Source organism: Notechis scutatus, chromosome 2, assembly GCF_049901735.1.
Source record: "Notechis scutatus isolate UNSWTSFEM ecotype Mainland chromosome 2, rNotScu1.2, whole genome shotgun sequence".
Lineage (NCBI taxonomy): Eukaryota > Metazoa > Chordata > Lepidosauria > Squamata > Elapidae > Notechis > Notechis scutatus.
The window spans coordinates 162,791,052-162,923,354 of NC_142010.1; the positions used below are offsets into that span (position 1 = coordinate 162,791,052).

A 132,303-nucleotide genomic window follows, 5' to 3' on the forward strand; every position below is an offset into this window, starting at 1 on the left:
GGCAGTGATTGGAACTGATTGACATCTGTGGAGGGTGGATGGCAGCCAAAGGGTTTTATATTGCCCATAATAGTCATGTGATTGAATTAGCAATCATTACAAAACAGAAAAAATCCACCTTCACATATGCATCTAGGTATAACCAGCCTTATTTGTTCTATAAAAACAAAGTTGACACTAAGAATTTGCACTTTGTGAAAAATAATAATATGGATGCAGTATTTTGTATTTCTGACATACAACAGTTTGCATGAACAAATGGAAGTGTAGATTACAGGAAGGATAGTATGGAGAACACTTATGTTATTAACATTTTTTCAGGCTTGTCCCAGGTGAGCATTTAGGAAAGAAAGACCCTTGACTCCATTTTGGAAGTGAAAGGTTCACTTTTATAAAAGTCAATCAAGGAGTCCTCTCTACTTTCAGGAACCCATCATGCAATTTTATCCTGCCTTTTATTCCTCACTAAATCAGTATTTGGAAAACTCACAATAAAGGTGTGTTATCAATAAAACAGCAAGCTGGGAAGACAGCAAGTTTACTTTTAGGACCCAGAGATGAGTTCTCAGAAACAACACAAACAGAAGCAAGTACTCTTCCCCAAGGCCAGGACCCAGACTGTTCATTTAAGTATCATTAAATATCAAAAGCAGGTCCTTGAAACAGCTAGATGCAGTTCTTTGGGGAGTTCCAATGTCACTTGACCCCAGGGGTGGGATTCTACTGGTTCCGATAGATTCGGTAGAACCAGTTGTTACGATTCTGCACAGTTCGGAGAACTGGCAAATCATCCCCCTGGCTGGCCCTACCCCCTCCACCCACCCCTCCCCTCCCTGCCCAGTCAGTCCTTATCACACATGCACATCACGCGCATGCACAACATTGCTGACTGCATTTTCCCCTGCCCTCCCAGCCCCACCCGACCCCACCCAGTCGCTCCTTGTGGTATTTCTTTTTTTCCTCCTAACGATCGGCTGTTCTGATGATCAGTTGTGCGGGGATCCCCCTCACTGTCTTACTGCTTCACCCAGGAGGCTTCCCTGAGGCCCAGGAGGCAAAAGGGGTGCACGGGGGGGTCTACGCACACTCCCTGTGCTTTGTTTTTGCCTCCTGGGCCTCAGAGAAGCCTCCTGAGAGCAAAAATGAGGCCCAGAAGGCAAAAAAAACGGAGCGCAAGGGGATGCTGCCAAAAAAGAAGAAGCCATGCACATTCAGTCAGACGACCACGCTCACCTAGCCACGCCCACAGAACAGGTAGTAAAAATATTTGCATCCCACCCCTGCTTGAATCTATAATCCAGGAATAAAGATGGTGTATAATAAATACACTGCTCAAAAAAATAAAGGGAACACAAAAATAAGACATCCTAGATCTGAATGAATGAAATATTATTATGAAATACTTTGTTCATTACATAGTTGAATGTGCTGACAACAAAATTACACAAAAATTATCAATGGAAATCAAATTTAGCAACCCATAGAGGTCTGGGTTTGGAGTTACACTCAAAATTAAAGTGGAAAAAAATCACTACAGGCTGATCCAACTTTGATGTAATGTCCTTAAAACAAGCCAAAATGAGGCTCAGTAGTGTGTGTGGCCTCCATGTGCCTATATGACTTCCCTACAATGCCTGGGCATGCTCCTGATGAGGTGGCGGATGGTCTCCTGAGGGATCTCCTCCCACACCTGAACTAAAGCATCCCCCAACTCCTGGACAGTCTGTGGTGCAAGGTGGCATTGGTGGATGGAGCGAGACATGATGTCCCAGATGTGCTCAATTGGATTCAGGTCTGGGGAACGGGCGGGCCAGTCCCTAGCATCAATGCCTTCATCTTGCAGGAACTGCTGACACACTCCAGACACATGAGGTCTAGCATTGTTGTGCATTAGGAGGAACCCAGGGCCAACCGCATCAGCATATGGTCTCACAAGGGGTCTGAGGATCTCATTTCAGTACCTAATGGCAGTCAGGCTACCTCTGGTGAGCACATGGAGGGCTGTGCGGCCCCCTAAAGAAATGCCACCCCACACCATTACTGATCCACTGCCAAACTGGTCGTGCTGGAGGATGTTGCAGGCAGCAGAACGTTCTCCACGGCGTCTCCAGACCCTGTCACATCTGTCATATGTGCTCAGTGTGAACCTGCTTTCATCTGTGAAGAGCACAGGGCGCCAGTGGTGAATTTGCCAATCTTGGTGTTCTCTGGCAAATGCCAAACGTCCTGCACGGTGTTGGGCTGTAAACCCAACCCCCACCTGTGGACATCGGGCCCTCATACCACCCTCATGGAGTCTGCTTCTGATCGTTTGAGCAGCCACATGCACATTTGTGGCCCGCTGGAGGTCATTTTGCAGGGCTCTGGCAGTGCTCCTCCTGTCCCTCCTTGCACAAGGGCGGAGGTAGCAGTCCTGATGCTGGGTTGTTGCCCTCCTACAGCCTCCTCCACGTCTCCTGATGTACTGGCCTGTCTCCTGGTAGCGCCTCCATGCTCTGGACACTACGCTGACAGACACAGCAAACCTTCTTGCCACAGCTCGCATTGATGTGCCATCCTGGATGAGCTGCACTACCTGAGCCACTTGTGTGGGTTGTAGACTCTGTCTCATGCTACCACTAGAGTGAAAGCACCGCCAGCATTCAAAAGTGACCAAACCATCAGCCAGAAAGCATAGGAACTGAGAAGTGGTCTGTGGTCACCACCTGCAGAACCACTCCTTTATTGGGGATGTCTTGCTAACTACTTTTGCTTTCTACCTGTTGTATATTCCATTTGCACAACAGCATGTGAAATTGATTGTCAGTCAGTGTTGCTACCTAAGTGGACAGTTTGATTTCACAGAAGTGTGATTGACTTGGAATTACATTGTGTTGTTTAAGTGTTCCCTTTATTTTTTTGAGCAGTGTATATTGTAAAATGACTTTCTAATTGCCTATCATGCACAGCTCTGTAAAATATTGTTTTCCTCAAACTGGACATTAGATAACTCAGTCTTTTCTAGGAAGAATCGGAGTATGATGATACTTCAAGGTTCTGTCTTGGGCCCAATGCTCTTCAACATCTTCATAAGTGATTTAGATGAGGGGGTAGAAGGGGAACTCATCAACCTTGCAGATGACACCAAGCTGAGAGGAATTGCTAACTCTTTGGAAGATAGACTTAAGATCCAAAAGTATCTTGACAGACTTGAGCATTGGGTCCTATCCAATAATACGGAATTCAGTGGTGAGAAAAGCAGGCAGGAAAAACCAAAATAGAAATAGGAAATTAGGGGAAGGAAAAAGAGGGGGTGAGAAAATATGGAGCACAAGGGAAAAAAGAAAAAAAGCACTGACTTCAGACTCTTTTAGCACAGTAGAAGATAATATTACAGCCTCAGCTTTTTACTTTTACATGTTAGTATATAACTAATAATTTCTATAACATTAAATCTATCTAATTGGCAAAACCAAAGTATAAGTTTCATTTTTTTTCATCATAAACATAAAATCCAGAAGTGATTTCCAAATGAAAAACATAAACATATTCTCCTTTGAATAAAGCAATCAATTTAACAATTTCTGCTTTTTCTGCCTCTCTCTGAACATACTTATATCTGTTTGCACTTAATCTTTATAAACTATCACCGTTTATATTTTAAAAATTCACTATATTCTTTCGGATACTTTAACCTTAAAGAGAAAATATATTTTTATCCATTTTAAAACACTAAGCGTTTCTTTAAAAACATGTCTAAATTCAAAAAGTTCTTTTTTTAAAACTTCCTCTTAACATACATCCTTTTTCACTTTCAATCAGACTAATAAAATTCTAACTCCAATTAATTCATCAAATTTAAATCACTCTTTTCGAGTTACCCTTATAAAATAAAAATTCTTTTTGTGTACATCGTTTTTAAAACTCTAAACTTTTAAGCTGATACATCTTTTTCTTTAACTTCCTCTTAAGGGACTTTCAAATATATTGTCAGTAATATTTTAAAAACTTTAAGAATTACTTAAACACTAAATAAAGGGAAAACACATTTTCAAACCCACTTTACATTAAAACTTTCAATTACAAATATCAGACTGATAAAAATCCATCCTAATGCCAACTGACTCATTTTTAAACCACTCCTTCCAGCTTATCTTCATGAAGTAAAATCTTTTTTTTCTCTGGAAGGTGTATCAAGTAGTTATAAACTTCTCTTTTTCTCAAGATTTGTCAACCTTGTTAGTGTCCATCAAGAAAAAGTGTGAATCTTGTCCTTTTGAGAGTTGCAGGTTGGGCTTTAAGGCAGGGGTGGGATTCAATTTTTTTAACAACTGGTTCTGTGGGCGTGGCTTAGTTGGTGGGTGTGGCTTGGTGGTAATGTGACTGGCTGGGCATGGCCAACTCAACCTCGAGGCACGCATCTTCTTGCCTGGCCTCTCATGACTGTGGGGATGCTGCAATAGTCATACGTGTGAAAAATGGTCATAAGTCACTTTTTTCAGTGCCATTGTAACTTTGAATGGTCACTCCACACAAGTATAGAACCAGCAAAGGAGGGGGGAAAAACTCCAGAGAAGTTCCTGAGACAGGAAATCTAGTCCTGCCAAGAATGCAATAATGGTTAATGGAGAGGCAGTTTCTGTAAACAACACCAGAATGTTTTCTTCCTGCCTTCCTTACAGGATTAGGCCAGTAATTTCTTCTAACAATCGGTTCTCCGAACTGCTTAGAATGTTAACAACCGGTTCTAGCGAAGAGGTGCGAACTGGTAGAATCCCACCCCTGCTTTAAGGTTGAGAAAAAGGTGAAATACTTAGGGGTTAAGTTGACAAATACAAATATAAAACTGTTTGAAAATAATTATGTTCCTCTTTGGAAGAGCATTAAACAAGATTTAGTATCTTCATGGCTACTTCCTAGCAGTATCCAGAAATTTTTCCTTCTTATGTGTAATATTTTTCCCATTTGGATATATTTCACATTATATTGGCCTATTATGTTAAAAATAACTGTCAAATAATGAAACAATGAAATGTCTGTGTTAGTTCTTAGATATGTACCCTCTTCAGCAACCAAAAGTCACTTGAGATGAGTGACATACTTCATACTTTCTAATCATATCTAAGAAAAATGAGAGCAAGAAGAATTAGCTAGGGTAAACAGAACTGCAAAGTTCAATGGGAAAATTCCTGATTAAAACTACTTCCTTTGTCATAAAGCAGCAAAACATATTTTCTTCTTTTAGATCTTCATTGCAATGTGTGAAATTATAATACTTCATATATTTGACAACCATATATCCATATATGAAATTCAGATTCATATTTCTTATTAGCAGCATTATGTTTAAGAAAAAATACTTGTGGGAGAATGGTGAAATAGCACAAAGACATATGGTTTGCTTAACCCTACATAAGCCACAATTAACTGGACTCAGATGTTCCCTAATCCATAAAATTGCAATCATTTTATGGCTTAGCACAGTGTGTAACTCTCAACAGAAGTGTATTTGTGTCCAAGTAAATTATATTCAGAGATGATAATATGAACAATGCTCAGTGCCTCACAAACCAAAACCCAAAACAATGGCATTAAATGCAGTACTTGCTTATTGTTAATGTTTGGGCATCAAAATTACTTGACATTTGTCTGGGACAATAGGACAGTTACATGAATGGAGCTGGGAGCAAAGAATAGCATCACTCTTCTATCCTCACTGCCCAGGTGCTTTTGATATCACCAAACAAAAGTAGGATCCTGGTGGAACTTATTCACAGGCAATATCAAACCAATTTAAGCAAGGGAACAGGACACACAGGCATTACTTCTCCTTCTTCTGAACAGTCATAACTTCTATCCTTTTGAAGACCTGTAGGCACAATGTCCAATACTGGCTAGGCAGTAGTGTTCTCGATTAATGACTGCTGGTAAAAGAAAGCACTGAACTGGGATCTCATTCACAGGTCCAGATTCAACATAGTTCATGGTATGAAAAAAAGAGGCTGAAGCTTAGAAATCCTAAGCCATGAGCTGCCTCAGATGCTGACTCTATGGAATTAACAGTTTCAGGGTAATGTTCCAAGAATAATACTAATGCAAGTAGTCTTCACTTACTGACCAGTCACTTAGCAATCATTCAAAGTTATGACAGACCTTCACAGAGCTATTTGTAACCCATTTTCAAAGTTATGACCTGTGTCACCCATCAGTCACTGGATCACATTTTGGGTGTTTAACAATCAGCTCACACTTTCAGCTGTTTGCAGTATTTTGTGATCACATAACTGCAATTTTAGCAGATTTTGCCGGTTTCTGGTTTACTTACAATTTCCAGCAAAATTGCCCATTGGTGAAAACAGGTTTGCTTAACAACTGCCAAGTCTGCTTAATGACTGCAGTGTTCATTTAACAACTGCAGTGTTTGCTTAATCATAAAATTGGACATGGTAGTGTCCCATCTGGTGACTACCATAAAATTTGTGGGTGGGGGAGTTGGATCAAACTCCCCATCCATCTATCAGATGCAGATGTTTAATGCAATTGAAATCCCTGCACAATTGGAGATCCAATCACATGACAAACCAATAAAGTTGCATTAAGAAAGGTGACCTTTTCTAAACATACAATACATGAATAAAATAACAGTGACAGCATGGACAGCATTACAGACCAAGCTTACAATACAATCCTTCCCCTTTTGGAGAAACTAGAATAGGGCTGTCATAAAACATTTTGAAGCAAAACCCCAAGACATTTGAAAATAGTATGAGATGTTTAGACTGAAATCAGGAAGTCCGGTGAATAAATAACTTCATTTTGAAAAATAATTCTTTTTCCAGTTCATCTCAACTAATAATTTCAATGTACCAGTAAGAGTGATGAAAAGCTTATAAGAAATATATTCTGTGACTATATTTGGGGCTTTCCCCATTGCTGAATTAAAGCATTAACTCATCTACCCAACATGAAATTTGTTATCAATCATAGCACATCACGACATTTTCCTTGGACAAAATAAATGGAGAAACACTATCACTGGTAGAGCAAAGATGACAAGCCCCTCTCACTCATGAGAAATTTCCAGGATAAGACAAAGGCAACATCATGGAAATGTGGCAGAAAACAATGTTGCAAGATCAATTTTTGTAAAGTTAGTAGGTGCAAAAAGGGAAAGACCTTCAGATAATAACATATCAGCTGCACATAATTTGAAACATGATTGCTGGTGATATAAACCAGAAATTATGGGTTTTCCATCATTGGAAGTTTTCAAGAAGAGATTGGACAACCATTTGTCTGGAATGGTATAAGATCTCCTGCTCAAGCACCTGGTTGGACTAGGAAGACCTCCAATGCCCCTTCCAAGCGTGTAGTCTGTGTTTAATTGGATAAATAAAAAAGTTATATGTGCACATGGAGTTTTAATGGAAATGGGAATCCTGATCAATCATCTACACAGAGTATTCTCATATTGGCTAATCATATTTTGATTATGGAGGAGGAAACTTGGATATCAGCTTCTACAAAGCAGGCCAGTGCTGGATGGCCCAGATAGCTTTATTGCAGACTGAGTATTGATAAGCACAGGAATGAGGTAAGATGAAATGAAATCCTGCATCAATCAGAATTTCTTTTTACATTTCAATTGGACAGGTTCTAAGAATAGAACATAAGCATTACAAAGTATGGGAAATACATATTCTGAATCAAGCAATTTCAACATCAGTCACTACTGGTGATTCCCCAATTATTTCCTTTTGGTGTTTGGAGCAGAACGGGACAATTCACCCCGGCCATCTCATCATGACCAACTTGCCGTGAAACTACTCACCATGGAAAATTCTATGTGGGATAACTCAACACAATAAATGTTATCCACCAGTTTCTCCAACATTATTTCCATTTTTGTCAATGGAAATAATGTCAAATATCGAATTGCATGGATAGCCATGGCAAGATGGCCATGGTGAGCTGGCTGCGGCAAATTGTCCTAGACCCATTTGGAGAATAAATGCAAGTTATTCCAAAAGAAAGCCAAATGGACTCTACCCCACATCCCCTGCCATTTGTTTTCCTCTGGTCTCCAAGATGGGAAGAAAGTATGCCACTTGGGAAAGTGCTACCACACAGGGTTCCTCTTACTGAATCTCAGAAATGAGGCCATTAAAATTGGGGTGGGGTGTGTGTGTCATCTCTACTGCTGCTGTCAGGAAAGTAAGTAGCAGGAAACAGGAAAACAATGAACTTCAGCAGCAGTTTGACTCAAAGACTGAAATTCCATTATAGAGGACATGTCCTACACAAATGGCACATGGAGAAAATATGAGCCCATAATCCCAAGGGACAGAAGAACAGGGAGAAAAGGCCTATTGTTCTCCACTGTTTCCATTTTCTACATCTTGAAAAGCCACTCTTTTGGGAGTAGTGTAGGGTAGAAATGACCTTGGTAACTCATGAACTATTATATAATTCTTTATTTTCTCTTATTCTTATGAACAAACATATTCATAGATTTAAAGTTTCCGGTAGGGAGCATAAACGCTGAGCTTGCACAATTAAATAATAATTTCTGACTTACTGGTATAGAGTACATATTGTGGAAGCCAGAAGAGAGAAGATGGTATTTGGGAAGAGGGTCAAATAAAAGGGATCAAGACTATGAATTTTCAATGACCCTTAGAAGTCAAAAAGAACAGTATTTTCCCTTTAGAAGAGAAATACTGTAAGGCGTAGTATCTTGAGGCACACAGATTTTGGTGCTCAGTATTCAATGAGCTAATACCCTAATCATCATCATCATCGTCATCATCGTCATCATCGTCATCATCAGTATCATCATCTTCTGTGTTTATTTTGCCAGAAAGCACATCTTCTATCCAATCTTCTAATTCCTCAACTGTAGGGAGTTCATCATCATCCCTGATGTCCATCCAGACACTGTCAGCCTGAAAGGAAGGGTGAACATTTTCTTCACAGAATACTGGGAATTTTGGAGCAAAATAAGTTTAAATCTTATATCTTCTCCAATTACTTATAAAATGGGAGTTTAGGAAACTGGAAATAACGGAAAAATCATTTGTGGATTCCATCCTACATTTCCTCCCTATAAACTGAATACAAAAGCTTTCAAATATAAGTAGTAATACTACATGACCATATGATACATGTTAACAAATAAAAATGGCAAATAATCATTTTTAAAATTATCATATTGTTAAGATACACATGCTAAAATAAAATTCCTTTGAATTATTCCAGAAATTTGGGATAATCACAATTGTTGATAAATACTAACTGGAACAAGAATAGAGGATAAGTTGCCCATCTGCTGTTGGAGACATCCTTTGCCTTTCCCTGCACCTCTCTTTTTGTTTCTCACTCTTATTATCTTGAGTTTTTTTCCCCAGAACCCTACACAGAGATAATCTTCTCAGAAGTTTCACAACAGATAGGGCTTTTACAATTAAGCCAAGGAATACAAATTGCCTATCCATGTTTACAGAAATAGACACGTCCTTGACAGGCATCCATCACTAAGGAGCTGACTGTGACAGCAAAATACAGGTAGTCCTTGATTTAACAAACTTTCATTTAGGTATCTTTCAAAGTTATAATGACGCACAAAGCCAGATCCAGTAGCCTTGATGCTAAGGCCACTGAAACTGAGTCAGCTGATACTCACATCGGTGACATTCACCACACCAATTTGAGGCTTGAACAGGTCAATCTTGAATGTCTTTTCCCAGTATGTGATCAACTGTAGAAGCAAAAGAAAAGAAAAACATACTTACACTTGTATTCATATTGTGAACTCAAAAAGTCTGATGTCTATGGAGATTCCCAGTCATCTAGGTCATGGCTGTCCCAAAGGTACTTTTTCAAGAAGCAACTGGACGTTCTGGTTTTTCTTTGAAGATGTTTTGCTTCTCATCCAAAAAGCTTCTTCAGCTCTGACTGGATGGTCATTTGCATGCTTTTAGAGAGTCGTTAATGTCACCTGGAGGCTTATCTGTATCATCAGGTCACCTGAATGGTGCAAATGGGTGTGCAGGCTTCTTGGAACTATTGAAAGGACTGTGTTGTAGACTGGAGATAGATGGTGTCATATCCTTCTCCCTCAGTTGAGAGAGGGCTGTTCAATTTTGACATAGATGATTTTGACATAGACCCCTCTTTCTTTACCCTGGGGAGGCTACCTCATGCATATATGGACTCCCCAAAATCTACAAAGAGGGAACTCCACTCAGACCCATTGTCAGCAGCATCAACTGTGTCACCTACAACATTGCAAATATCTAAACACCTTATTAGCTCCTCTAGTTTGCAACACGATCCATCTTATCAACAATTCACAGGACTTCACTAGAAAAATTTGGAAACTAAAACCAGACCTCGATGAAACCATGGTTTCCTATGATGTGACTTCCCTCTTCACCTGCATTCCAACTACTGAAGCTGTCATGGTAGTGTTTCAATGTGGAAAAGGGCCTCAGTCTAAACTAGGCCTGATGCGTAAGGTCTCTCTCTCTCTCTCTCCCTCCCTCCCTCCTTCTCTCCCTCCCAAACTGGCTTTGCTCTACTTTCCCAATGTGCCTATGGGGCTGGTGCTTCTAACATGGATGGATGGATGGATGGATGGAGAGAGAGGGAGGGAGGGAGGGAGGGAGGGAGGGAGGGAGGGAGATAGATAGATAGATAGATAGATAGATAGATAGATAGATAGATAGATAGATAGATAGATAGATAGATAGATAGATAGATAGATAGGTAGGTAGGTAGGTAGGTAGGTAGGTAGGCAGGCAGGCAGGCAGGCAGGCAGGCAGGCAGGTAGACCTTTTGGATGAATGTATGGATAGGTAGGTAGGTAGACAGATTGGTAGATAAGTAGATAGATAGATAGATAGATAGATAGATAGATAGATAGATAGATAGATAGATAGATAGATAGATAGATAGATCGATCTATATTGGTAGGTAGGTAGGTAGGCAGGAAGGCAGGCAGACAGACAGATAGACCTTTTAGAGGGATGTATGGATAGACAGACAGACAGACAGACAGAATGCGACAGCAGCAGCACTTTGGGAAAGTAGAGCAAAGCCAGAGTGGGAATTGAAGTCCACACAAGTTGCCAAGGTTGAGAAACAAGGACTGAATATATCAACCCAGCCATTCTGGTTAGAGTTTGATTCCAGCTTAGTCAATAAACCATGGCTAAGATCTTCCTGCTCCTTAATGCAGCTGCCCCTCTGCCCCTTCTGCAGCCCCCTGCTCCAGTTCTTTCTTTGGCATCCAATTTTGCAATGCTCTGCCCGGGAGCAGGAAGGCGTGCGGAAGCAGCCCAGACCAGCGGAGGTGGAGGGAACGATCACTTGGAAAGTAAGCAAGCAAGCAAGCAAGCAAGCGCAGGGCTCGGTCGGAAGAACTGGGCTGCAGAGGGAGGCTAGGTTCTAGGTCCGGGCTGGCCACATAGAGCCAAACCGAATCGATCCACGCGCCTTGGAGAGCCGCAGCTGCACCCCCCGCATCCTGCGCACAAGCCTGACTGGCTGGAGAGGCAGAGGCCAGGCGGGTGCTGCGCGCTCCCTTGTTCTCCTCTGGGGAAGAGGGTCCTTCCACCCACCCGTTCCCCTTGGAAGCGTTTTGCTTTCTGGCACGCCTCCGCTGCTTCCACCGGAGAGGGAAGCCTGCAAGCTAAGGCCCCTTTCCACCACCTCTCCCCCCAGCTTGGCAAGGCTCGCCGCGCGGGGGTTTCAGATTCAAGGCGCCGGCTACAGAGCGATGAAACAGTCAATGGGCTGCAGGGCCGGCAGTCAGTGAGCCTGCGGGGCCGGCTCCTGATGCCTCCCCTTAGCGCCCCCTGCTGGCCCGCTTGCCTCTTAGCACCCCCCAAGGCATCCCACCGCCCCCCAGGGGGCAGTACCGCCCACTTTGGGAACTACTGTGCTAAAAGAATGCAAATGACCAGCTGTCTGCAAGGAGTAAAAATCCTTCCATTCCCCACCATCCAGTCAGAGCTGAAGAAGCTTCTTGGATGAGAAGTGAAACTTCTTCAAAGAAAAACCCAAAAAGTCAGCTGCCTCTTCAAACAGCACCTTTGAGTCACAAAGTTTGAGGTTAGGACTTCATTTCCACCTAATGGTCAACTACCCATTTGCAGCCAAGATATAGGGGCAGACCAGTCAGTTTTCAATTTAAAGTTTCCCTCAAACACAATTTTCAATTACCTGTGATTTGAAGGATGTGTGGAGAAAATTTAGTTGGGGGCATTTTGAACTATACAAGAAACAGTAAGAGCTGGAAGCTGAAGACATCATGGTAGGAACAGAATCAATCTTGGTGAGAGGTAAAGCTCTGAATTGTCTCCTGATGCAAGCAACAAGAAGCTAAAAAACAGAGGCAAGAGACAACGCAGCAGGTTTCCTCTGGGATGTGGTTCTGTTTAGCCTGATTGTCCATCACTGTACAGGGGCTCCATTTCAGCAGTGACAAAGGAAGCGAGTAAGGCTTTCAGGGGCAGGAAAATGCTAGATAGCAGACATCTAGGGCCATTTCCTGGTGAAAAGACGTAGCTGCTGCAGCACCATGCTGTGGTTTATGCTGTGCAAGATTATATCTTGGTGCACACATAAAAATGCTAAACCTTTGTGTGCCAGCAACTGTGATTTAGCAGTACTGATAGCTTGTTCCACACTCTTTGGATAAAAACAAAATCAGACATAACATTTTATGCAATCTCATACTAAAAGCACATTCAGGATATATTGGCAATGCACTTTTAAGATACTTCTCTCCCATGCTCATGGCCGTTTAAGACTGGTTAAAAAAACCCTTCTGGCCGCAACCATTTTGCGACAGACTCTTACTTTCTAAATATTGAATAGCATTTAAATATTAAATATTTATATACCAACTAATAAATTATGTTATATATTAAATATTTTAATGTATGTATTTTAATAATATAGTTATCTTCCTTTCTATTTCATTAAATTTCAAGATGCATTGAGGAAAATTCAAATGGAATTTTAAAAAATTATGTGCTCTCATGTGGAACACATGAGAAAATGCTTCTAGATTGAGTTATTTGAATATTTCCAAATAGGACGATGTGTTGACCAAAGAAAGAAAGCTTTTGCATAAATGATTGAAAGTCTAATCCTATCTGAATTTTAATATATGACTCAGAAAACTGGTTGTGAATATATACAGTAAAACTGCCCTTAATTTTTAAAATATAATTATAACTGACATTGCTAAAGCAATGACAATCTTATTCAATATTTGCAGCAGTTTGCTTTAAAATAAAGAAAAAGGATTCAGCCTAGAACCACACTGTTTGAGTTGCGCTGTCTTATAAATATGCTTTATGAACGCCTTATAAATTCTGCCTAAAGTAGTGAATCAGGTGGCAAATAAATTTAACAAATTAAATAAATAAATAAAATAAAGCAACTTTAAACCACTGAAGAAAAAAAAGAAAAGGAAGAAGTGAGGCTTGCTTTCCTCACTCACAGAACAGTTATCAAAAGTTTTGAAAATCACAGATTTCTACAGATTATAAAATAGAATTATATAAAATCAACTGACCCTTGTATTCCTTTTGTGAAATTCAGAAACCTAGTATTGAAAAACACTAAGGAAAAATGTTTTACATGTTTCTTAAATTGTAAGAAGTTATAGAATATTGGGGACTTCTGGATGGAGAAAAAGAAGGATTAACACATCGAATAGCAAAGACTCTGCAGTAATGGAGACTGGTGACCAGGAGGCAAACCCTAGCCAGCAGAGCTTCTTGGACAAGGAGAAGCTAGGAGATAGCCAACTTGGGCTTCAGGGGGCAGCTCTTTGTGAGGAAACCAGCAGAATTGAGAGGGCTCCTATTCATGACTTGTGCCAGGAACCAAAGGGATAAAAGTATTAAGTGCACAGCCTCATGCAGGCCTGCTTTTAAGGAACTCATCCAAAGCTATACTTTCTAATAATGCATGTTTGGATTACATTTTAAAACTTGCAAAGATATGAATTACAGACTTCAAGCAGCAGAGCAATTAAACCACATGGCGAGTATCCTTTGACTTGGCTTAGTATAAAAAGTTAAAGAAATAACCATAAGGATTTAAAAATGATTAAAAGCAAAAAAGCTTACCAAGAACTTGAACTAAGAAAGTTTAAAACAGATTAAGGGAAGAGCTGAAATTAATATTGTTTATTCTAAAGTACTTTTGGATTAATTTAATAAATAATGCATCCCTTCATAGGGATAAAGGTTGTTTGAATTTAATGTCATAGTTAAAAGCATTAAGTGCGTGATAAAATAGGTTAGGAATTTGAGTTATAATGTAGACCAATGGGCTATATAACAATTGAGTGAGTTCAGAGTTACAATAGCAATCATAATATGATTGACTTTTGTATTAATTTGTGACTTCCTGAACTGGATCTTAACAACTGTTCTTTGAATTATAATTTTAAAAAAGCAAACTATGATTTAATAGCTGCTGATCTAGCATCTCTAAATTGACACCATTTTCAGGTTGCAAAAATGTAGATTTTAATAACAATTTTTTGCTTGAAATTAATTGAGCTATTAATTTATATGTACCAAGAAAAATAAAAAAAAGTTACAAAAAATAAATTACCCAAGGCAATAAGAAAGTTATAAGCTAAGAAAAAAAATATCTTTGGTGGAACAAGAAGACAGCTATGTTGCCAACTTCAAAAGCCGCTATAAAGCCTTATGTCATCAAATTAAAGATGAATGTACTAATTATTTTTGTAAACAGGAGGAAAAGCTGTTAACATGAGCCTTTTATAATTTTGTTAATTTGAAACTTAAAGACTCACAAGTGATTCCACCCTTAAAAAGGCTAAATGTGGTTGATTGTAATGATAATGCTGGTCAGGCCAATCTTTTCAATACATTTTTTTAGTTCAGTTTTTGTTGATAGCAATGGTTGCAGTCTTCATTCACAAGTCGTACCACAAATAATTGTAGCAAATTGCTAAATATTAAATTTACAGTACATAATGTTGAACTAGCATTATGTAATCTAAAGCCATTGCTATCCACTGGTCCAGATGGATTATGTGCTTTTTTCTTGAAAAAGCTTGCTACTGTCCTAGCTGAACATTTGTGTACAATTTTTAAAGTATTGTTTCAAACTAGCTCTCTGCCTGATTTATGGTCTTAGCTATAGCTATACCAATCTTTAAAAAGGGCGACCCTAGTTTAGTTGAAAATTATAGACCAATTTCTTTGTGTTGTGTTATATGCAAAGTTATGGGATCAATTATAAACCAATCCATTATTCATCATTTAGAGACAAATAACTGGCTATCTGATAAACAGTTTGGCTATAGGAAAAATTCATCCTGTAATTTACAACTTTTGCACTGTAAAAATATTTGGACTACATGTCTTGATCAAGATAAAGCTGTAGATGGAATTTACATAGATTTTTGTAAGGCTTTTGATACAGTAGTACATGATAAACTGCTGTTGAAACTAAATTCTTATGGCATTTCTGGATTTTTGCACAAGTGGATTGCTGCCTTCTTGCCTAACAGACTGCAGAAAGTCAAAATAGGTAACTTGCTGTCTAATCCTGCATCAGTCAACAGTGGTGTTCCGCAAGGCAGCATTTTAGGACCCATACTTTTCCTGCTCTATATCAACGATTTATGTGATCAACTTAAAAGCAATTCTGTCCTTTTTGCTGATAACATAGCATTATTTAATACTACAGATAATTCTGTTGTTTTGCAAAGTGATCTTGATTATGTGTCTGAATGGTCATCTATTTGGCAACTTCAAATTTCTATTAATAAATGCTCTGTCTTACATATTGGTAAATGTAATCAGAATGTTAAGTATAAGTTTAGGTGATATTGATCTAGCAGATGACCCTCACTTTGTTAAAAACGTAGGTGTACCCATCTCTGACGACTTATGCTCCAAAGTTCATTGTAACAGCATTGCTAAAAAAGCACTACGATTTTTTAACTTAATTCTACAAAGTTTCTTTTCTGGAAACATAATATTGCTAACCAGAGCTTATAAAACTTATGCTAGACCAATCTTGGAGTACTGTTCAATTATTTGGAATCCCTACCATATATCTGATATTAGCACAAACAAGTGGGTTCAGAAGTACTTTACGAGGAAAGTTTTGAACTCTTCTGGACATAATCTATGCTACTAGGATCGAAATTCTTGGTTTGGATAACCTGGAACTGCGTCTCTTGCGATCGGAATTAGGTATTGCATACAAAATTGTATGTAGTAATGTTTTACCTGTAAATGATTTTTTTCTGTTTTAATCGCAATAATATGCACACAAACAACCATTTTAAACTCAATGTAAACCGTTCTAAACTTGACTATAAAAAATACAATGTTTGTAATAGAGTTGTGAAAATCTGGAATGTTCTACCTGATTCAGTTGTCTCAACTACAAATTTTCAGTGTTTTAGTCACAAATTGACTTCTGTGGACCTCACTTCATATTTCAGAGGTCCGTAAAAGGGGTTAGTGCATATGTTCATTAACATGCTTATCATCCCTGTCATTTTATTTTTATATTATTTGTGTTTTTGTTTTTGTTTGACAAATTATAAATAAATAAATAAAAATAAACATGGGCCAATGGAAGAAAATGTGGTTAGAAGGACTAAAATTCACATTGTATTACAATTTAAGCGAGAACGTTTATAGAATAATATGCCATTGGTATATGATAACAGAGAAATTATCTAAGATGTATAAAGGTACTTCTAATCAATACTGGACAGTTTACCATGCATGGGTAAACTGAAGAGCAGTGGTGGAATGCAGTATTGCAGGCTATTTCATCTCACTGCCAGGAGTTCAATCCTCACCGTGTCAGTCCTAGTTCCATCTTTAATGGGAGTCTTTAGGGCTGCAACAGCAATGGCTGGGCAAGCTGTGGGAACGGGAAGTGGGAGGTAGAGATAGTGTGGGGTGTGTAATCATAACAACATTCTTTCCCTTGGGAGTCAAGCAGAGGTGGTATTCAGCAGGTTCAAAACAGTTCTGGAGAACTGGTAGCGGAAATTTTGAGTAGTTCAGAGAACCGATAGCAGAAATTTTGACTGGTTTGAAATACCACCTCTGATTGACCCTTCCCCCATTTATTCTCTGCCTCCCGGGTCCCAGCTGATCGGCTGGGTCTTCTTTTGTTGCCCTGCACAGGAGAATGGAGCTGGAAAGCAGGTTAGTAGGGTGGGGAGAGAATGGGTATTTTACAGTATCCTTCCCCTATCATGCCCACCAAGCAACACCACACCCACCAAGCCACACCCACAGAATCGGTAGTAAAAAAAATTTGAATCCCTCCACTGGAGTCAAGGATGTCTCACCAGCACCTGAGGAGGAATATCTGGAAGTTGGCTGAAGTTGGGACAATGATTGGATTGGACCATGTGACATAAATGTACCCTAACTCTGTAAACTGCTTAGAAGTGCTGCAAAGCACTGTGAGGTGGTACATAAGTCTAAGTGCTATTGCTAGTGCTATGGTGAACCTGCAAAAACCAAAAACAATTGGATACAAAATCACATGATGATACAAACAATTTTAAAAGCCAATATTCGGATGAAACCAGAATTTGTTAAATTGGGACTTATGGGTAACAATTTAGAAAAGACCTACGGAAGGCTGATTTTATATATGGTAACTGTAGCAAGACTATTATGCACAAAATTGGAAAAATAATGTAATATCCACAATGGAGGAGTAGATTGTTAAGATGGTAGAACTTGTGCAAATGGCAAAAATGATCTATTTCATCAGGAGTAAGACAATAAGTACTTTTATGAAGGGCTGGAAGAATGGAATCACTTATGGATTAGTTGATTAGAAAAGGATGAATATGGGTAGAAGAGAATCATGTAATTTTAAAGAGGGAGGAGAGATAATAAGTTTGTAACTGCTGTAATGATCAGAAGTCATTTCTTTATATATTTTCCTTTTTTCTATCTGCATTGTTTCTTATATTTTTTCTTTTCTTAATCTTATATTATATAATTTCACGTTTACCTTTTCCACATGTAAAATTATTTACTACTAATTATATACAATATAAAAAAGAATACTAGAATATAGGCATACATATTAATACTTACAAGTCTGAAAGTCATATATTAAATTCATTTTGGATTTTTTTCTTCAATTGATTGCAATTCTTTGCTCTCTATTATACATGGAATTTGTATGTACGACATGTACGTCAATGTAAGTGTGTAAAAAATGAGAAGGGACCAGCTGGGAAATAGGGCTACTTACCAGAGGAAAATCATCAGGATCAATCCAGACAATGCTTAGATCAGGATTATCAGTGTTGTCTTTGGCAACCTGCTTGACAATTTCCAGGAATTCGAAGCCATCTGAAAATATAATAACAGTTAAGCAATTACCTTGTGGATTGCTCTGCAGAAGAATACTTGGGTGTTTATAGTAATCAGACAAGAATAGCATATTCCAAGCAACTACAATCACATGAGGAAAAATTATTTTCAGTGTACCATTTCTCAGTCCCACCATTTCACTAGTGGTTCACTGTCTGCTTTTAAATTTGGATGGTACCTGCCAAGTCCTTTTTGCAGACACTAAACTGAGTTCAGCCTACTCAGAACTGGAATGGAAGACTTTCTGGTGAAGAACTTTTTTTTGCCTATTTCTAATGTTACACATACTGTATCACAGGGGAGTAAATGTCCCCAGAATGAGAGCGAAGATGGTTCCAGTTACATATGAAACACAGAGCAGGAGGAGAACAGCTAATGAATTAGCAATTAAAGCTTTATTGCAAATGAAACATTTCAGAGATTATGTTGAAATGCTCAGATAAATGTTTTTTATTTCAAAGTTGATTCCCTAATTATTTGCATAAAGGAAAAATGCAAAAATGCATACAGCCACCTTTCCTCCTCTAAAAGAATGGGAGTATACTATATATGCCTCTCTTTCAAGCTAACTTCTCCTACATCTGAAGAATGGAACATAGTTAATGGTGGTGAATATCTATAATCAGCATACATTTTGATGCCATAGGACATTTTCTTGTAATAGACAGATGACAGACAGAATGTCATCACCTGACAGCAAAGTTTTATCTTCTTTACACCAAGACTTGCAACAAGCCTACATGTTTTGTACCTGGATCATCTTCTTCAGCAAATGCCACAATGTGAATTCCATCTAGATCATCTTCCTACATGCAAAAAACATATTCTGATGAGTCCATCATTAATTGTGAAGTATATAATATCACCAAAACATACATACATCACAGACTGCTGTTATGTGGTTCCAAATTGACTTTACTAGAGAGACAGATAAACTTAGGAAGACAAGGTAGAAGTATTGGTTATGTTTATCCTGAAAATGAGAAATACTGTAGGGAGAGTTGGAAGGATCCTTTGAGGTCTTCTACCAGGGGACCAGGAGTGGATTGCTGCTGGTTCGTACCAGTTCAGGCGAACTGGTTGTTAATTTTATGGCCAGTTCAGCAAACCGGCAAATCCCACCACTGGCTGGGCCCGTGCAGGACTGCCCAATCCTGCCCTGCCCCACCTAACCTCACCCCACCTCATAGATTTGCCCACTCCTCGCCTCATCTCCTTTGGCCACTCACATCTGGCTTCCTTGCTCACTTGCCAGCCTTTGCCAGCTCGTCCTGTGCGGCCCAGCTCCGGTTCCCTTGCTATTCTCCGGCTTCTTCACTCCCTAGTTTTAGGTAAGTTGATGTGGCCTGTGGGGTGAAGGGGTGGTGAGGCTCCGATGGCCGCCTTTCGGCCCTTTGGCCAGGTCCAACTCTCAAGTTCCACGCACACCTGCTGCACGAGGCCCAGGTGATCAGCCACCTTTCAGCCTTTATGGGCCAGGCACAACTCTCGGGTTCTGCATATACCTGCTGCATAAGGCCTGGGGCCCAGGTGATCAGCTACCTTTCAACCTTTACTGGCCAGGTCCAACTCTCGGGTTCTGTGTGCTCTTGCCGCACAAGGCCCGAGGATTGGAGGGTACAGAGTCTCCGACAGCTGCCTTTCAGGCTTGCCACACTTGGCCAGAGGCTCGGGGTGGGGAACGCAACAGGAGCGTACCTTGCTGGCAGCGCCATTTCCTCATTTGCAAACTGCAGTAGAGAGAAGTTCCTTTCTTGCTGGGTGCAGGCGCTTCCTTCAGTTCTCGTTGGTTCTGCACTTGCTTGCCTTGGTCACTCAAGGAGACACACAACTGAGACACTGGCCCAGCCTGGCTGCTTGTCTCCGCTGCTTCTGTTGCCACTTCCATGGGCTGCACAAGATGTTGCGAGAGCTCTCGCAACATCTTGTGTAGCCCAATACGAGCTCCACACAGTGACCGCTATTCACAGCCACTGGCAACAGCAGTGGTGGCAGCTGAGTTGTGCTTGGGGCAGAGAGCAGGTTGCGCATTTCCCCAAACTAGGCTTGGCATTCAGATGCAAAAAAGGCCAGATTCCGGAAGTAGCATCCTGCTGTTTCCAGCTGCATTAGGCAGCGGCAGTTTCAGAAGAAGAGAGAAGCAACCAGATTCCTTATAGGTATGTGAAGATCAGTTCAGCCTTATTATTTTTATTTCTAAGAATGCCTAGCTTATTCAAACCCAGATATTTTTTAATGAATTTTTCCTTAAGCCAACAATTAAGCAGCTTAAGTCAACAATTAAAAAAAATAGAATTTTTTTTAAAAAACTGATATTATAACTGTAGTTTTTGAAATCTATTTTGACTTGATCAAGCAATTTTTTAAAAACAGGCAGGGTTATTGTTTTTTAAATTCCTTCATCAAGTCAAAATAGATTTTAGAAACTACAGTTACTATATCAGTTTGAATTTTCTTTTAATTTTTCTATTTCTTTAATTGTTGACTTAAGTTGTTTTATTGTTGGCTTAAGAAAAAAAAAACATTGAAAAAGTCTGGATTTGAATAAGATGCAAAGTAAGTTGCTCCCTAGCACTAATTTCAGTGACTCCTTACAGAACGCCTGCAACATCCATTTTTAAAAATGGTTTAAGCATGGAATTCCATGCAGGACAAAGCTGCTATTATGAGTGTAAAAAAGGCCTTTGCAAAAGTATTTAAAAGTAACTTTATGGTAACTTTGCAAGAACAAAAGGCTGGGCTCAGTCCTTGATGGCCCATTAGCAAAGATGGGAGGAAACTCAGCTCTGCCTCCATGTTATATTTCTCTTTTAGGGGAAATATTCTGCCTTTATAATATTTTCTAAAATATTTCATTTTTCTAGGAGAGGGGAGGGTGCTAACTTCCAACACTACCATAATGGACTTTTAAATACTTTGAAAAGGCTCATGTTACACTCAGAATGGCAGCTTTGTACTGCTTGAAATTCTATGCTTAAACCATTCTTAAAAACTGATGTTTTTTTTTAAAAAAGAAAGCCTGCAACATGGCAAAGAAGCAGCAGCTGGGACTCACCACCCTGTTCTTTGCGCCAGGATGCACCCCATTGCCTGCTGCGCCGGAGCGGAAGAAATAATAAACAACTTTTTGGTACATACCTTTTTTTAGGTAAATCAGGGCAAAGTAGCAACGTCGAGTTGGCCACGCCCACCCAGGCACACGCTCACCCACCCAGGCTCACTCAGGCACATGACCACCCAGCCAGTCATTAGGGCAGAGAACTTGTTAAAAAAATTTGTAGCCCACCCCTGCAGGGGACCCTTTACCATAATAGATAAATGGTTGTCCAATCTCTTCTTAAATATCTCCAGTGAAGGAACACCACAACCTAAGTTCTGGAAGCAAACCATTCCATTGTTTTCACCGTCAAGAAATTTCTTTTTAATTCTAGGTTGGATCTCCCTTCAATATTTTCCATTACTTACTTTTGTTTTTTCTTGCTCTGCCCTCAGGTGCCTTGAAAAAAAGTTGACCCCCAATTCTTAAGTATTGGAAAACTGCTTTCATGTCACTCCTAGTCCTTCTCTTCGCTAAACTAGACATACCAATTTCCTGCAATCATTCATCATACACTTAAATCTTCAGTCCCCTTATCATCTTTGTTGTTTTTCTCTGTACTTTCTATAATTTCAATATCTTTTTTGTATCATGGCGATCAAAACTGGACACAGTATACCAAGTGTGATCTTATCAGTGCAATATAAAGCAGTACTAGCATTTCACATGATTTTGATATTATCTCTCTGTTGATGCAGCCTAGGACTATACTGGCTTTTTTGGCAGCTGCAGCACATTAAGTGGTTGTCCACTAGGACTCTTAGATCTGTCTCACAATTAGTGCTGTTGAGCCAGGTACCACATATTCTACATCTGTGCATTTGATTTTTCTTGCTAAAGACCTTACATTTCTCTCCTCTGAATTGCATTTAGGTGGATAGGGTCCAGTGCTGAAGTTGGTCAAGCTGCTTCTGGATCTTGAGTCTATCTTCTAAAATGTTGGCTATTACCCCCAGCTTGGTGTCATCTGCAAATTTGGTGAGCTCCCCTTCTATTTCCTCATTTAAATCATTTATAAAAATGCTGAAGAGTACTGGGCCTAAGACAGAACCTTGAGATACCCCACTGCATGCTTCCCTGCATTTAGAGGACTACATGTTGAGTGCAGTTTGTCTAGCAGTTGTGAATCCATGTGGTGGGGATGTTGTCTATCCCACATTATTCTATTTTACCAAAATTTAGGTAAGGTAGTCTACTTTGTCAAATGCCTTACTGAAGTATTTTAATATTAGAAGAGCTGTCTTATAGGACATTAAGCAATATCCTACAATGGGGCAAGAAACCATGGATATTTAATCTAAATTACACAGAAGTCAATTTCAATTGGACATTAAAAAATTATTCCCAGCAGTGAGAGCTGTTTAACCATGGTATATTTTCTCGGGTGAATTCTCTTCACTGGAGGTTTTTAAACAATAGCAATAACACTTAGCAATAGCACTTAGACTTATATACTGCTTCACAATGCTTTCCAGCCCTCTCTAAGCAGTTTGCAGTCAGCATGTTGCCCCCAACAACCTGAGTCCTCATTTTACCAACCTTGGAAGGATGGAAGGATGAGTTGAGCCAGTAAGAATCGAACTGCTGGCAGTCAGCAGAACTAGCCTGCAATACTGCATTCTAATCACTGCACCACCATGGCTCAGAGGTTCGGCAGAGGCTAGATGGCCATTTCTTTGGGAATATAAGTGGTGTACAGAGCTGGAGTTTCTTTTGAACCAAGATATTCTATGATTTTAAATTACTTAAATCATTGCAAACCTGGTGATTACAGGAATCAAATGAAGTTTTCACCTTCTGGATTAATATTCAGTTATTTTGTAGTAAACATAGTTTTGTCAAGTAAGAGATTTGGAGTTAATAATAATAATAAAAAGAGGAAGAAGAAGTTTCCTGACAGTCAGAAGAATTAATCAATGGAACTGTCAGATCCGTTTATCTGTCATTTCTTCAGTGGAAGAAGAAAAGTGGAGGCTGATAAAGAAATCCTTTCTTGATGTAACCTGAATATATTTAATCTTATATCGAATTTGTATAACCCACATATGATACAATGGAGGGAGAAAAGCCAGATGGCCAGAACTATCCCTTCTGAGAGGCACAGCCAGGAGATGAGAAGATCATAAAAATTCCACAGTGAGATGGGTCCTGGGAATCTCTTGAAAAGTTCATTCTAAAAACGGGGTGGGGGGAAATTAGGTATGCCCTGGGAAACTGTGAAAAAGATCGTTCCTTACAAAAGGAGTGGGGAGGAATTAACATACTGGCTTTTGTTTCACTAAATACACATCGAGATAAGGGGAGGGGTTCTAAACTCCCTTATGTATCCCTGTATGCCTGAGAGACCTCAGACGCTGCTTTGAACTCCTACAGGAATTGTCTCATCTCAATAAAGGATTCCTTTTTGATACATTTTGATACGTTTTCAGATACATTTTGATATGTTTTCAGAAGTTCATTCTAGTTGAGTGAATGGGAAAAGTTATGTAGCCTGACATAAAACACCGTCTGCAATAGAGGTCAGCCCGGAGAGGAATTAAAAAAAACAAAAACCTTCACTCTACTGAGAGGACCCTGCAAGAAAGGAAAATATCTGAGTACAGCAAGGACCAAGGGAAGCCGAATACTGGGGAGAAACATCGTCAGTTACCCAGCCAGATACTGACTTGGTGCACCCCATCGAAGACAGCAAGGCTGCCTACGAAACCTCCACCAAGCCCCAGGTCTATAGGTGTAGGAAAAAGAGACAGCTGGGATGGAAGAACCAGAGGAGTAACCTTCACCCGGGGCAATCGTAAACCTGGGTGGAAATTGGAGCTGGAGGCCCTATCGAATCAGGAAGAATGGGACGAGGAGCCACCGGCCGACAACCGAATAAATCACCTCATGAGGGAAGCCCTGGAGAACCTCAAGGTGAGGGATGCACCAGGGCGACAAGGCAGGAGAGCGAGGGAACCAGAAAATGAGAGAACCTGAGCTGCCACCCCGGATCCAGCAGAGATTGAGCGGGCAGAGGGACAAGCCGAAGAACCAGCAGCCATACCAGGTACCCGACCCCTAAATGCCCTGGGATCAGGGGATTAACCCTGGCCAACTCAGAGACATACAACTGCAGAGGAAGATCCCACCCTTGTGGGAAAAATTTGATGGAGACCCTCAGAAACTGGGATTTTTGCTGGTGCAAGTGCTCACCTACATGCAAGAATATGGGAGGGATTTCCCAACCCAGGGGTCCCGAATACGAATCGTCACCCTGGCCCTTGAAGGGGCAGCAGCCAGATGGATGGTGATGCTCCACAACGTCAATGTCCCAGAATTAAGGAACCTTGAACACTTCATGACAGCCTTACCCCACCGCTTCGAGGACCCCCTCACCGATAGAAAAGCCCGCGACCGCATTAGAGTCATAAAACAAGTCCGTCGCCCAGTAGCAGAATACACCGAGGAATTTCATGACCTGGCCAGCCGGGTAGACTAGCCAGAGGATATCCTAGTCTGTTGGTTCAAAGATGGACTAAAGGATGACCTATACGCTGCCTGCCTGGCCCGTGGGGCCCCAAACCTGTTGCACGAATGGTACATGATGGCAGAGGAGGCGGAGATAGACATGACTCGAAACTGGTACCACAGTGGCAAGTGTTGGAAAAAATCCCCACCCCTGGGGAAATGGGAAGTCTTCAAACCCCAATCCACCATGACTCCAAGAACGTCTGGTTGCTTTAAGTGTGGAAAGGAGGGACACCGCGCAGCAGAATGCTGTTTGAAGACCCCTGCCAGAAAGCTAGACCACCCAGCAGGGGGGAAACCCAGAACATCCAGCCCTCAAGGAAAGGAGACTGGCCTGAGGGGCCGAGTAGATGTGGGATTCCGATCCCCCACCAACCCAGAGGAAGAACCCCCAATGCTCCAAGGGGACCTGAGCCAGTCTGAAAGCAATCCAGAAGATGACCCACTGGTAAGCAATCCAATTGAACCAAGCACCCTACCTCTGAGACTGTTTATCCCCAGCCGAGGGAAGGGGGAGGAAGTTGCAGCGTTGATGGATTCGGGATGTACCTGATGCCTAATAAATCCCTCCCTTGCAGAGAAATTGGGGATCCAACTGAAAGAAATGGAAAATCCCATCGCTTTCTGCCAATTAGATGGAACGATAGTGGGGGGGGGGGAGCCAGCCAGGTTTACCACAGAACCATTGAAAATAAGACTAGGGAACCATAGGGAAATGCTCACATTCATTGTAGCCCTGGGAATGGAAGAGCTGCTAGTCCTAGGTCTCACATGGCTGCAGAAATGGAATCCAAAAATAAATTGGAGGACAGGAACCATACAATTCCAGAGAGACATAACATTTGCAAATAGCTCAGAGGAAAGGATAAAGAAAGGGACAGAGAACAGAGAGTCAGCCATGACCGGACAGTCGGCTGAACCCATTAACATCCCCAATGAGTACCAGGATCTGGCCCAAGCATTTAGTGAGGAAGCTTGTGATGAACTCCCACCCCATCGAGCCACAGACTGCGCTATCGAAATCCTACCAGGGGCTAAACTTCCAAAACCACAAATGTACTGCATGTCTCCCAGAGAACTGAAAGAACTTAGAGCATTTATCGATAAAAAATTTAAAAAGGGGTTTAATTGAACCTGCCCGACCAAAAATAGCTGCCCCAGTGTTATTCCATGAAAAGAAAGATGGCTCAGCACGCTTGTGCATTAATTACAAAAAATTGAACGCAATTTGCATAGAGAATATGTATCCACTACCCCTCATGAAGGACATGTTAGCCCACCTCTTGAAAGGAATTTTTTTTTCAAAGTTAGACCTACAAGAGGCATATTACCGCATCAGAATAAAGGAAGGGGATGAGTGGAAGACAGCTTTTAACACACCATTCGGATGCTACCAATTTAAAGTGCTCCCCTTTGGACTGCAAGGAGCGCCTGCCATGTCTATGCTCAATGAAACCCTTCATGAATTTTTATATAAAAGGGTTCTAGTGTATCTTGATGATATTTTAATCTACACAGAAATGATGGAAGAACACATCAAGCTACTCCGTGCAGGCCTCACAAAACTCTTAGATGCTAAACTATATGCAAAACTCTCTAAATGCGAATTCCACCAAGAAAAAATTGACTATTTGGGGTATAGAATATCCCATGAGGGAATAGAGATGGACCCACAGAAAGTAAAAGCTGTACTGGGCCCACCGCACACCCACAAACAACTGCAAAGCTTCCTGGGGTTTGTGAACTTTTATCACCAATTCATTCTAGCTTTTGCAAACATCGCCCTCCCTATCACGAACTTGCTAAAAATGAAAGGGGGGGAGAAACCCAAACCAAGGCAACCCCTTATCTGGACAATGGAATGCCAAGCGGCATTCGAGAAACTCAATCATCTATTCTCAGCAGAACCAGTCCTTAAGTACCCAGATCCCGAACAACCTTTTGTCATCCAAGCAGATGCCAGTGATGTTGCAGTTGGAGCTGTTCTCCTCCAAAAGAATGGAAGTGGACAATTACAACCATGCACTTATACATCCAAGAAACTGACGGAAACCGAGCAAAGATGGGCCATATGGGAGAAAGAGGCATATGCTGTGCGGTGGGCAATGCTCACATGGAAACATTTCCTGGAAGGAAACCAAATCCCCTTTGAAGTATGGACTGATCACAAAAATCTGTAAGCCCTGAAAAATCCACGGAAACTCTCCGAAAAACAAGCAAGGTGGGCTCAATACTTTAAACGTTTTAATTTCACTCTCAAATATTTTCCTGGGAGAAAGAACTTCTTAGCAGATACACTGTCCAGAAAACCCCAATACAACAGCAAAAAAATTGAGGTTATAAAACCGATGATCCAACCGACCCAACTAGCAGCCAAAGTAATCATCCAGGCACAAGAGAAAAAAAATCATCACTGACTGAAGACACAACGACGTCAATATTTAAGGAGGCACTACTTAAGGACGACTGGCTCCAGGCCAACAAAAACACTTTATTTCTCAAAGATGGACTGGCTTGGGTAGAGAACAAACTTTATGTCCCTGCAAGCCAGAGAATGGACCTCATGAAACGCTGCCACGACTCCAAAATAGCAGGACACTTTGGGTTTGTAAAAACTCTACACCTCATCAAAAGACAATTTTGGTGGCTGTCCCTCAAAAAGGACATTGAAAGCTATGTTGCGAGCTGCCCCACCTGTGCTGCTGCAAAGAGAAGACAAGGGAAATCTCCTGGACTTTTACAGACAGTAGCAGACCCTTCTGCTCCCTGGAAAGAGATCTCTATGGACTTTATAGTGGAGCTTCCTGAAAGTGCTGGAAATACTGTCATTTGGATTGTAACTGATCTTTTTCCAAACAGGTTCACTTTATTCCATGCCAAAGATCCCAACTGCCAAGGCATTGCCAAAGACCTTTCAAACATCTACTCGCCTACATGGAGCTCCCCAACGGATTATCTTAAAATTTACGGTCCTTACAGTTAACACCAAATTTTGTTGGCGTTTTACCCTATGCTCCAGTAATAACCCACGTGTTTGGTCAGAGAATCAACTCCCAAAACGGATCACTTAGGCAGATTCATCCAGTATTTCACTGTAGCTTGATCAAACCAGAGATCACTTCAAACCTCTGACCCCCCCCTTCCCACACCTCCAACCCCCATCACGGTACATGGGGAACAACATTTTGAAATTAAAGATATCCTTGATTCACGCACTCACCGTGGATCCACACAATATTTAGTAGCTTGGAAACACCTTCCTTCCTCAGAAAATGAGTGGGTAGCCAAACAACACATAAAAGCACCCACATTATACGTAAGTTCCACCAAAAATACCCTGATAAACCATCCTGAATTGCAAATGTAATGCATGATTTTTATTTTTTCCAGGTAGACCTATCTGTTTTTTAAGGAGGGTAGGATGTCAGATCCGTGTATCTGTCATTTCTTCAGTGGAAGAAGAAAAAGGGGGTGGAGGCTGATAAAGAAATCCTTTCTTGATGTAACCTGAATATATTTAATCTTATATCGAATTTGTATAACCCACACATGATACAATGGAGGGAGAAAAGCCAGATGGTCAGAACTATCCCCTCTGAGAGGCACAGCCAGGAGATGAGAAGATCATAAAAATTCCACAGTGAGATGTGTCCTGGGAATCTCTTGAAAAGTTCGCTCTAAAAAGGGGGTGGGGGGAAATTAGGTATGCCCTGGGAAACTGTGAAAAAGATCGTTCCTTACAAGAGGGGTGGGGAGGAATTAACATACTGGCTTTTGTTTCACTAAATACACATCGGGATAAGGGGAGGGGTTCTAAACTCCCTTATGTATCCCTGTATGCCTGAGGGACCTCAGACGCTGCTTTGAATTCCTACAGGAATTGTCTCATCTCAGTAAAGGATTCCTTTTTGATACCTTTTGATACGTTTTCAGAAGTTTGTTCTAGTTGAGTGAATGGGAAAAATTCTGTAGCCTGACAGGAACGGTTTAACGATGGAGGCTCCATCCCTGGAGGTTTTTAACAAGAGACTAGTCAGCTGTTTGTCTAGAATGGTACAGGGTCTTCTGCTCCAGCAGGGGGTTGGACTAGCAGACCTCCACAACCTCCAAAGCCTCTATATAACTCTGTTATTCTCTTTTCTGTATTTTATAAAGGCAACTTGTGAAAAATTGATATTAAAAATCAAGTCTGGGACAGATTTTCTTCCACAAAAGTAGCATCCAAACCTTGGGCAGCTGGGTTCTGTGAAAATTATATTGGCAAAAGCTCCCGGAGTTGGCAGGGAGGATGTTTATTGTGCACCTGCTACAAACGTCACCTTGGAATTATACCATGGAAAACCCTCATGTTCCTTGTGTCCCGCCAATCCCAGCTTTCAATTTCAATTGGTATTAATGCAAGAGGGAAAAAAATCCATCTAAATGCTAATGTCTTTCCCCTCTGAGTCCAAAAGTGACAGAATCCCATAAAATGAAGAATTAAAAGAATAAGTGGAAAACATTGGTGGAGAGGTAGGAGAGAGAGATTGTAAGATCAAGGCTTCAGCTGGGGAATCAGAGTCTGAGAGGGATGTTTAGAGTAGATTTATGACTGAAATTGGAGCAAAAGTAGTCCAAGGTAGTATAGCCTTCTGTGCTTCTTTCTTGTTTTCCCCATACTCCCCCACTCAATCTCAAGCTGTCTTAACACAAGCACAATGCCAGAGTCGATAACTCATTAAACAAAAAGACCCAGCTCTTCTTTCCAGTGCAGTGGAAGAAGTTTTTTTTCCAGGTTTTTGTAGAGTGAATATAATTATTTACCAGACCCTATAAACTGCTATTCAATTCAGTGGCAACAAAGCAAAATTCTATCTACCACAGTGACATGCACATTTTAGTGAGTCAATCTACCCATTCCAATCCCTATGTGATCTGTGCTGATTGACAACCGTTCCAGATATTCTGAGGCAAAGCCAAAATTGCTTAACTGGAAGTGGTAAAGTTTGCACCTCAGATCTTCACTGAGTTCAAATTACACCTTATGCAGGGGTGGGCTGCTACCAGTTCTCCCCAGTTCAGGCAAACCAGTTGTTAATTTTATGGCCAGTTCGGCAAACCGGCAAATCCCACACCTGATTGGCCCCACCCACCCCACCCCTCTCCTCCCAGGAGTCTCCGTACAACCTGTTTTGGATTCCAGGTAAGTGCAGGGCCTGCATGGAGGTTCAAGGAGTGAAAAATGAGTCTTCCAGAGGCTCCAGAAGGCTGTTTCCAGCCTCCAGAGGGCCTCCAGAGCCCAGGGAGGCCATTTTTGCCCTCCCTCGAGGAAAGCCTCTGGAGCCCAGGGAGGGGGAAAAATGGGCCTCCCGGAAGTTCCGGAAGGCCAGATTTCAGAGGGCCTCCGGAGCTTGAGGAGGCCATTTTCACCCTCCCAGAAGCTTGAGGAAAGCTTCTGGAGCCTGGGGAGAGTGAAAACGCCCCCCACCATGGTGCAGGAGGCCAACTAGGCCACACCCATCATGGTCACCCCCACCCAGCAACCAGGCAGAGAACTGGTTGCTAAATTTTTTGAAGCCCAGCCCACCCCTGACCTTAGGTGAATGGTATTAACAGAAATCCTCACAACCTAGGATCCATCTTCTCCTTCCATTCTAGATACAAGTGAGATGGTAAATTATGATTTTGGATGAAACTTCTACCTGCTCTTTGTGTTAAGAAAAAAATGTGCTGCTATTCTTTCCCATTGGAAGTTTTGGCCTCCGAAATGGATTTTCTACCTTCCATCTATGCAATTAAAAGAAGGTACCAGACCCCTCCAGACAGCCCCTGGTAATATCCTCCCCATTGCAGAAGTAATGCGGCATATTCCCCCAAAACTAACCAGTGATTTAACCAACAGAGGAAGAATAAAAGCTGGTTAAGAAACCAGTGCTCAGTCCATGTCTTTCCTTCTGTGCATTTTTGAGGTAGTCTGGAGGTGGGAGAAAAAGCAAGTCCTTGTCTAGTTTAAGAAGTCTGGCAAAATAGTATCAAGGCATCATAGTTCAAAGGCATTTCATGCAGTCCTTTATTCCATCGATGCACAAGAGAATCAGCTGGAGTTTCCAAGTTGATTCTCTTTTGGATAAATTGTCCCAATTCTCAATTTTGGATCTAAGATGCCAAAGCAACTTGGAGCTTGTAGACAAGACACTATCCTATTTTGCAACAAAGCAAAATTCTATCTACCACAGTGACATGCACACTTGCACTTGAAATGATGTTTTAGTGAGTCAATCTACCCATTCCAATCCCTATGTGATCTATGCTGATTGACAACCGTACTACTTCTCCCTCCCTTCCTCACAATTAATAAGCCATCTCAGAGCCCCAGGTGCCCTTACACTAGATTTCTGGATGGTAGCCAGCAATGTTTTAATTTTTTTTATTTTGCCTCACCCCAATGCAAACGCAGCAGAGCAAGGGTTCAGGGACGGGTCTTTGAGGATATTCCCTCACTGACCAGCTTAGGCGAATGCTTGCATCAGCCACAGGAGGGACAAAGAAGGAGGGATAATAAAGCATCGTAAAAGAAATTCTAAGAAATCTGATGCGTTAAAGACAGGAACTGCTGAGCCTTAACTCCTCAGAAGAAAACTGAGGAGCCAGGGACATGTAATTTATTGCGGGAAATGGAAATATTCGGGAGGGGGAGAGCAGTTCTGTAGCTATAATAAAGCAGAGATGGATCTCTTGTCTGAAAGGTTTTTTTTCAAGAGGCAACTAGACTTTGTTTTTCCTTAAAGATGTTTCACTTCTCATCCAAGATGCTTCTTCAGTTCCGACTCAAGAACTAAAGAACTAAAGAAGCTTCTTGGATGAGAAGCAAAACATCTATAAAGAAAAACAAAGTCCAATTGCCTTTTGAAAAAGCACCTTTGGGACAATCATGACCTAGATAACAGAATCTCCATAGACATTTATCCCTTATATAAAAGTTACAATGCATTTTAGCAATAGGCAAAGCCTGTCGTTAGTCTAGCTACATTCTCCTAGGAGAAAGTCAAAGAGTAAGGAGATGTGAGCTTGGGAAGAAATGCAAAATGATGATGATCATCATCACAAGGATCCTGGCATTCTAGGAACAACACAAGACCACAGATCCAGTTCCTAAACAGCACAAATCAGATGTGTGGCTGGAGCCTCAGACTGACTCTCTCTACAACTGACTCACAAAGTTTGGGCTTGAAACAGCTTTTTTTTTCTCCTCAGCTTTTAGGAGCTAAGAGACACAGAAGATCAGGGCCTGGATTCAGTGCTGTCTGTTAGAATGGTTTAAGTCTCAAACAGAGTTATAATTAGAGATATAAAGGGATGACTTGGGAATTTCTACAGGCAAAGCATGTTTTTTAAGAGACAAAAGACGCTGGGTTTGGAAAAGGAGGAATCTTTTCAGCTCTATTCTATTCTATCTCAGGTCTGAAGTGTGCTTAAAGGTTTAGCGCTGCTAAACTCCTCCTACTTCCTTCAGATCCCACTGCTAAAAGTTGTATCTGTGATGACAGAGGGAAACCTCTTTGATTAATGTTTTTAGTAACTAGTTTAGTAACTAAAGATTTGATTAATTTTTATTTTTGATTAATGTTTCTACTTCTTGAAGGAGCAAAGGAAGCTATGTACTGCCTAATCAGGGGTGGGATTCAAATTTTTTAACAACCAGTTCTGTGGGCATGGCTTAGGTGGTGGGTGTGGCTTGGTGGTCATGTGACTGGGTGGACATGGCTTGGTGGTCATGTTATTGGCTGGATGTGGCCAACTCAATATCACTCACATCGAGGCACACATCTCCTTGCCTGGCCTCTCAAGACTGTGGGGATGCTGCAACAGTTTTAAGTGTGAAAAATGGTCATAAGTCACTTTTTTCAGTGCCATTGTAACTTTAAATGGTCATTCCACACAAGCAAAGTACCAGCAAAGGAAGGAAAAAAAACTCCAGAGAAGTTCCTGAGACAGGAAGTCTAGTCCTGCCAAGAATGTAATCAGGGTTAACGGAGAGGCAGTTTCTGTAAACAACACCAGAATGTTTCCTTCCTGCCTTCCTTACAGGATTAGGCCAGTAATTTCTTCTAACAACCGTTCTCTGAACTGCTTAGAATGTTAACAATCGGTTCTAGTGAATAGGTGCGAACTGGTAGAATCCCACACCTGTGCCTAATATGAAAACTGGTTTAAACCTGTCAAGGACACAGCGGGCTTGAACATTATAATGTTCCTGAATATGAAGTTGAGAATATGATTAACAAGATCATACCAAGAGTATAATGGGACCTATGGAATGCTACATATTACATACTAAACTAAACTGAGCATGCATGCTCCATCAGAGATGTGTCAAATAATGTTAACAAATGAAAGAACCATTCCAAATCTTCTCCTCTTTTGGGTAGGGTGACTCTCCTTACTTGTGTACATAAATAAATAAATTTTAATCTATCTTTCTGAGTTGGGCAAACAGACTGACACCTGAATGGGATGAGAAGTGAAGGGCAGGAAGAATATGGATACAGAACAGCTTTCTATGTTCTCTTTTAATTGCATCATAATAAATGAAAAACCATCCTTAGCTCTTTCTAGATTTAAAATCCTTCCAACTATAAAAAATATAAAATAACAGGCAAAGCAAGGTGGCCCAACTGAAACTGACCCTTTTCTCTTCTGGCCATCTTTCTTAACTCATTTGGCCAGAGAAAGACTTCAGAAAGCAACTGTCAGCCTTTCAGGGTAGACAGACTTGAACACCTAAGTTATGAATACTAAAATATTCTGTTACTGCTACAATAACAGAATCTTGCAATCCTGTTTCTTCCATTTATCCTGAAGAGAATTAGGAACAGTCAAGTCTGAGACACTTTCTCAAATTCCAATCCTCCTTTGGACTCAGATTTCTCTGTCTGACCCTTGCTTTAGCTATAGCTCTTTATCCTCGTTCCTCAAGGTTATTCTCATGGCCCATTTCAGCAATCCAATGATAAGATAGGTAGGAACAGATACCCTTTTTGATACCCTGTACCAGGTTCCCTATGGCTTCATAGATTTGGACTATTGCTTTGAATTTTGTCTTGAAAGGGCAAAGCACTAGCATAATATGATCTCATTTACTGTTTGCTGGCATTATTTGAGCCAAATGAAATTTCTCGATCATTTTCAAGACTACTCATCTGTGTTGACATTGTAACAGTTGAAACATCAGTTTGGATGAGCATAAATGGCTATTGCATGAATAATCACACATCCAACCTACAAAGGCCTGCAGGACCCTATTTTAGCTTTTCAAACCAAACCAGGGCCTTTTTCATGTGAATATTAAATAAGGTTTACAACTTCCATCCCTTACCCAGATCTCAAACATGTCTTCAGGCTGCAACTTGCGCAATGTGGCTCTGAAAGGGAAACAAATGGCTTTCAGTTCCATTCAATTCTATTTCAATTCATAAGTGTAGGGAAGACAGATTCAGAAAGCATAACTGGCAGATGAGAAACCAGTTCCATAAAACATTACAGTCACTCTTCAACAAAAACACAAGGACTGGAGGATGTTCAGAGAAAAGCATCAACAGATGGTATTTACATGAACAACAGCAGTGTGTCAGGCTCATGGTATTATATACCCTTTTCCCTCCTTGTTTTCTTTGCTACCCATGTAGGTAGAACAGATTCTATTCCTAAGAGAATAGCAAAATCTTTATGTGAACTGGACATTCAAATAAACAATAAAATGAATACAGTAGGGAATGTAGACAAAGCCCTACAGATTAGAGTGTTGTGAGGTGAAGGCTTTTTGTACTACTTAATAGCAGAGGTGGGCTGCTGTAGGTTCACACTGGTTCGCATGAACCGGTAGTTAATTCTGCAAGTTCAGGGAACTGGTAAATCTCACCACTGACTGGCCACGCCCCCGCTCATTTTTTGGCCTGTTTTCCGGGCTGCTTTTTGGGCCTTTTGGGGGCAAAAAATGGCCTGAAAACAGCCTGAAAAATGGCCTGAAAATGCCCTGAAAAATGCCCCCCAAAATGCCATGTTTTGGGCCAGTTTTGGGGCCAGTTTTTGCCATTTTCAGGCCATTTTGGGGCCGTTTTCAGGTCATTTTTGCCAGTTTGGGGGCAAAAAACAGCCCGAAAAATGGTCTGAAAATGGCCCCAAAACACCTGAAAACAGCCCCAAAAATGGCTGGGGGAGGGGCCAGTGGTGGGATTCTATTTCTACTGAATTCTATTTCTGCCATTGAGGCAAGTGGCCGGGAGGCGGGGCTGGGTGTGATGTGTGATGGCACCCACCCAGTCACATAACCAACCGCCACGCCTACCCAGCCAGAGAACCGGTTGTTAAGTTATTCAAATCCCACCATCGCTTAATAGACCTCCACTGTTTTGTACTTTTCACAGATAGATAGAAACGTTGAAAGCATCCAACCATTAGATCCTCCTTTTCAGTTACCAAATGTATGTTAACTTTCTCCAGGTTTAGGGAGAACATGACAAAATGAAGCTTACAAAACACTAGCCATTAGAGATATAATAACTACCAAGCTCAGGAGGGGGAAAAAATATAAATTCACTGTTTTTCAATTATTAGCATTTGAATTTGACATGCATGTTTTGTGCAGACCGGTGTGAACACGTGTTGCCTCTCCTGCAGGAGCTGCATTGGTTACCGATTTGCTTCCGAGTGCAATTCAAGGTGCTGGATGTCAACTTTGAAGCCCTACATGGCTTGAGACCAGGTTATCTGAGGGACCACGTCTTGCCAGTTACATCCACCCAACTCACTAGAGCAGGCAGGTGAGGAATGTTGCGGGTTCCATCCTCTAAGAAGGTACGACTAGTGGGACCCAGAAGAAGTACTTTCTCAATGGTGGCTCCCTCTCTTTGGAATAGCATTCTTCAGAAATTAGACTGGCCTCAACTTTGACACTCTTTCGTAAGGCCCTGAAGATTTGGTTTTACCAGCAGGCCTGGGGAACCCAGAGTGGGATAGAGCCCAGCCCATCAAATGACTTATTTGACTATGTTGTTATCAGGCAGGGGGTTATTGTTTTTTTTTTCTATATTGTGTTTTATTGTTTGTAGCCATCTAGAGTCGCTGTGAGCGAGTAGGCAGCTATATAAAATAGATAGGCAGGCAGGCAGGCAGGCAGGCAGGCAGACAGGCAGGCAGATAGATAGATAGATAGATAATTGATAAAAATGTAGGCGAAATGATCCTTATGCCATTCTCTGTACCTTTTGTGTTCATTTACAAACTCAACCAATTCTTCTTCAGTATATGGCTTGTCAGGAACATGGATGGGATCATCCATAAATGGTTCATAGAAATCCACCTCATTTAGCTTTAGGCCCAATTTCTTGGCCACCTATTAGAAATGGGAAATGTTACATAGATAAATTATTGTAATTTATTTTGTTGAAAAGTATGGTATATTGTAGACTTACAATAGTAATTTCTATTTCTGAAAAATACATTTTAAATACTTAGAATACATCATAAAACAGCATAACAGAGTTGGAAGGGACCTTGGAGATCCTCTAGTCCAGGGGTCACCAACCTTTTGGACCTCAGGGACCACCAAACTCATAATTTTAAATCCCAGGGACCACTAACCGGTTCTGTGGACATGGATGTCAGCCTTCAAGATCTTCTACTATTGCTTTGCATCTTTTGGCTGCCATAAGTAACGGGGGAAGGAGGGGGTAAAGTCTGGGAAGTGAGCTGGAGGTGTTACATTCTAGTGTTGTATAAAATGAGGAGGGGGAGTATAAATTCCTGCTTAGGTTTCTATTTCTCGCTTAGCTTTCTTTTCTCTGCGCAGCTGCAAACCTTTATCAAAATATGCCAAGGTCAACGGACAGAGGCCTCATCACCACCTGAAGATGTCCACATGATCATATTCACAACTTTTAATTGGAAGAATCATTTGAACTATTGGGGGTGGGAACATTTCCATCACTTTGTATATGTGATTTGCGAGCCTAATTTCTCAGATTCAGAATTCTATGGTTGCTACCACTTCAAATTCAGTAAAATATATCTTTTCTCTAATCTAAGGAGTCTAAGTATTTCTTTCTTGAATTTTGAATGGAGCACCACCTGACAATGGCCTAATTTGTGGGTATGGCTTGGTGGTCATGTGACTGGCTGGGCATGGCTTGTATGTAAATATTATAAATATTTGTATAAATATTGAATTTTTTTATAAAAAAAGAGCAACTTTTACCCAAAATCAGGCAAGGCAGGCAGGCAGATTGAGTTGCTCACAGAATCATTCAGTGATCTATCTATCTGCCATTGGCTAGCTCAGTCTCTCAAATTTGCTTGCCATGAGTCTGCACCGAATAATAGAACCTTCACTCCTAAGGGAGGTTCAGCTGTGCTTAAAGACAGAGCTGAAGAACTAAAGACTAGTTAGAAAGCAAGAAATCCAACCATTTCCTGCTTCCTAGCTAATCTAAATCTCCCGGCACAGCAGAACAGATGATGGTCAGAAAAAGGAAAAATAGCAATTTAGCAGGCAACTTTGCCGGGTAAGGAGTGAGTGGGTGGGTAGGGTTCCCGCGGGCCATGTGGGCGGTGCAGCTGTGTGTTTCTGCGCAGCCTGGATTTGGGGGGGGGGCTCTGGTGGGGGGAGATTTCTCTGCGGCCCACCAAATTTTCTCACGGCTCACCAGTTGGCGACCACTGCTCTAGTCAAACAGGAGCCAACTCTCTACTCAAACAGGAGACCCCATAATACTTCAGACAAAGGTCTGTCCAATCTCTTCTTAAAAACCTCCAATGATGGAGCACCATAACTTTTGAAGGCTTCCACTGAATAATTGTTTTCCGCTCTCAGGAAATTTCTCCTTATTTCTAGGTTGATTCTCTCCTAGCTTAGTTTTCATCCATTGTTTCTTGTCTTGACAATATTGATTATTGATATTATTGATCAATATTATATGAATATTTTTCAAATGTTAAACGTATTTCATGTGATTTTTAAGTTTAAATTCCATGTCATCAACAAAGCTGTTTTGAAAGTTAGAAAGTAAAAATATAGTTGCACTAGCATATAATGCTCAACTTATAATTTGTATCTTATAAACAAACAAGCATAAGGTTTTTTTATATATTTTGTTAAGAAACTTTATATTCTATGACACTAGAAATAGTATTTCTAAAAGCATGATGCTACAATAGCAGCCTAACTTCAGGAAATAAGTTTGGTGGTGAACATACATAATATATTTTTCTTCAATTTTCTCCACAACAAAAACGCTATGAGATAGGTTGGGCTGAAAAAGAATGACTGGCCCAGCTAGCTTTCATGCCTAAGGTGGAACTAGAACTCACAGTGACCATATATGGCTGAAGTTATAATCAAACATAACCCTTGGTTATGTAGCTCCCCTCCCCTTAGTTTTAATGAACTCAGCAATAAGATGTATTTCATGGAAGAGAGTTTCAGAGGAAAAAAGAAATGGGTGAGACTTCCTAGAGAAAGAAATGTTAAAAAACAGCTGTAAATAATTCCAGTGAGGAAAAGAAGAAGATAGCAGACAAAGTCAGTATGATTGCACAAAAACAATGAAAATCTGGGAACAGAAAAGGACACATACGAAATATGCCAAGAGGTCCAGTTGAACCAGAATAGTTATGTTCTTTCTCCTCACCATAATTCAATTTCTGGCATAGTCCATCTACCAAAACAACCAAAAAAGTACCTTATTCTAGCTATAAGGCTGACTGAAATGGTTCTAAATACCGTATTTGCCGGCGTATAAGACGACTTTTTGCCCTGAAAAACATGCCTCCAAGTGGGGGGTCGTCTTATACGCCGGGAGGACTCCGACTCCCACTTGAGCTTGAGTTGCAGCCGGGAGGAGGCTGGGGGAGCGTGTGTGTGTGTGTGTGTGTGTGTGTGTGTGTGTGTGTGTGTGTGGCGGGTGTCACTCGCCACGCGCTGCGCAACCTTTCCCCTCTTCCTTCCTTAGCGGTGTGGGGAGGAGAGGATTCAAGATCCTCACGTGCGGCGTACTTTTCTTTTCTTTTTTTCTTTTTGCACGCAGGTTTTGCATGCGGGCGGCTGTAGGTTAAGGATGGGGAGCCCCGGGTGGGTTATCAGGTTTTACGGTGCTTCCAACATGTGCGAACGGTGGGAGAGCGGAGAAGAGAGCGAGCGGCGCCCGCTGTGTGAAATCCTGCCGTCAAAGCAACAGTGGGGAGGCAGGGTATAAATTTACCAGGTTAATGTAGCAATGGTGATTAATGCCCAGAACATTGTTTGCGGGTATTGGGGTGTGTGTGTGTGTGTGGTGGTGGTGGTTTGGAGAGGTTGTCCTTTGAATGCGGAAAAGTAGGTGTGACCTTGTGTAGGAAAATAAAGAGATCCTTTTAGCGTGTTTGGCTTCTTTGCCTCCCCTCGTTCGTTTTGATATGGAGATAATGGCCTTGGGCGGAGGGGAAGAAAACTGTAGCTGGATCATTTCAAATTTCACTTACTCTCCTGCCTCACTTCAATATGTCTGAGCGACTCCAGATACTGGAAGACTTTTTGAATGAAAGTGTTACCTCCATTTTTTTTTTTAAAGAGGGCCACTTGGGAAAAAAAGATTCTAAGGAATTCCTTGTTTCTTGATTAAAGAGAAGGCATTTTCAGTGTCCGGGTTTTTGTGTGTGTGTGTGTGTGTGTGTGTGTGTGTGTGTGTGGAGAGAGAGAGAGAGAGAGAGAGAGAGAGAGAGAGAGAGAGAGATCAGCTGTATTGAGAAGAGAACATTTCCTGTGTTCTCATTTTATTTACAACATATTTTACGCTTAATGGTAAGCAATGAAAAATATTTTTAAAACTCATTTCTAAACTCCATAGCTATTTGCATATTCTTGGTTCAAAATTGGATTAGCTCATTTCAAAATTGTCCAAAGCAGAAAAGTGCGTCAAAAAAAAAGAAGTGCAAAAGTGGAAGGTGTGTGGAAGAGGGGTAGTCTTATACGGCGAGTATATAACAAACTCTATATTTTGAGTGGAAATGTTGGGGGGTCGTCTTATACGCCCAGTCGTCTTATACGCCGGCAAATACGGTAATCAGAATCATACAATGCACCTAGAGCTTGAAGACTACCACTTTCTCAATCACCAGATCAGCATGGGAATCTTTGTGTCCTTACCCCTTTGTCAAATGTGGCAAAGAACCTGACATAAGGCTGGAAGTGTTCAGCTGCCTCTTCAAATGCTTTGTAATCTGAGAAGGAGGAAAAAGGAAAAAGAATGACATTTTATTTGTTTAAATTAAGATCAATACAATATTTGGTATCACTCTAGCCCATACACTAGCCATCACTCATTGTGAAATATTGTCAAAAATATTATGTACAGGTAAATCATATCAAAATGGTTTATTATAAGTAATACAGGCCTCAAAATATTTGGGTGAATATTTGAGTGAATAGTTAATGGAGCTTTGGGATAATTTTTCATACATCAGGACTATAGTGGCTGAAGATAGGATACTAAATTGATTTATTTATTATTTTTATAAATAACCCAAGACAGCAAACATATCCAACACACTTTCCATCTCCTATTTTCTCTACAATAGCCCTGTGAGATGAGTTGGGTTGAAGGAGACTGGTCCAAGTCACCCAGCTGGCTTTCAAGGCTAAGATGGGACTAGATAGAAATCATGGTCTCCTGGTTTCAAGTCTGGTGTCTTAACCACTAGACCAAACAATCTCATATACATATTTTATGTGGTGAAAAAGCATTATAAATTTAAATAAAGGGTAGGAAAAATAAATTACAGTAATATCATATGTTCTTTGCTATAAGTTTCTATGATTAATCTCTTAGTTCAAGGATTTTATTGAATGAAGTTATATTGTACTAATGAGGCCACACTTGGAATACTGCATCCAATTCTGGCCACCATGATACAAGAAAGAAGTTGAGACCAGGGGCAAAAGTGCAGGGAAGAGCAACTAAGGTGATAAGGGACTGCAGGATAAATTCCACAGCTAAGGGATCTAGGTATGCCTAGCCTAATGAAGAGAAGAATTAGGGGTCACATGATAGTTGTCTTCTGGTACACAGGAGGCTGCCAATGAGAAATGGGGGGTTGACTTATTCTCCAAAGCTCCTGCTCAGTCAGTATCTTTCATCTAGTGGGTCCCTGAGTCATTCTGCTTTGGGTTCCCTTTTTTAAAAAAAACCAAAAAACTTAAATTGCATTTCCAATCTAGTGGAGAGGATCACACTTCAGTATGGTTTTTTTTTTAATATTGCCACACAGAAAGTACCTCATTTCTAATTCAGTGTATACAGAATCACAGTGTCAGAGACCTAAATAAGATTGGAGTACATGTAGTCCTCAACATGATCACAATTGAGCGGAAAAAAATTATGTTGTTAAGTGAGGCATTTGTGAAGTGAGTTTTGCCCCATTTTACAACTTTTCTTGCCACCATTGTTAAGTGAATCACTGCAGTTAATAAGTTAGCAACTTGGTTGTTAAGTGAATCTGGCTTCCTCCTTGACTTTCCTTGTCAGAAGGTTGCAAAAGGTGATCACATGACCCCGGGATACAGCTATAGTCTTAAGTATGAACCAGTTGCCAACCACCTGAACTTTGATCACATCATCATGGGGATGCTGCAAAGGTCGTAACTGTGAAAAACGGGCATGTCACATTTTTCAGTGCCATTGTAACTTTAAACAGTCACTAAACAAACTGTTGTAAGTCGAGGACTACCTGTAGATGTAACATAGCACATTGCCTTGTAATGCAAGGAGCCGTTCAAATCTTGGATGAGTGTGTTGAGGATTGGAAAAGGACAGAAAATACATACCTACTTTGAACATCTATACCAGAGGTGGGTATTCAGCAGGTTCTGACCAGTTCTGGAGAACCGGTAGCGGAAATTTTGAGTAGTTTGGAGAACCGGCAACTACCACCTCCGATTGGAGAGTTCACAGCCTCCTTCCCCTGCCACGCCCACCAAGCCACGCCCACAGAACCGGTAGTAAAAAAGTTTGAATCCCACCACTGATCTAAACTATTCTACGCAGGGCTACACACAGCGCATGTTGTAAAGAATGTACACATGTTTTAAGAAACATATCAATTCATTTCAACCAAAGAAAAAAAATGATATTGCTTTCCAGGTCCCTTCAGATTTCATCATGACTGGTCTTTGGAAAGCATAAGTGTTCCCACAAAGGCATGATATTTAATTGAAATGGATAAAATGTTTAAGATATACATGATTGTTAATATTAATGATTAGATTATGGTATATTAGCGAATTTTTTTGTGAAATGAGAGATTTGAAGTAGAAGAAGGAGGAACATCGTAATGAAATAATGAGCTATAATATGTGAGGTGGGGGAGGAATAACTATAAAAGTATGTGATCTAACTGAAAAGTAATGTGTTAGATGTTTAAGATATAAATGAATATCAATATTAATGAATAGATTTGTATTATTTTTGATAATATAGTATAATTTTAGAATGTACCAGACAGAATCCCAATGTAAGTTATGTGTTTTATATTAAGTATTATAAATATAGGGGAAGGAGATAAAGGCATCATACTCCATTTAGTGTACAGGAGAAGTTTTTCTTCTTTTTTAAAGAAGAAAAATAAATGGATGGTTGGAAATAGAACAGACAAAGAATAATAAATATTATGACTCGAATTGAGAGGAGATCAATAAAATAAAATTGAGAAAATTTAGAAGTGAGGAGAAGTTATATAGAAAATTGAAAATGTTAATAAGATATGAAATGGTATGTAAAATGAATATGAATTTGAATTTGTGTCTGTACCAAGAGTTATAACCCGGGACTAAGCAACTTTTAGAAAAGAGATTTTTTATGCTTTTATGTTTTGTGTTTTTGTGTATCTATGTTTTGTATGTCTTTAAAAATTAATAAAATTTGAAAAAAAAATTCATCATGACTTAGAACACACGTTCTGAATCTTCTCCTTTGAAGTAGCCAATAAGTTTGATCTCCTCCTCCATGTGGTCAAAGGCTTGAAGTTCCAGTTTGTTGTTGATGATCTCTACAGGATCTTCCATCAGCTGTCAGGAAGAAAGAATTTTGACAAGAACAACTTAATATAAAGGCAGTTATGGAAAACGTCATGCTGAATCCAAGGACAATCATCGAAAATTGTAGCTCAGTGTTTATGTCACATGACTGTTTCTGTCACAGAAACTTAAAAAAAAACGTCACTATCATAGCATAATGAGGGTCAGTGGCTCAGATGGTTTGTACCTTATATATTCACAGATAAATCTACGTGACTAAGCTGACCCTCAATATTTTGTATGCTTTAAAGAGGAGGCAATTTTTGCCAGAAGGTAATTTTGTCATTTAAAAAGTGGGCTTGACTATTCATTTGGGGAATCTATAAAAATAGACTCTACTGGAATGGACAATCCTTGAAATACTGAATCCTTGAAAAATTGAAATGCTAGAACTTCTGTTTTAAACAAATGAAATCGAGAGGCTGAAGTTGATCTTCCTCATGAATTTATTGGTAAAATTAGGTTGGGCCCATCTAAAAGTAGTACTTTGAGAATTATTCTTTATAATAGATAGCATTAGTTTTGAATGGAAATAATGTTTGTTTCTTTAACTTAAAATATATGATTTGCATTCCACTATATTATTTGTGTTCCTTGGCAAAAGAACATCCCTGTAACTAGAATTAATGATAATATATTATTTCTACTGGAAAACAGGATGAACCTACATCCAATAGGAATTCAACCAAGACATCTGCTGACATTTGCCCATCAAACTCTATTACATGATCCTCCTTAAAGACGTATAGGCTTCCTTCTTCATCCAAACCTAGAAAGATGACAAAAATGCAAATAAATACATATACAGATCAGTGCTGCAATGTGAGTGAAGGATAACACAAGTTATTTTTCCTACATAAGATACAATTAAATATTTTAACTCACTTTGGGTTCTGAAAAAACTTACTCATAGAATACATAGTATTGCTGAATAAGATCTGGAGTGCAAATCCAGATGGCCACTAGAAAGAAGCAGTTAGATAAGCAGACATCTCTTTGCTGAGATTTAGTGATCATCTAGATGGTTGCAGTGAAAAAGTAGATTTGTTGCTGCTGTATAATCAGAACTATTTTTTTTGCATAAGTAAGTTTGAATTCAGCCAGTGTTTTAGAGCAAAAGCTTGTGCCACAATCACACTGGCTTCATTGGTACACTTATATTTTAAGCCTGCAGTTCCTAAGTTAACAGAAATGCATAAAATATAGTAAGCACAATGCTGGCTATCCTGCAAACACTGGCTTGGTTTGGGTCATGAAAACATGGTGCTGGAATTTCTCACCACCTTTGAAGAATGAAAAGTGGATCATACTTACCTAGTTTTTTTGCAAGCTTTGCATCTTTCTTAGAATCCAGTAATCCAAAAGCAATGCCTTTCTCCTCTAGGACCTGTGCAGCAAGCTAAAGAAAGACCCAGAAAAATCATAAGTCCAGAAGGACTGTGAAAGGGTCTAGAACAATAGTGAGTAGAAGTATGACTCAAATGAATGCAGTTCCAACCTCCATTCCACTCTATAAGAACCCTAACTCCAGAAATTACACTTTCCCAGTGTTGAGTCTTTTAACCCATAAATGTAAATACACTTAGGTTGTTTGAGGATTTTTGGAAGGTCTTTGTTTCCAGTTCTATATTAATTCATTTCCTTCTTTGTCTATTTCCCGAAACTATTCTATATCAATTTTGAGAATAGTCAGAGGAAGAACTTCTAACATTAGGAGTACTCGGTGTGGTGCTCACAGAGACCACCTGTCATACTATTAGAAATAATCATCTATTTCATTTTTTAAAAGAACAAATAGCATTTTTAAATTTAGAAACATTAAATGGGAAGCCAGCATGCTATAAAATTTGAGTCTGGAAAGCAATGTTTTATGTGAGTGTCCACAATCAGAGATGGTATTCAGCAGGTTCTGACCAGTGCTGGAGAACCAGTAGCAGAAATTTTGAATAGTTCAGAGAACCGGCAAATACCACCTGACTGGCCCTGCCCCCATCTATTCTCTGCCTCCAGAGTCCCAGCTGATCGTCTGGGTCTTTTGTTGCCCTGCATAGGAGAACGGAGCTGGAAAGCAGGTTAATGGGGTGGGGGGGGGAATGGGATTTTGCAGTAACCTTCCCCCAGGAGTGGGGAAGGAATGGGGATTTTGCAGTATCCTTCCCCTGCCATGCCCACCAAGCCACACCCACCAAGCCACACCACACCTATCAAGCCATGCTACGCTCACCAAGCTACGCCCACAGAACTGTTAGTAAAAAAAAATTGAATCCCACCATTGTCCACAATCATATCAACTATTTTGAGATTATTTGTAACATGATCTCAAAATATCAGATCTGATCATCAACTCTAAAGATAGGAGACCCATGTTGTAGACACTATCAAACAGCTGATTAAAGAGAGTACTTTAGGTGTAGTTTGAAACCTGCTTCATAAACCAGCAAGATATCTTTTCTCAACCTGGCCCTCATTACTTTCCTTCAAGCTTGCTGCCAGCTGCCATGGAAATGGGGAGACAGTGAGCAATGGGCATTTGGGAAAGGAAGCGTGCAGGTGGTATGAGAGTGGAACTGCTGACAACCGATGGAAGGATTGGACTCAGAGAGGTCAGCTTGGGTTGTTTAAAATCTTCAAGGCCAGCCATTCTGACAATGTCATATATGAGGGCAATGCAGAGCACTTGGACCAGAGATGTTCCCAACATCTTCCTGGCCAATAGTTGGATTCCGTCTGAAGAACTACTGGGGGGTTGACGCTGGGCTCTGGAGTGATTTTCAGTTTATCTTTTTCACGCTGTTTTCTTCAGACCTTCAGTTCTTTCTTAGTAAAAGTATCTTGTCTCTGAATCTACGGAGTCCAGGGTTTTCTTTCCTAGGAATTGATCAGAGACAGCCCTGCCATCTATTTTATATAACTGTAAATTTTGAATGGCACTAATTCTAGCACATTGTAATGCTCTCCTCACAGCAGTTCTGGAGGACCGATACAAAAAAGTCCCCTTTGGACAAGGGTCCATTGAAACCACAGCTCATATTCTTTTTTTATGTATTTTTTATTTTATTTTTAAATATAAATCAAAATCATTATATAAAGAGTGAGGTATCTGGGTATCATAAATAATAATAGTAATAATATTTGTTACATTAATTATACTTGTGTAGTTATGGTGTTATTATACTTATTATATCATTGTTTAATTGTTCAGTATTTTATGCGCCATTCTAATAACAATCAAAATTTTGTTTAAGTGTACATAATAATACTATCTTTCAACATCTAATCTTTATGTCTAGCTGTTACTTTTAGTATGTTATATAAAAATATATATAATAATATTCCCCCTGAATCTTGTATCTACCTCTAAATATTAATAATATTTGTTATATTAATCATACTTATGTAATTATGGTGTTATTATACATATTTGTATTAGAATATGTTCCTTCATTGTTTAGTTGTTCAGTGTTTTGGTATGCCATTCTAATAACAATCACAATATTATTTAGATATTCATAATGATACCATCTTGCAACATCTAATCTTTACATCTAGCTATTACTTTTAGCATATTATATAATAATATTTCCCCTTAATCTTATTTCTACCTCTAATTCTAGCTTTCAATAAAAACCAATCTTATATTAAACAGCATTCCCTTTCTAACCATCATCTCTTGTTCGCATTAGTATTTCAATTCTTGTTCATTTTTTGGCTTGTCTCCCAAACTCTTCCCTTGGGTCTGCCCAAGCCCCTATCTTCTCTTTAAAAAAGTGTATTTCTTTTTGTCCAATCCCATTTTTTGATGTCTTAATATATATTGTCCCTGATTTGGTTCATAAGTCTTCATTGTCTTCTCCTTCTCTTCTTGTTCTTATTGCTTTATCTGATCTGTTTTTTCTTCTGGCCTTTCTTTTATTTCCTCTGTTTCCTGCATTTTCTGATCTTTATTTGTTGTCCCTTGTTGATCATTTCTGATTTCATCAGAATGCCCCGCATTAAGTGTTTTATCTCCCTGTGATTCTTTGTCAACATATCATAAATACTTTGAAGCATCAGCACCATTTCTTTTTGAAATCCAGTCACCTCCCACTGTGACATCAAACTGGAAGTCCCACAGCTCATATCCTATGATATTGTTCCCTTTATAAGGATTCATGGACTCATTTTATAACTTCTTACCTGGTAAAATATGCAGGAAATTCTGTTCTCTTTTATTTACAGCTATTACTATCAGATCAGCATGATATAGCTTCTTTGAATATAGCTAAATTCTGCTCTACTGTCTGTAAAATTAGGCAGATTTGGCCATCTATCGATGATCTCACCACTAACTATAATGTACTATTAATTCTTGTTCTGCTCTATTTTTTATTTTATTTTATTTTATTATTTTAATGTTTTAGTTTTTAAATCTGGTCTGTGACTATAATAAAAAAATTGATTGATCTGTTCTTGTAGCTGTCTTACATTGCTGATTTATGCTCAGTTTGTGTCAATGTTCACAGCAAAGTTTTCTCATATGTAGTGTTTTCAAGCAACGAGTGCTGTATCTTGTACATATGTCCTAATTCTTTTTTCCTTGAATGAAATACCTTACATTTTCCCCTTTAAAAGCTATTTTGCAATTCAGATTATTTTACAGCACCACACAAAGATTTTTAGAGTTTAAGAGTCTTCAGTTTAGAAAAGCCTCAAAATGGAAAAAAAATGTATAAGAAACATGTCTAAATGAATCCACGAAACTACCATAAGTACTTAAAACAAGCACTGTAAAGGGTTTATCTGGAAACAGAGGTACTTTCCCTTGTCCTTGCATTGAATTGTGTCATAATATCTAAGGTGAGAGTTTTCCTCTCAACAAAAATAGGGCACAAAACCTTTGGGAAACAGTGACCGCGCAGACCCAGCACTTCCATTTTATGGTGACCTATTATGTGTAAATTAATCTATACATAAATTAAACATAAATTATTATGATGGTCACAGCAAACACTCTTTTCCAACAACCCAAGAGATGGCTCTACACATGGACATCACCAGACAGTCAACACAGAAATCAGATTGACTATGTGCTCTGCAGCCAAAGATGTAGAAGCTCTATACCAGGGGTGGGCAAACTACGGGCCGCGGGCCACATCCGGCCCGTTGGTCTGTCCAATGCGGCCCGCCCCTGAAAAAAATTGCTGCCATTGGTCTGTCCAATCTGGCCCACCCCTGAAAAAATCGCTGGGCATGGCGTATTGCCCTGTGCCGCGTGACCCCCAAAGCTGCAAAACAGTGCGGAGCGATCTAGGGGTAGGAAAGAAAAGAAATTTGCAAAGGCCTCGGCTGGGAGTTCGAAATCACCTTCGAGTGCGACCTCTCCGAAGGTGAGTCCCCGCCGATCCCCCTTTTTTTTCCAGGGCTTCCAGGCTTAAACTTTGCAAAGGCAAAGCTTGCAGGCTGGAGCGTCTTCCCGCCGAGGAGCGGGAAGGGTTCCACCCGGCGGGTGGGCGGGCTGCTTGGAGCCACCTAAAGCTAGGCCACTGCTGGTGGAGCCTTGCCCTGCCTTGGTGCCCCATTTCCCGCCTCGGCGGTCCTGCTCGGGTGGCACTTTAAAAGCCTGCTCCCAGCACCCGAGCAACTTCCCAGCAACTTTCTGCTTCGTTTTAACTCGCGGGCACTCGTGCCTGGCCCGAGCCGCGCGGCGGAGGGAAGCCGGCGGGCGGGCGGGCAGGCGGGCTGCTTGGAGGAGGCGACCGGCGGCACTCCGGGCTTCCCCTCCGCCGTGCGGCTCGGCGAGGCGCAGCGCCCGCGAGTTAAAAGCCAAGTTGCTGGGAAGTTGCTCGGTTTCGGGCTTCAGGCTTAAACTTTGCAAAGGCAAAGTTTGCAGGCTGGAGCGTCTTCCCGCCGAGGAGCAGGAAGGGTTCCGCCCGGCAGGCAGGGTGGGCTGCTTTGAGCGGGCTGCCGTGCGGCTCGGGGCGAGGCACGAGCGCCCGCAAGTTAAGCGAAGCCAAAAGTTGCTGGGAAGTTGCTCAGATTTCCAGGGCTTCCAGACTTAAACTTTGCTCGGGCGGCACTTTAAAAGCCTGCTCCCAGCACCCGAGCAACTTCCCAGCAACTTTCAGCTTCCTTTTAACTCGCGGGCGCTCACGCCTGGCCCCAAGCCGCGCGGCGGAGGGGAAGCCTGGCGGGCAGGCGGGCGGACTGCTTGGAGGAGGCTCCGGGCTTCCCCTCCGCCAGGCACGAGCACCTGCGAGTTAAAAGGAAGCCGAAAGTTGCTGGGAAGTTGCTTGGGTTTCCCGGGCTTCCAGGCTTAAACTTTGCAAAGGCAAAGTTTGCAGGCTGGAGCGTCTTCCCACCGAGCAGCAGGAAGGGTTCCGCCCAGCGGGCGGGCGGGCTGCTTAAACTTTGCTCGGGCGGCACTTTAAAAGCCTGCTCCCAGCACCCGAGCAACTTCCCAGCAACTTTCGGCTTCCTTTTAATTCGCGAGCACCCGCAAGTTAAAGCAAAGCCAAAAGTTGCTGGGAAGTTGCTCAGATTTCCAGGGCTTCCAGGCTTAAACTTTGCTCGGGCGGCACTTTAAAAGCCTGCTCCCAGCACCCGAGCAACTTCCCAGCAACTTTCGGCTTCCTTTTAACTCGCGGGCACTCGCACCTGGCCCCAAGCCGCACGGCGGAGGGGAAGCCCGGCGGGCAGGCGGGCGGACTGCTTGGAGGAGGCTCTGGGCTACCCCTCCACCAGGCAAGAGTGCCTGCAAGTTAAAAGGAAGCCGAAAGTTGCTGGGAAGTTTTTTGGGTTTCTGGGGCTTCCAGTCTTAAACTTTGCAAAGGCAAAGTTTGCAGGCTGGAGCGTCTTCCCGCCAAGCAGCAGGAAGGGTTCCACCCGGCGGGCGGGCGGGCTGCTTAAGCTTTGCTCGGGCGGCACTTTAAAAGCCTGCTCCCAGCACCCGAGCAACTTCCCAGCAACTTTCGGCTTCCTTTTAATTCGCGGGCGCTTGCGCCTGGCCCCGAGCCGTGCGGCAGAGGAGAAGCCTGGTGGGCAGGCAGGCTGCTTGGTGGAGGCGACCGGCGGTGCTCCGGCAGCAGCAACAGGCAGTTTCGCCCGGGCTCCGCTCAGGTGTCCGGCTGGGGCTGTCAGGAGTTGCTACCGCCGGCGCAGCTCCGTGCGGCTCCAGTCCCGCGTTGCCTTGGGAAGGAAAAGGCAAAACCAGGAGTCGCTGAGCCTGAGCCTCCGGTGCCGCTGCTCCCGTTGCAAAGCACCGCCACGGCTCTTCCTTTTGCCTTTCCTTCCCGAGGCAACGCGGGACTGGAGCGCGCGAGCCGCGTCGGCGGTAGCAACTCCTGACTCAGGGGGCCTCCGAGGGGAGGGGAGCCTCCGAGGGGAGGGGAAGGAGGAGAAGAGGGGGGAAGGGTGGGGGGCGATTACCAAAAATCTTGTGCTGACCCGGCCCGTCTGTCAAATTTTAAAGTCAATGCGGCCCCCGACCCAAAAAGTTTGCCCACCCCTGCTCTATACTGTCAGTAAAAACAAGACCAGGAGCTGACTGTGACTCAGATCAGGGGTCGCCAACCTTTTGGACCTCAGGGACCACCAAACTCATAATTTTATATCCCAGGGACCACTAACTGGTTCTGTGGGCATGGCCTAATTTGTGGGTGTGGCTTGGTGGTCATGTGACTGGCTGGGCATGGCTTGTATGTAAATATTATAAATATTTATATAAATACTGAATTTTTTTATAAAAAAAGAGCAACTTTTACCCAAAATCAGGCAAAGCAGGCAGGCAGATTGAGTTGCTCACAGAATCATTCAGTGATCTATCTATCTGCCATTGGCTAGCTCAGTCTCTCAAATTTGCTTGCCATGAGTCTGCACCGAATAATAGAACCTTCACTCCTAAGGGAGGTTCGGCTGTGCTTAAAGGCAGAGCTGAAGATCTAAAGACTAGTTAGAAAGCAAGAAATCCAACCATTTCCTGCTTCCTAGCTAATCTAAATCTCCCGGCACAGCAGAACAGATGATGGTCAGAAAAAGGAAAAATAGCAATTTAGCAGGCAAGTTTGCTGGGTAAGGAGTGAGTGGGCGGGAGGGTTCCCGCGGGCCATGTGGGCGGCACAGCCTTGTGTTTCTGCGCACCCTGGATTAATTGCTTTGGGGGGTGGGTGATCTGGGGATGAGATTTCTCTGCGGCCCACCAAAATTTTCTCACGGCCCACCAGTGGGCTGCAGCCCACCGGTTGGTGACCACTGACTCAGATCATGAGCTTTTCATTGCAATATTTAGGCTTAAATTGAAGAAAGTAGGGAAAAGGCTGAACGCCAAAGAATTGAAGCCTTTGAACTATGCTGCTAGAGAAGACTCCTGCGAGTCCCTTGGACTGCAAGGCAATGAAACCAATCAGTCCTAGAGGAAATCAATCCTGACTGCTCTTTAGAAAGCCAGATCCTGAAGATGAAACTCAAATACTTTGGCCACCTAATGAGAAGAATGGTCTCGCTGGAGAAGAGCCTAATGCTGGGAAAGATTGAGGGCAATAAAAGAAGGAGATGACAGAGAATGAGGTGGCTGGATGGAGTCACTGATGCAGTCGCGTGAGGTTAAATGGACTCTGGGGGATGGTAGAGGACAAGAAGACCTGGAGAAACATTGTCCATGAGGTCGCGATGGGTCAGACATGATTTCACAACTAAGAACAACAACAATTATGTGTAAAAAGAAGAAAACTGTGAGCCTGAAGGCCACTTTGGTAACAACTCTAGCAGTACAAATTCCTTTCCCATGCATATCTCCTTAAAATTATTGAAATGTCATTCAGCAGCTTAGCTCCTGTTTAAGTGCTGTTGCTTTAAAACTATGCTATAAATAACCTGAACCCAGGAAAGTACCAGGAGATTAAAGGGGGTAAGAATCATCAAACTTAATTTCTCTCTACTGCTATTGAATTAGTCTACAGTATTACTTTCATAGGCAATACTGGAATCCAAACTTTTCTTAAAATTTTACTTGGGAAGATAACACTTTAAAAAAAGTATATTATTCCAGAAAGACATAATAGAATAAGTAGTGAATTGCATTGCCTAGAGAACTCCATGCCCTCAATTATACTATATAAAATGGAATGTGTAAGAGAATGTATGACCTATTATGTTTTAGACTTTATGTTAAAGTATATATGAAAGGTTATGAAAGTATTGTGAGGTTACTGCCATATAATGGTTTGTATTTTTAGAATGGAAAGAACTCTGCACCACAGATATAAATATCTATTCAAAGATATTTGAAGGTCACATGCCATTCTAATTTGCTGCCTTAGTTTTGCCATGAGGTGAATAAACCATATATTAAGATTTTTATCCACCCTGTGAGGGATCACCAGTGGTGGTATTCAGCTGGTTCACACCAGTTTGGGAGAACTGATAGCAACAATTTGGCCTGGGTCGCCAAACCGGTAACGACTTCTTTCTGGCCATGCCCCTAACATGGTCACCTGGTCGCTGCTCGCTCTCCTCTTTTGGCTACTCGATGCTCGCCCCGCCCACCCCGCCCTATATATGTTACCTTCACCATGTGGCCCACCTCGCCATTTGCCTTGCCAATGCCCGGTCAGTTCAACTCACCAAAGGTAAGCAATGCATGCTGCCCACTCACCCTTCATCTTCTTGGGGGCCGAGGCCCCAGGGATGCGCTATTCTCTGAAGGCCTGGAGCCCCTGCCTGCCTCGGCTGGGTCAGGGAACGTGTGATTCCCCAGCTCCGGCCTTGCCCCGGAGCCACCACCCGCTTGACACCTGCTCTCCCTTAAGATTGATGCGTCGCCCAGTTTCCCCTCCTTCAGAGGCCCCGGCCCTTAATCTCCTCACTTCCTCCCCTACAACCACCTCTTTCAATGTCCATGGCCATGACTATACCTTCCTCCCATGGCTGGCTGCCACGGAAGGCAAGCCAGGCCTGAGAGCCCCTGGGCTCCCCACCAGTCCGCATCTTGTCCCTCTTGTCACGAGATGCCTGCAGCCGCTGTCTCTTTTTTTCAGTGCGAGAAGCCACCCAGCTGATGCCTCTTTGCCAACTGGAACCGAGCTGGCTGGCTGGAGGCTTCTTGAGACGAAAAAAAGAGGCAGCAGCTTCAGACTTCTTGTGCCAAAAACTACCGACCTCTGCTTTTTGAATGCACCAAAAAAGAGCTTCAGTCCCACCATCACCGCCCTGTTCTTTGCCCCAGCTGTGCATGTGCACCCCATTGCCTGCTGCATCAGATGGACTTGCCGGGGCAAGTACTTCCACTCTGGCGCAGCAGGCAATGGGGTGCACCCTGGCGCAAAGAACAGGGCAGTGAGTCCTAGCTGCTGCTTCTTTGCCAGCAGCCCAAACACTGTTTCCTAGCAGGTCCCACATGAGGCCAGGACCTTCTGCGAGGAGATGGCACATGGGCGAGTCCGTCCGGCGCCCTGAGATGCACACACTCTGTGTATACCTGAGAAGGAGGAGAAGACTTGGGTGAACTTTTCTGCCTCCCTTCCCTTCACTCCACTGCTGCTCAGAAGACAGCTGCCCCAGGTACTTCGATGTGGAGAGGGGGACCAAAAAAGGACAGGCAGGGCGCAGGAGTTGCCTTCTGACTCCCAGCCGAGTCTTGCTGTGTCTCCTCCCCACCAAGAAACCTCCAGCCACCACCTCTTTGCCAGAGCGAGAAGCCTCCAGCCGCCGCTCCCGGCTCAGTTGTGGCTGGCAAAAAAAGTGGCTGCTTCAGGCCCTTCATGTGGGCAAAAAGCAGCGGGAGAAGCCTCCAGCCACCACTTCTTTGCTGGCAGGAGAAATCTCCAGCCGCCCCTCCAGCTTGATTCCGGCTGGCGAAGAGGTGGCAAAAACCGTGCAGTTCCACCCCATAGAGCCCGCTGCACCGGAGGGACTTGCCTGAGCAAGTCTGAATGGAGTGGTGCAGCAGGCAATGGGGTGAGCCTGTGTGGCCGGCACATAGAACATAATGGCGGTGGTGCATTGGAGAAGCAGAGCAAAGCTGGAGGTCGGTAATTTTCACTGCAAGAAGGCTATAGCCGCCATGTCTTTTTTTTCGGTGCGGCTGGAGTCCAGCCACACCCAAAAAAACATGCATTGGCTGCAGGTATCTCATGACAAGGGTGAGATGTGGGCTGGCAGGGAGCCCAGCAACAACAATGGATCAGCCCTGTTTTGCCTTCCCTTGTAGCCAGTCGTGGGAGGAAGTTTAGTTCACGGCTGTGGGATAATGAAAGAGGCGGTTGTGGGGGAGGAAATGGGGAGATTAAATGGGGCCTCTGGAAGAGGGGAAATGGAGTGATGCGTGTGACTGGTGAAGGGAGAGCGGGCAGCATGCAGGATTAGGCCAGGCCTTTGACAGATTAGGGCAGGCCTGCCCGGGCAGAAAAATAGATAAGTAGAAATTCAAATTTTTTTCCTACCAGGTTTTGTGGGCGTGGCTTGGTGGGGGTCATGTGACTAAGTGGGCATGGGCGTGAGTGACATCAAGATGGACATTCCCACTCAGTCACATGACCCTCCCCCACCAAAGCCACACCCACAGAACCGGTAGGGGGAAAAAATTGAATACTACCACTGGGGATCACCCATCCCATGGCAAAACCACTGAAAACAGTCAAGGCGCTTGCTCCTTTCTTCATTTTCTGCCTACCTGCATTGAGTACCTGAAACCTTGGCATGCCAGTTTCCATGTATTTTTACAGTGTGGATTTTAAAGACAGTGTTTGGAAAATTAATTTGTGAAACACCCTTTAGAACTGTGGGTGAAAACAAAGTTTAATACAAGGTCTATTTGCACAGTAAGATAAATTCTATGAATTCTCCGTTCTCAACTTTTAAGAATAAAATTTATTGAGAAAAGGTTTACTGGATCTATTGTGGATGGAGATGTAATATAATCTGATTCCTAGAGTCTCTTCCTCATGACTACATTATTGCATATTCTTCCAATTCTTGATTCGGCATAAAAGCATGCCAATGTAATTTGAAATACATTGAGGGGCTGCCATAGAGAGGCAGGAGTCAAGCTATTTTCTAAAGCACCTGTAGGCCAGACCTGTAGGCCAGACAAGGAATAATGGATGTAAAGGAGAGATTTAACCTGGAAATAAGGAGAAATTTTTTGACAGAGAGAATAATCAACCAATGGAACAGCTTGCCTTCAGAAGTTGTGGGAGCGCCATCACTTGAGACTTTCAAGAAGAGATTGTACTGCCATTTGTCAGAAATGGTGTAGGGTCTCTGCTTGTGGGGGGGGGGAGGGATTTGGGCGAGATGACTTACAAAGTCCCTCCAACTCTGTTAATCTATAGATGATGGGTAACCCTATTTTCCTCGAGAATGACGCAGGAGCCTGGGCTATTCCTAACAAAATTAGATGAATCTATCAAGCATATCCCTTAATTTGTCTCATATTAAATGTACAAAGACAGCATAAGGCTTCTGCACTGCTCCTGAGGCAGAATACAACATTAACATGCCCAAAAGGAAGAATTCTAAGTCAATGGGAAAGGGAATCAATGTTGAAGCAGACTTTATAGAATAGGAAATCCTAGACTTTATTCACTACGATTATGAATAATCTAGTCAACTATTGTGAGCACATTAAAGAGACATTATGTTTAACATTATGATCAACAAAATTAACACAATGAACCTAACCTTTAATTACAGCAGCCTTTTTGATAAACATTAACAGTTAATTTATGTTAATTAAGAGGACAATGTGCCTATTCTATATTTTTTTCTGCCTGAAGTTATTTTAATAAAGCTATTGTACAATTCAGAAATTATTTTGTGTAGCATGCTTGATGATTAACAATGAAATCCAATTTATGGCAACAGAGTTCTATTCATTCCAGTTTTCTATAACTTACATTGTGTTATTGTTCAGTATCCTCAAACAAATAACATGCTAGAAAAAACACTTCAGATTGCAAAGAAAATTTTGAAAGAAAAAAAATAAAATTACTTAAAATATAGGTCACCATTATTCATAACTATTAAACGTAACCCAGCAGAAAAGTGAAAGAAAAATCTAATTCTGTTAATCTAATCTTGTTTTATCTGATTAGAGGAAGAAAGAAGTTAAGAGCACTTTTCTGGCCTTACACCAGGGGTGGGTTTCTTACACCAGGGGTGGGTTTCTATCGGTTCTGTCTACTTCTGTAGAACCGGTAGCTCTGAAGAGCAGCAGACATAGAACCGGTTCTATGTCTGCTGATGTTTTTGCCCACCCACCCACCTGGGCTCTTACCTGACCTTTATTTTCTGATTTTTCAACTTCAGCTGCCAAACGAGGCACAGCTGCAGTTAAAAAAGCAGGAAAAGAGGGCTGTTTCAAAGGCTGCTTCTCTGCACGCAGTGTGCTGATGACGATTTACAGGCGCACGCTCGCAGCATGCAGGGAAGCACATTGTAAATCACTGAACCTTGTAAATCACCGAACCAGTAGCCCACCCCTGCCTTACGCTATTTACAGAGAAAAGTTTATTTATCCTGATGCAGGAAACAATAGACCAGGGCTGTCAAACTCAAGGGCCATGGGCCGGATCTGCCCCGTGGGGTGTTTAAATCCGGCCCAAGGTAGTGGCCCAGAAATATGAAACGAAGGGACCATCCTGCAGTGCCTCTGGCAGCTAAAACGGGCTGCGTGTGCCCCCCAACCCCGTGCCTCATTTTCACACTCCATGGCCTCCTGCAGCATGCGTTGCCGGCCAAAACTGGGCCAAAAAACGGGCAGAAAACGGGCTGAAAAATGGGTCAAAAACAGGTCAAAAATGGGCCATGCAAAGTGCTGCAGGAGGGCATAAAGAGATTTGTAACTGGCTGACCAACCACACTCAACATCTAATCCACAATTGAACTACATCAACATGGAGGGCAGCATGCAAGGGAGTACCATATGTTTTTATCTTAACCCAGTATTCTTCAACATCTTCATAAACAATTTGTATGAAGGGATAGAAGTGGAATTCATTAAATTCAAACAAGATGAATCAATACACCAACACTTTAGAAGATAGACTCAAGGTTCAAAAGGATATTACCAGAGTTGAAAATTGAGCCCTATCCAACAAAATGCAAACATGAACACCAATTTGCAGTCAGAAAACATGATGAAAACTTTTTAATTTTACAACACATGGATGGACTGGGAAAGTGTGACTATCCTAGACCAAGCCAAGTCCAAAAACACTTGTGAATTTCCAGAAGCCTGATACTATTTATGTGGATAATGTTTATGTCTATTTGTCTAATGATGGCAAATGTGTCAGTTTGCCACCATTAGACAACTAGACATAAACATTATCTACATAACTGTACAGAAGAGACAATCAACCAAAGACCAGAAAGGCTCCCCACCAGCAGTCAACACCCAGATGAGCATAGATTAACATCAGACCAACAATCAAGTAGAAAAAAAAACCACAATCAACAAACTGCCAAACAAGCTAACAATAAACAGCCCAATCAAAGGACCTCCAAGACCACTCCCACCAACACTGACAGGACAAGCCACTAGAATACAAACTGTGAGAAAACCTCAATCCTTACTAGCACTGATTATGTTATCTAGTTTGAATAATGAAATTTATGTTAAGAAAACAACCAAGCTCAGAGAGCACCAAGGACCCCTGAATTATAAAATCATAAGGCTGGAAGGGACCTTGGAAGTCTAATCCTGCTCATGGCAGGAGTCCTTACTCCATCTTGGATAAATGTCTGTCCAATCTTTTCTTGAAAACCACCAGTGTCGGAGCACCACAACTCTGGGGGGCAAGCTGTTCCATTGATTAATTGTTCTCACTTTCAAGAAGTTTCTCCTTAGTTCCAGATTGGATCTTTCTTTAATGAGCTTCTACCCACTGCGTCCTACTTTCAGGTGCAATGGAGAATTCAACCCCCTCTTCTCTGTGACAGCCCCTCAAGTACTGATAGATAGTTAACTCTAATTGTTATGACCCGTAGTCTCTCAAAAAAACCCAAAACCCAAAACATACATTAAAGTCCGGTAATGCCTTCAACTTAACTTCACTGTTTTATCAGGCACAGTTTAAAGTCACAAAAGTAAATAATGAGGCAAAAAGAAAACCAAAACAAACTGCATAGACGAGAGTTCCGAAGCAAACCAAGATAATTAATCACACATTCCAGGAAGATAACTGAGGAGAGTCCATGGGAAGAACGCCAGCAAAGATAAACCTCTTTCAAAGAAAACAATAAACTTTGAGTCCAGCAATTCTGACTAGGCAGTTACAAACTTATATACATAGCTCCCAGCTGCAAGCAACGAGGAGGATCATGGTAATCTCCTCCTGAGTAGACCTCGCTTTTCCCTGATCCTCTCCTCCCTGCGTGACCTAGGATGGATAGGGGATGGACCTGGATCCTCCTCTGATTGCTCAGCTGGCCTCTGCCCTTCCCCAGCCTCCTCCACCATCTCTGGAGCCACACTCCCACTCCCTGTTGGCTGTTCCTCCTCTTCCTCAGTCACTCTCCACCAGGGGCATGACACTAATCTTAACTATTCTTCATACAGTTTAGCCTCCAGACCCCTTATTATCTTTATTTATTTTTATTTATTTATTTATTTATTTATTTGATTTGCCAATTGTTTACAAGATAATAAGTATAAGTGTATACATAGTTGTGAATACATGAAATGGGTACATATAAGAAAAATAAAAGAATAAGAGAAACAATAGGACAGGGACGGTAGGCACGATGGTGCGCTTATGCACACCCCCTAGGAAAGGGGTGAGGTCAATAGTAGACAGTCTAAGGTTAAAGTTTTTGGGGTTTGGGGAAGAGACTACAGAGTCGGGTAGAGTATTCCAGACATTGACCACTCTATTGCTGAAGTCGTATTTCCTGCAATCAAGTTTGGTGCGGTTTACTTTGAGTTTGTATCTATTGTGTGCTCTTGTGTTGTTATGGTTGAAGCTGAAGTATTCATTGACAGGTAGGACATTGCAATGTATGATTTTATATACCATGCTTAAGTCAGACCGAAGACGGCGTAATTCAAGGTTTTCTAGTTTTAGAATTTCAAGTCTGGTGGCATAAGGTATTCTACAACGAGTAGAAGAGTGGAGAACTCTTCTTGTGAAATATTTCTGGACTTTCTCAATTGTGCTAATATCAGATACGTAATGAGGGTTCCAGACTGATGAACTGTATTCGAGTATTGGTCTAGCAAATGTTTTGTATGCTCTGGTTAGTAGTGTGATATTACCAGAGAAAAAACTACGTAGGATTAGGTTAACAACTCTTAATGCCTTTTTGGCTATGTAGTTGCAATGGGCTCTAGCACTTAGATCATTAGAGGTGAGTATTCCAAGGTCCTTTACAGCAGGGGTCCCCAACCACCGGGCCGCGGACCGGTGCCGGCCGTGGAGCACTCTTTACCGGGCCGCAAAGAAAAAAAATTAAAAAAAATGGCGGCTTTCTTCGCCTTCGGTGAATGCTGCTGGGATCGGGGATCAAGGACACAAATGAAAGAAGGGGAGGGAGGAAGCAACCGAAGCCTGTCCTGCTCTCTGGCTCAGCTCTCTCAGTCGCTCTGTTGCTCCTCCACCAGCACAGGAAGAAACTGCTTCAAAGAAGCCGGGAGGGGTGGCTTTTCCTGTCGCCGCAGCTTCCCGAAGCGCCGTTCACACCCCACCCCGCCCGCCCGCTCGCTCGCAGTTCAATCCACAGTGCTCCGTTCTGCCTGCCTGCCTGTCTGGTTGTTTGGGAGCAGCTTCGGCTGAGAATAATAACTATTCGCCTCTTTTTATCAGCCGAAGCTGCTCCGAAGCGAAGAAGGCAGGCAGGCAGGCAGGTAGAAGCGGAGCACTGTGGATTGAACGCGAGCGGCGGGCGGCGGGTGGGGGGAACGCGCTCGGGAGCTGTGGCGACAGGAAAGCCACCACCCCCCACCCCCGGCTTCTTTGAAGCAGTTTCTTCCTGGGCTGCTGTAGGGCGATAGAGTGACTGAGAGAGGCGAGGCAGACACCTGAGGAGGGAGGGAGGGAGACACCTGAGGGATGGGGCTGAGGGAGGCAGGGCCGGCGCTCCCTGAACTTGGTGGTTTGCTGGCAGACGTTTTATTACCCGACTAGGTAACAACATCAGATGTTACCTAGTCAGGTAATGCGTCTGCAAGCAACTACCAAAGATTCTCTCTCTCCCCCGGTCCTTGAAAAATGTTTCTGCTTGAAACCGGTCCCTGGTACAAAAAGGTTGGGGACCACTGCTTTACAGAGCTTGGGTCATCAACAAGATCTTGACTATTCAGTTTGTATTTTATTTTCTGATTTTTTTGCCAATATGTAAGACAGAGCATTTATTTGTTGAGATTTGAAGTTGCCATTTGTTTGACCATTCAGATACATAGTCAAGATCTTTTTGTAGGGTAGCAGTATTGTCTGTGGTATTGAACAGCTTTACATCATCAGTGAAGAGAACGCAATTGCTCTTAATATGATCACAGAGGTCGTTTATGTAGAGTATGAAGAGAGTTGGTCCTAGAACACTGCCCTGGGGGACACCACTATTGACAGGTACTGGATTTGATAGGACGCTCCCGATTTTGACCATTTGTTGTCTGTTTGACAGGAATGCTTCTATCCAGTTATTCAGTTGCCCAGAGATACCATAGGATTTTATTTTTAGGAGTAGTTTGTCATGTACCACTGAATCAAAGGCTTTACAGAAGTCTATGTAGATTGCGTCTATTGCTTTGCCCTGGTCTAGTTGTGTCGTCCATATGTTTTTGCAGTGTAAGAGTTGCAGATTACAGGATAGTTTTTTTTCTGAAACCAAATTGTTTATTGGAGAGTAGGTTGTTTGTCTCTAAGTGGAGGATGATGGATTGGTTAATAATTGATTCCATGACTTTACAGGTGACGCAGCATAAGGAGATTGGCCTGTAATTTTCAACTAGGCTTGGGTCTCCCTTTTTGAAGATGGGGATGACTGTGGCTTGTGACCATAGGTTAGGCAAGGAGCTGGTCCTGAAAGATTTTTCAAAGATTATGCTTAGAGGTTTGGCTATGGCAGTGGATAGCTTTCTTAAGAAGTAGGCACATATTCCATCCGGTCCAATAGATAGAGATGGTTTTAGATTGCGTAGTGATTTTTCAACATTGTCTTCTGTGAAATCAATATGTATTAGATCATTGTTGTTATCTGTGGTACGGCTAGGAAATACTGGGCATGATCCATTGCTGTTTACAAATACTGAGCCGAAGAATGTGTTAAAGATGTTGGCTTTAATGGTGTCGTCGTTGCAGTCTTTACCATCAGGTCCTATCAAGGGAGGGATGGACCTTGAGTCTTTTAGTTTGTTGTTTACAAAATTGTAAAAAGCACGGGTGGAATTGGTGCTTAGAAGGTTTTCCTCTTGTTTGATGTGATAATTGGTGCATTCGGTCTTTATCTGGTGGCATAAATTTTTGTATCGGTTTTTGAAATTGGCCACGTGACCAGATTTGTTTTTCCGCCAGAGAGATCTCTTTTTGGATTGAAGTTTCCTTATTGATATGGGTAATCTGCTTTTTGTTTTGTTTTGGGAGTTGTTGTTGGAACATATAGTTTGATGACTCTTTTGACTTCAAGTAAAAATATGTTGTAATGGTCTTCAACGGTATTGCATCCAGTGAATAGAGATTGCCAATCAAGGGATGAGAGATCGTTGTCTATAAGATCATAGTTGCCTTTTTGAAGTTACAATAGGGGATTACATCATTGTGGTGATTTTTGTGTGGACGTATGTTGAGACAAAAGTCAATCATATTGTGGTCACTACTGGAAAAGGGTTCTTTAGTTTGTATTCCGTAAATTAAATTCAAACTGTTGCAGAAGATGAGATCGAGGCAGTTGTTTAGTCTAGTGTTGTTGATTACTAGTTGTTCCAGTCCCAGATTTGTAATAGCATTGTAGAAGGTTGTGTGTATGATTTCAGTTGTACAATCATTTAGGGTCCAGTCAATATGAGGTAGATTGAAATCACCAAGAACGATAAAAGGGTATGGGCAGGATGCAGCCCATGTTAGTAATGTATTTAGCTTGTTTACATGTTCTTTGTTGCTATTCTCTGCACTCTGAGGCCTTAGCATCTTTTCTGTATTATGGTGACTAAAATTGAACACAATTGGACTAAATGTGGCCTCACTAGTGCAGTACAGAGCAATACTATCACTTCTCATGATCTTGATGTTATTCTTCCATTGCGCAGCCTGGGACTGCATTGACTTTTTTTTGGCACTTGCAGCCCACTGCTGGCGCATGCCTAAGTGTTGGTCTGCTAGGACACCTAAATTCCTCTCACAGTTATTGTTGTTGAGCCAACTACTCCCTATACTTGTGCATTTGGTTTTTCCTGCCTAACTGCAGGAAATTCACAAATTCTGAGAAAATTGCCAGCTTGGTGTTCTTCACTTGCCTATGCGTGTGCACCTTTGCGTATGATTATTTTAAATTTCAATAGAAATGTATTGTATGAAAAAAAATCCAGATATAAATTGCGGCCTTGTATAGTTTTCCTCATCTCCATTATTTGCACAATAAAATAGGTACTATTTTTAATTGATTTTTGATGACTAAAAATGGTTAGTTTAAACAACTATTTTAACAGACACCTACATTATTTATCTCTGTGAGTCTGAGCACAAAACATCCTTTTTATATTAATTTTATATTTTTATATTAATACAGAGGGAGGGAAATCTCTCCAGTGCTTCCATTTTGTTAAATAATAACAAAGGTGGTGAGGAGAACATGTAAAGGAGAGTACTTTCAAAATTCTATCTTTCTGCAGGACAATGCATCCCCTCTATGCCTCAGGTATACTATTTTCCTAATTTTAAAAATACTATTATTACAATATGCTATTGCAAATAAGAGTTAATTATCAAGTAGATCTCCATAACATTTCATAAAGAAGGTACTAGTTGTTGTACAATAAAATGTGAATAACATGTGCTCTGGATCTTGGAACCCATTACAATGCAAATATTTTTAGCATTAGTATTTTCTAGATGGATCCATTTTTGACCTTTGGGCCAGTTCCTCTCTCTCTCTCAGTCCTAGGAAGAAGGTAATGGCAAATCACTTCCCAAAAGCTTGCTAAGAAAACTGTTGGGACTTGTTCAAGCAGTCACCAGAAGTCAAGACTGACTTGAGGGCCCCCCACTCTTACAGTTATTATGTATGCCACAGCAAAACCTCTGATTTTACTTTCTTTTAGCATTTCCATAACAGGCCTTGGCAATAAAGCTTAATAAAGAAGTCCAAAGTTCACCATGATCCCCTTTAAATTTAGAAAGCTGAAACACTTTGCTTAAGGTCACTAAAATTAGGAACATTCTGTCCAAATAAAAATATGATCCAGCCAGGTCATATGAAACCTTTTGTGAGATGCTCCAAGAGACAATCAGCATTCAGACCAGTCCATCACTGTATATGTCACATTCCTACAGCATGAGTTGAAAAATCTTTCTCCTGCCAATTAAATAACCGGATAAGATGTAGGTGTCCTATGGAAAACTAGCAGTCATGGATGCTTCCCAATGAACAACAATAAAAAAAAATGAAATATGAATGTGCTGCTCCACCAGTCCACTGTACAGAAAATATAGTGACTTGCCACAAGGAATGAAATAAGTCTTTATCACTAACATTATTATATCTCTTAGGCATAAAGATTTTATATATTTTACTACTCCATTATTTCTTCATTGGTTAATTAATGCATTTAGTTGGAGGAATTAGGGAGCTACGGATAGGCAATTATTTTGTTCTATTCTCCCTAACAGATTTTCCTTGATGGGGGGGGGCGGGGACAGAACCACTTGGAGGAATATCCAAAAACCTCCAAATGAATGACATTGCTATTTGGATACAAACACCCATGCCTATACAAAGGTTTTATTAAGGTGAGGTATTACTATCATTTTCAGTCCCTATATCATCATCTCTAAGAATTGGAAATGCCAAGAACAAGGAATAAAGAATACCATTGTGGATTAAGTTTCTGAAGATTCTTAGGAACAAAATCCCTCACTCTCACTATGCACAAAAGAAAAGGGAAAAGAAGAGAAAAAAATACTCAGTAGCCCGATTCTATATATTTGTTGCCGAAGAAAAGTAAGAAATGAAACAAAACTCGTGTCTGTTTCAGTTGTTTTCATTTATTCTGGATTGCTGGAGGAACCCATACAGGTTTAGCTCTTAATGGACCTAAATCTCAAGAGCCAGAAACATTCCTCCCAATGGGACAATATCATTTAAACAACAAAACAAAAAGAACCTCTAGCTTCTCAGTAGTTTCAACTATACAATGCAGTTGAAAACATGACTGCATGACAAACGACCTGTGGTGTTGTGTATCACTGTCGAGCATTCCTCACATTCTTCTGCCCTTCCATTGGCCATCACTCTCTGAAGCTGTCCAATGGGGGCAAATGGGAGATTAAATGGCAATTAGCTGGTATGCTGCCCCTTCCTTGTTCTTCCTTTGCCAAATTTATTCTTAGTAATAAAGGAGAAAAAAGTGAGCTGAAAAGAGCGAATGGTCAACCCCATCCCCAGCACTATGCTGATAAAGCAACCACTCAGAGCACCCAGCAGGTGATGAAGGAATGATAGTAAGGCCCCATAAATGCTTTGCTTCAGAAGTGGGGGGGGGGGTAGAAAAGGTCCAGGAGCCAAAGCAGATCAAGACAGGAATTCCTCCCATAGCCCAGTCTAGCTATTAATCAGCTGATTAACTTCAAAAGTTCATTGGTTCAGCTGATAAAGAACTCTGGGAGTGGCATGGCATGATGAGGATATGCAAAAGCAATGCTAAATCTTGAATGGCAGGATCAAGAAACTCTTATGGCAACGTAATAGTTAGGAACTACTTTCTCATTGCCACAGAAATCTCATGTGGAAGTGACCATGAGCAGCAAGAGTTTCTGAGTTATTTACACTTCTGAAAGGAAAAGATACATATTTTATGCACATAGACGACAAGAACACAATTTGGTACAATTTGAGGTACAATTTGAGACATGGGCAATTGCAAGATTTGGTTTGCAGTTTTTATAGTCCAAGCCCCAAAATATGCTCAGTGGAAGACAGACCATTTCAATGAGAAAGTAATAGAACATATCACAGATGGGGTAAAATTGTAGCAAAATGGAATGATGATGAAGAACGTCATGTCAGCCAATGACCAAAGAAGCATCTTCAGATAATGCTGGCTCACTCGGCTAGGAAACAGAAATGAGCACCATCTCCCAGAGTCAGACACGATTGGACAGGGGAAACTTTTACCTTTTTTTAATGCAGCTATAAGTGTGTCCCTGTTGTCAATAGGGACACATTGGAGATTATCCAGATCTGAGAAGCAAAAATCTATTCTCAAGAACAGATAGTATCTATCAGCAGATTAGCAAGTTCTGTTTGATCAATAACTGTAAAGTAAACAATTATGCAAAACTTTGTATTTTGTTTTCTTGCTCCCTTTTTGAGCTCAGAGACAAATTGTGACAATTTAAGGTGGGCCACCAATATGCTATTGTAATTTCTGAGAATTTTGCCACATACTGATCATCATGAAATTCATAACCCAGGTATCTTTTGATTTTGTTTTTATGTTGCCTTACTGGCAAAGGGATGGCCACAGTATCACTTCTTCTCAGGTAATTAAAAAAGCACCAAATCATAGAAATAGATCACAGATGCTTCATATTCTCTCATTTTGGTATTTGCTCTGGGTATTATTGCTGATAAAGAGAGACATTGAAGAAGTGACTTCTTCCATATGCATTGTGATTTCTCATATTGCCTTAGCAATATAGGAAAACACTGCTATATAGTTGTTCATCTGCTGCCAGAACCTAACCTTTAAAGGTGAATAATTGTGTGATTGAAGCTTTTGGGTAGCTAGGCACTGACACAGATATTGTCAATAGGTATTTCTCTCATACAAGAGATAGTGAACCATAAGCTGCCTTTTTTTGTGAATAGTAACCATCTCATATAGGTAGCTTTCGATTCTGTGAATAACTGCACAAAATTATCTAACCATATAAGACTCTAGTATCACGTCTTACAAAATCTAGAAAGCATTGTGCTCAAATGAGACCCAATTATGAGTTTTAGCTATAGAGTACAGGATTCTGAGAAGATGCTTACAAGACAATATTGTGGGATGGTTCTAGGTATTTGCTTATTCTGAAAACACAAGTTGCTATAGACAAAAACAGGCTAAGTTCACTAGCTACCGTAGTAATATTACCTTGAATCTGCCCTATTTCTATAATGTTGCTATTGTTTCCCATTAACAGCCTGTAAAAATATTTCTCTTTCAATTATGGTTAGCCACTTCTTCTAGAATATTTCTGGCAGTTATAATATCCCATTATATTGGATTAGCTTAATTAATATTGGAACCATTTCATTTCTAGAATATTAATCAGGGTTTTCCCCCCCTCAGAAATGAATACTTAACCAAGACTGATAACCTGCAAAGAACATGGAACCTGAAGTGGTTTCAGCTGGGCTAACTAAATGCTTTCTTGTTTAGTTCCTAATGGGAAGGAAAATAACTGAATCCAATATATGGATGAAAGAAACTTTTTGTTTAAAATAATAAAAACAGTACAGTTTGAGAAGCAGAGTTTTAGTCTTAAAAGCTTTGTTAGATTTAGAAATTAATTGCCAAAGATAATATAAATCTGCATCGACACTTCTCTCAAATGCCCATTTGAAGATCTGTACCCTGCTCCAATTTAGGCTCCAAATTATTCCATGAATAATTACATAAACCTGTAGTTACACATACCTCAAGCACCATCTCAGTCATTTGAAATCGTCTTTGAGAGCTTTTGTCGGAAGTCACTGGTTCATGGAGTAGCACACCAAACATACCGTACTTCTTTAAGGCCTGCTTGTAGTTTTTCTCACTCAAGTCAACCACACGATCTTTCCCATCATAGGTAGGGAAGTTCAGTCCTTCTTCAGCCCTGTAGCAGGCAAGCATATAAAAAACTGCCAGGAACCAGCAAGCTACCTTCATACTGCTGTCCTTCCGTGAGTTTATCTGGGAGACAAAAGGAAATTTTAGGGGGAAAGCCTAGAGAAATTCAGCAATCTCTGTGCACTGTTTTGATCCCCACGTTTTTTCCAGTAAATTGATCTAGATGGATTCAGGTCACCAGGAAGCATCTGCAGCAAGTAACCCTTGTTTGAAGACAAAGGCAAAAGAATAGGACAAGCAGGGAGACCAAATCCTGGATCCCTTACATAGCTCAGGCCAGCTTCTGTGTCATCCAGAACTCCATTTTTAGGAAGCAGTTGTTTAAAGCTATTAATAGATCCTACAATGAATTAAAAGGAAAGATATGACACGATTGAGAGACTGCTGGCACTCTGCCTCTGAGTGAGAGAAAGGGAAAGCAGAGGGTGGGGAAGAAGTTAAGGGAGATTTGCATTCTTCCTTGTGCAGAAAATTGGCAATCATCAATCAGAATGCACGAGTTTATGGCAATTTCCCTTGCAAATACTTTACTGTATTATTTGTTTTACTAAAAACAAAGTGTTTTAAATGAGATGTTTTAATTATCATTCATTTTGTGAAGGAAAAACTCCATAAAATGCTTATGGGGTTTGTTTGTTTTTGGGGGGGGGGATTGGAGGGGTTTTCATTTGGTTCATATGTACCATCTAATTTCCAGGCCATAAAACTTGTCCTATGGCTTTATAGTTCTTTATAGTTTAGTTGGCTTTATAGAGTCGTCTGCTGGATTACTTCTCAAATAGTCTTTATATCAATTTTATATTTGCTTTATATCATTTTTACATTACAGGAGGCATGATGAAAACCCTTTAATAACGCAAGACATCAGCAGATATAACTGTAGATAGTTTGCACCCACCCCCTCTCCTAGAAAAATTAAATATTTTGAGAAATATTAAAAAGGCAGAATATTATATTTCCCTGGATGAGAAATGGAGAAACATGCTCTTGGAAAGTGTTGTATACTTGTTTTACATACTTGTGATACTGCATTCCTATTGGACAAGTACTGCCGCCCAGCGATTGGTAGATAATAACAGTTATTATTGGCCGCCTAAGCGGCGGGAGTTTTAAATAAATGTCATTGGTTGCTGAGCCGCGAGCAGCTGCTATAAAAGGGGCTGCCGCGGCTCGACTTCAGTTGAAGTTACTAACAGTTAAATAAAGAGCTGAACTCAACTCTAGTCTCAACCCTACTTTGTTCCGGCGATAGAACACTGGCGACGAAGGTGGGATTGAAGGAACAAAGACCGTAAGCATGTGGCAATGGAAGCCGAAAAATCAACGAGATGGCCGGCAACAACTCACCACCCGCACCATTCAACCCAGCCGAAGAAGACTGGGAATCATATATTGACAGGTTCCTGATGTTCTTAGAAAGCAACGAACTACAAGGAATCACTGACCAGAGGAAGAGAGCCCTATTCCTGATGCATTGCGGTCCGACCAACTTTAAAATGACAATGGCATTGGCGAAACCAAACAATGTCAAACAGATGGCATGGCCAGACCTGAACCGAATGCTGAGAAACCATTAGGCGCCTGTTGTCTCCAACCTCATTCGAAGAAACGAATTTTACAAATGGGATCAACGAGAAGGCGAGAGTATTGGAGACTTCGTCGCAGCACTAAGGGACATTGGAGGGGCATGCGAGTTCCTCAACATGGATGAAGCCATGAGGGATCGCATAGTCCTCGGAGTGAGAGACGCTACCCTGCAGAGCAAACTGCTCAATTGACCCAACATTACTGTAAATGAAGCCGTCACTGAAGCAACCGCAGCTGAGGCAGCAAAAAAATCTGTGGCGAATATGAAGCAAATGAATATGGCCAACAGTCCAAGCCAGAACAGAGAAAAGAAAGCGGAAAGTACCCAGAAACATACTACTGCAACCACCCACCATGAAGACATCGAGTCATCAACCGACTCTGAGGAAGAATACGAAGAGGTAAACAGACTCCAGTCAGAGCGAAACCAGCGAGAAAGAAGAGGGAGAAAACCTGATTTTCAGTGTGCTGGATGCGGAGGAAATCACCTGCGTTCTGAGTGCCGTTTTCTGGATGCCATCTGCAGACACTGCGAAAAACGGGGGCACATTGCAAGGGTCTGCCGAAACAAAAAAAGCTATAGTCCAAAAAGATGAGGCAGTACCCCTCCCAGAACTAAGGAGAAGCCAACTGGAAGTCGTTGGAGCCGGGAAAACAGAAGTCAGCGACTCAACGAAAAGGAAGAAACACATCAGACGATTATTATTGGGAATGCCAGAGCAAAGGTCCGAATAAATGTCAAGATAGAAGGAGAGCCATGCGAAATGGAAGTAGACTCCGGCTCATATCTGTCAATGGTATCATGGAACACAATAAAATACTTGATACCAGACATACAACGAAAAGAACTCGAAGAGCAAAGCCTGATGATAAAAGACTACCAAGGAAACAAGATTCCGGTAGTTGGATTGGAACATTTCAAGGTAAAATTTAAGAAACACACTGAAATTCTTCCATTGACCATCGTTGACCGAGACCGCCCCAGCCTGCTTGGTTTAGAATGGTTCGCGCCCCTGGGAATCGAAGTGACAGGAATCAACAGCGTCACCATGACAGACTGGGAAAAAGACCTGATGGAGGAGTTCCATGACGTATTTGACGGGACCTTAGGCAAGTACCGTGGGACCCCTATTTCATTTAGCCTAAACCCGAACATATCCCCCATCAAGCTAAAGGCCAGACGCGTTCCCTTTGCGTTAAAGCCAAAAATCGATGAGCAGCTGAACAAACTCATCGCACAGGGGGTGTTAGAGCCAATCAACCATGCGAGATGGGAAACCCCGATTGTGACTCCCATGAAGCCAGATGGGTCCGTGCGCATCTGTGGTGACTATAAGGCCACCCTGAACCATGCATTGCAGCAGAGCGCATACCCCATTACAGTAGTCCAGCACCTTTTGCACTCGTTGGGGGGAGGAAATTTTTTTGCAAAGCTCAATCTCGCGCAGGCATATCAACAGTTGCCGGTTGATTCCGAGACGGCAGAGGCACAAACTATCGTAACACATAGGGGGGCCTTTAAATGCAACAGATTACAATTTGGTGTCAGCATGGCCCCCGGCGTTTTCCAAAGCCTGATGGAACGCCTCCTCCAAGGACTAAAAGGGGTGGTTCCCTATTTTGATGATGTATTAATATCAGCCGGAAATAAAAAACAACTAAAGGACCGACTAAGGGCAGTCTTGCAAAAGTTTAGAGAAGCAGGACTCAAGGTCAAAAAAGAAAAATGCAAACTTGCCACAAATCAGGTTGAGTTCCTAGGATATCTTATTGATGAAGCAGGAATCCACCCCACCGAGAAAAAAATACGAGCGATAAAAGAAGCACCCAGACCCAAAAACAAAACGAATTTGCAGGCATTCTTGGGACTCATTAATTTTTATAATGTCTTTTTGCCGCAGAAGGCAACAATAGCGGAACCACTGCATAGACTACTCGATAAAAAAGCCATCTGGAAATGGGGCCAACAAGAAGAAGCTGCATTCCAAAGAATTAAGGACTTGATTACATCCAAATATGTATTGATCCAATACAGCGACATGCTACCACTGACTGTCACCTGCGATGCTTCACCATTCGGCATAGGTGCAATACTTAGCCACATACTACCTGATGGCAGGGAGGTACCAATCGCCTTTTATTCCAAAACATTGTCCAAAGCTGAAAGAAACTACAGCCAACTGGATAGAGAAGCCTTGGCCGCTATCTCGGGGGTAAAACGTTTTCACGAATATCTTTATGGTAGGACATTTTCTTTGATTACTGACCACAAGCCACTGCTAGGAATCCTGGCTGGAGACAGGGCCACCCCCAACATCCTGTCTCCAAGGATGACAAGATGGTCGGAATTTCTTGCAGCCTACAATTACAAGCTTGTCTATCGGCCAGGAAAAGCCATACCCCACGCCGACGCATTGAGCCGCTCACCTCTACCAGACCACGACGACGACCCAGCTCCCACCACACACACCCTGCAAATTGAAACAATATCGAACTTGCCCATCACCGCATCGGACATCGCAAGGGAAACTGCAAAAGATGCACTAATGGGCCGACTCCTGAACTGGGTGGGGAGGGGTTGGCCGGAAAACATCAAAAACGAGACTTTTAAACCATTCAAAAACCGGCAAACTGAGCTGTCAATTGAAAAAGGATGCATATTGTGGGGGGATAGGGTTGTTTTCCCCTGAAATTTACAAGAGGACGTGCTGAACATGTTACATGAGGGATACCCGGGCATGGTAAAAATGAAGTCCCTGGCCAGAAGCTACGTCTGTTGGCCAGGACTAGACAAAGACATTGAAACCTGGGTCAGAACATGTAATAAATGCCAGTCGTCCAGACCTACCCACCCTTTAGCACCGGTCCTTGACTGGGAGACACCCAGAGGCCCCTGGTCAAGGATCCACATAGACTTCGCCAGACCCACAAAGGGATATACATATCTAATCATCGTCGATGCCTATTCGAACTGGTTAGAGGTCAGCATCATGAATTCAACAACGACTGAAGCCGTCACTAAACAACTAAAGAAACTCTTTGCCACTCATGGTTTACCAGAAGTAGTAGTATCGGACAATGGCCCACAGTTCACAGCTTTAGCTTTTGAACAATTCCTCGCAGAACTAGGCATACGACATGCTCTGACAGCGCCAGCTCATCCGGCGGCGAACGGAAGGGCGGAACACATGGTTCGATACATGAAAGAAGCATTAGAAAAACTTGAAGGAGGCGACATGCAAGACAAAATCAACACCATACTCACCATTCAACATATAACACCGTGCACATCAACAAACAAGAGCCCAGCTGAACTTTTAATGGGCAGAAAATTGCGATCATATTTGGACAGACCTACAACCCCGAGAAGCCACCAGACTCCTCCAGTAAGTACCACACGTTTATGCCAGGTGACCTGGTATACGCGAAAAATCTTACTGGAGACCCATTGTGGTTACCGGCAACAATAACACAAATAACAGGCCCCCGGTTGTACCGATTAGAAACGACGGACGGCCGAACCTGGAAAAGGCACATAGACCAACTACGATCTCGATACCTCGAACGCAACACCGACACACCCCGAAACATAGAGCAAAGTCACACAAAACTAGCAATAATTAATAATAAAACTAGAGGGGGGGGACCCTTAAATAATAAAGAAAAGGAAGACCCTCTCTTAATCCAATTAAAAACAGGTCACCAACCAGCAACAGAAAACCCAAGAACAAATAAAAACTACTTACCATTAGGCGAGTTTGAAAGAAGAGAGCTGGAGGAGAACCAGGAAAGAAACAGCTGAGCCGACTCTACCTGCCCGAGTTTGCCAGGAGGGAACGACAACCCAACCAACCTAACAAAGCACGGCGGGAGCGGCAGGACTGGCTCATCCTTCCAGGAAGTTCCAGAGAGAACAGGAGAGACGGCGATCCTGTCCGAACCGACCGAGATAAACGCAGAGACTGAACTGCGCAGGTCAACTAGGACCCACAAAAGCCCCGCCTACTTACGCAACTACGTCACATAACGTTGGATCAAGCCAAGAGGGGAGGGGTGTTGTTTGCTTGTTTTACATACTCGTAATACTGCATTCCTATTGGACAAGTACTGCCGCCCAGCGATTGGTAGATAATAACAGTTATGATTGGCTGCCTAAGCGGCGGGAGTTTTAAATAAATGTCATTGGTTGCTGAGCTGCGAGCAGCCGCTATAAAAGGGGCTGCCGCGGCTCAACTTCAGTTGAAGTTACTAACAATTAAATAAAGAGCTGAACTCAACTCTAGTCTCGACCCTACTTTGTTCCGGCGATAGAACAGAAAGCAGCTCCCACCTTCCTTAATAACCCACAGCAGATGTCAGCATTTAAGAGATAAAGAGATAGCTAGCTCTATTTATAAGCAAATATCCTCACCCAAGATCCAACAAAGATAGGATTAGCTCTCAGCCACAATAGGAATTGCCCAAAGCCCCTTCATTGCATCATCTCAGTTGCACCACCCCCAGCAGTTCAAACCAAAGTTAGCTCAGAAAAACTCCTAGGATTTGTACATGGCCCCATGGGAGTCCGACAACAGCGAATAGAATACATGTTCTTGAACAGGAAGTTCAAGTGCAAAGCCAAAAGAAGATATAAATACCCTCCCATTCTCAACTCCATGTGGTCAACTACCCAGAAGCACATGTGCGTGGTGGTTCTGCTCAGTGGTGGGATTCAATTTTTTTTACTACTGGTTCTGTGGGCGGGGCTTGGTGGGCGTGGCAGGGGAAGGATACTGTAAAATCTCCAGTCAGTGGTGGTATTTGCTGTTTCTCTGAACTACTCAAAATTTCCGCTACCAGTTCTCCAGAACTGGTCAGAACCTGCTGAATACCACCTCTGGTTCTGCTTCATCAATAAATGGTCCCTCTTTCAAATCAGCCTCCATTTTGTCTCCAGTGCCTTTCTCCTGGCCTGGAACTGAACCAGATGGATATTTCTTCCAACACTGTGATTAAAAAACCAAATTGGATAATTGTAGATTAATATGCAGAAATGGAGGAGGGCTGGTTAAGATAATTCCACTTACTGACTGGATCAGCTAGAAAATTTCCAAGCAATTATATTTCCAAGGCCTTGGAAATTTTCTAGCTGATCCAGTCAATAATTTTGTCAACATATTGGCTGTTAAAAGACAGGTAGTTAAGTGTTACCAGTGTAGTTACACCTAGCTGTGTATTTTTGCACCCTGGTTCCCATTATTTCCTTAGTTAAGTGACAAAAGCAGTTGACAATTAATGGGGAAAACTGTCTAAGGAATGGTGCCTGTATTAGGCTCTACACTGTGCAGCGGGGGTTCAGTCTAGAAGGACTTCCACTCATCATATCTGCCAGTTAATACTCTCAAAATATTTGTGTGTCTTCTTGTGTGGTTATTTAGATAGCATAGCAGCAAATATTATTCTGTTAAAAAGACAGAATATTGGCACAGGAAATGTTAGTCCAGTTAAGCATTCTGGAGTAGACAGTGAGAAAAGGTCCTCAATGTCATAGACTGAGGAGTCAGCCAAAGCAATATAAGATGTGTTCATCTTCAAGATTCTATAAGACTCTTTATTGCATCTGTTTTAATTTATATGTCTCCCTCTCAATATTACTTAAGCATGTTTAGAAAAACTGCCGCAGCAGCACTTCTAGAAAGAACTTTCAAAAGTGGCTGATACTTGCTCTCCTTGAAATATGACACTAGTTGCAGTATATTCCTAAAAGTTACTGACATTGTAGAGCAATATATAACGGGAGGATTTGGGGGACATATGCCTTAATATATTCAATACATGCATTAAATGTATCTGCTGCATTTTTCATATCCAAGCATGTTATTTCTTGACACAGAACTCTCTTTCTCCTTTCCAGAAATTAAGCTCCCATCTAGTGGCCACACTCAGCATTGCTGTTATTCATTTGAGCATAACAAGATACATTACATTTTTATCAAAACTATGTAACACTTAAGAACTAAATTGGAAGACAGAAATGAATGAACTTTATTATACATTACTTTTATTCTGCTGTTGTTGATGCACATCCTATCTATCCAATAATGCTGACAGCAAACCTGCAGTAACGTGATAGGAAGTCTTAAAAACTCTACCGCAGTATCCTGTGTCTGTGAGTACTATCACACTTGTTTCTAAATACTACTTCATACTCAGCAAATATGGAAAAGTTCTTTAATGTTTGCCAGCTTGTTATGCTACCAGGATTTGCAATACAAGGCTTGCTAGCACCACAGCAATCCAAAGGGCTTTGCCCCTTGTTTTCATGGAGTGCTGGAAACTGACTAGAAGTGTGAATGTTTACTTATACTCAGTGCAAGGTGGAAGCAGAAAGAGTGACCACTGGCTGGCTGGCATTCTCAAAGCTCAATTATTGACTAGTTTAGACTGAGGAATAATCATCTTAAAATATTCCCTCCCAGTGGAAAAAATTAATCCTCAGTTAATTGGGAACCTAAACATGGTGAGATCAAAAGTTGAGGAATTATGAAGTTTAAAGTTCATAGTAAATTGAAATGACTGGTGATGTGGCAGAACTTAGAAGCTAGCAGAACAAATAAATTTATTATATATGAATGAAGATGCAATTGCTACTGTCTGTCACTGGCTAGATATTGAACAAAATTGCTAGAGTTAACTACTCAACACTGCATAAAGTTTTTAGTCAGAAATTTTCATTATTTTTATTTTTAAATTTTATGAGCTTCAGTCTTGAATATCATTTTGGGAAGCTCTTGGAATAGGTATGTGCATGATAAAAAAAACATGGTTTAAACATCACCTATGCCCACTATTGTCTTGAAGATAGGACAAGAAGTAATGGGTGGAAACTAGTTAGAAAGTTAAGGATTAGGGTTAACTATCTACCGGTACTTGAGGGGCTGTCACAGAGAAGAGGGGGTCAAGTTCTCCATTGCACCTGAAGGTAGGACGCAGTGGGTGGAAGTTCATTAAAGAGAGATCCAATCTGGAACTAACTCACTTCATGAAAGAGAGAACAATTAATCAATGGAACAGCTTGCCCCCCAGAGTTGTGGTGCTCCGACACTGGTGGTTTTCAAGAAAAGATTGGACAGACATTTATCCAAGATGGAGTAAGGACTCCTGCCATGAGCAGGATGGTGGATTAGACTTCCAAGGTCCCTTCCAGCCTTATGATTTTATAATTCAGGGATCCTTGGTCTCTGAGTCTGGTTGTTTTTTTAACAGAAATTTCATTATTCAAACTAGATAACATAATCAGTGCTAGTAAGGATTGAGGTTTGCTCACAGTTTGTATTCTAGTGGCTTGTCCTGTCAGTGTTGGTGGGAGTGGTCTTGGAGGTCCTTTGATTGGGCTGTTTATTGTTAGCTTGTTTGGCAGTTTGTTGATTGTGGGTTTTTTTTTTCTACTTGATTGTATAAAAATCCTTGCATTCATCAAACTAATGTCAGCTGTCCCAGAACTACATGCTGGTTCTGCTCATCAATAAATATAATCCTTCTTTCCAAGCCTCCATTTTATTTCCCGCACCTTTCTCCTGGGTCAGAACTGAACCAGATGGATTTTTCTTCCTACAAAGGCCTGGCTTCTAGTAAACATCTTGCTTATTTCCAGGTGCTCACAAATGAATTTTACTTTAATAAACAATCTCTCTCTCTCTCTTTCCCTCCCTCCCTCCCTCCCCTCCCTTCCCTCCCTCTCTCTCCCCCTCCCTCTCCCCTCTCGCACACACATACACACAAATTGGAAATACATACACATGTGTGGAAACAGCCCTGCTTTAAGAGTTTTCCTAAATGAAATCTAACCTTGGGTCATGTGGATTTCAGTGGAGGGGGATACAATATCACAGGGCAAAGGCAGCCCCAGATAAGATAAGACAGAGGTCTGTAGACCTACAATATGTTTCAATGTTTATGCAACCTAGAGCATATGCATTCCACTAAGTGTAATAGAACTAGCACACACAATTAGAGAGAAACAATTCGATAGATTCATGAAGAAGTTTTTAGATGAGGACTAACATGTTGAATGGACCCTGAAATGGGCCAGAAACTGTTTGAGTTTATTATTCTGTCTTTTGGTTCACTTGCTGAATATAAAGACAGATAGATAACTCTACAAATTCTTCCATACAAAGTTTCTTTTATTATTAGGTATCCTCAAGGTAACTCACAGTTATGTCAAGATGCATCTAATGTCCAATTCTTTGCATAGCTGAAATCGTAGTGTAAAATGATAGTAATCTTTCTATCCCATATTTCATCCCATAGTAGTAGAGATGCTAGCATGAGGCTGAGTTCAGGCAAGAGTGAAGAAACCTCCCCCAACCCACCAAGGGTCAATTCAGTGACCAATCATGATTACAGATGTGACCACATGACATGGACTACATTTCCCAGGACACCTTAACTACATTTACCATGATGCATTCCCCCTAAGGGGACAGCTCCCAATTCCTAACAAACTATCCAATTCCCATTAACTATAACAGGCTGGACAGCACACTCCCCGCCTGGAATTATAAATTCCACTAACTAAAGAGCAAGTAACTGTATAACTAAGAGAAACAGTAAAGAGTAATACTAACTGAATAGCAGTTAACTATATAACTAAGATAAACAGTAAATAGTAACAAAGCATCAAACAAAGCAAAGCATGCAACGCTTGAGGTTCAGTCTTCAAGTTCAGCCTTTCTCTTCAGCAACCCTAGGTTGGTGACCAGTCTGGTGTAGAGCAACTTGGTGAAAGTTTGCTGGTCACTTCTGGTGGCCGTTTAGGATGGACAGATACTCTTGCTTCCAACGGTTCTAAGGGATGTTGACAAGCGGTTGAAATGGATGTTGTGCAGGGGTGGGATATGACAGGGTTAACTACTGGTTCGGGATTTACGAGCTTCCCTGCCCACTGTGAGCCATGTGCCTGTTAATCATCATTAGCATGCTGCTGCCGAGAAGCAGCCTTTGAAACAGCCCTCTTTTCTTGTTTTTTTAACTGCAGCTGTGCCTTGTTCAGCAGCTGAAGTTGAAAAATCAGGAAATAAAGATCAGGTAAGAGCCCAGGCAGGCAGGTGGGCAAAAACATCAGCAGACATAGAACCGGTTTTATGTCTACTGCTCTTCAGAGCTACTGGTTCTACAGAGGTGGACAGAACTGGTAGAAACCTACCCCTGATGTTGTGAACACATCTGCTCGTGTAGAGTGTCTTAGTGAAAGTTTGTTGGTCGCCGGCGGCCTTTTAGGGTGGACTGGTATTCTTGTTTCCGATTGGTGCCAAAGGGCGTCAGAAGGCTGTCTGAATGGATGGTGCGAAGGCATCTGCCTGAGCTGGAGCCTGCATCCGATTGACACAGACTATTCCTGAGATTCCTCAACCCAGCTCAGTCTTGAAGGCAAAAGAGGTGCCTCTCGGGCCTCTGACTACTTCAATGTAAGCTAAGGCATCGGGGGCATCTACTCCTAACAAGAGCAAAATCTTGGCTTCAGGATCTAAAGTGGGAATGTGACGGGCCACAGGCTGCAGGTGAGGTATGCTGCTTGCTACCTCTGGCATTGCAATTTTGCTGTGGTTGTCTGGTATCCCATCCCATTCTAACACAGGTGGCAGTGGGAATTGGAAACTCCCATCTAATGACTCTATACAGAGTCCAGTAGCTCTCCTCCCCACCGTGCTTCGTGGTGTGGTGCACGTTGATATCGTGAAGTGCACCTCTTCCTTCTTAACATCAAATAGGTTGAAGAATGCAGATCGCTCTGAGGATCCAGTATTATATACATCTTTACTGCTTCTTCTGGGCGTCCCTTGGGGTAGACGTTGGCTAAGCAGATCTGACGACATGAGCGAGGGGCTGGTGTGTTATCACATACCACCATGCAATTGACACTCACCACTGGTTCCAGGTGTGCTTCTGTAGCATGTTGAGGCTCCTTGTGTGCTTCTGTAGCACGTTGAGGCTCCTTGTTCAAAGAAAGGTTAGGAGTTGTCTGCTGTGGTGGCACTGAGTCTGGATGCAGAGCGGCTGGGTGACTGTTGCTGTTGCATAAGTAACATTGCACCTTGGCTGTGCAGTATTTGGCCGGGTGTTTGGATTCACAACACTTGGAGCAGAATCTGTACTCCCTAATCAAACCTTTTCTTTGTTCCAGGGTTTTCTTGCAAACGCCTGGCACCTGTTCAGTGGGTGTGGAGTGTTGTGTAATGGAGAAAACTGGAGTCTCTTTGGCCTCGCAAGTCCATTTTGGTTTGTCTCTGACGTTTCTTCGGCCACACTCTGAGCGGGTGAGGTAGCGATCTCCTTTTTGTGTACAGACATGAAGGGTTTTCCTTTAGTGGTCTGTGTGGGACCTGTGGATGGCACATAGTTGCTGTTGTATCTTTTTTCATTTGGAGGACTAACAGCTCTGAGACTGCGGACCCGGGGGTTGTTGCACGATGTTGCCTGGTCCTGTACAAACTGTCCTCTGTGATGTACAAGGGCAGATACATAACTCCACAAAGCATCCATACAAAGTCTTTTTTATTGGTTCATCAGGCATCCTCAATAACTCACAGTTATGATGAGATTCTTCTTAATGTCCAATCCTTTGTATATCTGTCTTTCTGGGTAAAAAGATGGTTATCTCTTCCCTTTCATCCCATATCATAGAAGCAGGGGGTAGAGCTACTAATACGAGGCTGTGTGTTCAGGCAAGAGTGAAGAAACCTCCCCCAACCCACCAAAGGTCAATTCAGTGACCAATCATGATTACAGATGTGACCACATGACATGAACTACATTTCCCAGGACACCTTAACTACATTTACCATGATGCATTCCCTTAAGGGGACAGCTCTCAATTCCTAACTAACTATCCCAAATCCCATTAACTATAACAGGCTGGACAGCACACTCCCTGCCTGGAATTATAAATTCCACTAACTAAAGAGCAAGTAACTGTATAACTAAGATAAACAGTAAACAATAATAAAGCATCAAACAAAGCAAAGCATGCAAACTTAAGGTTCAATTTTCAAGTTGAGACTTTTTGCGTAGCAACACTAGGTCGGTGACCAGTCTGGTGTAGACCTTCTTGTGAAAGTCTGCTGGTTGCTTCTGGCGGCCGTTTAGGGTGGACAGGCACTCTTGCTTCCAATGGTTCTAAGAGGTGTTAACAAGCAGTTGAACATTCAGCAAGTGAACCAAAAGACAGAATAGTAAAATGATAGTAATCTTTCTATCCCATATTTCATCCCATAGTGGTAGAGATGCTAGCATGAGGCTGAGTTCAGGCAAGAGTAAAGAAACCTCCCCCAACCTACCAAGGGTCAATTCAGTGACCAATCAGGATTACAGATGTGACCACATGACATGGACTACATTTCCCAGGACACCTTAACTACATTTACCATGATGCATTCCCTTAAGGAGACAGCTCCCAATTCCTAACAAACTATCCAATTCCCATTAACTATAACAGACTAGACAGCACATTTATAGAGTTGAGGTTAGACCCTGGGAACAGGATTGTACTCATAAACATACTTTTCAATAATTCACCTTTTGCTGGATCAGTCCAAACATCTATGATACCTCTTCCAAAGTACTCAGACAGATGTTTCCAGGAAGCTTATATCAAAGCAGCTTCTTGGTTGTGCAATTGTTATTCTGTGCAGCAACTTCCTATGAACTGACACTGGATGCCTGTGGGACAAATCCATATGTTCTCCTCTTAACCTTTTCCCTATATTAGGCTCTTGTTTCTCTGAATAGTGTAGAAAACTGTAAGAGAAAATCCTTTTACCTCTAAGGGGAATTTGATATTATTTGCATGGGGATGTGGAGAGATTTGGATTAGATTTTTAGTGGTACTGTACTTCCAAATGTCCTCCTCAAACTTTTGGCGGTCATATTTACTGACCACAAGAGGGCAGTAGAGTGTAGATAGAGAGCTAAGGATTTATAGTACTTTGTGTCCCCTCTTCGTCAATCTCTCAATATGCTCTTTCTCTATAAAAGTCCTAATGAGAGGTCACTTCCTTCTTCCTTTCTTCTTGGGCACGTGCATAGAACACGTGGACTTTAAACGGATGTAGCTAGATTGGTGATATCTGTGATTAATTTTCTTTAACTAAATCTCCTTGCTGACATACTTATAAACCCTGCTTTGCTATTTATCTGCCGACATCAGATGCCTGCTTTCGGAAATGTTTTCTCTCGCAGTCTCTAACATCCCATTCCCTATATCAAAGGCTAAACTAAAATCCGCTCTTTTTTATTTTTCATTTCCTGTGATCACTAGCAATCTGGGCAAGATCTGATTGTTTAAAAACTGAAAGAAAGCTAACCCTTCGCAGCATCATAACCCTAATTCAAACGGGAGCCGCATCTCTTTTTAATGGCAAAAAGTCTAGCCAGGAGCAGTTTGTTAACCTGCCATTTCATTTGGATACTTTCTCCTTATTACGGTACCAACCGAGCCCAGTTCATCGCCCAGGCTATCTTTTGGAAACACTGAAGCGGAGTGGTACAATGTTGCTATGGATATTTAGCTTGTACAGGAAAGTCTTTGCACTACTGTATTATCCTCATCTATTTAGGAGATATAACTAGCAAAGGGCCATTTAATGTCCTTTGCATATTATGTATCTGCAATTTCAGTGAAAGGAACTGTTGTAGATAGTTGTATATTAAGTGCGTGCTGTAAATAATGATTTCCAATGACAGTTGATATTTAGTGGGGCTGGGCTAATATTTCTATCCCATCTTCCAATCTGGCAGAAATCCAAGTGGTGCACAAGAGGTATACTGCAAATATGTTTGGCACCCAAGTTGATTGAAAGATCATCTGGGCAAATAAAAGATGGTTCTTTAACGATATGATTGCAGGAAGTTGAAACTAATTCTTTGCTTCACAGTAAGTCAGTGGGGGCAGGAGGGTGGTGGAGAAAAGCAAGATCATGGCACACAAAGATAATACCATGTGAACAGTTTTTTGCTTACAGTTTACATCCACCCACACATTTATATATCCCCACATAGAAAGCCACCCTTGCAGATGATGCATGCAATTTCCACAAACTAGAGACATTTATTGTACTGCTTTAGAATCCCACCTTCATTTGCCCTTACATATCCCATCCTTCCCAACACTTCTGCATATACTTTCCTTTTAATCCTGTAGAAAGTTAGCACCCACCCCTCTCCCTGTTTTCAGTGTCTTTCTTCTCACTTGGAACTGAACCCAGATGGACATTTTTTCCAACAATTTGGGACCCAAAGATGTAAGCCTCCCTTGCAGGCAGCAGATCAATTGAGTCTGTGGGTGTGTTTTCCTGGACCGTGGCCATTTGGAACAAAAGTTTTAAAGGGGGTTTGAGTGTAGAGCTCAAACACTGCTTGGAAAGAAGGTGAGTACCTCTAAATTTTAATTTTATAGCCCAGAAAAGAATGGGAAATGTGCATATGCCTCTGTGTGTGTGTGAGGGGGCCCTTTTCCCAATCACAGCTGGATCTTGCTCCCTCTGTGTATTTCCTAACCACAGAAAAACTAAGAGTCTGGAGAGCATGGGGGGTTTGCCAGAGCACAGGACATTCTGTTAGGGAGAATGTGTGAAATGGAATGGAAAAGTGAATCAGAGAGTTGAACTGGGGCAACTAGCTGGGAAGTCACTAAGCCAGGGGTCTGCAAACACCCAAAGAGCCACTTGGACCCGTTTTTCACAGAAAACAAAACACTGGGAGCCACAAAACCTGGGTGGCCAACTCATCACTTACTCCCACCCAGTCACATGACACCCCCTCCCAGCGATACTTTGTGGCTCATCGTGTTTTCTTTTCTATGGGAAATAAGTATCTCCCTCTCTCTTCCTCCCTTCCTCTCATCTCTCTTTCTCCCTCTCTGTCTATCTCCCTCTTTCTCATCTCTCTCGCTCTCTCATCTCTCTTTTTCTCAATCTCCCTCTCCCTCCCTCCCGTCCCTCTCTCTCTCTCTCTCTCTCTTTCTCTCTGTCATCTTTCCCCTTTTCTCTCTCTGTCTTCGTCTTCCTCTTCCTCTCCCCTCCTTCCCTCCCATCTCTCTTTCTCTCATCTCTTTTTCTTTCTATCTCCCTCTCCCCCCTCTCCCTTGCTCTCTCCTCCCTCCCTCCCTCCCTCCCTCCCACTCCCCACCTCCACTTCCCAACCCACAAACCCAGGGAATAACTGTAAGGAAATTTGACGATGTTCTCTCTGTCTCTGAAAAGATACAACAACTCTGTGTTCCGAAAGGAGTGACTGCCAGGCTGTAGATCACCGTACGCACTTTAGAGAAGCATCATCCCAAGCAGCAGCACACTCACACTGGCATGCATACACACATCCTGCAACTCTGTCCAAAGTGCCGGAAAATATAGTCCCTGGGCACCCCCGAAGACGCTTGGCAGGCAAAGTATGGGACAAAACTTCCCTCCCCACTCCCCATCACCAAGGCAGTGTCTGCTGAATCATTGCAAAACTGGGCAAGGCGGAGAGAGGAGAGCAGACAGAGCCAAATCAAGCCAAATCTGTCTCCCTCTCTCTGTCTCTCTCTTGCTGCCTGAATGGCGGGAAACAGCAGATGGCTACTTCGAGCTTTGTTGGTGATGGACGTACGACCTGTTCTCTGCCCTGAGAGAGAGAGTTGCCAGGGGCGAGTGGGGCAGGGTCGCATTGTGTTATAATGGGCTCCAGGAGGAGGAGGGGATCCAGTCTCCCCCATTGTGAAGTGCATGTCAAATTGGGGACTGGATCCCCTCCTCCTGGAGCCCATTACAACACAATGCAAGAGAGGGAGAGAACGAAGGAGAGAAAGAGAGCAAGGTGCTGCGAGAGCAGTTGGCAGGCCATGGAGAGGGTATTGGGTCTTCCCCACACCTCCCCGGCCAAAGGAAAGCCAGCCAGGCTTCTCCTTCCCTACTACACTTCCTCCTGTTCCCTCCCCCCACTCAATCTTACTTCGGGACAGAGGAGCACACACTGTAAACGTGTGTTGGCATTTCCAAAACGCATTTCTCTAGCGCTCGCCTGCAGTTCTTCATGTTCCTCCAGGCCCAGCTTGCTGAGGGGGGAGACCAACCCTGACTCCTCTGCTGCCCTCCCCCACAGCCCCAGCCATCACTGCCAGGGGAAGGCACAGGAAAAGAAAGCGAGCAGAAACAGCTCTCGCTGGGGTGAAAGAGCTGGAAGCACAAGCAACAGAAAGTGGCCTGGAGGAGCACAGACAGTTGCGGGTGAGTGTCGGAGGGTCAGAAGACACACTCCAACATCTCCGATGTCCAACTCGCCAATGGAGGCGCCTCTGCCAGGCCATCTCTCCCTCTTGCTGGGCTGTTGTGCTCAGCACTTGGTGTGGGAGAAGAGCACTTCCCCATGCCACTCCCTTCTTTCTCTTGGCCCCACTGATAAGAGAGGAGGAAGGCCAGGCTTGGGGGATGGCTCCCACCCTGCAAGATCCACCCCCACTGTTCTCTCCCAGCCCTCTTTGCTGGCGGCAACAGCAAATGTACCGCAACGAAGGCGGAATGCTGTTGCCGTGCAAAGGCAAGTACAGGGGTGCTTCGCTCCTGCATTAAGGCTCCAGCCATGCCCCTGCCATGACAGGGAGCTGCAGCAGAGGGTCCAAAGAGCCGCACATGGCTCCAGAGCCACAGGTTCTGAGAAGCAAGCAGAGAGACACACACCCCCGCACTAAGCAAAGCCCTAAAAAGGAGGGTGGTCCTTACCTCTGGGAAGCAAGCAGAGGTCCCCCGGGACTTTAGTGAGTCCGAAAACTGAGGTGGGAAAAAGAAAAGAAAAATGGCCAGGGAAGCAGGTGCCCATACTTACTGCAGGGAGCAGTAGAGTCCTGCCAGACCCCTTTTTGGTCTGCAAACTGAGAGCAGAATTCCCTTGGTGGAGGTGTCCTTACTCTGTAGAAGGAACCAGAGTCCCCCTAGTCCCTTTTTGGTCTAAAAACTGAGATGGGGGCAAGGGTTTCACTGGAAACCCAAGATTCACTGGGACCTGGCAGAGCCGAATTGAATCCCTACATCGGAGGAGAAACATGGGATGCTCTAGCTCAAGGGTCAGGATAGGCTCCCTGGGAGAAGACTTGCATGACATTGGGCTTAAAGAGGCAGTTGCCAGGTGGCCATGAAAAAAGAAAAAGAAAAATGGTTGTGTAAACTTTGCTCAGGGATAAAGCTGGAAAACCCATTTGGCTAAATAAAGGTACTTAAAAGAAAAGGGAAATATATAAATAGGAATATTGGGGGGGGTTTTCGTTTGTTTGTTTCTCTCTCTTCCTCTTTGTCTTCCATGCAACCACGTGATATGTTTGTTAAGATTTGTGCCTTCCCTAATTTAACTGAGATTTATGGTGGGAAAGACCAATGTGTATGTGTGTGTAAGCCTGAGGGTTCTGTTTTCCTCTCTTTTTCCTCCCTGTTTTTGTGCATGTCTAAGTCTTTGTGTGCCCTCATGGTCATTGCAACTGTTAAATGTCTCTGATCCCTAGAGATATGAATTTTAAATTGTTAGAAAAGAGTTAGAAGCACTGAAAAAAAAAGAAAAAGCCTTCATTCTGTTTTGTCTGGCCAGCAGAACAGAATAAAGAGAACTGTGTTGTTTTTTTCTTTCCTCTCTGTGCTTTTAAGAAAAGCACAAAGTTATGAACAAATGTTTTACGTTAATTTACAGGAAAAGTTTCATTCTTGCATTTACTGTGTGTCTACATGGTTTCATCTGTTCATCCTTTTCCTGAAGCATGTGAATCAATTTTTTTCTTTTTCATCTCTTGTGTCCCCATTTTGTTGAAACTGATTTATCTGTTTAATAACTGTAGTACTGATGTTTTTTTTCCTCAAGCCCTGCCTGCAAGCCACCTACCCACCTCCACTGTATCTTTCCATCTCTTATTCTACAGTGCCTTTTTTCATCCACAAAAGGGGGAGAGGACCCTGTTCTCATGTCTTCCAGCCATGCACAGATGACTCTGCAACCTGTGAAAGCAGATAATGCTTACCCGGATGCTGCCTCCAGAGGAGAACTTCCATCCATTTGAGCCAGGAATTGGGTTTGGATCAGTCTTCAACTAGAAAGTCATCAGTCATCACAGAAACCAGAGTGGAGCAGACCTTCCCAAGCCTGACTGACCACCCTTACCACCAAGCCAAGCCAAATGTCACTCTTTTCAATCCCCAGAAGACAGCTAGAAAGGCTATGGTGATGGTGGAAATTCATGGTAAAGTTTTCTTTCTTGTCACATTTATGTTGTGTTCAGTTAAATGGACTCTGGAGGATTGTGTTTGGGAGTTGTTGCCACAGCAAGTTCTGAACACCTTGGACTTCTGTCAGGTGGGAGGGAAATCTGTCCAGAATGTCTGTATTGCCTGTGTTTTAGAAGTAGCTACATACACAAGCACATTCAAAAAGACACACCATTCAGAATTAGACTGAGGTTATCCCCTTCACCTACCTCAACACAAAGCTCCTCCTAGGTTGATTTCCGCTCTGTGGCACTAAGGCCCAAGCAGTCATATCTCCCTGCTAATTCCATGGGGGAGGGGCATCCCCGAGGCAATTCCCTCACTTGAAGAGATAGCAGAAAAGACACAAGCTATAATTGTGACTCACAAATGATGCTGCCCAGTAGCCCAGTAAAGAAGGATATGTTGCACTGGTGGTCTCATGAGTAGGAGTCCCAGGGCTCATTGTGTACAATTTTAAAAATACCTCAATTTGGCCTCACAAACCTTGGAATCTAAGAGCTAGGGCAGGTTTAATAACCATTCCTTGGAAATGGGCAGCCTGTAATTTAAAGGAAAACCATGGCTGTAAAGAACTTTGGGACTTGTGCTTGCTTGAAACCTGCATCCATGTTTTTTTTATTTTATTCAAAATGTTCTCAAATCCTCTTGCCAGTGTATCTTTTATTTCCTGAAAATCCAACAATTTCTTTGCAAATTTCACTCATCTTTGTTCTTGTTTCTTTTATTTCTTCCCAGCCAATTGTCCAACTGTCCTTAATCCAAGTCAAAACCACTTTTCATACTAAAAAACTAATATCCAATAACCAAGGATCTTTATGTCCCGAAATCTAATCTTTTAAATGGTCAAAGGGTGAAATATTTGTACATCTCTCTACCAGTTGAGTCTTATATTGTAGCTTTCAGGGGTCTTTCAATAATAAAATTCTCACTTTTAATTGTCATAACACCAGGTCTTTTCCAAACTTTGGGGATCTGTTGTTTTTTCTTTTGACAGTAGGTGATGCTCAGTTTTCATTGTATTCTAATCTTTAAATCTGATTTTCTGTATTTTAAGATATTAACTTTTTACTCCAATAGCTAGAATGCAGCCACTTAATATATTTATGAATCCACTTTTCTGAATATTCTTCTCAGGGTTATATTTTAAATTTTAAAAGGATAGTTCTCACCCAGTTCCACACTGTCACTAACTTCGCTCTTGCACTCTTCTTAAGTTGAAGCTGTCTCCGGCTTTGTGGTGGCCAACCTCTTCTTTGTGTCATGGCTTAAGAGAGTAATAGCCTGGGGCTCTACAGGGAAGTTGTGTTCTCCCCTGAAACCTCACAAGGCACGTCTCCTTTGCTTCACCACCCCTCCAGGATGGTTTTGGGGTCTTCCATAACCCATGAACACACAGAAAGCCAGCGCAGGGATGGAGAGCCCAGGTCCTTTGCTACTGGTGTCGCCGCGACGTCACTTCCGGTGTCCCCATGGGAGTCTGACAACCAATCAGGATACATTTCTTGCCACAGGAACAGGAAGCAAGTTCAAAGCCCAACAGAGGTTATAAATCTCTCTCCCCCTCTTACCCATATGCTCTTTGTGCTCAGGACCTCAAATCATGTGGTCCTGCTGTCCACCACTAAACCATTTTTCCAAGCAGTCTCCCTGTTTTCAATGTCTTTTATCCCACTTGGAATTGAACCTAGATGAACATTTCTTCCAACGATCCCATTGTGCATACTCTAACAGGGTTTCTCAACCTTTTAAGATGTATGAACTGTATGGATGCTGACTGGGGAATTCTGGAACTTGAAGTCCGTAAATCTGAAATTTGCCAAAGCTGAAAAACTGTTCTACTTCCTTATATTTAGATTACTGATTTTCTACATATATACTACATCATTCTAACCTTGCCCCTAGAGGGTGTCCAGAGGATTGCAGCCACTTCAGCCTGACATTAGTCCTGAATTCAGTTTGTTCTATCAGTCTCCTTCCACTGACATAGAAGTGGACAACTGAGCAAAATAAACTGTCACTATATAGCATTGATATGATAAACCTGTCAATCATTGGAAAGAGTTTCAGGCTTGGTTTTTACTATTTAACTTACCTTTCCTATTCTGTTAAGTATTTGACTGAAATTAGGTTACCCGAAGGAGAATCTTTACTGAGGCCTTCATGACAGGCCATTCTCCAGGTTCCAATATATAGTGAGATCAGGTGAGAAAGCTTTTAGTAATGATAACCAATTTATTGAACATCCTTCACCTGAGGTTTCTTGGTATGTAAATTGTAGGCAAAGTTTTTTTTTCTACAATCAGTTTAAGTAGTTTGTCATAACTACTGCCTTTGCAATACCTGCTGATTTATTTACATTCCATTTTAATATTTGTAGATAACTCACTTTGTATTGCATTTATATTGTATTTTTGTTCTGTTCTAACAAACGTATATAGGACAACTCCAGCCCTGCTTCATAGATTATATTTTATTCTTGATTTCCAATTGTAGTTAACATTTTATTAAGATATACAGATTAATATAGTGGCTCTAACTATTATATATATTAAAAATATATATATATATATATATATATATATATATATATATATATATATATATATATATATATATATATATTATATATATTATATATATATTATATATATATATTATATATATTATATATATATTATATATATAATTATATATTTTATATATATATATATATATATATATATATATATATATATATATATATATATATATATATATATATATATATATATATATATATATATAAAATATACATATTCTCAAACAAAACTACTTTCCTCTCTAATTCATTGATTTTCAGGTCCATAGTCATACGGATTGTTTCATACAATCTATCTAATATTTTCTGCAAATTAGATTCTCAGCCAATAAAATGGCACTTTCTATGCACAAAGTACATTCATATCAGCAAACTGTATCATCACATGCATTTCGTATACATTTATTCATAAAGAATCAAGGGAAAATCACACATTCTTGTCTTACTCGTTGAACCATTTGCTACACGTTCTTTTGATTATCTGCAGGCTTCTCTTCTGTTATACTGCATTCAGCAACCAACCTTCAACTCTGTATTTGTGCAAAACATTTCCTAAGAGCCATTTTGGTATAGTGGTTAAGGCACCAGGCTGGAGATCATGGATTCTGGTCCCATCTTAGACATGGAAGCCGGCTGGGTGACTTTAGGCCAATCATTCACTCACCCAACTCACCTCACAGGGTTTTTGTTGTGGAAAAATTAGGAGGAAGGAGTATTAGATATGTTCTCCACCTATAGGTAATTTATGAAAATAATAAAGGTGGTATAAAAATAAAACAATTCAAACCTATTTACTAGAGTGAATATATTAAAAGATATTTTCTCAAAATTAACAAATACAAATCGTTTCTCACATTCAAATGTTGCTCAAAGATCAAACAATAAACAAATGCAGTTATGAGATGAATACTGATACATAAGCCCTAGAGCAGGCCTCCATTATTTCATGAATTCCAGCATCTATATGGGAAGGTATAATTTATCTCTTGTAGAGAAATGGCCTGCTGACTGGATGATCCAGCCCATAATTTCTATCATAAGGGTACATTATCCTGGTACAACTCTTGACTTTAAATATGCAAAGTACCCATGCAAAATCCTTGGAGCCCAAGGTTGGCCTCATCATTCAGCCCAAGAATAATCAGGTGGAGCTTATTTTGATTTCAGAGCTAGATTACTGACTAAAATGAAATAAATTAATGGTTACCACTTGATATCAAAATAGAGAAACCCTCATAGGTAAATGTCCATGTTTTTGTGCATCATGTTCCATTCTTTTGTGCACCCGTACATCTGGCTCAATTGGTATGGAGTGAAAGCTGGCCTGTTTTCTGGGTCCCCAGTGCTCTGCCCTGTGTTTGTGTACTGGGAGAGTTAATGAGAAGAGACTGCTATTCTTTCTTTCTGTTCCCCAATCCCATCTGTTCAAACAAAGGCCTGAGAGGAAGAGAGATCTGAGACCCTGCTGGTCAAGAGGCGAAGAATAATAACACATATCCTTGGGCTACATTGCAACACATGCAACCCTTTCATACTCCTCTATGGCTTTTATTCAACTAGAGAAAGAACAACTGCTCTATAAAGCACCTTCCAAAAATTAAAAATAAAAAGATGCATCAGACTTAGCCAACATGTCATCTCTTTCTACCTTTATAATGTGCACAAAGCTGGAAAGGAAGGAGACAGACTGCTTGTATCAATATATATTTGTATATGAGCACACATACAGTATATGCAATCACATTGTTGATGCATTATTGAATTGGTATTGCACATGGTACTTCTCAGAAAAATATATGATAGTCAGTTTTGTGCTATTCAGTATGTTTCAATGTTAACATTAATTACTAGAAAAACAATAATTTTAGCACACTTGTAAGAAAAAGTTTATGCAGCTCTACCATTATGCTGCCGTAATTACAGATTTGGCCAAATTCTAAAACCTAGAATGTAGGTGTAGCATTCTAAATGTGTACAGTATTTATTTTCATTCATCTCCAATAAAGCAGTCAAATCTCAGAATTTAAAGTTTTATTTTGGAAAGAAAAACTTAATAAAAGAGTACTTATATTCCTGATTATTAGTTATACAGAACAGCTGATTATTTCTATAAACAGAGGCTTCAAACAGGTCTGACGTTTGGTAAAAATGAATCATTGTTGTCACTTGCTCTGACAGGAGTTATGATATACCTGAAGTTCTGTATCACACAAACCTCTACCCATTATTGCCTTTGGGGATTATTATGGGGCTCACATTAATGTATTGTTACTGTTTCTCCATGGTTAGGAATAGGGGTAGGATGCTGCTGGTATAACAACCGGTTCAATGATCACACGCTTCGCATTCAAATGCACTCAAAATTCACACACAGCAAAAATGCTCACTAATTCACTCAGAAACACTCAATTAGGCTCAATTCATCTTAGGTGAGTTGATCTAGATCAGGGGTGTCAAACTAGATTTCATTGAGGGCCACCTCAGGGTTGTGTTTGACCTCGGGGAGGCTGGGGGGGCATGCCGAGAGTGGGCATGGCCAGGGTGGGCATGGTCAGCTTGACATCATTTGTGTTGGGAGTGCCCAGGCAGGGCTGGGGATCCATTGTTTCCAGCGGAGAAAGGCGAGACCAGGGAGAGCGCCAAATGATGGCCTACCACAGTCCTCTGCCAGCGAAAATGAAGCTCGCGGCCCTCCCAAGCTCTGTTTTCGCTGTCAGAGGCACCATGGACCAGTACTTCACTGTTTCCAGGGCAGCCCAGCGGGCCAGATCTAAAGAACCTGCGGGCCAGATCCGACCCCCGGGCCTTGAGTTTGACACTCCCGATCTAGATCTACATGTTCTGGTAGAATGCCGCTAGACAGATAATTGCTTTTATAAATTTTAATCCAGATGCTCTTCATAATTTTATTACTTTGGATTCCTAAGTATAGTAATATTAACATGAAATGTAGCTCATTCTGCTGTTCTGTTGCTTCTCTCCTGTTTGTGGAATTACTTTGGGGTAATCATGCCCTCAAGTTTCCATAATTCCAATTAAATCCAGGGGTGAGTTGTTGGGGGTTCAGAGGGGTTCGGGAGAGCCCCTAGCTAAGATTCTGTGAAGTTCAGAGAACCCTCAATTCCCACTCCTGGCTGGTCCCACCAACCCTGCCCCACCCCTCCCAGGAGTCCCCTGTGGCCTCTTTTGGATGCAGGTAAGTGCAGGGCGTGCGCAGAGGCTCAGGGAGGGCGAAAAACAGGCCTCCAGGAAGGCTGGAAATGGGCCCATTTTCAGCTTTCAGAGAGCCTGGGGAGGCAGTTTTCATCTTCCCAGAGGCTCAAGGAAAGCCTTCGGAGCCCGGGAGGGAAAAACACCCCCGGCTGTGGTGCAGGAGACTGACTAGACCATACCCCCCATGGCCACACCCACCCAGCAACCGGGCAGAGAACCCTTTGCTAAAATTTTTGAAGCCCACCTCTGATCAAATCAGATTTACCTGTACTTAAAGCTCAAACTCATTTTAGATGTATAAACAATTACATAATCAGTAATACACTTGTGGTATTCTTCCATTTCTGGTTTATTTTCATAATGGATGGATGACCTGAGCATTGTGATGAGGAAAAATCCTTCAGATTATGGATTTTTGTTGAAAAGAATGCTGCTGATACTTACCACAATAAACACCGTGATATTAAATTTGGCTACATTTTGGACATGTGTTCAAACAGACACACTCTTCTCATCCCAAATTCAGAAATAACCTGAGTAATGAGTTAGCACTGTGGGAAACATCCAGATTATATATCTGTCATCTGGGCAACTTAAAAGGTAGCTAAAGCTATCACCCCAGGCACTAGCCTATAGTCACCTAGGTCCATCCCACCAAATGTTAAAAGGACATCAACTGATGTTTTTCCAGCTGGGACATGATGATGTGCGGTAGGAAAAATGCAGACAGGAGATCCATCCTTGTACTTTCCTGCATTAAAATTATATGCTCAGCACTATTCGTAATCTTGTCAGTGAGGCAAAATAAGTCTCAACCATTGGGACAGTCTCAACCATTGGGATAGTCCTAATGACATTGGGAACAGTGCAACTAATGTTGCCATATTTTCTGCCATTCAAAATTGAGGGATTTTACATTCATGTTGCTGAAATGAAGAATCCAAGGTCCCGTTTCATTTGTTTTTTAAAAAGTTGAAGGTATAGCAATTTATAAAGTTGTTATCATTGGCTATTGAAACAGTACCAATATTACAATATGATTGAGACACTAAAAACAAACAAACCAAGTGCAAACCTAATGTGAAAATGAGGGGGGAAGTATATTCTTGCTGAGAGAAACTAAAATGTTGCTATGTATCCATTAAATTAAAGTCCTGCAAATAAGCTTGTAAACTTTTGATGTAAGAGAATTAAATCACCTGGAACAACATTATGATCTAACAAAGGATCCAAACTTGATTAAAATCTCTAGTGACATTTATCTGATCTGCTTGCTAAACTAGAAAGATACTTAAAACACCTGTATATAACATCTCGATAATCCTTAGTAATGCCATATTAGTGCCATACAATTGCCAGTACATTTCATCATGAATATTTTAAAAGTATTTGTTCTACAACAGTTTTTAAGACATTAGTCAAAGTTAAAATGCCTCTAGTAAATTTTGAAGTATCATAAATCTACATATGACCTACCCATCAACTAGATAAGATATCCTTCTTACCTAGAATAATAAGAGTTCATTATAAAAAGCTCCAATTTGAAATTGTTCAGTTTAATCAATACCTGTACAATAAGGATAATTGCAACCTTTTACTTTCCAGATAGCAACTAAAGACAATTTGGGTGAAAATGTTATATAGAGCAAGGAAAAAGAAAAAATGCATACTTAACTGGGATAAAATTAAAAACAAACTGTAAAAACATAAACATGCATACAAAAAGAATTATTAAAATATATATATATATATATATATATATATATATATATATATATATATATATATATATATATATATATATATAATTAATTTAAAAATATTATTAAAAATAAAGAATTTGAAGAAAAGACAGAAAAAATGCGAAGGAAGGAAGGAAGGAAGGAAGGAAGGAAGGAAGGAACCATAAGGACATACAAGAGACATACTAAAGGTATAAAAAAAATTCCTCCCATGCTAGCTCTCTAAAAATATTTAAATATTAAATATGATTTAAAAGATTTCTACTTCTTTGTTTCACCTGATCCCAGCCTAACTTATTCATTGCTTGGTGAATTTAATGTTTGGGTGCTTTTAAGACATATTTGTAGTCACATTACTAATGACCATTCATGGAAAAAATATTTAAATAATAAACTTAGGAAATTTGGAAAATAGTAAGGAAATTTTGAAATCTATGCAAGGTAATTTACGGTAATGGTACATTATATATTATTGACAATTTTCGTGTCCTGTTATCAAAGTTTATTGATGTGGTAAATTTTCAGTTTATTTAGTTAATTGAAGTATATAGCTCATGTACTTCACAATTTGATCCAGATGAGTTAGCAGCACTAAAAACTCCTGAATTGACACTTAGGTACTGTGGATAATTCTAACTGCACAGTATAATTGTCAGCGTTCTGAGGAACACTTTTACCAAAAGCAGAACTCCGAGGCAGGTAGACTCCTCAAATAATATGTTTATTGGATACATCATCTTGGCACAGCTAGAGAAAACCAACTCTGAAAGTTCACATGGTTTTCCCCCTAATTAAAAGAGCAAATGATTCTCTCCCCAGATGTCCCTGGTCACATTGTCCAATGAAAGTAGCTGGTAGGCTGCTTGGTCACTCCTCTCCTCCTTCAACTATCGCCTCTTGGGATGACCTTGGTTCCCACAAGAAAACATCCCCTTCTCTTTCCCCTCTCAGAGTTCATGGCAACTATGAGGCTGCAAAAAGATGGCTTCAGCCAGGTTCACTTCAGAGTTGACAATAATGTTTTATAGATATTTAAACAGTACAGTTAAGGTGGCTATTAGTCATTCACAAGAAGTCTGGAATGTTTATTAAGCTATTACTTAATCAACAATTAAGAGAATATTACCGTAATACTACTTTAACATATTTTTCATGTTTGTTGGAAATTTCAGAAAATGTTCAGAAAAATTGTCTATGGAGATTCTCAGTCACCCAGGTCATGATTATCCCAAAGCTGCTTTTTCAAGAGGCAACTGGGCTTTCTGCTTTTCTTTGAAGATGTTTCACTTCTTCTCCAAGAAGCTTCTTCAGCTCTGAAGGAGGTCTTTCCTGATGAGAACAGAGGCCTGGAGGGATGCAGGTGGCTGTCCTGGCCTCTGTTCTCATCAGCAATGGGTTTGAGGGGGCCTTTGCCAAAGAGAATGGAGGCCCTATATCTGTAATTTTCCTGGCCTCACTTCCAGGTGAGCTGAAGCTATCACCCCAGGCACTGTCCGCAGCTATAGTCTGTGCTCTTTGCTGGAGAGTCCCCCATCAATGTTAAAAGGACATCAACTGATGTTTTTCCAGCTGGGACATGATGTGTGAGTAGGAAAAATGCAGACAGGAGATCCATCCTTGTACTTTCCTGCATTGAAAATTATATGCTCAGCACTATTCGTAATCTTGTCAGTGAGGCAAAATAAGTCTCAACCATTGGGACAGTCTCAACCATTGGGATAGTCCTAATGACATTGGGAACAGTGCAACTAATGTTGCCATATTTTCTGCCATTCAAAATTGAGGGATTTTACATTCATGTTGCTGAAATGAAGAATCCAAGGTCCCGTTTCATTTGTTTTTTAAAAAGTTGAAGGTATAGCAATTTATAAAGTTGTTATCATTGGCTATTGAAACAGTACCAATATTACAATATGATTGTGACACTAAAAAACAAACAAACCAAGTGCAAACCTAATGTGAAAATGAGGGGGGGGGAAGTATATTCTTGCTGAGAGAAACTAAAATGTTGCTATGTATCCATTAAATTAAAGTCCTGCAAATAAGCTTGTAAACTTTTGATGTAAGAGAATTAAATCAACTGGAACAACATTATGATCTAACAAAGGATCCAAACTTGATTAAAATCTCTAGTGACATTTATCTGATCTGCTTGCTAAACTAGAAAGATACTTAAAACACCTGTATATAACATCTCGATAATCCTTAGTAATGCCATATTAGTGCCATACAATTGCCAGTACATTTCATCATGAATATTTTAAAAGTATTTGTTCTACAACAGTTTTTAAGACATTAGTCAAAGTTAAAATGCCTCTAGTAAATTTTGAAGTATCATAAATCTACATATGACCTACCCATCAACTAGATAAGATATCCTTCTTACCTAGAATAATAAGAGTTCATTATAAAAAGCTCCAATTTGAAATTGTTCAGTTTAATCAATACCTGTACAATAAGGATAATTGCAACCTTTTACTTTCCAGATAGCAACTAAAGACAATTTGGGTGAAAATGTTATATAGAGCAAGGAAAAAGAAAAAATGCATACTTAACTGGGATAAAATTAAAAAACAAACTGTAAAAACATAAACATGCATACAAAAAGAATTATTAATATATATATATATATATATATATATCAATGGCACCAAAACCCTAGCCACTATAGAAAACCCTAGCCACAGAGTCATCAGAGAAGCCATAGAGATTGAAAAAAGACCAGAAAGCATGAACAGAAGAGATGATTCCACCAGGCTGTCAATCATTTGGAAGCCTGCACTCACAAACAAAAAATCTCCACACCACAAGCCAGGCAAACACCTGGGCACAAACAGATCCCCCTGATACCTCCAGCTCAAACACACCCCAACCAGGCACCCAGATGAAACCCAGCTTCCTAACTAATGATAGCCGTCCATTTACCCGAAGCCAAGCTGCACTAAAGACCTCCATTAAAGTAACACAATGCTGCCAGCCAATCAAGATACAAAAAGAGCCAAAAACAGACAGAAGATATCAGAAACACCCATCAAGCAGAACACAGCAAACTCCGAGACCAATAAACACAGACCAAGACTCCCAACCAATCAGGATGAAGAAAAACCATTCTGGCACAGCAATAGGCTGCCCCAAATTTAAATCTGAAACCACTGTAAAAGTCTGGCCCACAGACGGACACAATACAGAAGCCTGATGATGGCAGATGAGATTCTGCTGAAACGTTGCTACAACTTTAAAAGAATTACAATGACGTGGGAAAATACCCGAACCAAGCCGAACACCATACATGTAAGTACCGCGAAAACTTAAGAAAACAAATATCAAACCTCTACGGGAGGAAATAAACAGCCAGATCAAAACCTACGAGAAACTGGAAATTAAAAGAGCAGGAATACTATGTGACCTCCAATTCCTACGCAGCTGCAGAGACAACAATACTACACCAACCTGCTTCAAATTAACATTTCATCAAAGCACAGCAGCCACTAAACGTATCCTGAAAAGAACTGAAATGGCTTTACTACGGAACGAGCTCCACAGTAAGAGATTCCGATTAGATCAGTTAAACAAAGATTTGCTAGCACTACACCTGGAACTGAGCAGCAAAATCCACCCTCTACTTTGGGACAAGATAAAACAACTTACAACTTGGAGAGCTGATTCTGAAGGTATTTACAAACAGGAAAAATTATTGAAAAATTAAAGAAATTAGAACATGACAAGAAAACCCCCAACAACTCACAACAACACCTGAAACAATTAGTGCACAACGTTTCCAACAGAGAACTCACCAAAACAGAAACAGATGTTCTAACCAAAGGATTCAATTATGCTATAGCACCCCAAAAATCCCCACAGAATCCATCATATGTGCAGTAGAATCCAGCCTAACTAAATTAAATACAGATGAAGCTGATAAAATAAGACACCAAGTTACCAATATCCTATGCACAAGCAAGCCACCCAAAAGCAACTTACAGAAAAATGAAATTAAAGCACTACAAACCCTGAAAAGAGATAGCAGCATAATCATCCTCCCAGCAGACAAAGGAAATGCCACTGTAGTAATGGACAGAAAAGACTACGAAACAAAATTGACAGACCTACTCCAAGACTCCACATACAAACCCATAAACACAGACCCAACCACATATCTGGAAAAATTAACCAAGAAGAAAATTATAACCAGCCACATAAGCAAAGAGATCCAACACACGATTATACCCAGAGAGAAATCTTCCAGATGCCCCAAACTATACGGCCTCCCAAAAATACACAAAGAAGGCATACCTCTCAGACCCATAGTCAGCTCCAGAGGAGCACCACTACAAAACCTAGCCAAATACCTAGCAAAGCAGCTACAGCCCCATGCTGAAACAGCAGCTTCACATGTACAAAACTCATACCACTTCTTGGAAATGATCAAAGATCTACACGTGGAGCAAGAAGATCTGCTTGTAAGTTTTGACGTGGTTTCCTATTCACTCAAGTCCCGATAAAAGAGACCCTTGAAATCATCAAAAATAAATACCAACCAGCCAAACACCTCATGGAACTAACAGAACACTGCTTAACCAACACATATTTCATATACAAAGGACAAAGATACAAACAAATAGAAGGAGCCCCCCATGGGATCACCACTGTCACCTGTCATTGCTAACCTGTTCATGGAAGAATTCGAATCCAGAGCCCTGGCCAATGCTATCCTCAAACCCAAACTATGGTTAAGATACATCGATGACACATTCGTGATTTGGCCCCATGGACAAGAAAACCTAAACAATTTCCTAACACACCTAAACAGCGCACACCCCAAAATCAAGTTCACCATGGAAACAGAAACAAACAAACAACTACCATTCCTAGATGTACTAATCTACAAAAAAACAGATGGCACACTAGGACACACCATATACCAGAAGAAAACACACACCAACCGCTACCTCAACGCCCAATCCCACCACCACCCAGCACAGATAAACTCCGTGGCTAATACACTAATTACCAGAACCAAACGCCTGGCAGACAAGACACACATTAAGGCTGAACTATGCACCCTGACTAAAGTACTGACAGCCAACGGCTTCCACAAAAGCAAAATCACCAGCTTGATCCACAAAAACACACTGAAACATAATAGAGACCCAGAAGATGAACAGACCTATGGAACAGCTGTCCTGCCCTACATAAGAGGTACTACAGACAAAATTAGTAAGGTACTACACAGACATCACATCAGGACTGCCTTCAAAACAGACAGAAAAATAGCAGCCATCCTTAGCAACCCCAAAGATAAAATTGACCTGGAAAACCAAGGCGTATACGAAGTCCCCTGTGCATCATGCCCGGCCACATACATTGGACAGACCAATAGAAGAATAAGTACCCGCCTGGATGAACACAAAAATGCAGTCAAAAAGCTGGAACACACTTCCTCACTAGTCCAACACATGGAAGCTACAGGTCATAGCATCAACTTCAATGGCACCAAAACCCTGGCCACTATGGAAAACCCTAGCCACAGAGTCATCAGAGAAGCCATAGAGATTGAAAAAGACCAGAAAGCATGAACAGAAGAGATGATTCCACCAGGCTGTCAATCATTTGGAAGCCTGCACTCACAAACAAAAAATCTCCACACCACAAGCCAGGCAAACACCTGGGCACAAACAGATCCCCCTGATACCTCCAGCTCAAACACACCCCAACCAGGCACCCAGATGAAACCCAGCTTCCTAACTAATGATAGCCGTCCATTTACCTGAAGCCAAGCTGCACTAAAGACCTCCATTAAAGTAACACAATGCTGCCAGCCAATCAAGATACAAAAAGAGCCAAAAACAGACAGAAGATATCAGAAACACCCATCAAGCAGAACACAGCAAACTCCGAGACCAATAAACACAGACCAAGACTCCCAACCAATCAGGATGAAGAAAAACCATTCTGGCACAGCAATAGGCTGCCCCAAATTTAAATCTGAAACCACTGTAAAAGTCTGACCCACAGACGGACACAATACAGAAGCCTGATGATGGCAGATGAGATTCTGCTGAAACGCTGCCACAACTTTAAAAGAACTACAATGACGTGGGAAAATACCCGAACCAAGCCGAACACCATACATGTAAGTACCCGAAAACTTAAGAAAACATATATATATATATATATATATATATATATATATATATATATATATATATATATATATATATATGGATCTTTGGTTATTCGGGTTCTCTCCCGCGTAAGATTCAAAGTATCTTACGCGGGAGAGAACCCGAATAACCAAAGATCCACATACAAATACCCGCGAGAACCTCAGAAAACAAATATATATATATATATATATATATATAAAATATTATTAAAAATAAAGAATTTGAAGAAAAGACAGAAAAAATGCGAAGGAAGGAAGGAAGGAATCATAAGGACATACAAGAGACATACTAAAGGTATAAAAAAAATTCCTCCCATGCTAACTCTCTAAAAATATTTAAATATTAAATATGATTTAAAAGATTTCTACTTCTTTGTTTCACCTGATCCCAGCCTAACTTATTCATTGCTTGGTGAATTTAATGTTTGGGTGCTTTTAAGACATATTTGTAGTCACATTACTAATGACCATTCATGGAAAAAATATTTAAATAATAAACTTAGGAAATTTGGAAAATAGTAAGGAAATTTTGAAATCTATGCAAGGTAATTTACGGTAATGGTACATTATATATTATTGACAATTTTCGGTGTCCTGTTATCAAAGTTTATTGATGTGGTAAATTTTCAGTTTATTTAGTTAATTGAAGTATATAGCTCATGTACTTCACAATTTGATCCAGATGAGTTAGCAGCACTAAAAACTCCTGAATTGACACTTAGGTACTGTGGATAATTCTAACTGCACAGTATAATTGTCAGCGTTCTGAGGAACACTTTTACCAAAAGCAGAACTCCGAGGCAGGTAGACTCCTCAAATAATATGTTTATTGGATACATCATCTTGGCACAGCTAGAGAAAACCAACTCTGAAAGTTCACATGGTTTTCCCCCTAATTAAAAGAGCAAATGATTCTCTCCCCAGATGTCCCTGGTCACATTGTCCAATGAAAGTAGCTGGTAGGCTGCTTGGTCACTCCTCTCCTCCTTCAACTATCGCCTCTTGGGATGACCTTGGTTCCCACAAGAAAACATCCCCTTCTCTTCCCCCTCTCAGAGTTCATGGCAACTATGAGGCTGCAAAAGATGGCTTCAGCCAGGTTCACTTCAGAGTTGACAATAATGTTTTATAGATATTTAAACAGTACAGTTAAGGTGGCTATTAGTCATTCACAAGAAGTCTGGAATGTTTATTAAGCTATTACTTAATCAACAATTAAGAGAATATTACCGTAATACTACTTTAACATATTTTTCATGTTTGTTGGAAATTTCAGAAAATGTTCAGAAAAATTGTCTATGGAGATTCTCAGTCACCCAGGTCATGATTATCCCAAAGCTGCTTTTTCAAGAGGCAACTGGGCTTTCTGCTTTTTCTTTGAAGATGTTTCACTTCTTCTCCAAGAAGCTTCTTCAGCTCTGAAGGAGGTCTTTCCTGATGAGAACAGAGGCCTGGAGGGATGCAGGTGGCTGTCCTGGCCTCTGTTCTCATCAGCAATGGGTTTGAGGGGGCCTTTGCCAAAGAGAATGGAGGCCCTGAGGGATGCACATAATTTTCCTGGCCTCACTTCCAGGTTGAGCCCTCCTCGCTGACGGACCGTAGATCGCGACTGTCCGCAGCTATGGTCTGTGCTCTTTTGTTGGAGAGCCCCTATCATTGCGATTAGGGGGCTGAAGCTTCATTGGAGGGGTGGTGGAGTAAGGGGAAGCCGCAAGCCAGGTTGAGGGGAGCCGCATCTCCCCTCCTGGGCTTGGTCTTTTTCCCCCCGAAGACAACTGAAGCGGTGGTCTAAAATAGCCACCCCAAAGAGGAGGACTCAGCTGGACTAAGATTTGTGCAGGAGGGACGAAAGAGGTGGATAACATTTGAACTGGGACAATTGGGCGACACAACTAAACAAAAATGCCCTGGGATTAAGGTAACATTGAACTTTTAAGAAAAGAAAAGTGAGTGGCGAAAATACAAAGGGACAGGAAAAAAAATAAGAAAATATTTTTGACAGCTAAGCAAGGCTTCGAACCGGGAAAGGAAGAAGCCGGAACTAAAGATTTAATTAAATTGGACTAAAATATTTTGGCAATAAACAGGCATAAAATAAAGCTGGACTTAAGATTGTCAAAAAATAATAATAATAAAATTTACAAATTGGAGACTGGATTGTTCTGGAATATTGAGGTTCGAAAAACCCTAAATAAAAAAATAGGGGGAAAAGGTGAAGACTTTGTATAATGGAGAGTGCTATCTTCTGACAAAAACTTGAGCTCAAACAAAAGGGAAAGCATCCTGTTTCTGAATGAACTTGTGTTGATATAATGTTAAAGAAATATTGAAACAAAGTAAGAATCTTAAAAAGTGAAAGCTGAACCAGAATAAAGAAAGAAGCAAGGAAAGACTGATTGTGGGATTGATTGATGTTTTTGGTATAGACCCTGGGATGGAATGATTGAGAACTTTAGAAAATTGAAAGAAGAAAGAAGGAAAGTAAAAGTGTTTTTGTGGACTTCAACGATTATAAAATATAAGAGTGTGTAATGATGATATCTCTTTGGGAATTAAAATGGAACTTAAAAATATGAGAGAATTACTACAGGAAAGAGGCGAATCACTTTGCTCTGTGTTAGAAAAAATGGAAATGGCGATTGAAGAACAAGAAGAAAGAACTTCAGAGGAGGAGGAGTCGACTCAAGGGGAAGACATTTTAAATAGACAATTAACACAAAGAACACTACAGAGAAGTGGGGAAAGAAAGAAGTCTAAAAGTTGAGATTTAAGAAGGTAATCAAAAGGGAATACCTGTGAAATCAGGAGAGGTAGAAAGATCCAGCAGAAAAGGGGAAAGGAAGATATCAAGAAAGAAAGGAATATAAACTGGAATGAGAAAGATATGGGGAAAAGAGGGGGAGGAGGAGCAGTAAGAAACAGGTGCATGAAATAAAGAAATTCAGAAATAGCAAAATGATGAAAAGAAATTGTTTTTTCAGAGATAAATGTTGATGAATTAAAAATGGGATTCTGTAGGGTGACAAGGGGTAACAAGAATATATCAGCAATTAAAAATATTTAAAAAATAGGATAATATAGATTATTAAAGGAGGGATAGATACTGATAACTCTTATTAGATGAATATATATTTTTATTTTTTATTCTTAAAAGAAAAGTTAAGGTTTATTGAAGAAATTGTAATAATTGAAATGAATGTGAAGATGTTTAAAAATGAGGTCAATATCAGTGACCAGAATTTGAATAGTCAATTTTTTCCCTTTTACTTTTTTGAAATTAGAAATAAAATTAAGGGGGGGAAATATGCTGTGGAATCCAAACAAAAAGATGTAATGATTATTATTATAACTTCTTAAAAATAATGGTTTATTGGGAATCAAGATGAGTGAATAAAGGTATAATTTAACCACTGAGGTGTCACACTCAAAGCAGTAAAAGGGGGGAAACCTATATTGTTTGTTTTTCTTTTGTGTTAAAACTTGTATTAATCTAGAATCTATAAAAAGAATGTGTGATGGAAAGGGAATATGACAGATTAAAGAACTACTTAAATTAATAAGTTAATTTAGACTATTAAAAGGAAGGAGAGACATTGGTAACTATTATTATTATTATTATTATTATTATTATTATTATTATTATTATTATTATTATTATTATTATTATTATTATTATTATTATGCAAACATATTGTTTATTTTTATTTTTAAAATAAATATTAAAGGATTATATTTGAAATAATTGAAATGAAATGAAAAGATGTTTTGATTGAGATTAATGTAAGAGACTAGGATTAATTTGTTTGTTTCTCTCCTTATTGAAAATTTGGAATGGGAAAGGTAATAATAGAATTAAGTATGCATATATGAATGTATAACTGTTGTCATATTTGTATGTAAAAGTGATGACCCGGAAATATGTTGTCCACTAAAAAGAGCTTTTTGTTTTTATGTGAAAAATTGAATAAAATTTGTTAAAAAAAATAATAACTGTCCTGGCCTCCATTTTAATCGGCAAAGGGCCTGAGGAGGCCTTTGCCAATGAGAACAGAGGCCTGGAGGGGATGCACATGGCCGTCCTGGTCTCCGTTTACATCAGCAAAGGGCTTGAGGAGGCCTTTGCAGAAGAGAACAGAACCCTGGAGGGACACACATGGACATCCCGGCTCTGTTCTCATCGGCGAAGGGCATGAGGAAAACTTTGTCAATGAAAGAGAGACTCAGAAGGACGAGCACACCCCTCCCAGCCTCTATTCTTGGCAGCGCAGGGGTTTTGTAAATACAGCAAAAGGCTTTGCAAACAAAGGGAAGGCTTCCATGTTTCAGGTCTTCCCTCCTCGTCCAGGCCTCCATTTGCAGAGAACAGAGGCTTAAAATGAAATCTCATGCTATTGATCTTGCGTGACCTTGTGGTACGTTTAGGCCTCCATTTTCTGCAAATGCACTGAAGATCTGAAGCACCAAAGAGGCCAAGAAACTGAAGGCTCCCTAGATCTTTGCAAAATGAATCTCCACAGGCTTAGTGCCTATAGAGACCTGGGGGTGGGGGGGGAATAGGCAGGGTGAATGTTGCAGAGCCTCTGCAGTCATTTGTAAGTGTTAACAACTTCCGTGGTGCTGCAACATTCATAATTTCAGGACCATGTCGTATTTGGGGGGGAGGTGTTAGGTCATAACTTCAAATGGTCATTAAGTGAACTGTCACAAATTGAGGATTATCTCTATACCAAAAGTTTGGATGATCAAATATCAGGTATAGCCAAGAAAACTATTTTGCTACACATAAGAAAAAAATATCATAGTCTGGACTGGGATTTCAATCTAGGATGAAATGTGTTGTTCTCTCTCTATTTATTAAGTGGCTCTCTATTAGCATAATAGAAAGTATGATCAATAGTGAACTACATAGTTAATGCTTAATTCTGTATTTAAAGACTAGATACATGCTTTATAAAATGTTTCTGTCCTCTTTTTAATTATTTTTGCCTATTTTTTCCATTTTTAAACATTTCTGTATAATGAAGTATACACAAACATGTATACATACATGTATGTTTATAACAATATACATTCATATTAGTACAAAACTATATGATTTGCATAACATTCAAACACTTCCTTTACTTAAACTATTCTGACATATCAGCTGCAAAATTCCTGATGTTGGATTTTTTTCTGATGTTGATGGTAGTAGCATAGCTATACAAAAACATCTTAGCTTTTTTGTCATCTAATGATCTTCTGCGATTGGGAAGTTATGATAGTTCTAAACTTTCATAAAATGTTAATCTCATCCTGATGCAAATAAAAATGGTGTGGCAATTTGTAAATGTCTTTTTACTAAGTAATTAGTGGGTGCCTTTTTTTTTACCCATTCAGATTTGGGCTACATTTCAAATGAACACAAAGTGTGTTGGGCTGGGTTCTGAGCTGCTGAAAAGCCCTAATATGATCTATAGATTTCTTGGTCCTTCATCACAACCACAAAGCAGTTACCAGTATGGGCTAGAATGAGGGGTGGATTCAAAATGCAACTGATTCACTGCCTGTTTGCTGGGTGGGCGTGACCATGGTGGGCTTGGCCTACTGGAACTTCCGGGAGGGCCGTTTTTTGCCTTCCACAGGGTCCGGAGGCTTCCCTGGGGCCTCTGGGAAGGCAAAAACGTCCTCCCCCAAGTTCCGGAGGCCCTCTGGAAGCTGAAAACAGACTCATTTCCAGACTTCCGAAAGGCCCACTTTTCGCCCTCCCAGAGCCTCTGCGTGGACCCTGCACTTACCTGCATCCAAAACGGGCCACGTAGAGATTCCTGGGAGGGGCAGGGCCGGGTGGGTGGGGCAAGACAGTTGGTTCAACTATCGGTTTGGCAAACCAGATGTAATTTACTATCCAGTTCACCCGAACCAGACCGAACCGGTTGAATCCCACACCTGGCTAGAATGAATTACTTCCTCCTCTTTGCTTTGAGCAATATCAATTAAATGAATAAATAAACAGGAAGGAAAACAATGTGGAAATGCTATTCCTCCTTTTCTTTTTTCTCTACTAACATGAGTCTGGAAGTATTTTGCACTTTATGATGTGACCTGTAGAGTCAACTCCTACCAAAAGTAATAAGATTGTTTGCACATTTTCCTAAGTTTATTGAAAATAAAGTGATCAAGCACCAGTCTACTCATTATACTTGCACTCATTTTTACCCTTTTTCACTGATAAGGTTGAACTTGGAAAAAATAGATTTTTTAATAAGAAGATAGGCTGTTAGTTTGAAATTGTAGACATATTTTATTAAGAAGAGATTGGCTAATGTTTATGAAGAAATCCACACACACAAACACAAAGGACTTTTCTCTGAATTATCAGACCAAATCATAGGTACATAATATGTTTATAATATTGCTTTATAGAAAGATAGATTGAAATTGGTTTTCTTTTGATATTTTAAGCCTATTAGCATAAAAACATCATGAGAAAGGTCAGGCTTTGCTTTCACACATATATGGAAAGGGACACAGGATACAGTCTAACACAAGCTATGTTTTCCTTGAATCAATTCTTCTCAGTTTTCATCTGGCTGTATCAATGATGTTTCTATTTCAGGAAATATTTTGGGGTGGAGCTGATTGTGGACTAAAGAGACTTGTGTTTTCATCCTGCTATCAGTACCAATCTGCTTTTCTTTCTGAAGAAGTGGCTGCTTCCAGCCACCCTCCTCTCCCCCACCCCCGCCTCCTCCCTCTCTTCTTCATTTCCCATAAGAGATGACAGACGGTCCTGTAATTTGGTTGCATGCGCTCGACTGAAGCAACACCTGCCTCCATCCCAAGGGAAGTAGAGGGGTTCATCCCAAGCTAAGGAAGAGTCAAAGACAAATCTGAAACCCAGTGAGAGGTTACAGAGAGATTTTTCTAGGGAGGGAGGGAGGGAAGGAAGGAAGGAAGGAAGGAAGGCTAAAAAACAAATTATGTAATAAATGATTCATATGATTGGGTACCAGAATTATATGAATAGAGAAACAGCTAGAAAAAGTCAAAAGATAGGTAAAATATATTAAAGGAATAGTAAGAAATGTATACACTGTTGAACTAAAAAATAATATATTGTATCTCAAATATCTACAAGGAATAAACTTGCAAAGTCTCTTTATCATTGCAAACTGGGGAATTCTGGGAACTGAAGTCCACATATTTTAAAGTTGCCAAAGTTGAGAAACACTGCTTGTCATCTTGCTGATTTTAATAGCAAAATTGATTATGTAGAATCTACTGAAATACAATTTGACCCCCAAAACTGATTTCTGATTTCCCTCATACCAATGCTGTACATTAAAGATGCTTGCAGATATTGGTATAATGGTTTACCTGTAATTTTATACTGCAAAACTATCTTCTTTTGGTTATTGTATCTTTTAAAGCAAAATTAATGTTATAATTGATTAGGAGTTATTCCTAGATAATAGCCTATACTGAGAGCTGCATTTGCTTTTTGGATCTTCCAGGGATCGTGCATCATTGGTGGTCATGACCAAAGCTAAAAGTGGGAAGAGAATAATTTAAATAATAAGTAATCTTTCAGTGATATTTAATGGGTATTGTTCTGCCAAACCACTACCTAGTAATGTAAATAGAGCTTATTGGTGTCAAATAATTCTGAAAAGAAGTTGCTTTTTCAAGAAAAACTGATAACCCCTTCCTTTGTTTGGTCGCCTGAAAAATGTTCAGGATTACATGCCAATTTGCCACTCTGTATTTTCTTTGTCTCCCTCCCATCACCGCTTTTCCATCCTCTCTCCCTCCCTATCTCCACTTTCAGTTTATGCAACTGGATATACAATATTCTAATGTGAAGTCACTTCTTCAGATATCTCCATTTAAATTATGCCTTGTTTCCTCCTATTTTCAAAGATGGGGGAAAAGAGAATATCTAACATTCCATCTACCATCCTATATATTTTTTAACAGTACAGAGATTAGACTCTTCGCATTCTCAAACAGATTCAAAATTAGATATGGCAAAGAATTAAAAAATCCCACATACAGGATGTTTTCCCTAATAGCATTCAATAATGTATCTACCTTATATTTGAAATCTTTTCTTCTGGGTTCTTTTAGTCAATAACCATGTAACAATTTAATAGTTAATATTTTTGACACTTCTCCCATGCTTATAAGCTTTTGCTGAGTTGAGAATCAGAGATTCCTGTTGTGGCCCTAAGCGGCTGGCGGAGCTGGTAGCAGAGTCGGACAGAGAGGAGATTGGGGAGGAACCTGGGCCAGTCCTGGAGGTTGAGGAAGACTCAGACAAGGGATCTGTATCAGAGGCAGAGATGGGAATAGGCTAGCAGTCATCAGCTGCCTTCGGGCTCAGACAGCAATGAGGCAGGGGAGCAGCTGGAACCGGTTCACAGCCCATGCATGGGCAGAGCTGCCAAAAGGAAAGAACAATTACAAACTCAGGGTCAGCGTGGGAGTAAGGGTGGACGATGAATGGCCCCTCCCATAAGGATTAAAAGAGGAGCAAAAGAGGAGGGGGCTTTTGCAGGAAACAATTTGTTCATTCATTCCATCATTGTGAAGCTCTGTCTGTGCATCCTAGAAACTCTGTCTAAGCCCTTCCTTGTCAGCACTGCGTTTGGAAATATTTATTAGGCAGCTTTCCAAGATATATAAGGTTTGAGCTCCTAATTATACCCTTGAAAGACTGTTTGCCAGGCCGTTGGCTGAATGTGAATGTAAACAATTCACATTTGTTTAGTAAAAGGTGTTTGGTCGGGACAAAGAGTCTGCTTAGTGGTCTGAGAAGTTTGAGAAGTTTGAGAAGAATGCATTTTTATCTTTCTTGAAGTGCTACCAATGACTAAAGTACCGATTACTCTTTCAAAACCAAATGGAGCACAAATTCACCATGGAGCGTTCAGGTTCCAAACCAACCAGAGTAAACAACTTTGCTTTCTGCAAAGGTTCCTGTCTCTTTGCACTTCCTTTATATCTTATGGGAGGGGCAATCACCTCCAACCCTTACTCCCAAGTTGCCCCTTTTGTCTTAACTGCTCTTGCCTTCTGGAAGCTCTGTGCACATGTGCACTGGGAACAGGGTCCCCTTGGTTCCTCTGCCTCGCTGCTGTCAGATTCTGGAGGCTCTGGAATCAGCACATAACTCCCAGATGGCCCTGGCCCCATCTCTGTATTGGACGCAGGACCATCGTCTGAGTCCTCCCCAGACTCCTGGACTGGCCCATGTTCTTCCCCGCTGTCCAATTCTGCTGCCTTCTCCGCAGGCTGCTGGCAGACGACAACACATATACCACATTCTATGTTTCCACTATGTTTCCATTTTAAGATCATTAAGGCAAATTGTCACCATTGTTGTATATTGATTGTAATAAGTTATGTAAGCAGTGTCAACACCTTGGTTGAGCATTGCATTAATTATTGCTTACTGGAATACTGAATCAAACACCTTTTTCATAGTCAATGAAAGCCATGCACAGAGGCATGGTGTACTTGTTATTTCTTTCAATGACTTGCTGAACAGCCTGGATGTAATCCCTTGTGCTATAGCCACTTTTGAACCCTGCCTCATCCTTTGGCTATGCATCATTTAATGTTCTCAATATTCTTTCTGCTATTATGTTGGCGACAACCTTGTAGATGACTGAAAGAAGGCTTATTGGCGATAATTCTTTAAATCATCTTGTGTATAAGAATCACTTCAGCATTTTCCCATGCATCAGATATTTTTTCTTCTCTGAGGCATCTCAAGTATAGTTTTGTTAGTATCTTGTGTAAACTATGTGTTACGAATTATAGCCACCTAACAGTTGGGTTGGGAATATATAAACCAGGATAGTAATTTAATACTGTTGTATCTTTAAGAGAATGCTGTAATTGTGATTGGCTGAGGTTCCTCCAACAGCCATAAGATGGAGCCAGAAACCTGGTTTGTTCCTTTTTGCATTTCCTTTGCTTCCTTTTTGCCTTTTGCTTGATCGTCATTCTGCTTGAATTGCTGTGAGTCTTGCAACTGTTCACAAACTCTGTTTACTGAACTTTGTTTATGATACTGGTAAGGAAAAGGACTTCATTTTTGGATTATCCCTGGACTGATTGTTTTGAATTCTAACTGCTTTAACTGTGTATGATTTGGACCATTTGTTGGACTTTGTTTACCCATTTACTGGAAGTAAAACTTACATTTTACTATTCAGTGTATCTGTGTGCTGGTTGTGTATTATTCATCACCACTCTCACTATGTTTCTCTGAGTGCACTCATTCTCCTAATGGGGAATACCTCAACACTTCCTGAAGATTTGCCATTTTTCATTGATTGCATGGCATTTGATGCTTCTTCCACTAGGATATCTGGCATTTCCTCTTTTGTGGGTGTTGTTACTCTTGAGTGATCTTGATCTTTGTATAGCTCCGAATGGAATTTTCCAATTATTTCTAACATTTCCTGTCTTCTTCTATAAACAGAGCCATCTTCACATTTTAATTCAAAAACCTTCTTTCTCATATTTATAAGCTTGAATTTTGCTCTATTAATCCTTTGTTTTCTTCAATTGTCTTTTTCACAAGCTTCATGTTAAACTGACACGTTTTTTTTGATACATTTTCTTATAGTCTTGCAAAGTTCAATGTACTCCAGTTTATTAGTGAAACTTCCAGTATTCTTCATTGTCTATCATTTTTTCATTAAATCAATAGTTTCATCAGAGATTTTTAATTGTACAAAGTGATTGTTTCGTGGTGCTATAGATGTAGCAGATTCAAGGATGTTTTGGCTATCTGTTTGTTTTGGCCTGCAATATTCATCTCTTTCAAATCTCACAATAGAGCAAAGCGATTTAATAGAGTAATCTCAAAATTAAAATCTCAAAATACTATTTTTTTCTAACCATGTGTGTATTTTTGTCCAATATTTTTTTGCCTTTGGGCATGTTCACCACATGTGGTAATATGAACCTGGTATCTGATTACATTTCTAACACTTAGCAGACATATCCTTCAACATTTTTGCTAATTTTGCTGGTCAAAAATGCCATCTATAAAACATTTTATATAGAATTTCTTTGTATGCAGTTGACATTTTAGTTTATAATTGCTATCCAACAATTTCTGCCATTTATCTAACTCTATAGTATAACCAAAAGGGATGCGGTGGCTCAGTGGCTAAGATGCTAGAGCTGGAAATGACTAGCATGTATGTGCGAGGGGAACCTTTACCTTTATAATATAAACAAAAATTTTAGTCTATACTATCATTGTTTCCTTTATTTGCTCTTCTACCATTTTAATGCTCAGTAGGTAGCTATAGATTTTTAAAATTAGTTTTTCATCTGTCCTTGTTAATATCTGATCTAGTTCTGTTGGTTCTTTATAAAAGCCATACATTTTAGCACCATGCTAAAGTTCTTGCTTGTTTTAAGTTCCCCTTTTTCATCCAAGATGTCCTTATATCTTGTAATGTTTTCCATATTAACAACATTTGGATTTATCAGTGCCTCCATTGTGGAGACCCAGACTGGTATTTTCAAGTAGTGTTTTTCTCTAATTTTTGCCCACACTCATAATTATGCATTTCTAACATAATGTCTTTGAAAATATCTATATATTTTATTTTTCCCATACCATAAAAAAATGTGCCACCTCAGTTGGAGATCATGTCCCTCCAATGTTGATAATTGTCTATGCCTCAGATTTATCCATTCTTTTACCCATGTAAGTACAGAGCCTGATAATACAACTCCCAATCTGGCAACCCAAAGCCCCCTTTTGTTTTTAGAATCTTATAACATTTTCAGACTTATTCTTGCCTTTTCCCCTTGCCAAATATATTTTTGACATTATTTTATTTGATTCCTCAAAATAATTTTTTCCAGCTTTATCTGTATTGTTTGGAACAAATATAGTAATCTCGGCAAAATATTCATTTTTATACTAGCCATTCTTCCTATTGAGGATAGCTGTAAATTTTTCCACTTCTCCAGGTATGATATGATTTTTTTATTTATTTATTTTTATTTATTTATTTGATTTGCCAATTGTTTACAAGATAATAAGTATAAATGTATACATAGTTGTGAATACATGAAATGGGTACATATAAGAAAAATAAAAGAATAAGAGAAACAATAGGACAGGGACGGTAGGCACGTTGGTGCGCTTATATGCACGCCCCTACAGACCTCTTAGGAAAGGGTGAGGTCAATAGTAGACAGTCTAAGGTTAAAGTTTTTGGGGTTTGGGAAGAAACTACAGAGTCGGGTAGAGTATTCCAGACATTGACCACTCTATTGCTGAAGTCGTATTTCCTGCAATCAAGTTTGGTGCGGTTTACTTTGAGTTTGTATCTATTGTGTGCTCTTGTGTTGTTATGGTTGAAGCTGAAGTATTCATTGACAGGTAGGACATTGCAATGTATGATTTTATATACCATGCTTAAGTCAGACCGAACGGCGTAATTCAAGGTTTTCAAGTTCTAGAATTTCAAGTCTGGTGGCATAAGGTATTCTACAACGAGTAGAGGAGTGGAGAACTCTTCTTGTGAAATATTTCTGGACTTTCTCAATTGTGCTAATATCAGATACGTAGTGTGGGTTCCAGACTGATGAACTGTATTCGAGTATTGGTCTAGCAAATGTTTTGTATGCTCTGGTTAGTAGTGTGATATTACCAGAGAAAAAGCTACGTAGGATTAGGTTAACAACTCTTAATGCCTTTTTGGCTATGTAGTTGCAGTGGGCTCTAGCACTTAGATCATTAGAGGTGAGTATTCCAAGGTCCTTTACAGAGCTTGAGTCATCAACAAGATCTTGACTATTCAGCTTGTAATTATCTTATTTAATGGTTGCACATCTTTCTCTTAATTGAATTCATAGATACTTTACTTTCTGAACTATCTGGATTTCTGTCTTCTTCATTAAGTCTTTTTTCTGCTTATCTGTAAGATTTTTAGCTAATATTTTAGTTTTTTCTTTATTTATTTTCGGTCCTGCAACTTCACTATAATCTTCTTCTTCTTTAATTAATTTGGGTCCAGTTTCTTTTGGTTCTTCTAGAATAAATACCAGAACATCTGCAAATGCATGTAGTTTATATTTTTCTTTTTTTATTTCCATACCTTTTATTTCTATATATTGTCTAATATTTATATTTAAGACTTCCAACGTCAGTATAAATAGTAGAGGGGACAATGGACATCCTTGCCTTGTACCTTTTTATTTTGAAGTTCTCTGTCATGTCCCTATTTGCAATCGTCTTTGCAGTCTGTTTGGAATATATTGCCTTAATCATATTAGTAAATCTTTCACCAAAGTCCATATATTTTAATTGTAATAACATAAATAGAATTCTTTATTGGCTAAGTGTGATTGGACACACAAGGAATTTGTCTTGGTGCAAATGCTTTCAATGTAATAAAAGTGTCCTTGTGTCTAGTTGTACTGGTGTGCAGTATTCTAGTGTCATTTTGAGGGTAGAAGTTGAAACAGTTTATGTCTGGGATGTGAGGGGTCTGTAAATATTTTCACAGCCCTCTTTTTGACTTGTGCAGTATACAGGTCCTCGATTTAAGGCAGGTTGGTAGTAATTGTTTTTTCTGTAGTCCTAATTACTCTCTGGACTCTGTGTCTGTCTTGTTTGGTTGCAGAACCAAACCAGACAGTTATAGAGGTGCAGATGACAGACTCAATAATTCCCCTGTAGAACTGTATCAGCAGCTCCTTGGGCAGTTTGAGTTTCTGAGTTGGCACAGAAAGAACATTCTTGTGCTTTTTTGATGACGTTTTTGATGTTAGGTGTCCATTTTAGGTCTTGTGATATGATAGAACCTAGAAATTTCAAGGTCTCTACTGTTGATACTGTGTTGTCTAGTATTGTAAAAGGTGGTAGTATGGGAAGGGTTCTTCTAAAGTCTACCACCATTTCTATGGTTTTGAGTGTGTTCAGTTCCAGATTGTTCCATTCACACCACAAGGCAAGTTGTACAACCTCCCATCTGTATGCGGATTTGTCGTTGTCTCGAATGAGACCAATCACTGTTGTATCATTTGCAAACTTCAGTATTTTAACAGATGGATTGTTAGAGATGCAATCATTGGTATATAGGGAGAAGAGAAGTGGAGAAAGCACACAGCCTTGTGGGGCCCTGTGCTAATTGTACAGGCATCAGATGTGATTCTGCCTAGCTTCACCTGCTGCTTCCTGTCTGTTAGGAAGCTTATGAGCCACTTACAAGTGTGTTCAGGTACCACTAGCTGGTTTAGTTTAGTTAGAAGAATGTCTGGAATGATGGTATTGAATGCTGAACTGAATGATGGTATTGAATGCTGAACTAAAGTCTACAAAGAGGACCCTAGCGTACGTATTTGGAGATTCAAGGTGTTGTAGGATGTAGTGCAGAGCCATATTAACAGCATCATCTGTCGATCTATTTGCTCTGTATGCAAACTGCATGGGATCTAACAGCGGATATATGATGGTTTTCAGGTGGGACAGCACTAGCCTTTCAAAGGTTTTCATAACTACAGATGTTAGAGCAACTGGTCTATGTCATTCAGTTCCCTGAGGGAGGGCTTCTTTGGCACTGGGATGATAGCAGGGGTGGGATTCTACCGGTTCCGGCTGGTTCGGGAGAACCGGATGTTAATTTTACATCCAGTTTGGTGAACTAGTAGTTCTGAAGAACAGCTGGCTCTGCCCACCCCACCCCTCCCCTTCGAGGAGTACCCATGGGTCCTGTCTGGCTCTCAGGTCAGTGTAGGATAGTCTCCTAGGAGCAAAAACGGCATGTGGGGGAGTCTGGCACCGCCCCCACCACTCTGCTTTTGTTCCAGAAGGCTCAGGGGAGGCTTGCTAGGCCAAAAAGAGGTGGGGGGGGGGGCAGCATCACCCCCCACCCCGTTTTTGCTCTCAGGAGACTCCAGGGAGGCTTACTAGCCTGAAAACGGGGGCGTCGGGGGTTTTGGTGCCACCCCCATCCTGTTTTTGTTCTCAGGGGGCTCCAGGGAGGCTTGCTAGACCAAAAATGCTGGCCCCACATCATCCTGTTTTTGCTCCTAGGAGGCTCCAGGGAGGCTTGCTAGGCCCCGTTTTGGGCCTAGGAGGCCTTTCTACAGCCTCCTGGGAGCATCCAGCCATCCAGTATGCCTGGATTCAGTGTTTAGCCAAAAGAACATTTGGAGCTAATAAAAATATTGATTACTGCCTTGGGAATGTTCTAGGTAAACAAAACTATGCATTCTCCTAAAACTGTTGGAGCCAATCTTCTTTCTTTATTTCTATATACTCCTCTTCAAAACTAAGCAACTACTTACTAGCAACTAGTAAGTTGCTTTGGTTTTTCATGCCAGGCTTCGTGTGGTAAGTTCAGAGAGGATTTTGTAGAGAAGAGCTTACCTTTAGGTCTCATTCATTTGCTCAATTTCAGAGCATACATTACACAATTTCCAAAGCATAATTCAGACTATTCAGCAGTTTGCCCAGCTGCTGCTTCATTACTTCTATTGCTGTCACAACCTTTATGGAGTCCAATGGCCTTTAAATTTGACAAGCAAAAAACACAGTAAATATTTCTCACAAATATTTTCCCTCTTCCACTTTGTGGTTCAATATTTAATACACAAAATTATGTGCTGTGTTACTATTCAGACAGTTTGCAAACTTGCGTTTTTTGTTGTTGGAAGGCAACTCTTTAATTTGAAGATGGTAGTAAATTCTTGGTAATAAAATGGCAAGTATAAAGGCTCACTTCTACTTGCCATTTAGAAAGGGTTAGAAAGAATGAGAAGGTTAACCTTTGCTTTGTTTCCAATCTCCTTTTCTTTCATGAAAAAGTAGCTTTGGAATTGAAGCCACATGTGTTAAAACAAAATTCTGTTTAAGTACAAGTATGCAAAAAGTTTCAAGATTAATCCAAGATGTTTAATGGCTTTAAATATCTGGGTGTTGTACTAAGGTTTAAGTCAGAGGTGTTCAAACTTGGCAACTTTAAGACTTGTGGACTTCAACTCCCAGAATTCTCCAGCATAGCTGGCTGGAGAATTCTGGGAGTTGAAGTCCACAAGTCTTAAAGTTGCCAAGTTTGGGGATCCCTGGTTTAAGTAGAAAGAAGTTCCAGCTGAAAATATACCATAAATAGCATAGAGATGCATGGTAGCTTTCCTTCCTTCCTTCCTTCCTCCTCCCTCCCCTCCTCCCTCCCTCCCTCCTCCCTCCCTCCCTCCTCTCTCTCTCTTTCTTTCTTTCTTTCTTTCTTTCTTTCTTTCTTTCTTTCTTTCTTTCTTTCTTTCTTTCTTTCTTTCTTTCTTTCTTTCTTTCTTCTTTTTTTCTTTCTCTCTTTCTTTCCCCGGGGTGAAATTACCTAAGCCAAAGCTGTACTCCATGACCCCTAGATAAATGAAGGAACTGGGTCAGTACGTCAATAAAAACCTAGCCAGGGAATCCATACAACCAGCAAAATCAAGGGTGGCTGCACCAGTGCTGTTCAAAGAGAAAAAAAGACGGTACTATGAGACTATGTGTAAATTTTAGAGGAATAAATGCTGTCTGCATGGAAAATATGTACCCACTCCCACTCCTCATGAAAGACATGCTAGCCCACCTGGCAAATGGAAAAGTCTTCACCAAACTAGACCTGTGAGAAGCATATTACCAGGTGAGGATTAAGGAGGGGAACAAGTGGAAAACAGCATTCAATTGTCCCTTAGGAAGCTTTCAATTTAAAGTGATGTCATTTGGTCTCCAAGGAGCCCCTGCAACTGATCAGTGAGGTGCTGCATGAGAGCACCTGTACAAAGGGATCATTGTATATTTAGATGACATTCTCATCTTCACTGAAACCCTGGAGGAGCCCATCAAATTGTTGCATCAAGTACTCAAAAACTCCTAGCAGCAAACCTATATGCCAAACTATCTTAATGTGAATTCCACAAGAACAGCCTAGACCACCTAGGATACTGGGTGTCTAGTGAGGGGGTGGCAATGGACCCAGGAAAAGTCAAAGCCATCCTAGATTGGCATTCCCCTCAAAACTGTAAGCAACTCCAAAGGGGTTTGCCAATTTCTATAGACAGTTCATCCCCTCCTTTGTGGAAATTGTCCTCCCAATCACCAAACTTTTGAAAACTGGGGGTGGGGGAGTAAAACCCCAGCCAGGTCAACCCCTGAAGTGGATCCTTGAATGCCAGAAGGCATTCGAAACACTCAAGAGACTCTTCAGCAAAGAGCCAATTCTTAAATACCCAGACCCCAAACACCTCTTCATTGTCCAGGTGGATGCCAGTGACATGGCAGTGTCTGCAGTACTTCTCCAAGAAAACGCTGAGGGGAAACTGCAGCCATGTGCTTACACTTCCCAAAAGCTGATGGAGACCGAGAGAAGAAGGGCGGTATGGGAGAAGGAAGCATATGCAGTCTGCTGGGCATGGCAACACTTCCTTAAGGGAAGCCACGCCCCTTTTGAAGTATGGACTGACTACAAAAACCTGGAGGCGCTTAGGACCCTGTGGAAACTTTCACCAAAGCAGCTTCAATGGGTGCAGTACTTCAACTGTAGACCAACAGTACTTTAAAGTACATGGTGGGGGGGGGACCTTCAACACAGAGCTGAGGTATAACACGAAAGCTACAAACCAAGTGTCAGGGTTCCTGTTGTCAACTATAAAATGTGTATACAAAATGTTTTATGAGTTGACACCAAGCTTCCAGAAGACCCATGGTACCAGGACAACAAAGAACTGCTAACTGTAAGGATTGCCTCTCCTCCTAACTTAAGAAAGTGAAGACTCTTGAAATTTAATATTTCAAAAGGAACCGTTTATTCAGCAGGAGTGATAGCAATACATTCAAGGCAACATCTGAATACCCTTTGGTAAGACAAGTAGAATTAAAGCAGTAGAGACCCCTCCCTTTAGCCAGATGCGGATTCAGCCAATCCACAGGTGTGAAGATGTTATTGTAACAGCTGCTCTGAGAAATAGATAAGCAGACATTCCCATGGCCATCTCTGCTGGCTTTCAAAATGAAACAACCCACATGCCCTCCCCCCCTACCACATTCCCCAAGAGGTAAGAAAATGTTCCAGTGCCAGGATACAAGTTATAAAATATCAGTTGTCACAAGCAATAGTAATGAATTGAATTCAAGACCCTCCTTCTCCCATTTGAATTGCAGTATCACTTTTAGGGATCTGACACGAATTCTTAGAGATCGACTAGATTGGAAAGGCTCTAAACTGTAGGTCCCCAATAGCCTTCACCTCCAAGTATTTTAAAGAAGCCACAACACAAAACAAGCAGGACACTTCAGGTTCCTAAAAACCTTGCACCTGGTGAGGAGGAAATTTTGGTGGTCAAAGACGAAGAAGAGAGCTATGTCAAAAGCTGTGCAATATGTGCCTCAATGAAAAGGTGGCCAGGAAAAGCCCAGGGCTGCTCCAAACAAGCAGCTGACCCACCTTCATGGGAAGAAATTGCCATGGATTTCATAGTGGAGCTCCCCAAGAGTTGGGGGGAATATGGTCATTTGGACCATGTTCCATCTGTTCTCTAAGCAAGTCCCCTTTATAGCCTGCCCCAGCCACCCATCGGCATATAAGCTGGACAAACTATTAGTTAAGCACATTTACAGACTGCACGGGGTACCTAAAAGAATCATTTTGGATTGGAGGGTCCGTTTCACAACTAAATTCTGGAGGCAATTTATTAGATCTATTGGAGACTTAGCTCAGTTTTTCATCCGAGTATTAATAGGGCAGTGGGATGAACTGAATAACGCGATGATAGATCAATATTTAAGGTGCTATGTCAATTACCAGCAAACTAATTGGGCAGACTTGCTACCTTTTGCAGATGTAGCATATAACAATTATCCTGCACAATAGCACCGAATTCAGCACCTCCTTCAAAATCACAACCAGCATGGAATTCATCTCCATGCCTGAACTCCCTAGGGGGCCACCCTCTCCATGACCTTAACCGTGTGGATTGGAATCACTGAGAAAAGCACGGGGGAAACACTTAACAAGCCCTTTGAGAAACCATGAAAATGCAAAAAGTGCAAGCCGATAAACATCGGTCCCCCCCCCCAGGCCCCCTTCTGCATAAGGGACAAGGTCTATCTTTCCACCAAGTACCTAAAGTTAAAGCTACTTTGTAAAAAGCTTGGACCAAAGTTTATAGGACCTTTTTCTATTGTGAAAATCGTTAAACCTGTTAGGTGGAACTGAAACTCCCCCACCTCCTAGGGAAGCTGCCTCCAGTTTTCCACAGCAGCTTGTTAAAGCCAGTGATAAGGTCTCAACTGAGGCCAGTAGATCAGGCAGCCCCAAAACCAATCATTGTGCAAAGGAAGACACATTATGAGGTAAAAAGAATGCTAGATTCCAGACTATATGAGGGGAGATTGCAATACCTAGTACAGTGGAAGGGATATCCATTGTCTGAAGCCACTTGGGTCAAAAGTTGGGATGTAAAAGACATCCCATGATAAAATTAAGAAATCCCATGATAAATATCCCCCAAAGCCTAAGAGACTTCCTGGGGGAAGGGATGGATGATGCAAGACTAATGTATTTTCCACTCTGAATTTTCCAGGAACTTCTCTCCAATTAAGGGGGAAGGTCCAACTGTCAACTCTGAAGCTGAACCTGGCTGAGACCAGTTTTCTCCTGCCTCATAGTTGCCATGAACTTTGAAAGGGGGAAGGGAGGGGGGAAGAAGATAGACTGGCTATCCGTCAAAACAAAAAGTTTTCCTGTGAGAACCAAGGTCAGCAAATTGTTATTTGCATTTTTTCATGTATCCCTTTTGGGGGTCTGCTGCAACTTCAAACAGTCAGTTTAAATGACCATGCACAAATCCAGGATGATCTGTAGGTGCCTCTCTCCACAGTGTAATAATCCCTGACCAACTCGGTTCAAAGGGGAAAGCATGGAAATGCTGAATTGAGCATCTATGTGCAGAGGCAATGAACCTCTGATTGCCAGTGACTAGAAGCCTTCCATAGAAAATCTTGGTAGCTTCAGGCTTAATGGACTGTTGATTTGATCAGATAAGTAAAGAGAGATGCACCTGTAACTTAAAAGTATAGCTACAGTATCCAGTGCAAAATGAACCTCACACTTTCAAACTAGTTGACGTATTTGATGAGCTGTCAATTTTGTAGTTGGGAAGTTTTGAAGAAGTACAGGCACAGAAATATTTGTTCTCTGATTTAATATTTATTGTCTCATGCTGCATGAAGATTTGAGGATTAGAACATAACCTTGCAATTTCTGTTGGCTAATAACAACACTTCCAGTCAACCACCTTTTCATTTTCAATGTTTTATTTCTCATTTAAACAATCAGAGCTTATTCAAATACTACTATTTCAAGATACCAGACATTATCTGAAGCATATTTAGTACAAAGGCTATATGAACTGGGAGGGGCCCTATAGGTCATCTGATTTATACCTTGTGTACAAATCTATTAAATTAGTGCTTCCCAGACTTTTTCTTTCATTACTCAAAATCGCTTATCAGAAATTCTTTTTACTCCAATGTAGGTAAAACACTTTAAGTCAATTTAAATGTCCCTGTTGTAATTGTGTAATGGATTTGTGTACTGTTAGCAAAAAAACAACAACCCACCTTTACCCAAAGGAAAGAACAATTAATCAACAGAACAACATGCCTCCTGAAGTTGTGGATGCTCCATCACTGGAAGTTTTCAAAAATAGGCTGGCCAACCATTTCACTGGGACGGTATAAGCACTCCTGCCTTGAGCAGGAGGTTGGACTAGAAAATCTCTAAGGTCCCTTCCCAGACCTACGATTCTATAAAACAAAAGAAAATCCAGAATTTGTTTCCTATAATCTTCTTACCTTTCAAGCAAGCCTGAAGCCAGATTTATCTTTTAAATAATTGGCAATGATTTTCAAGTTATTTATTATTAGTTTAATTTTAAGATGGTTGACCTTATCTCCCTTAAGCTCTCCTTACTTAATCATAAATTCAAGAAATTTATGCATTTCAATATTTTGTTTTGTAATATTTATGTTTTCAGCTCCTTGTTTTTGACATTAATTCCAAGCAACTTCTCTTTCTGTCCCTCATATTCTAAATTGACTGCGGGTTTAATTTCACTTCCCTTTAATTGTGGTAGAAAAATTATCTTTGAACCACTTTTAAATGACAAGTCTATTGCCTCTTTCTCAAATCCAGTCCATAGGGGAGGGAGCTTGAAGTTGAACTTGGCAGTTCCAGGTTTAAAGTAGTGTTTTTTTTCTCTTCTCCCAAACAATTTTCACGCTGGACACAATCTAGCCCAAGTAATTAAATAAGATTCTTGGTGCATTCACAGATTGGAACTAATCCAGCTTCTATGGAGCACTTTGAGCTGCTGTGGGCATGCCCTCTCACCTGCATTCTTCAGGTATTGCTTTCCAAGGCCATTTGCTGATCAAGTATCATACAACTCCTGGTATAAATAAATGCAATGCTCTTTTGATAGCATGCTAGACCTGTGTTTGAAAACAGTAATAATATTAGTCCTGTATTGCACAGAAGGTCTGGGAAATAGCCAAACTCTACAAGCTGTGTGCTTCTAATTCTACCATAATGAATACTGCATGGAGTTTTTAACTGGCTTGCTGACAAGGAATTTTGCATAACTCTACTTTTTCCTGTTTTTTTTTTAAAAATTCATTACTTGGAGGAAGAGGATTTTTGCCTATTCCAATACCATTTTGCTTATACTTTAGAATAGAATAGAATAGAATAGAATAGAATAGAATAGAATAGAATAGAATAGAATAGAATAGAATAGAATAGAATAGAATAGTTTATTGGCCAAGTATGATTGGACACACAAGGAATTTGTCTTGGTGTAAATAGTCAGTATACATAAAAGATACATTAGTTAAGAATCAAGAGTCATAACATACAACACTTAATGATAGTCATAGGGTACAATCATCAATCAAATCATACTAGGAAACAGTGAATATAAATAGGTAGCTCTTTGGCTCTGCCAACTGTGGCACAGCGCATCCTCTTGCAACACAATAGTGTGGGATACCTGTGTCACATCAATTTCATTGATTACCTGTGTCTTATCAATCTATTATTCTTTTATACTTGGAATCTCAATTCATTCCATCTTGATGTATTACTCTTGAATCTCTCCTGATTCTTTGTAAGACTTTATAAATCATTGCAACCATTCCAGAGTTTGCTTCTTTCATTTCACTTCTTTCCATAGAAGTAAAATTAACAAGAGTTCTATGTGCTTCCCCATTTAATTCAGTAACATCCTGGAACCATGGAGGTGCTCCATTCCAATGATCTATCACTTTGAATTCCATTGCTGTTTCATATGCAAAAATAGCACACCTGACAGACACATTGTTCTCATGTGTTTTTATGTACACTTTGGAAGATTACTAAACTGTTTGTCCAGCCATCTGCCTATACTTGCCCAACTCTACTTCACACCACAATTTTTTCCTGCCTACAAGTGAGACCTGTTGGAAGGGAAAACAGAGCTGGGGCAATCTGTCACGATATTTTTCTTATTTGTCCCATATTAAATGATTATACTAAAATGGCACGAATAGCTAACACCCTAGAAGATAGGCTCAAGATCCAGATGGATCCTAACAGACTTGAACACTGGGCCGTATCTAACAAAAAGAAATTCAATGTAGAGAAAAGTAAAGTCCTACACTTAGGCAAGAAAAACCAAAAGTACACATATAGACTGGGTGAAACCAGGCTCAATAGCAGTAACTGTAAGAGGGATCTTGGAGTCTTAGTGGACAACCAGTTAAATATGAGCCAGCAGTGTGCAGCGGCAGCCAAAAAAAGCCAATACAATCCTAAATTGCATTTACATAGGGATACAATCAAGATCAAGTGAGATACTAATACCACTCTATAAAGCCTTAGTAAGACCACACCTAGAATACTGCATCCAGTTTTGGTCACCACAATATAAAAAAGATGTTGAGGCTCTAGAAAAAGTGCAGAGAAGAGCAACCAGGATGATTAGGGACTGGAGACTAAAACATATGAAGAACAGTTACAGGAACTGGGCATGACTTGTCTAGTGAAGAGAAGGACCAGGGGAGACATGATAGCAGTGTTCCAATGTTTGAGGGACTGCCACAGAGAGGAAGGGGTCAAGCTATTTTCCAAGGCACCCGACAAGAAATAATGGATGGACACTGATCAAGAAGAGATTTAACCTAGAAATAAGGAGAAATTTTCTGACAGTGAGAACAATCAACCAATGGAGTAGCTTGTCTTTGGAAGTTGTGAGAGCTTCATCACTGGCGGCTTTCAAGAAGAGATTGGACTGCCATTTGTCAGAAATGGTGTAGAGTCTCCTGCTTGGGTGGGGGAATTGGACTAGATGATTTACGAAGTCCCTCCCAACTCTGTTAATCTGTAATCTATAACTGTGTAAGCACTACTCACCAACCCATAATTAAGGCAAAATAGTGCTCAATAATTGAGGCAGAGCTAATTATCCTTGCATATCTTTCTGCCATATCTAAGACTGGACATTCCCACAGCCATGAGGCCCTGCATTCTATCCCATCCCATCCCATTCCTTTTCCTTGTCTCTTTTCATTTTATGTTATTTCCTCTTTAAAAGCAATGATTTGTTGTGCAATTCTCTACTGTTTCCTATTTTAATAATTTAAAATGACAGTAGTATTATCCCCATATATAATTCAGGTTATTGAGAGGAGAGTCTTATTTCCCCACTAGTGACCTATACCATCTTTTAGAGTCATCCAACCACGGTGTCAAAATAACAGCAATGAGAACAGGTTTCATATCTCTTCAATGGTGATTACTGGTAGGTGATGCTATATGTGATTAGTGAGAAACAGCCTTGGTACTTAAAAGATGTAATGAACTTGTGTTTGTCATAAAATTAGAACCAAAAGCTTATCATCACTATTTGGTGATATTTCATTCATCATAGCCTTAGAGGTTGAATTCAGGTTTATTTGAAGAGCATTGACCAAATGTCCCATCTAAGCCAACATTGCTTTATGCTGGTTTCCCTCTCCCCATATATTGAAGAGATATTAATAGCCTTCAGTAAATGCTTTCCATAGAAGTGAAACCTAGTTTCTAAGTGAAGAAAAAAGAAATATTTGTATATTGTATAACATAATAATCTCTCTCTCTCTCTCTCACACACACACACACAGGGGGGGGAGGGAGGGAGGGAGGGAGAGACACAACCAGACCTATCTATCAACTATGTATGTATTCATCATCAATCAAGTATTATGTGATATTGGATTGAACTCCAGATGTAATAGATTCATTGTCTTTTCTTTTTTGTTCTTAACAACAGGAAAAAAAAAGAAAGTCAGCTTTGTGGGATACTTTTATTTATATGCAAAACAGTATACCATTCATGAGAGATATGAAAAAAAGTTCGGATAAAAATCAGATTTCTCTATTTGCACTACAAAATATTGCCTTATACAAAGCAACATACATACGTGTGCACACACACACATACATACATACACACCAATAAACCCTGAAAAAGACTAAAATCTTTGGATAACAGATATGTTCTCTCCCTTGATCCAGACATACTTTTAAAGAGTTTCACAGCAAAACAGCACTTAACATTTTCTGCTTGCAATTTTTTTGGTTGTCATAAAAGAAAGTACTCCTGTTTTTCCTCAATATGGAAAAGAAAATTTGTAGTGTACACACACACACACATACACACACACACAAAGACAAACAAAACTATTCCCTCATAAGTTATTTCCAAAATACATCTTTAGACAGAATTACAGATCAGAATAACAACAAACATTTTAATTTCTATTTGAAAATAAAATTTTCAAGTGAACTGCTAGTATTTTGATTCCACACACACAAAATAAATAAAAAGTTATCAAGGACAAGTCCAAATATATAAAATACGTTTAAAAAGAGGGCATTGGTGCAATAAAACCAGAGCAAAATGAAAACCACAATCTGGTTTCCAATGAACATTTCCAGAATCAAACATTTATTTCACAGAAGAAGAAAATGTAAACACTTGACTATCGAAAACCAGTTGGCACAAAGTCTTCAACACAAAATCTTAACCACCCTCAAAAACTAAAAAAATTGTCTTGGGGAAAAATAGTCTACTTTTGCTACTTAAATTAAAAAATAAATTATTTTTAACTGCACTCCTGTATCATACATTAAGGTCACAAGTAAATGAGATCTTTATTATTTTTGGATACAAAGAAAGGGGCACTTGACAGTCTGTATTATCACTGTGTTTGTTTAGAAAAGACGCCCACCTTCCACATAAGATGTGCTCTTGTTTTGGGCGGCCCGGGGACAAGTCAACTCTCCATCCAAACCCCCGGAGGGAAAACTTCCATTTCAAGTTTCTCTTTTCGGGCGTGAGTCAGGAAAGCCCTTTAAGGCACGAGCTTAAAGCCAAGGGATCTCCAGTCAAGCTTCCGCCGGGTGCTCGAAACTTTGCTGAAAGGGGACCCTATCGCGGGGAAACTCTGAGCGGGGAGGGAAGGTGAAGGAAGCGGCGAGCCGAGACCGCCCATCCCTCAGAGACAGGGAGCCTCCGGGGGCGCCGCCTGCAAGGCCCAGCCCCAACGGAGGCGGGCGGCTCCAGAGGGACCCACCTGCCCGGGTCCACCTTGCCTGTCGACCTTCCCCGCGGGCCCTGGTCCCCGGGGCCTGCCTTACACGTCTAGGACATGGTTGAGATAGGATATGTAGCAGATGGCCAAACGCAGGATCTCGATCTTGGAGAGCTTCTTGTCCGGGGGCAGCGTGGGCAGCAGCTTGCGCAGCTCGGCAAAGGCCAAATTGAAAGCCTCCACGCGGATGCGCTCCCGCGTGGCGTGGGCCGACCGATACTTGGCCGTGGCTCGACGGCGCCGCCGCTTCTCCTCACGGCTCAGCGGCTGCGGCGGATGGGCCGCCGAGCGACCTCCTCCTGCGCCCTCGCCGTTTGGCGCCTCCAAGTCGGAGGCGCAGCAGCTCCGCAGCCCCTTGGCCTCCAGAGACTCCGGGTCGGACGGCGCTGACGACGGGTGATCCGAGTCCACTGCTTGGTCTGGGCTCAGCATCATCTGCCAGGCGAGGAGGCAAATAATAATAACATCAAAAACAAATACGGGAGGTCAGTCAGTGCTGCCCGCTGTATGTTCTCCCCCGCCCGGCTCGTGATAGGCGGGAAGCCAGCCAAAGCATAGCGGCTTGCGCCCTTCCCCGCCACCCCTGCCTTCCTGCCCTACCCAAGGGAGCGCAGCTTTCGTCAGAAGCTCCCGGCGGCAGCCTGAGCCGGGTTGATCGCGTGTGCCTGTCGCTTACTTTGCATGCGCGAGCCGGCGGAGCTGAAGACATTGCGCGACGAAGGGACCTGCTGCTGCAAGGAGGCCTCGCGGGGAGGCTCGCTTGCGCCGCCAAGGCGGAGGGTGAAAAGAGGCTGCCTGCCTTCCTTGACTGGGGTGGCGCGACAGGGATGGGGGCTGCTAAACTTAGGGGAGGCCTTGCAAAAGCAGAGGCGGCCTCCCGAGCGGACCTCGGCCACAGCCGGTCCGGCGACTCCCCGTTCTCGTGGCGGTTTCCTTTTTATTCCGCTATATCAGCTCTCCTTCGAAACGCCATAACATCCTAGCTTTCGTTAAAAAAAGCTTTTCGTTTTCGTAAGAAAGCTTCTCGGTAAAAAAAAAAAATGGTTCTCAATAAAGATATTACGATCTAATGATTCTTAGATAATGATTGGATCAACTGGAGACCAAATATAGTGGAAAACATAAGTGTTTTGTATGAACTTTTATTCTTATCTGAGAAGACAGTACGTCGCTGTATTGTTTCTGTCGTAACTAATATAACTACTTTCCGTTCACAATGTTAGGCATTCCTAAAAGGACCCCAGAAGGTGTTTTCAACATTCAGCTCCCGATTTCCTTTTAAAGTCCTGGTTGCTTTCCCTGGAAAAGAGTAAAGCAGCAGTGACTTGTCTCGGAGGGCTTTTTTCAGCGAGACCCTTGTGAAAACTGCATCTGTTTTTCTTGACTCCTCGCGAGAAAATTTGCGGAGCCCCATTCAAAGGCGACACATCCTGCCCTTCGACCTAGTCTTATCTGGGTTAGCAGATTTTTTTTTTCCTGCGCCCGGCCGTGTAGCAATCGACCTGACCAGTTATTTTCCCAAAGGTCCTCTAGTTTTGAGTTCTTTCTGATCTGGCTTTGGAGGAACGGGTCAGAACTGCTACCGGTTGGTTCTTGTTTGCGCCACTTCCACAAGTAGCATGAGCCCAACTTTGAGATGGGACCTAAGGACCCTTCCTGGGACTCCAGAAAGCAAATTCTGAGCTGCAAGTGAAAACAACCGGACAACAGAACAAGGACTCAGTCTCCAGAATGTGGCTATTTGGAGCAGCTCTTCCCGTTTCTCTGCTCGTTGGCCAGTGGGTTTCCGGCCAGGGACCGAACTGTACGGGATGTAACAGATCTGAGAGTGTCCGTAGGAGGCTACTCAACAACCCCCACCCCGCCTAATGGTTCTTCAATAAAATTTCTGAACAGGGAGGGGGAGCCCCTGTAGGTGTTAGCTCTAAAGCTACCCATCGGAGACCTTCTGGAAATGGACAGCGGCCCGTTGCTGCCTAAGACCTGTCCGATGGGCGCCGTGCGTTTCCTTTCCGGTCAAATGTCTCTTCAGCTTCAGTCGCGCCTGCTTGGCAGCCGACTCGCCTGGGGATATCCGTCGACCAGAGCGACCGCTTCATGGGCAGGCTGTGGGCAGGGAGCAAGGTCCTGAACACTCCTTGCACCATAGTGCCGAATCTCAAGAGTGTCCCCAGAGGTTGGGGCGGTGCTGGGGGGATTTATAGCTCGATGCGGGCTCCATCTGTCAGCATAACCAAGCCAGGGAACTTAGACGCTTTGCCGGCTGGCAAAGCCCAAAACAATGCAGCTGCGACAGACAGAGAATAGCCACCTCAGAGACACCCTTATGTGTCTGGGTTGGAAGAGGGGAGGAGTAAGAGCGGGTGGGGGTGGGGGGGGGGAAAGGACCTCTGACAAGAGCGAGGGGGAGAAACTGAGAAAAGAAAGGGATTAGAAACAGAGAGTCTTATGTTGGAGATATTAGAGTGGAGGTAGTTGTGTTGATGATGATGATGATGACGACGATGACGATACTAATGATAGAGAAATAGATGGCAAGAAACCGTTTCAAGATACCTCTATCGAAAATCCAAGTGGGAAAATATAGATTTTTGCTTTAAGACTTTTCATTGTCAAAGGATAGGCATACAACATAAACCATTCTAAATCTGTTAAACGGCAAGTGGTGAATAAGGGGAAGAAATAAGAGCAAACTTAACCTATGGAAAAGCAAAGCAGGGCGGGAGAAGAAACAAAATCTATCCAACTTAATAAGTATTATTTGGCAAACAATGGACTAGAAGGAAGTCCCGATAGATTTACTGGATTTCCCAGCTTCAGTGAGCTTTTCCTGTAGACGCTGGATGGTCCAACCTCAGTAGCGCTACAAGAACGAGAAAGAGAACGGGGAGACGCGTCCCTTTTGAAGCTGCTATCTTTTTTCCTTTGAAGAAACGTCTGCTTAGGTTCATAGTAATAATCAGGAATTTGAAAATCCAGATCAAAACAACATTCCTCTTCATTGGAAAACTTTGAAAGGAAAATACTCCAACTTGAACGAACATACTTATATAAGGAAAACCAATTCGAATGATCAGCTTTTAAATATTTGCATTTAAAATATTGGTCGGCGGAGATTTGCAGCGAAAATTGTTCTAAGCAAACCCAATTTGCCTACTTTTTAGCTTGGAAGGAATCTTCTGTCTTCTGTTTTTAGAATAAATTTCTAATAACTTTGCTTTAGGTGCGAGACCAAAGAACGGAATATGGATTCCATTAAGGTCTGTATTTATATCTATCTCAAAACAAAACATTTTCTTGTTTGTTAGATGGAATGCCGCCTATTTTACCCGTACATATTAATATTTTAAAGGAAATTTACCTTGTAGGAGAATCTTGCCTTAAACGCTTCTAACCCCTTTTGCGCCTGAAATAAAATGCGAGGAGGAGAACATCCTAGACATAAATTAGAGGAGGAGGAGAGGAAGAAGAAGAAGAAGGGATCCGCATATAATAAAATAAGTAAAAAGTAAAATGTCCTATTGGTAGAAATAGTTCCGAATCCTTTTCAAAACTCGCAGATCGAGAAATGGAGTAATTGTCAAAAGACCAAAAGATTCCTGTGGAAATTAAAATGCACTAGAAAAACACGATCCCCGGGAGTGGGGAGAAAAACAAACCTCTGCAGATCTACAGTATATCACGCTAAATTGTGCTGATAAAATTATGTTGGAAAGCCGCGGCCGCCGCCTCCGCCTCCTCCTGCCGGACTTCAACAAATAACAAAAGAGACGCAGCGCTTCTAGAAGGGAAGCTCCGGGCCCTTCCAGTCGGCGACCCACGGACAGGAGTCTTCTGGCCCGGTCTGCGGCTCAATCAATCGCCGTGGCGGAGTCAAATCGCTCCGTTGCAGTCAAAGCTTTTGTGCAAACGGCGGGCACCTTCTTGGCTCGCAGGTTTGGCGGGCGGCGTCCAGGTCCCAGAAACAGCCCCGCGTTACACTTCCAGCCTCGACTCTTTGGGGTGGGGAGGAGGAGATAAAAGGCACCCAGACTAGATTGCTTCCCCTGGTCCTTCAAGATGCGATCTGCAACATCCTCCGACGCCCTTTGAAGCCCGAGCAAAGGGCCGGGCCTCGCTAGCGGTATGGAAAAACCGGGAGGGAGCGGCCTGCAGCAAGAGGCGGCTGGATTGCCGTTTGGTTCCGCTGAGCTTATCCTGGAGAAGTGGCTGGATATAAAGGCACAGTAAAGGGCCGGCAAAGGGGAGGCGACACGATTCCCTCCGAAGTTGCTACCCAATGGGTGATCCCATTGGATTGCCAACGAGATGCGAGTGGCTTAATTGGACCTGACATCTGTCACCGTCTGGGAGTTTCACAGTCCAAATATTGTCAGTCGGCAAGCTCAGATTCCCCCTTCATCCACAACAACTATTACTCTGGCTAAAGAGGACAGAGGTAGCCCGTCCTTCATCCTTTCTCTCCACGGCAAACCTAGATGGGTTTCCTTAGTGAGCCCTGGAGGCTGTAAGTACTTTCAAAATCCCCAACACCTCCTAGGTACAAGCATGGATTGATATGGAAACATCTCCAGCCCCTGTGCTCTTAAAGCCCCATTCTCAAAACGGTGACACAACAATGTATGCATGAGACAACTGTCCCGTGCACATATTATGACACAGGTATAGAAAGTAGGAGAAAGTGGCAATATAGCCAACAAAGAGGGGCAACACAAAACTGCAATGTGGAAAAGGGAAGTTGTATGGTGTACACTGTTCCTCCTGCATCTGTGGCCCAGCTGACTGACTATACCATCAAGTTGCATCCCTAGGTTCTGTACTGCAGGGAAAAGAGGGGAGCACCTAGAAAGGTAAGCTGAACACTGTTGACTTGTTGTGGTTGGCTCAATTCCATGCCCCACTCCTTCCCAGAGATGAGCAAATCCAAAGGGGACATCCCTAAAACAAGTGTCCATGCAGATTAATACAGAAGTATTAATGCACCCCTGGGCAGAGTGTCAAACACATTAGCAGGAGCTGCAGCTTGAGAAGCAGGAAGCTTCTACTACACAGAAGGGAGAGTCAGAAGGCAGAAGCAACAGGAGAGAGGAATCCCTATGCTACTGATGTCCTGAGTTATGTGCAACCAAGGGATGTCAGGAAGCCCCAGAGCCCATCCTCAAAGATGCATCAGGGCCCAACAGGATGATGAGGACAATGAACAAGAAGAGAGCAGTACCATGGCGATTGTCATGATCCATTTGTGTGGGTACGCTATAACAATCAAAATTAACCTTCAGATTTGTGCGTTTTAGGGAAGGAATGGGAGCAGGCTGAGAGATAATGTCCTGGGGATTATCAGGAAATGAAAAAATGACTACAGCAATGTTAAAGGACTAAGAGACAGAACAGTAAAATACAAAATCAGAACTTTGAACACAGCCAATTTGGGAAATAAAACAGAAGAAATTGAAGAACTAATGGAAAGGAGAGGGTTCTAGGTAAGGAAGTAGCCACCAAAATTAGAATATATATAAATCTATTAAAATATAAATAAAAAACAACAATTATGTAAATAAATAGGTGTGAAACTTTTGATAACATATTTTCTGTTTAACTCCTCCACAATGGTGTCTCCTTAACTAGATTCATTAAGGTAGTCCTTGACTTACAGCTGTTTTTGAGCCCAGGGTTATGATAAGTTGGTGCAGTCATAAGTTTAGTCACCCATGTGACTGGAAGTAATGTATGACCTTTTTTATGGTGGCTATTACAGTCATTAAGTGGACCCATTTAGCTGAATGGGATATTTTTTTGCTGGAATCATGGTCATGTGACTGAAGAACCACATAGCTTGTCACTAAGTTGATCTGCCTGGCATGTGGCTCTGTGTGTGTGTGTGTGTGTGTGTGTGAGAGAGAGAGAGAGAGAGAGAGAGAGAGAGAGAGAGAGAGAGAATGACAGAATACTTTACTGCCAAACCAATCTTATTTCATTCTTCAACATAGTGACTAAATTAGTAGACCAGCTAAATACTGTGGACATAATATACTTAGACTTCAGTAAGGCATTCAACAAAGTAGACCACAACCTACTTTTTGGTAAGCTAGCAAAAAGTGGAATAGATAGCACCACCACTAGATGGACTCGCAACTGGCTGGCAAACCGTAGGAGTAGTCCTTAATGGGTCTAAGTCTACATAGAGGGAAGTAAGCAGTGGGGTACCACAAGGTTCTGCTTTAGGCCCAGTATTCTTCAATATCTTCATTAACGACTTAGATGAGGGAATAGAAAGGGAACTTATAAAATTGGCAGATGATACTAAGCTGGCAGGAATAGCTAACACCCTAGAAGATAGGCTCAAGATCCAGATGGATCTTGACAGACTTGAACACTGGACTCTATCCAGTGGTGGGATTCAAATATTTTTGCCACCAGTTCGGTGGGCATGGCTTGGTGGACGTGCTTTGTGCACGTGCACACACTTTACATGCACATGCGTGCCAAATGCACACTTTGCGCAGGCGCAGAGGTGTTTGCGCAGGTGCAGAGGCATTCTAACTTGCCTCCTGTAAGCCTGCACAATCATGGTCGCTTCAGCAGCTGCTGCGTGGCACTCTTCTGTGGCGCGCAAAGTAGCTGCACTTCAAACTCAGTGTATAAAGGTGAGTATGGGAGCCCGGGGGGGCGGGGGGGGCCAACAGCAGAGCGGTGGAGAGAACCGGTTTGGTCTGTGCTGCTCATCGCTGCTACTGGCTCACCAGAACCGGGCCAAACCGGTCAAATACCACCACTGGCCCTATCTAACAAAATGAAATTAAATGTAGAGAAAAGTAAAGTAGACAACCAACTAAATATGAGCCAGCAGTGTGCAGCAGCAGCCAAAAATGCCAATGCAATTCTAAGTTGCATTAACAGAGGATTACAATCAAGATCAAGTGAGGTTACCACTTATACCACTCTATAAAGCCTTAGTAAGACCACACCTAG

The 132,303-nt window shown here is 41.3% G+C and overlaps 2 protein-coding genes across 3 annotated transcripts; both read right to left on the minus strand.

Annotated features, from left to right (window-relative positions):
* Nucleotides 1-8,435: 8,435 nt before the first annotated feature.
* On the minus strand, nt 8,436-67,295 carry LOC113417205 (calsequestrin-2). The gene is made up of 11 exons (XM_026675461.2): nt 66,906-67,295; nt 44,408-44,492; nt 43,762-43,862; nt 42,973-43,084; nt 40,169-40,242; nt 36,252-36,382; nt 34,367-34,412; nt 19,159-19,213; nt 18,286-18,386; nt 9,662-9,736; nt 8,436-8,924 (listed from the first exon to the last, which is right to left on the minus strand). The coding sequence occupies exons 1-11, from the start codon at nt 67,137-67,139 to the stop codon at nt 8,763-8,765; spliced, it is 1,176 nt and encodes a 391-aa protein (XP_026531246.1). The 5' UTR covers nt 67,140-67,295; the 3' UTR covers nt 8,436-8,762.
* A 58,027-nt stretch (nt 67,296-125,322) lies between these two features.
* On the minus strand, nt 125,323-130,263 carry NHLH2 (nescient helix-loop-helix 2). Of its 2 annotated transcripts, XM_087957152.1 has the most exons (3): nt 128,696-130,263; nt 126,011-127,666; nt 125,323-125,769 (listed from the first exon to the last, which is right to left on the minus strand). In XM_087957152.1, the coding sequence occupies exons 2-3, from the start codon at nt 126,041-126,043 to the stop codon at nt 125,377-125,379; spliced, it is 426 nt and encodes a 141-aa protein (XP_087813278.1). In that variant the 5' UTR covers nt 126,044-127,666; nt 128,696-130,263; the 3' UTR covers nt 125,323-125,376. The 2 variants fall into 2 exon arrangements, with proteins under 2 accessions (XP_087813278.1, XP_026531241.1); XM_026675456.2 differs by lacking the exon at nt 126,011-127,666.
* Between the last annotated feature and the right edge of the window lie 2,040 nt (nt 130,264-132,303).

Coding starts and splice junctions, on each gene's coding strand:
- LOC113417205 (XM_026675461.2), bottom strand. CDS start 67,139: ATGAAGGTAGCTTGCTGGTTCCTGGCAGTTTTTTATATGCTTGCCTGC. Junction 43,863..44,407: donor AAAGCTTGCAAAAAAACTAG/GTAAGTATGATC, acceptor TCATCTTTCTAG/GTTTGGATGAAGAAGGAAGC. Junction 40,243..42,972: donor CAAAGGAGAAGATTCAGAAC/GTGTGTTCTAAG, acceptor CCTCCTTCTCAG/ATTACAAAGCATTTGAAGAG.
- NHLH2 (XM_087957152.1), bottom strand. CDS start 126,043: ATGTCTTCAGCTCCGCCGGCTCGCGCATGCAAA. Junction 125,770..126,010: donor CGCCGGCTCGCGCATGCAAA/GTAAGCGACAGG, acceptor CTCGCCTGGCAG/ATGATGCTGAGCCCAGACCA.